Source organism: Thalia democratica, chromosome 1 (genome assembly GCF_965202585.1).
Source record: "Thalia democratica chromosome 1, ktThaDemo2.hap1.1, whole genome shotgun sequence".
Lineage (NCBI taxonomy): Eukaryota > Metazoa > Chordata > Thaliacea > Salpida > Salpidae > Thalia > Thalia democratica.
Window position 1 is genome coordinate 113,239,011 of NC_139165.1, and position 144,179 is coordinate 113,383,189.

Sequence of the window (144,179 nt, forward strand, 5' to 3'; positions counted from 1 at the left end):
GTTATAAATTATAAATTAATTTTTACCTTTACTTTATGGTTTACAAAAAGTATTCAAACATTTTTTCATTGAATCCTTATTTTTACAAACAATTATTTTTTGACAGAGCTTTGAATTAAAAATGGTTTAATAGACGAACTAATTAACGTTTTGATAATAAGGTATTAATGAGCAGATTTATAGTTTTTTTTTATAAACTAGTGCATAGATGGTAAATTAATACAAAAAACCGACTGCGACAGCGTTTCGCTACTAAAACATTATTGCTGTTTTGCTGAGATTAGTTGCGTTATTGCTGCTAGTTATCACAAAAACAGACCAAAACAGCTAACAGTTTAAAATTAGTTAAAAAAATAAATCTTCTTGACATTATGATGGTATTGGATAAAAATACTTTCGATTAGTAATTTAAGTTTTTAAGAAACTCTGTAAAATGTATTTACTATGAATGCATATAGGCCTGAAATACTTGTTTAACGTTTTATCTTTGAAAAAAAAGCAAAACTTGTTTAATTTTTTTCAGGTTTAATAAATATTCCTAAACCACTTTCGGGAGAAGAAGAAAAACAAAATGTTTATTATTGTTTACCATGAAAGACTATATCTTTAAAATACTTTTATATTTCGTTATAAGTATGAAATTTATTGAAATGTATACAAGTTTACTAAATTGTTTTGAACTTTCGGGAGAAGAAGAAAATTAAAAGTCTTGTTGCATGCGTTAGTTTAGCTAAAACCAAAAACAAGTTGTTTAAACATTTTACTCTTAAATAAATATTTTAAAACACTACAGAATAATCTTAAGTAGATAATAAACATTTAAATGATTTAAATGTGTGACGTTTCATAAGTTTGCCATTAACGTAAGGTCAGTTGTAATACATAAATAACCTATGAGAAATGTTTTTTTGCTAGCTATCTCAAAACCAGTTTTTACAGCTATTCTAGTTAGCTGATACAATTTAATAAAAAGTTATCTTTAGTTAGTTGTCAACATAACAATTCCGGAAATATAGTTATAAAACATAAAAACTTAAATTATAAGTGTCATATAAACAACGTCGTTATATATTTAAAAACTATAATAAAACCTATTTAAACATTAAAATATTGTTGATTAAAGGTATACTATAAATTACAAGCAAAAATTATTAAACTACCATATAGTGCTAATAAAAACTATATAAATTTTTGTAGTCTTTCATTTCGTGTTAAACATATAGTTATTATTGAACAACGTATAAACTAAATAAAAAATAATCTCACAAATTAAATTTAGTTTTCCATATCGGCCAGCATAGAAAAGAAAAAAAAAACTTGAAAAATTTAATTTAATGCGTTTTGTTTTCTCGTTCTACAATATATAATATATAATATTAGGTTAGATAATTCTGATATGATTTATACAAAAATTTTTATAACCAACAAGTTATAGAAAACATTAAGAGCTCATCTTTTTGCAGTTACTAACAAAATGTACGCAGTTTTGCACAAAACTTGTTTTCAGTTTGTGTGATTGTTTAAATACACTTTTTCGTGAAGTAATTTTAGAATAAAACAATTTTATTTATTTATTTTGTTTTGAAATTAGTCTGATAGAAAAATCAGAAAACATTGCAGTCATTAGTTTAATAACATCATATGCGAATTTCGTAGGATTAAAACATTTATCACCAAGTTTTGAATTCGTAACAAGATCACTCAATATACTTATAGATATTTATTTCTGTAGTAATTTTAAAGCTATTGTAGTTAGCTGATGAAAAGTTTAGCAATTGTAACTATTTTTATAACAGTTAAAATAAGCTCTATTGTATTATTACATTTATTGACTGGTTATTTTAAACTTTAATCTTTTTAATTTACGGTAACAGACACATTGGTATTAATACTAATAAACAAAAAACTAATTTACAATAAAATGTCACAATACAAATTATTAGTAGACAAAGAACGGTGTTAATGTGATTTAAAGTGTGTGGTTCAACTATAAAAACTTCTAGTGCACAAAACGTTGAACTTTATATTAGTTTAAATATTAACAATTATGTTTAATATTAATCGAAATCTCTTTAATTATAGTTAAACTATTTAATCTTGTACAATTTTTTTCTCAGCTAACTAGATTAGCTGTACAAACTCCAAAAAAAACTACAGGACAATTTGAAAATTGTAAAGCTATTTTAAGAACTATTTCAATAAAACAGTTTGTGATAAGCTTATAAAACATCAGCAAAAACGACAGCTAAACTTTACTAGTATTGAAACTTGTACAAAATAATTATTTCAAATAGCTTCACTACTAAAATAAGGTAAAACTTAATTTTTTGGTTCAAAACTGTTAAAGTTTTTAACTTTATAAGGTATGCACAATTACATAACTGTTTAAGTATTTTTCAATCATGAATAACATTTTCATTTACTTTTAGAAAATACAATGAAATTAAAATTTTATAAAATGTTATTTTTATGACGTTTTCAACAATAAATTTTTTAAACTTATTCTTAAACAATACTTGACTTATATAAGTAATTTTTAATAAGTTAACAGAGAAGCTGTAAAAATTTAAACCTTTACTCCAGACTTTAAACTATATTTTTCAAAAGTTTTATCTTTGAATATAACAAAACAATTTGTTATAAGCTTACAAGACAACCGCAGTTACATTAAAAAAGAGTATTATTTTCTCTTAAAATAAAAATAGGAAAACTCAACGAAAAACTTAAAATATCTGATCGCTACAAAATTTATAAGAATATAATTAAAAAGAATTATAATTTAAAGGTATGTAATATGCATGGTTTTTCATAAGTATTTAAAACAAAACACTTTTATCAAGCACAGAAATGAAACTAGCCATTTTTACAATCTTTATAAGTTTTATTAACTCCTAATTTATTTTAGTTTTAATACTACTCAAAACAGTTTTGGATTTTATTTAGCTTTCGGAAAGTAAATGAGAATTTTTCAATAAGTTTAGGTGTTTTACCAAATCCAAACGTTTCGGATCTAGTCGGATCCGGATCCGAATTTGAATTTTTAAATTCGGAAGATCACTAGTTTGAATACTAACATTTTAACTTTCTTACAAAAACATAGACTTAAAACTAATTATTTAGGCATTGTAATTTTAATTAAATACATAGATATAACTATTTTTATGCAATTATATTTTAATTCAGCAAGTTTTTTACAAAGTTACTTGTAAAAAAAAAAAAAGTTTAAATCTGATTTTTTTATAAGATATCTATTTATATATATAACTCAGTTTAGAAAATAAAAATACCATAAGCAGATTTTAAAATTTAATATTTTACTTCTCAGACTTAAAAGTACAGTCATATGATAATCACGGTTAAAACATTTAGTATTACGGTTAGTTAAAAATAAATATTATATCATTAGGTTTTTAATAACTTTTTTATGTGCCCTAAACGTAGATTTAAAGTTGTGCACGATTTTTTAGCCTAAATACAAAAATAATTGAAGATATTTGTATTAAGTTATTTATTTTAAGCCACTTAGTTCGAAACTAAAGCTAAAGCTAGCCCTGGTACTGTATTTGGTTCTTAATTTGTTGATTATACTACTTATACGCTGATATTTTATCAATTTCATTTTCTATTCTTTTTGTGAACATTTTTTTTGAAAAATTTTATAATGGAAAAAAATTTCAATGATTACACCTATTGTCTATAGGTTTGTATTGAGAAAGACTTATTGGTCATCGAGCTACAATCATGACAATTAGTCTAAAATTAATAATTTCAAAGGTCAATATTTGGTTGTTTCTAGTTGTTTTAGATATATTATTGCGCATGATAAAACAAATCTGCTATTTCTAAACTTAAACTGAATTAGCTGCTGTGAACCATTCCGAGCTATTTTAGTTAGCTGATAATTACATAAGAATAAATGAGTTTGTTGCCATGATTAGGATTATATATTTAATATAAATATGGTTCAGAACGTTTATAGAGAATGAAAAGTTTTTCTAGTTAAATTTGCAAAATCAATCAGTCAAATCACTTTGTATTTAAATTATTATCTAAAGTGTAAATCAGTTTAAGAACTTTATCTTCTTTGTTAAAAAATAAAGTTCTTTTAAACTTATAACTACTGCAACCGTTTAACTCCTCACTGTTATTGTTTTTTTTGTAACTTAAGTGTTGTGATTAACAGAAATTAAACATCATAAATTGTGTTTCAAAATGTTATTTGTTCAAATTTAATTTTTTTACCAAGTTATTAACAATGTCGCAAAATATTAAGTTTTCAAATTCATTTTAATATTATTTTGTGCTACTACCTTAGAACTATTTATTTATTAGCTAAATAGAACAGCTATTTACATGACAGTATCATATATTTTTTATAAAAACTGAATCTCACATATAGTTGTAGACATATAGAGTAGTAGTGAAACAACATATATCTGGTTTACCTAATTAGTGTATAACTTTATATAGTTTCGTTTAAGAAAATGTTTCCTTATTTTTGTCACAAAAAATATTAGATATTATTAGTAACTGATAATTTAATAAAAAATCGCAAAAGCTCGATTGTAATTATGCACGAGTTGGAATCTGGCATAAAAACAGTCATTTAAAACACACCTGATAAGAATTGGAACTTAGGTGTCATAATGTGTCATTTTATAAGTGAAATAACATTCAAAAATGAAAAATTAGCTATAAACAATAAAGCATAACAGCAAAAAGAACAGGTAATATCAAATTATAAAAATTATTATTTTTGATTTTAGTTAGACAATCTTTAATATGATAGTATATTTGTTAGAACTAACCTGGTAAAACTAACTCTATTAATAATCGAAACCAGAATATCTTTTACATAGATACACTATTGTGTTAAAAGTCAACAAAATCATTAGATATCAAAGTGCAAAATAATTAAAAAAATCACACAACTAATCTATTCAATAGGGGTTATATATTTCATATGTAATTATAAATACGTGGTAAGTATATATCCTAAATTTTTACAGCTATTTTAGTTAGCTGATGAAAGTATAAAAAAGAAATAAGCTTACTACCGTTTTTCAAACTCATAAATTTAAAGATAAATTTTTGGGAACACTTAATTCTATTTTAGGTTATCAAGTATAGATAGTGCATAACTAAGTAGTAGTTAACAATTCACTTCCTAATATAAGTTGAACTCTTTTCTTCAACATTTTTTGGCAATTTTGCTTTAAATAATTAAGCAATTAATTATACGTTTTCACTTCTTTAATGACTCTTAATGATTACATTTGTTAAAGAGCTTAAAAAACTAAATTGAGAAGATATTGTCTAGTTAACTTTTACTTCATTTAGTCTACAAAACAAAAGTAAAATGACAATTAAAAAATGCAATAAAAGCTTAAAAAAATACCTTTTGAGTTATAAAAAATTGATTATTACTTATTCAATGAGCAATTATACGTTCTGATTTCGTCCTCATTGAAAATAGTCAAGTTGACATAATCATAAAAATTTAAGTCTTCAGAAGAAACTAGGTCACAAAATGTCATATGAATTTTGTTTAGTTATTTCTTGTATTAGAAAACATATATAAAACTAATATAAAGCCTTTTTAAACAAAAAGTAAATTCTTAAAAAGCTGTTATTCACTTATAGTGTAGAATTAATTAACGCAGTAAATTTAACTTTAAGTCTTACTTTTGGTTATGAACATTATTATTTGTTTATAGGAAACATCGATAAAAGCTTTATTCGAAAACTTCCTATAAAAAATTTAGTACAAATAACTTTAATAAATATTGGTTATAGCAAATTATTTTTTTAATTTTTATTTTGTACAAACACTGTTTATTCTAGTTTCTTAAGTATTCAACTAGCACTCAAAGTTAATATAAATTTTTACTTATTAATTTTATTACGTTCTTATTTTTTATTATGTATTACTCTTCTAAAACTTTAAGACCATTAGAACTTAAACATAAATGTTTCTATGAAAGCTTAATTTAAGAAGAATAAAAAAAGTCAATTTTTAACAAAGTGTTGAGAAATATTAGATTATTAGCCGTTTATAAAACCTGTAAAAAGTATTTAAAACAAAAAAAAAAAAAACAGTACAGATGCTACACATTGCTTTCTACAATGACGTTATAGTATATCACTTTATTATATCACAGTACTTTTTTCTTTAATTATTGACCTCCTAAATTCAAACCAAGAAAAACTTATTGAAAAAACTTCTTTTTTATAGAAGAACTAACGATGTCTTTGAACGAAACTTAGTTTGCACAATAAAGTCTTGAATAAAGAAGTACATTTTTTCTCACTTTATAGTAAAGATTTTTTTTGTTTTTGAAAATAAAAACATTTACAACACTAAAATATTTTAAATTCACGTAATTCATTTGCTACGGAAAGCATAAAACATCTTTATTAAAGAAAATTTGATTAGGTTTTAAACTTTAAAAAAACTAAAACATTTTGTTACTATTTTGATTAACTTCATAACAAGTATTTTTTAAATTTAAACGATGGTTCATAAAAAATTATACTTGAAGTATTCAAAAGGAGTTGAAGTCTTAGTTACAGTTAAAAAACTTAGAAGCAATTTTATATTAAACAAATTTCTAGTATTGTACTTAAATTCTTTTTATTAGCTAAATAGATGGCCGTACAAAACTGAACTTGACTCAAAATCCATCTACTAAATAAAGTCTGTAAAATTTTATTTCAAAGTGTAGTAGAGATTTGTGATTATTTCAAAATTACGTAACTTGATTACTGATTAAACTGTTTTCTAATGGTAAGATAGCATAAATGGCTATCTTGTAAACTAATTCATTTATTAAGGTGAATACATTGTATTACAAACAAAAATATGGATGCAGTTGTAGATCAACCACATAGACTAGGTTTAGGCAATTTTCGGCCAACGACGAAAAAGTATTTATTTATTAGTAGAAAAGTTATAAGACTTTTATGCGATCAATTAAACAGAACGTAATGGCTTCCCTGTGTTTTTGAAAGAGTACACAAAATTAAATAGATGCAGGACACTTTATTAGGGGATACGGAGAAACTATGACTTTATTTAATCTTCTATCGTTTTTTTTTTTCTAAAAAGCTTGCAGTTGTAAAAAAACTTAATATAAATTGGTTTGGAATACTTTTTTCAATTGCGTTTTACTTAATCGAATCGTAATACTCGTTTTATATTTATTTTTGTTTTAAAAGTTTACGGACATTTGCTCTAAAATACTTAAAAATCATTATTTTAAGTTGTTTTTCAGTTTTTGTTCACTGTTTTTCTGAAAAATAAAAAAATATTCATTTTCCTATACAAACTATCTTTTGTTATTTAATCTAATAAAGTAAAATTTTTTATTAATACAAATTATAAATTAGCTAACTAAAATAGCTGTACGAACTAAGAGTCCTAATTTTACCGCAAACTTTCTATTTAAATCAAAAATAATTATAAAAAGTTTGATATTAAATGTAGTAACGTTTAGAAAACGAAAGAAATCACACTATTTATGAGAATAAAACATACTAAGAATATAAAAACAAAGGACTTGGTGACAATTTTTTTTTGAGTTTTTTTTTTTAATTCTTGAATTTATTGTTTTTAACAAATGTGTAAATACTTTGTAAATACTACGTTTGTGAAAGCTTATCATAGACTAACTTGCAAGCTCTGACTTTTAGTGGTTTATTTATATTTACAATCAAATGTCGTTGAAGTTTGGAAAAAGGTTTAATGAATTTGTTTTAATTTTCTGCCAATGTTGAGCTATTTTATACATTTTTTGTTGTTAAAACGCCTCAAAAACATAAAACTATTTACGTATATAATATTATATAACTTATCGTTGTGAGTAGTTTAAGTTTATAAATCTAATCAACTTTAAATATAAATAAGTTTAAGTATTTATCTGATTAACTATCGACTTATGTTTGTTAGTTTTACCCACAAGTTTACTAAATCAAATAACGTTTAAAAAGTAAATAAAGTTGTTAACTTTTTGTTAACAAATAAGCAATTATTTATTAATAAACAACTGTGTAAATTTAAATGATAGGTGTATAAATTTTTAATAAGCTTTTAAGTGATTTAGTTTAAAATTATTAATAAGGATTATAGTTAATTCATTTAATGTAGTTGCTGATTATGTTGTATTAATACAGCAAGATAGTAGTTAATTTCCTTTAAAAAAATGCAATGTATAATGTAGTTAATAATAATTTATTTTTTCTAAACTTGTACAGCTATCTTATTATTATGAAACTAACTTTTCATATATAATTAAGTTTCAAAGTATTAAGTAGAATTCAAAATGATAATTTGTTTTAATCTCTAAATAATTCTTTATAGAGATACAAAATAAAAAAGAAGGATTAATGATTTATTAGATAATGAAAACTAATGTAAGATTTGTTTGCTAATCAAAAACGATATATTCAGCATAAAAGTAATGAGAAAAAAGTATTAGTATGGTATAACATTACTAGTAAGTACAGCTAATTGAATCAGTTGAATTTAAAAAATTAAGTAAGAACTCAACAAAACAAAAAAAATCTGAGTACACTGATTAACTTTGATAGTTTTGTAAACATTTTTTGAGAGATAATAGCATAAAAATCGTTTGTTAAACCTCCCTTACGTTTTATAATGACATTAAAATTCAATTTTAATCTTTTAATAAACACATCTAAACATATTTGGAAAAGATGTTGCAACTAATAAAAAGTTATTTTTAAATGTTAAAATTCATTATTGCCTAAAATAAATGGCTTTAAACAAAAGTTATTTTTATCTTGAATTATTATTTCTTTTTTATTTTTTTATTAATTTAATCTGAATTAAAAGTTAATAAAAAAAAAATTATTAAAAGGTTGTAAAATCAATTACTAAACGTACAAACTATAGAACATATCAAACATTAAAAAAAGACCAATAAACTAAAAGTTACACAATTTTAAACTTGTTCATGGTAATTGTTTATTGTATGATAAAAATTTTGAAAAGTGATTACATCACATCATTAAAACATGCTTAAAACATTTATTCAAACAAATCAAGTTTTAGTCAGCTAACTAGGATAACTGTACAAACTAAGAAGAGCATGTGTTTCTATACATTATATTAGGTATAACGTCTATATTTGATTATGAATCGCATGTTTGTGTTTAGTTAAATAAAGATACTTAGTATAATATTTGAGTGTTTCATAAACATGTTCAATTCTATAAAGCAAAATATTTCATTATTAAATTGATTTAAGTTGTTTTTTTTTTAATTTAAAGTTATAATTACAAGTTTTGGTTTATTTTACGTTTTTATATTTATTTTAACTACTGTTTATAAGCTAATAAACAGGTTTTTAATTTTTTAAAGACTACCTTATATCATCATTTTAAATGGATATAGATTTTAGTATTTTAAAAATTATTAGTTCTTTAGTTTGGTAGTTTTGTAAAAAAAATACCTAGGTTAGCTTAGTGGACCTTCAAAACAAGACTGTCTTATTATAAATAAAAAATGAAAAATAAATTTAATCTAGATTTAAAAAAGACACTTAAACTAGTTAAGATATTCTTTTTAACCACAAACACTCTGATCAACACGAGCTGTAATTATTATAAGTTCATTTATTTTATAAGATTTTCAATAATCTTGTATTTGTAGTGGTGAACGACTCGATAAATAAAAGATCTGATAACTCGGTCCTTAGACCAAACTTTTTAATCGCTCTTTTATCGTTAACTAAACATATATATTTGGTAGTGCAATGTCAGTTGGCTATACATATATATATATATATATATATATATATTTATGTTTATTGAAATGACGATTTTAAAAATACTGGAACATATGTTTCATAAAGACAAAAAAGATTGTCTTTAATCTTCAGCTAGTTCAAATTTAAAATAAAAAGCACTTTGGTAAACAAAGATGCAAAAGTATACAACAAAACAAAAACAATATGACGTAAGAATTGGACAGTGTACATTACAAATATTCAGTACAAAAACCGTTTTACCATCTAACTAATCAAACAACTAAAATTAAGGAAAATAACAGTTAATTGACTGTAAAATACTTTAAAATTTGTTGTATTTTAAGAGAAGCTTTTTCAAATGTCGACAACACGATATGAATTCACTCCTCATATTTAAACAACCTTCCTTTTTTAACGCATACATAACGGTTATTGATTCTTTTAAGCATAACCTACAAACAGGGTTGTTACCATCTGCTTTGGCTGTGCTCTTTTTATCACCTCCCAACAAGTTAATTTAAAATCAATGTTTTTGCGCTTAAGGCCGCAAACATACTTCGAAAGCTCAGTTTCATTTTCGTATACACCACCTTTAAAGGATTTTTTATGGTTAGCATACCGAAATTTGTATTGTGTGGAGCATAAGCCGATGTAGAACTTCTTTTCAAGGTCAGAGTTAACTGTTGCCTTGTAAATAATGTTCTCTTACCGGCAATTGCCCCCCTTCAAATTATATTTACAGCCACCAGCGCAATTACACTGATTTTTGATTAAATTACTTTTGTTTAAAATCCTTTGAGTATGTGACTTAATTAATCTCTCCAAATTCGCCATACATGAATAACTGATTCGCATATTATTTTTGTTAGATATCTTTGATAATGAGTTATTTTTGTTGAAATTTTTTTTATTAGACTTATAAGTTCTCTGCCGATGTTGGTTTAAACTCAAGTACAGAATTAGGGATTATACCAAATTATATTTCGCTTTCATTTACTTTTATTGGTCGTTTTTTTATTTGCTCCGTTGTTTCGAAATTAATTTTATCATTCTAACCGCATTTTTTCATTATTAGCTTGTAATCTTGCTTTGTCTTTAAAACGTTTTCTTTGTGGCTTGATCTTTTATTTAAACGTTGATTAATTATTTTTGGTATTTGGTTTATAATATTTTTTGGGTTTACAATATTTTATTTATATACATAATTTCAGCGTTTTGCTTTTTATAAGGCATATAGGAGAGATCGTACAAGTTGAGCTTCACATCCAGGTAGTCAGTCGTTAACATTGGTGATTCAATAGTGACTCGTAACCCCATAGACTTGAAGAAGGCGTGCGTTTGTTTTTTTAGCCTTTCGACTATAAAGCCAGAAGAATTGGGCAGTACAGCTAGACCATCGTCCCTGTACAACCCAACTCTTTCTAAACCAAAGATACTTTTTTAACCTATCTAACAAAAAAAGACCTAATAATTCACATAACTCTGCACCCATAAACGATCCCAGCGCTACATAAAAAAGAGAGCTGGTGTTATTTGCTCTCTTCTTTTGCCAAAGGTTTCCTTGTTCATAAAGTATTGATTTACATGCGTTTTTTATTAGACTTAAGTCTTAAGTAGGTACGCTAGTAAAAATACCAGCAAATTTTAGTGATTTTATTACCAATTCTTCGCTGATAGAATGATAAAAATCAACTACATCAAACTTAAAAAAGCTGTACGTTTTTTTTCAAACCAGTGAACCAATTTAAGACTTGTTCTGTATCAGTCCACTGCATAAGTTTAGATTTTAAACGCACAGCCTTATTAATGCAGTCAATCTTAACCTTAATTATGCGACGTACATCGGACTTAGAAGTAATTATTAATCTACATTTGGGATGTGTCAAAAATTTATCTTTATGGTCTTTGACCGTTATGTATGCGTTTTTTAAAGGCAATTTTTTGATCCTATCATGTATTTTTAAGTTTGTATTTAAATTTTTAGCCTCTACATTAATATCATTTAAAGTTTTATCAGTACATTTTTCGTAATTTTTAGTAATATTGTCTTTTAATAATTTTTTATAGTCACTTACTCGAATTTCGTAAAATTTTTTTATTTATAATTTAATAATTAGTTACATATTACTAATTTTAAATTATTAAGATAAAAGTCCAGTTAAGACGTATAGTTATTTTGAAATAAAAAAATCTTACAATTTACTGAAGCGTCATGTCTTGACCCAACTTGCTAAATGCCACAAAAATTGTAATAAACGTATAAATATCAATTTATGTTTTTTCATGAATAACTGTCTGGTGTTTTATCTCTTAGTTTGTACAGTTAGCATGGTTACCTGATAATATATGAAAAATAGTGCATATTAATATACATAAAATTTGACTCTAAAGAACGAATGAAATATTAATATTATTAAGTTAGTTTTAAACATAAAGTATTTTAGACAACAACCAAAATTTTGTCCCCTTTAAATATATAAAATTTATGGTTGAGTAAATAAAAAGGTTTTAAAAGTATGTATAGCTTAAAAATTTTTTCTTATTTTTTTAGGCCGTTAAAAACTCGTAAATATATATTTTACAGTTTATATTCCAACATTTTATACAGTTCTATTTCAGCTATAAGTGTATCTCCATTATATCTTGAAATCGAGTAATATAAGAAAATGTTCTAAAATTATTTTTAAGGACTGTTATGACTTAGGTTTTGAAAAATGTTTTTTTTTTTTCAATTTTTTTCTTAAAGTCATCAATTCATTTTTATTTGTTTTAACAATGAAATTAAAAAAAAAATCCAAATGCTTCACAACTACAATTTAAACTCTTGAAATTGCTATATTTAAACAAACATTTTTTTCAATTAGTTATTATTTAGTTTTCAGTCATGGCTTTTCCGTTAAATTTAACTTTTTGTTTTATAGTTTTGAAAAATAAAACTCGTATCAAAATAAGATCAATTTCATAAATCAACGGAATAAATAATCTATGAAATTTAATTCCGAAGTATTCTCCATTTATTTATTAATTCCTCTTACAATTTAGGTTGAATTCAGAGTAAAAAGTATTATTTTCATTTGCAGGGAACTTTTTTCTTTAAAATTTTAAAATTTTTTTTGCCACAATCATTATAGGTAGCGTAAAAATATTATTAGATTATGTATTCTTACAAATGACAGTTGATGTTTTAGAACTAGTTTGTACAGTTATTCTAATTAACTGATTAAGATATAAGTATAGTTTAATTTGTGACCTTACCTTTTTTTTTCCTTTATTGTATATAGATAAAAACTATTATAAAGAGAGCTAATGACCACCGACTAAATGTTTATATATTTAATAATTTGATGTCTAAATAACAATAACTAAATTTAAATTAAAACTTAATAAGATTTATCTAAGTAACAAAGTTACTATCTAGAAGATCAATTTAGATATATAGTTAGTAAAAAATAGTTTTATTCAACTTACTGGTCATTTCGTAACATAACTTTTCAAACATCATAACAAATGTACATTAAATATTTTTGAACTTAAGTGAAGAAATATCTAGTTTTTTTTTCGTTTAGCATGTACAGTTAACATAAAAACTATAAATAATGAAATGTTGTAGAAAAAAATACATAAATTACGACTAAAATTTTGTTGTTATTAACTATGAACTGTTAACACTGTTTAGTAAGGTTTAAACATAGAGCATTTTAAGCCACAACCAAATATATCTCTCCTTTAAGTTTATACTTGTGCAAAAAAAAAAATTAAAGTAATTTTACCTTAAAATTCAATAAAACTCTTACTAATTTTTAAATTTTTTAAGAATTGTAATATATAAATATTACAGCTTATATTTCAACATTTAATAAAGTGATATTTAGCTATAACTTTATCTCCATCATATCTTGAAATTGTGTGATATCACAAAATATATGAATTATTTTTAAGGACTGTTTTACTTAGGTTCTGAATACTGCTTCTTACAATTCTGTCCTAAAAGTCACCTAAAATCGCTGCTGGTAGATGACATATTTATAATTCATTTACATGTGTTTTAACATTGTTCTTAAAAAAAAAAAAGAAATTGAAATGCTTCACAACTACAATTCAAATTTTTAAATCTTGAAATTTCTAAATATAAAGAATTTTTCTTTTAATTGATAATTCTTCAGTTTTTATATATAGTTTTTCCGTTAAATATAAACTATTTTTTTTTAATTTTACAAAGTACAACTTTTTCTAAATTGAGATTAATCTCCAAAATCAGCAGGATTTACAAGCTTTAAAATTTAATTCTGCAGTTTCTACCACCTACTTCCAAATTAGGTTGAATTCTGATTAAAAAGTATCATAGTCATTTGCAGGGAATTTCAAAAAAAGTAAGTAACTAGCTATAGATTGAATTTAATAATAATAAGAAAGTATATATAACTGTATAAAATGATAAAACATATCTAAAATAAAATATCGTACTAATAAACCAACTTTTGAACTGGACACAATCACGTTACAATCACAAAACAAATTGACATATCTATAATTTCTGTAAAATATTAATAATATGTTTTTCAAAACTTATTGAACAATATTTAAGAATAACCCCTTTGTAAAAAAAGTTTTAAAGATTTTAAACATTATTGAAACTTTTGATGTTTTAAAGTTTTGAAGTTTTATCAGATGTAGCAGTCATTAAATGGAGCCAATAAAAAGTTTGAAGGTTTTATTTTTATTAAAAGATCATGATATAGTTAATAAGTATTCAGTTAACTAAAATAACTGTACAAACTAAGACCATAAAATGTTTCAATTTTCGATTGTGAAGCATGCTTATTTACTTTTACGTTAAAAAGGATGTTTGTTGTAATATGTATATACTAGTAAAAATTTTAATGACTGTAATTTCTAATATTATACTAAACTTATACAAATTTCGTTATAATTTGTCAACTAAGTTGTTGTTGTTGTTTTTTAAAAAGGATTTCTTGAAAAATATATTGAAATATTCAATAATTGTTTGAAAATGTTTTAGCTATGTAACAAGTATAAGTTGTTTGCGATAAACTATTTTTGTTCATTAAATAGAATTTATAGGGAGCATGGTATTATAGTAAAACAAAACACATTTTTACAGCAGTTTTATGCAGCAGTTTTGAGGACCTAAAGTGGAATAGCTTTTATATAAAGGTTCAACTTAAATTTGTAACATTACAAACTTTCAAACCATAAACAAAGTTAGAACTAAATCGTATCATACAAAGAACTAAAACAAAATTAAGATGTTCGATTTATGCTCAACAAAATAATATTCTTTTTTTTCGTATCAATTATATCAATTATTTTAGCATACTAGTTTAATTGAAATATTTTTAGAATAACATTAAAAGTCTAACCTTAGCTTATGTGTTTCTCACAGATATAGTGCTACTAAAAAACAATTATCAATGAAAGTATGTTCAAACAATAAAACAAAAATTATTTCAATTTTTATTACGTTTACTAAAATTTATGAAAGCTGTTATTTTTTTTAATCAACTTTTGTTTTACTATTATTACTATAGAGTCTAAAATTAATTTTATAATATTCTGTATAAAAATATTGAAATTTGAATGTTTTAATTTAAAATACATTAAAAATTTTCGAGTTTTGTATACTGTTATTATATGTTTTAAAATTGCCGAATTTTCGGTTTTAGGTCTTAATCGCGTCTCAAAACTTTCCTTAAAGTTAATTGAAGTTTAACCTTTTACAGTTTAAGTGAAAATAGTTGTTAATTGTTTTTTATGAAAAATTTAATGTTAGTTTACTTAATATTCATACAAACAACTTACTGTTAATTTAGGAATGACAGTCATTTTTAAATAGTTTATGGTTTATTAATGTTAGTGACATGGTGGATTAAGCAAGTGTAGGATAATTAGACTATAGCTCATTTTAGTGTTTATGTTTATACTTGTTTTCTTTTTAGATTTTACATTGTTAATAAATTATTAAACTAAATTGACAAGGAGTTATTCTTCATGTAAAATCTTATTCAATGTGAATCATTTTCATTGGATCTCAACTGCCTCATCAGCATTCTGAAGTTGCTGTAAGTTCAAATGAAAATGATCCGATTAGACTGGAATCGCATAAAGATGTGACCTGTGATTGCCCGCCAAGGAGTAGAGTGCCAGACCGACCAAACAAACTTCCGTTTGAGGCAACAAATACAAACGTGAGCAAAATGCGTGATTGGCTCTTACAAAGGTACGCAGCTTCAACGTTTAATGTATGTCCACATAAATTACTCCAGCAAATGAGTGGGCCTCCACTTGAGATACATTTGGAGAATGATGCTAAACCACGTGCTTGTCATACACCAGCTCACGTGCCAATTCATTGGCAGAAACAGGTTGAAGCAGATCTCATTCGAGATGTGAGGTTGGGTGTCTTAGAACGTGTCCCATTTGGTGAACCTGTAAGCTGGTGTCACCGCATGGTGGTTTACAGGAAACAGGATGGGTCACCTAGGAGGACAGTAGATCTCTCACCACTTAACAAGTATTGCAAGAGGGAGACGTGCGCTACAGATACTCCGTTTAAACTAGCGCGCAGAATCCCAAAGGGAACGTTCAAGACTGTAACAGATGCATGGAACGGGTATCATGGAGTTCCACTGAGAGAAAGTGATAAACACCTTAATACATTTATCACTCCGTTTGGCAGGTTCCGATATACTAGAGCACCTCAAGGCTTTGTATCATCTGGTGATGGTTACAATCGACGATTTGCAGCTATTTTATCTGATTTTGAAAGAAAGGAGAGGTGTGTTGATGACACCATATTTTTTGATTCAGAATTAGAGTGTCACTGGTGGCGAACAATAGATTTTCTGTCAAAAGTTGGCAATGCAGGCATCATTCTTAATCCAAAGAAGTTCCGGTTATGTCAAAAGTCCGTTGACTTTGCTGGATTTAGAATTTCTGATGAACGTATAGAACCTTTGCCCAAATATCTGGATTCCATTCGCAATTTCCCAACCCTAAAGTCTGCCACAGATATACGCAGCTGGTTTGGTCTGATAAATCAAGTCGCAAATTCTGCCAAATTTCGTAAAGTCATGGCACCGTTTAGAGATTTTCTCAGTCCAAAATGTAAGTTTATGTGGACAGAAAAATTAAACCAATCATTTAATAAATCAAAAGAGATAATCATTGACGCAATAAAGAGCGGTGTTCAAATTTTTGATCTTGGAAAACTGACTTGTCTTAGACCAGACTGGTCTAAGCAAGGATTGGGCTACTTCCTTATGCAAAAACACTGCAAATGCAATAGCCGGTTACCAGATTGCTGCACCACCGGCTGGAAAGTGACGCTTGCAGGTTCAAGGTTTCTGAATGGGGCAGAAAAGAATTATGCTGCCATAGAAGGGGAGTCGCTTGCTATTGCTTGGTCATTAGAACAGACAAAGTATTTTACTAAAGGCTGCAAAGATCTTGTGGTTGTTACGGATCATAAACCACTGGTAAAGATTTTTGGTGATCGCACCTTAAACGAAATTCACAACACGCGCATTTTTAGGCTCAAACAACGTACTTTGCCATGGTTTTTTCAAAAGCATTACATGCCAGGTAAAACTAATCTAGCGGCAGATGCTGCATCGCGTTATCCAAGCTCGATTAATGTAGTTAATTCACATGATAATGATTTGACTAACGAATCACTTCTAATTGCTTCATTGAGTAATGAAGTATGCCATTCAATGGCAATCACTTGGGAGAAAATTGTAGAAGAGACACTATATGACAAAGTTCTTTCAAGAGTATCCTGGTGTATTGAGGAAGGTAGAAGCTTGAAACATGATGAATCTTTGTCAGCGTTTTTTAGATACGATGATGCATTGTACTTAAGTGATGGGGCTATACTTTACAAGGACAGAGTAGTAATCCCCGTCAGTTTACGATATCGGGTCCTCAACAAGTTACACTCGGCGCACCAAGGAGTCACATCAATGCATAGTCGTGCCCAACAGATTGTCTTCTGGCCTGGTATTACACAAGACATTGAAGCAATTCGGGTCAATTGTCAAAGCTGCAACCGCAATTCACCTTCTCAACCATCATTGCCACAAGAAGCATCTGATCCTCCTACAAACCCTTTTGAAAAAATATTCGCAGATTTTTTCCAGTTTGCCGGAAACAATTTTTAGGTAGTCGGTGACAGGTTGTCGGGTTGGTCGGAAATATTTTCCACACCCAGCGGAACCTCTCAGGCAGGTTCGCGTGGGTTGATTAAGTTCCTCCGAGTTTTGTTTTCCAGGTTTGGAGTACCCGAGGAAATATCGAGTGATGGTGGACCGGAATTTACGTCCAGTGCAACAAAGGAATTTCTTAAAACCTGGGATGTCACGCATCGAATATCTTCAGCTTACTATCCAAGATCAAACGGCAGAGCGGAAGTAGCCGTCAAACAGGTAAAAAGGTTGCTAAGATCAAATTTTGACGCTTCAGGAAGTCTGGACAATGACAAGTTTTTAAGTGCGTTGCTCCATCTGAGAAATACTGCTGATAGCGATTGTCAAGTGTCTCCAGCCGAGATCATATATGGACGTCAGCTGCGAGATAGTTTCTCATTTTTGAACAAACTTGACAAATTCTCCAATCCTGATGTGCGACCCATGTGGAGAAAAGCATGTAAGCTTAAAGAAGAGGCGCTCCGTACAAGATTTGTTAAGAATTCTGAAGTACTTAACCAAAGAGCCAGGGATTTGCGGCCTCTCTATGTTGGCAGTAGGTGTTTACTACAGAACCAGAGTGGCACTCATCCACGTAAATGGGACAGAAGCGGATTGATAATGGAGGTGCTTCGACATGATCAGTATGTAGTCAGAGTTGATGGTTCACGGAGACTTACTCTTAAGAACAGAAAATTTTTAAGGATGTACAACCCAGCCTCAACAAGCATTGAAGCAAAAACTTCCCATATTTGGAGCAGTAATCTACCAAGCTCACATGAGTGCAATGTTGGTCCTCAACGTCCTGATTCTTCTGTAAAGATTACAGAGGATTCCAACAGTGTCAATAGTGGTAAAACCAGTGAGGTTGAAGCGGATCATGAAGAGGTTGAGGAAGAGTACATTCCTGCTCCTATAGTTCCCAAAAAAATAAGGTGCCGCTTGCTTTGCGTAGGTTGAAAGACTTCAATGCGCCAGGGAGGCTTGAAAGTGGAGTACTCCAAAGTAGAAATCACCGTAAGTGAAGTCTGTTTGTTCCTGTCTATACAAAAGTTTGTCCTGAGTGTTCAATTGATGCTGATAGTGATGATTGCTGAGCCAGGAAGGATTCAGCGTGAAATAGCATGAATTTGTATTGTTTTTGATTTATTTAGTGCGTTTTATTGCAGTTTTGATTTTCTTCAAGTAAATCCCTTGTTTAAAGATTTTTTATTTAAGTCAATTGAGTTTATTTTTAATGCATAAAATTTAGTTTCATCTTAGTAAAATATTTTTGTTACTCGTTTAAATCCCCTCTTGACGAGCTATGTCATTGCCTTTAACTTGTTATTATCTTTAATGAGCTGGAGGGGATGTAGGATAATTAGACTATAGCTCATTTTAGTGTTTATGTTTATACTTGTTTTCTTTTCAGATTTTACATTGTTAATAAATTATTAAGCTAAATTGACAAGGAGTTATTCTTCAGCAAGGTATATATGTAACATTCAAGATTTGGATTACTTCTTAATGTAATTTTCAAGGTGAGAGACATTTAAATTGAAAGTTGATGTGTAAAACTATTTTATTTTAAACATCAGAGTAATATTCAATATTTAGAACTGTTGTGCGATTTTACTTCATTCAACATAAACAAGAAATTTGAAATACATTTTAGTTTTTAAATAGTTAAACTAACTAGGTAATAAATATAGAATGAATAATTAAATTCAAATATAAAGTTTTTAAAATTTTTCTGTCAAACATTTAACAACCTAAACAATTTTAATGAAACTATAATGTAATATTAATAAAATGGTAACACAACACTAAAGAATGTTTAGTATGTATGAATTCGTTTAAAAATATAACTTAATCTTGTAAAATATATTTAAATTTAAAATATCAATTTACAATATATTTTTAATTAATGGTTTTATTATTTTTATGTCATGTCTAATAGACACAAATTTTCAGCTGCTAGAGTATTTTTATTTACAAATTTTTGCATAAAAGTATGATCTTACATAAATTCTTCAATGATATCTTATGATTACTTACAACTAATTATGAAGATTATTATGATTGAAAACAATAGAATCAACTGAAATCAAAAAACTGTATTGTAAGCATTTATCCTAATATCATGATAATGCAAGTAAATGTGTATATGTATGTATCTCATTAAACTACAGTAAAACATTATTAGCCGAGTTTATACAGTTATCCTAATAAAATAATTAAACATATTCTCTTTATTAACCGAACTATTTACCTTTCTCTTACTAATTTTCGATTTTAAAAAGTTTTAGTTTTTTAAGTCGACTTTATTTTTGTTAACTATTAACTTTTTCAAACGTTTGTTAATACGTAAAAACACCATAAAAAATTATTCTTAAGATTTTATTATTCATGTTTTGTAATAGTTTTAAGTATATATTACTGTAATAAATACTTTTTTTATTAAAACTAAGCTATATGATAAGCTAACTAAGATAGCTGTACAAACTTGAAAATTTAAAATTCAAAAACCTTTAATTTAGTTGAAGTTTTATCAAGAGATTTGTCAAAAACGAAATAAATAAGCATTCAATTTTTTTTTACGATCTTTTATAGATCTGTAAAAAGTGTAGATAGAAAAGCTATAATATAAATATAATGAACATATAAAATATTTAGTAAAATCAAAACAAAAATTTTTAGACCATTCAAAGTTCATTCTTAAGTTATAGAAAATTTTAGTCCTGAGGCTTAGATTTTTAAAATACTTTTAAATAATGACAAACAAACTTAAAAAAAAACAAACTACCCAACAAAATTTGCTATAAAAAATAGAGACTAGAAACTACAACAAATAATTTTAATCTAAGATTTAAAAAAGTTTGAACAAAATACAAAATATAAAATAAATCTTGAAACTATTCTGAACTCTTTATAAAGTTTAAAATGTCCTATATTATACTATGTGTGTGAAACTTTACATGAGTTACAACATAATATTTTTATTATTTTACATAGGTCTTTTAATTAGCTAACTAGAATAGATGTAAAAGCTTAAAACTAACCTTATTGCAACTAATACATTTAGTTTTAAATTTATAGTTTATTCTGAATGTTCAGTTTGTGATAACAATAATAAAGTCCTATTACTTTATAAAACTTATATAGATAAATATTAATCCTTTTATACAGTCAGACTAACATGACATATAAATATAACAAACAAATGTTATTAAGTATGTCGAAACTTTACATCTGTTTTTTAAATATATAATAAATATATAATAAGTTTTTACAAGTTGTATAAGTTACTTCTTTGTTTAGATAGTGTGATAAATAACATGAAAAATCAATAGTTTTATCAAAGTTCTAACTTTCACTTTCTTATTGTATTTAAACTTAGTTATAATTGTTGCTTACTATTTAATTTTTTTTTAAAACTCAAAGTAAACAGATTCTTTTGAAGCTACAAACCCTTACCACAAAATTACTTTTAAAATTATACTATATAAATTCTATTAAATAACAAACTTTATAAGATAAAACTCTATATAAACTAAAACAAACTATAAATACATAAAAGTATATATTTTATGTCACACAAATTAAACATTAATATTGAAAACAATTATTAGAGTAATAAATTTTTGTTTACAAAGGGTTAATATGATATCAAATTTAGCTAAAAGTTTAGCTACATTTTATGATCAACTTAGTGCAACACTGTTAAAGCTGTTATTTCAAGTGTGATTGATCTTTACTGTTTTATAAATTAATTTAGTCAAATAAAATTTATATAAATGTTTGAAAAATTTATGAAATCAAAAACAAACACAAATTAGTTTAATTAATTTGCAATTGTTGTTAAGATTTATCTTTTATTGTTTAAACCAATTATTTTAATTACAGGTTTAAAAAATCTTAATATGTAAAAATAAATGTTCGATAGAGTGAAATTAAAAAAAAAACTTAGTGTAATTTAGAAAATTTTTTGTAGTTTTTAGAAATGATTTTTTAAATTCTAGTCGGTTAAAAGGTAGACAACTTGTTAAAAAAAACTTTAAATAAAAAATGTTGAAACTAACTTTTTTATACCAATCCTTAGCTGTCAACTGTTATAAACAGTATCTATCTAATAGGGTTAAGCATTTAAAAAAAAACTTTCTACTTCGTTTTATCTATAACAACTTTTATTATGAAAATCGAAAGTAAAATATTAATAGATAAATAGTGAGGTTTCTTATAAAACTGTTGCTAGCTTCTTGTACAGGTTGTTTACTAAAACTTTTTTTTTAATTAATTTAACTTAAAAAAAGTCGTAAACCTGTGCTTAATGAAGTAATTTAATTAAGAATAAAAGTAGTTTATGGGAAATTTTTTTTTAACTTATGCAAACATATATAAGTTCTAAAACTTAGACCCGTTTTAGAGTATGTTGATTTAAAAGGTTAATATTTAAGCTTTTTATGAGAAAAAATACCATTTTCAGCTAACTAGAATAGCTGTACAAACTAGAAATTGACTGAACAACTAAAATAAATTAAAAATTGAAATTTTAATTTCTAATTTTCACTATCGTTTTGTGGTAAAAACAAAAAACGTTAAGCTAAAAGAAATTAAATAATACACATCTACGATTTACATACTTAAAAACATAGTTTATCTTTCTTCTTGAATTATATTATTTACGGCTTATTTAGAATTTATTAAGTTCAATGTATTATTTATATGGTAAGCGTATTACTTTTCTACTTAAACTAGTCTTTTTTCAAACTGATTACATATTAATATTAAGTTTTGTGGCCCATTATTTACGTGCTAACATATATCATCGTGCTCACCACAAGTGTTTAAAATTAAACTAAATATATATTTATTAAAACTCCTATGTTCGTCGACCCGTTTCTATTTCGAACAGCTATTACAGTTAGCTAATAATTATTTAACTTTTTATGTTAAAAACATTTTCTAATAGATTTCAGTATACAACTTCATAAAAAAGTCAATAATTTAAAACACTATTTTAAGAGTTGTTTTGTTTATGTATAAAAACCTTCACTAACAGCTCGAAAATTCAAAAAAAAAGTTTTAAAATCATTTTTATGATTTCAAATTAATTTCCTGCACCATAAAATAATGTTCGTTCAAACCGTGGAAGTCACTGTATTTTACATTTACAAAAATTTAATTAAGTGAAATTTTTCTATTATAACAACAATTATTATTTAATGTCATCTAATTTCTTAAATAAGATTACTACTACATTTTATTGTGTTACGCGAGTTCACATTGTAGAGCTACTCCAATATTTCCAGTAGTAAAAACCAATTAGACTTGTATCATTGACTAAAAATAATATCTTTTTAGATTTATGTTGTATTTACTACTCGTTACCTTTAATTGACACGTCTACTTAATTTCGTCGTATGCATTTTAAATAAAGCTGAAAATGTTTAGTTTTGTAGAATTTAAAGCACTTATTAAAAAACTATAAATTTGTTAATAAACAAAAGAAAAAAAAATAATGATCTAATTGTTATTTTTTTAAAAAACCACTTGTGCATCTTGATCTTTTGGTTTTAACTAGTTTAAAAATATTATATTATATTATATATAATTATAGTAATATTTTATTAAAACCAAATGGTATATGTAAACAAGTATTTGTAATAAACCTGATACAAAGTCTATACTCATTCTGAAATTAATCAAAAGTTTTTAATTCTTAAAAAGAAATAATATAATCCTTCAACTTCTACCAAAGTTAAAAATGCTTTTTTTAAGATAAGTTATAATATCTTTTAACTAGTAAGTTTTAACAGTGTAGAATTTATTGTTTAATATTTTATTTTAATAATAATATTAACAAAAACATTAATCGTCAAACACTAAAAACATGTACAAATAACATTGTTTAACTGTTGCAGAAATAGAATTTTGAACTCTTATAAAACTTAAGCTATAAAAGATGTTTTATTTTCATGTTATCAAATCAACCAAAATAATATTTTGTTATATACTTATAACTTCGTTTTTCCAATAAGTTGATACTAATATAGCCGATGTAATTGTTAAACTATTTTTACTACTAGATAATAAACTTAAATTGAAATTGTTAGTTTTACCGTTTTTTTTTTTTATTGTAGGTTTTAAGAATTATCTAATTCAAAGTTTAGAATATATCAGCAATATATGTGGATTGAAAAAGTTTTAGAGTATTTTTCTTTAATATTATAGTTTCTAAAAATTTCTAATTATATAATTATATTAAAATCAGTTAATGATAACAATACTGATTAAAGTTTATAACATTACAGAATAACGATAAAAAAATTTAAATGAAGCCAATTATCTACACAATCTTCAAACTATCATATTTTAACTTTTAATGGCATCCGTAAAAGGTTGAAAGAAAATTTTTCACACCATTAAAACTACTATAAAATCTCGTTTAATTAGCTAAATAAATAGCTGTACAAATTAAAAGTAAAAAAAATCAGCAATTAACTTTTTTAGGCATAATATTTGTAATTAATGACGAATGGTATGTTTGTGTGTAGCATAATTTAAAATTTTTCAGTATAATGTTTGAATATTTCTGAATCATTTTAACATCTTTAATTCTATGAAGCTGAAAATTTTATAAAAATGATTTATTTTTGTAAAATAAAAAATATAACTACCAGAGACAAATAACCGATTTAAATTGTCAAAAAACTTCTGTAAATTATTCATCATACGTAATTATAGTTGTAGTATTTAATAACATAATTTTTCACAGTCTTTATAAATAAAAATAGAAATATCTAAAGTTTTATAAGATATAACAAATAAAGAATGTTTGAAAATAATAATTGTTTTTTACCTGTTGATTAAAATATCTTAAAGAATCGTTCAAACTAACTTTTATTTGAAAAAAATAATGTATACTATTAATTATGATGTACCATTTCTAAAAAGTAAACGTTCAAATCAATATCTTACTTTAATTTTGTATACAACATATGTTCAATCCTTCCCCTTTATAAATAAATTTGTGCAGCTATCTTAGTTAGCTGGAAATTAAATATATTTATTTCATTATTGTTCAATAATATTAAATGAACAAAACAAAAAATTTGATCTTAAACCGAAATTGTCATAAGAATCTGAAAAAAAAAAATAAATTAATTTAACTAAGTTTAGAAAAGTTTTATGTTTCATCAGTTAGCATTTAAATGATCGCTTTTAACATTTTTTGTAGCTCGAGTACACTTTCTTAAAAACATCCAATGTTAAAACAAATTTACAATCGCTTTTCTTTATTTGAGTTGAAAGAAGCCAAAACACAAAGCTGGTTTGGTTTTTTTTTTAATATTTACAATTTAGAATTAATCCTAAATAATTAAATGCTCAACAACACCTATAAAAAATAACAAAAACAATGTTATTTAAATGTAGCAAACTAATTAAAATAAGAATGAAGAAAAATATTAAAGAATTACATAAACTAAAACATGATAAACTAAAGTTAAAGAGAAATATACTATTTTTTTTTTTAATATTCAATATTATTTTTTTTGAGTTGTTGTTTTATATGTTTTAGTAATATTGAAAACTTAAGTAGAAAAAAACAGTAGTGGTCGAACAATATTATAATATTTTATTACTATATGTAGAATACTTAACCCGAACAATCTAAATAATTATAAATTAACATTTAGTTTATTAGTCTGTTAATGTTATTATTCTCAGATTTTTTGTCTATCGAGCTGATTAAATTAAGTAAAAATAAACCTATTCGTTTAATCTATGGTTAAAATATTAAACACGTGTTCAGTTTTAGAATACGCTAACATAATTTTGTTTTTATATATTAATGAGTTTTATTGTGTAGCCAAGTAGCCTTAGCCATTTAATGTGAACCATCAAACTAAAAAAATATAATAAAAAAATCGCAGATGTCTCCTCAGTATGATTCATAGTGTTTTACAACATGTTAAGGTTACAACACCTACAAATGTCAAATGTAGTTTAAAATATATTTAGCCGTTTTAGTTGTTATATTATGTATAGTTTTACAAAAGGCTTCTTGGAATTTACATTACCTCGTATTAACAAACTCTCTCATGACATACTTCAATATAATTTTTAAACAAACTTAAAATGTTGCGAACAGCATAGTTTTGAAGTTAGCTGATAACGTAAACGATATTCAATAAAGTTCAGTAAAATGGACAAAAGTTTTTGTAATTTTTATTAAGTGATAATATAAACTTACAAGTGCATTATAAAACGAAAATTTTTAATTTAAAATATATTTCTTAAAATGAATGTTGAAAATAATATATCATTATAATTATGTTTGTCATAGCTAAGCAATATACTTTTTTATTTAGTTTTTATTTATTTATCATTTTAAATTATTAAAAAATTATAAATTTCTTAGTTTATTGTTGTGTTTGTATTTATTCCCCACTAAATAAAATAATTTTCGAACATAATTTGTCGTAAAAAATAGAAACTACATTGATAGGAAAACAAGTGTTTGTTTTAAAAAAGTTCTTTTTTTCTATATTTGGTCTTGCTTTCATTCTAAGTAAGACCTTTAGATAGTCTGAAACGTATTAAAACAACAGGTTTTTCAAACATATATTTTTTTCAATCAAATTAAATTTAGGAAAACTTAAACTCACTTACTCGGATATTGATACCTTAAAGTAGCACATTGTACATCTATAAGAAGATGATATTTTTTAGATAGATTTATTGCTTACTTCAATGGTTTAATGTAGATCAAAGATTACTACTTACGATTTAAAATTTGATAAACTGGATAAGATAAATTAAACAGTTTAAATAACAGCTAATTTTTTAGCTGAAAAAGCTGAGTTAGAAGAGTTTTTGAATTTTTTTTATTTAAAACCTCAAGTTTAAACAACATTTTTGCAGTTAAATTTATGTTACGTCATTAACCAATTGCTTGTTAAAACAGTTATTTTCTTAATTTATAAAATAAGGTAAGTATGCGATTAAGTTCGTACTTTATGAAAGTTAAAAACTATTACTTAAAGTAGTTGATTGAAACTTTTTAATAAAAAAATATATAATGATTTAAAACTAATAACTATATAGAAAGTATCAAATATAACTTCTAAATAGTCTAATACATTATTTATTTTTAAATTTATAAATTCGTGTTTTTACCAGCTAATTAAAAGGTTTAACTGTTTAGAAAAAGTTTTAAGTGCATATTTTAAACTTAAAACTAAGTTCACAATAAACCTGTAACAATGTACAATTTAAAGAATCAAAACTTACTTAAAACTATACATATTTACAATTTACGTTTTGTTTTAATTATTAATCTGTATACGATTTTCAAACTTTTAGTACTCTAAAAATTTTAATAAACTCGTTCTTACTTTTCATGTTAACGTACAAAGTTGTTTTAAATATTTATGTTATTAAATTATTATTTTTATAAATAAAAATAGACCTAGTTGACCAATTTTTTAACAGTATTTTCTGATTACCATAAACATTATAATAAAAATAAAAGTTAATACCCAATTATTTTCTTACAAAAGTACTATCTGGTTTTCATCTTAGTTTGTACAGTTATAATAGTTAACTGAATAGCTTATAATAGTTATAAAAGATCAAAAATAAAGTCTGCGTTAAAGGAAAGTCTACTTTATACGACTATCTTGATGTTTTATTGTTTGAAATTAAAACTTTTATTTCTTTTGTGAAATTTTTTATAATTAGACATAGGCTGAATCTTGAAGCTTGGAAAATTGATTTGATTTTTAATGCGTAATTTTATCAGTATATTAAAAGGTTTAACTGTTTAAAAATACTTTAAAGTGCATATTTTAAATTTTAAACTAAGTTTACAATAAACCTGAAACAATTGTACTATTTTAAAAAATCAAAACTTGTTTAAAACTATGCATACTTATAATTTACCTTTGTTTAATTATTAATCTGTATACGATCGTTAAGCTTCTAGTATTCAAAAATTTTAATAAACTCTTTTTTACTTTTGTTTTTAATGTACAAAGTTCTTTTAAATATTTATGTTATGAAATTATTCTTTCAACAAATAAAAACAGGCCTAGTTGATCAATTTCTTTAATTACTAAGAATAGCCGAAAAATAAAACCATAAAATTGTGTACATGTTTATTTTTTATTGAGAATAGTGATAAAAATTCATTAGTAATAACTCTACTGTTAACTTGAATAACTGTATAAAGAACATCTAATACGAAGCCTACATCATAATCTAAAAACTATATATATAAACTTTTACGTTAACTATGATGTTTGTAATAATGTAAAACCACTTTCGGGAAATAAAATAGCTGTATTTTTTAAGATTAATCTCTTAAAATATCTATAGATTAACATTTTTTACTAAGATTTTGTTCTGTCGTTTTTCAAAAAGCAAAACTTTAAAGAAATCTTAAAAAAATGTTCATATAAAAATATTTAAGTTTTATTAAAATTATCAAGTTGTGTGCTATTTGTAGTCGACTTTTATAATTACAGTTTGGCAAGTTATTCTAGTTAGCTAATGAAATACACCAGTTACAACTATAATATCATTATCAATAACAGATGATAATTTAGCTTATTTTCTGTAAAATTTTAGACTATTTATACTCAAAATTTGATTTTACAAAATAATTTACAAACACCTTATTGTAGTTATCAGGTTAAATAGTAGTGAGTTCTAAATTAAGGGTGTCTTACTTCCAACTAGCTTAAGTTTCAAATAAAATAAATTATTCTATTAAAAACAGAAAATACTTTATCAAATAGCTGGTTATAGTAAAAAAATCATTATTATAAACATATAATCAGCTACTAAAATAGCTGTACAAACTAAACCAGTTAGGCCGCCATTAATATATTATTAAATTGTAGAATATATAGCAATGTTTTTAAAGAGTGACCGAATTAATAAAAATATTCTGACTTAATTTATTAGAAAATTTTATATTCAACAGTCAATAATTCAATATCAATAAATTAACAAATATTAGTATATTAAAGGTTTATGTTTTTTGTAACTGTATATTATTTTAATAATTTTATTACAAAATTCTAAGTAAAATTACTTAAAACCTAAGTATTTTTAGGGAGTACATGTCATTCACAAATAATTTAAATTGATAGGTTAAAATAGCATAGTTTAAATCTAATTTCTAAAATACTTGAATAAAAAAACTAGTTTAAGTTTTATAAATATAAGTATAGTTTATTTTACAAAAAAAATCAGTGAATGTTTAAAAAGTTTGATCTAATGACCTGATGTATGAAAACACCTTTCGGGTATCGAGTTGTAAACTAATTGGGTATGTTGTAACGTCATGTTCAGGATTACATTGAACTTAAAATTCATCTGAAAAGTTTTCACACAACTACTGTCATAAATTGTTTTTTTTTTGTAGGACCTTAACTACAAAGTCACATATTAAAAATACTAGATATAAGTAAATCACACATATCTAATAGATTGCAATAATATTATGTTAAGCCTATATTCTAAAGTAACATCTGTTTATAGCGTTTTATATAAAACTCATACACTTATTATATTCATGTTAAGAAATTAAATTATATCATAATTTTCAAATCGATAGGTTATAAACTTGAATTTTTTTTTGATATATTCTTTAACTTTATTGAAAAAGAAATAATTCCGTTTAAAAAAAATTGTACTTCAATGACTCTTCAATATTTTTTTTATAAAAAAAATCTTTATAAAATATTGTTTATAATTTATAAACCTTTTTCAATACTATGAACTTATTTATAATCAGCTAACTAAGTTAGCTGTACAAAATTAACGACCCGGTCACAATAAAACTTTTATTTGATTGTAGTATATAATGTATTTTTTTTTTAAACATTGTTTGTTGTTTTGTTTATAAAGATATTCTAAGTTCATGCATCAAAGTTTTTATTTTTACTTGTCAAATGTTATTTTTTTAATATATAATAGTAATCATAAAGGTTTATATTTTGAGTTACTATATTTTTTTAACAAAATCAATTACAAATTTCTAAGTATAACCACTTAAAACTTAAATATTTTGATACTGTGCATCTCATTCAAAAAACTTTTAAATTTCAAAGTTGAAAATAGCACAAACATAAGTTGTAAAAAACTTGTCAATAATAAATTAGTTTAAAATTTGTAAATATAAGTACAGTTTATATAACGCCAAAAAACCGTTAAAAAGTTAGACAACCTTGAAACTTGAAAATTTAGTCTAATGACCTGGTGTACGAAAAACGTTTAGTTATCAAATCGTAAACTTAGTGGGTCAATGTAACGTCTTGTCGAGGAAGACGTTGAAATGAAGGCTCAACTAAAAGGTTTCAACAAATTCACTGATAAATATTACTAAAAAAAAGTAAAATCACTTATAAAATTACAATAATATTATTGTATACCTATATTTTGAATCGATATCTGTTAATAACTTGTATAGACTTTGTATAAATCTCATGCTATATTTGTATTTACCCTGCGTTTAAAACCAATACGTTAGAAATTTAAACTATATTAAACAGCTAATAATTATCATATAATCAAAAATTCCTTAAAAACCAACGTTTTGTTTTTTTTCAATTTAAGTTGGCATAAAACTCTTTAATTTTAAAATAGATAGGTTATAAAGTTAAAAAACTCCGATATGTATCTTTTTGAAACATATAAAACTTTACAAAGTTAACTATTTAACGACTTATATTAATAACGTATATAAATTTTCAAAAGGTATAATGAAAGATAGTTTTAATGTTTTTTTTATCATTAACTTTACTTTTTATTTAAAATTGTGTTTGTAAAATTTTTACTTTATTAATTTGCAACAAATTATTAAAAATATACTAAACAATAATAATTGAATAATGAACTTTGTTATTAATACTTAAATTCATAAAAGTAATGTTAATGTTACAATTTCTAAATACACAGACTTTAAAATCTAAATGTTTTAATAGAAAATTAAATATAATAAAAAATCACATTGATTCTTAACCTTTTTTATTAACAATATATAATCTTGAGATGTTATGCATTCTAAATGTTTCAGAAAATGCTTAAATCTAGTCCAATAACTTGAGTACTTCTAAATTATATTTGTAACTATTTTCATTTTATACATATTAGTATAATCACCTTTGTTTTGGTAACTACTTAATTAATTATTTTGTTTTTCTATTCCATTTAATACATAATAAATGACTTGATAATATATACAAACATGACTTGAAAATATACTATTTTAAAATGTTAATAAACATTGAAATATTTTTGCATCGTTGTCTTTATAATACTACTTTATAAAAAACTAAACATAACTTTATTTCTAACTTCCTATTTCATTAGTAGGCATTATTTTACTTTTAATTTATGTTATTCTATTAAACTTATTTACAATATCTTTAGCCTACATAATGTTACAACTCATATTATGTTATATATTGATTTTTCACTAATAAAACATACGTTTATTTTGAGCTAGACTTGACGCATCGAGTTTTTAGCATTTGCGTTTAAAATCAGCATTTGCATTTGAAATAAGTTTTTAAAGTAGGGTCACTGTCAACCTACATTTTTAAAACCCAATAAAATACTTATAAATTTAAAATAAATTCTAGTATCGTTACACCAACTTTTTTTCTACTATCTTTCAGTTTCTTATGAGACATAAAAGACAAAAGAAAATTCTTAAAAGTCTTTCAGCCAGTATTTATTTTGGTCATCATCAACAAAGTTGAGATGTTTTTTCACTATCGATAATAAATGATAAACTTCACCACATGACCAGCTATAACATCATTCAAGACAACCTACCAGTTTTGTCCTTTTTAGAACTAATCAGAAAGGCATAGTCGCATGAAGCCGCTGCTGTAAATTTAACTAAGCGGACTAAGTGCATATTCACTGTAACGACCCTTTGTGGCGTTTTGGAATAGTCTTTTGAAGTTGTAACGATGTTATGATTATTTTTGTCATTTAAAGATAACTTTTTTTTATAACTTCAATTATTTCGTCAGACGGTACATTGAAGTTTGAAATTTTTTTTTCGCTTATTTTTAAGATTTAGTCACTTCAGAAGTCAACACTGTACAACAAAATGAAAGTTAATTCTATCTCATTAAAGTTAAAAAACTTGTTACTCACTTTTTTGATACAATGAAATTAAAGTTTTAATCTAAAATTTTAAATTTGTTTTAACACAATATGACCAAATTATAAATTCAATTATAACTTTTTTCTATACCTATAAAATCTCACTAAGAAATTAGTCATAATTACTGAAGTCATAATTTTTTAAAGCAATATTAAACTAAATATCTTTGTAATAATACATAATTTTTTTAATTATCGCTTATGTAGGATTAAATAGGATAATAAAAAAAAATTAAACCATTTTAGATGGTGAGTTAGAAGTAAACTGTCAAATAATCTCCTAACACTTTTAGTGTTTTTATTAAGCAGTATTATTTACTGAATTATTTTTTAATGCAAATTTTTTTAATTGTAAGTATCAAGTGTAAATTATTTGGGTACGTACAAAAATAATTTCAGTGCTATCAATTCAATGTTAAATATGAATTTTAATGTTTTATTAAATATTAATCGCTGTTTTTCTAAACAAATCTTCAATAATTTTCTGTTTTTGAATAATATCAAATTTAGTTTGTTTAAGAAAGGTGAAAGTAAATATAATATTTATGTTTGAAACTAAAATTGTTAATTATATTTTTTTCATGACATATAATTTGTAGTGTATATGTTAACACTTTTTTTGATTAGTTTCAAAACTTATAACAAACTTCAAAAACTCATACTGACGTCATAACTTTCTACACCAAATATTAAGTTACATATTTATTTAAAAAATTTTCGTTTTAACAGTTACAATAGATATCATCACGTACCTATCTTAAAACAACCAGGAATGGTTAATAAACTGACTGTAAATTTAATACTAGATTTTGATATAAAAAATGCAGGTATGTAAGTATTAATAAAAAATATCTTGATAACTTGTTCATTTTTAATTAATGATACGATTAAATTGAATTTGAATAATTTGACTTAGTTACTAGCTATAAATTTTAAGTTTGTATAAAGTTATTTGTGCATACCATCTATTGTATAAAAATTCTAATAGACTGATTAACCTTTTAACTTACTTTGTAGTGATACAGTAATGAAAATTAATATAAAATTTGTACTGTCTTCTTTACTTAAGTAAATAAATGATTGTAATAGCCTAACGAAACTTAAACAAATGATAGTGTTTAAAGTGATGTAAATTTAAAACTAATATTATACGAACTAGTTTGTAAATGCTATAAATAGAAAATTAAATAAATCAGCTTCCTTCGTTAAAGGTTGTTACTTATGTTAAAAAACAGACGACGATTTAATTGGTATATTAAAGTTTACTGGTATCATATAATTTTGTATCTTATATTACCTTACCTATGTTATCTATAGTCAATAAATAGTTATAAGCACATAAATTTTTACAGTATTAAGATAGTTGAGTTATAGATAATAATAAAGAAAAAGTACAATTGAAAACAATTAAACTCATTTCAGCAAAAAAAATATTATTCATTTATTTAGTTACGACTTTTTGATCTAATTAAAAAATAATTATTAGTCTTTATTCACTCATCTAAATAGAGTTAATTGTTTTATTCGCATTTAATACTTGTATGTGAGTTCTTGTTGTGTTTTTCAAATAAAAGTTTTATCAACTTTTATTACAACTTATTACAAAATTAATGTTTTGAGTATCATATATGATATATTTTAGTACAAGTTTAATTCGACTGCTAGTTTACATAGACCTGCTTTTAGTATTCATAGTAATTTTTCTTAGAAAAATCATTTTAGTTTTAATTTTCGATTTCAAAATATTTCAATTTTCGTCTTTTAAATCTGCTACTGACGTCGTAAGTTTTTGAACACATTTAACTTACAAGCTTTTAAATAAGTTGTTTTAAGTCAACACTAAAAAGCTATCATTATCACGACTCTGAATTTGAAACCATATGATGTGGTTAAAGCATTATACTCGTTGGTTAACGTAAAAAGTACCAATAACTGAGCGAACGGATAGATCTTTTTAGCACCAAAAGTTTTCATTCTCAACACATTTTTTAGTTTAAAAGCAATTGTTTTAAATATTACAAGAACAAAACGTATTACTCTTACATGTGTTTATATTTAAAAACAAGTAATGTGGTCAAAAACTTTATTGTCAACAAAATTTACTTAATAACGTAGATAAGTAGTATGAAGGTAAATATTAAACACAACTTTTTACCATAAAATAAGAAGAATTCATATAATTTTGCACAGTTTGAAGCTAGGAAAAACGATCTAAAAACATTAAAAAATATTTTTATTTAGTTAAATTTTGTCCATATAATTTATGTTTCAATTAATATTTTATGGGTCTCAGCAAATGATCTCTAAAAAATAGTTTTTAATTTTTTTGTATAAATTTTTGTACACCAAAAACTTCAGAATTTCACCTTATTGATTGATTATAGTATATATTTTTATTTTCTTTTTTTTTTAATGTTTCTTTTTTTCTAAAACTGTTAAATAATCAAAATATTATATGCACTTCAGTCTTTTTGTTTTCAAACATGAAAGTCAGATAATATTATTATTGTCATGCTATATGCTTTTCAAATTTTGATTGTAAATTATATTATATTTTCAGAGAGTTTTCGTTGCTGTAACTCGTTTAACCAGCTTGTTTATAATAAGTGTGTAAAATATAGGAAGTTAAAAATTAAAATCATGTATTTCAACTCCAAAATGCACGATGATATTAGTTTGTAATAATATGTAAACATTTTTCTGATTGGACAGATAAATTAGAAACTAATGTGTAATATTTTAGAACTCTTCAACGTACTCTTAAAACAAAATTAATTTCAATTTTGTAATAAACAACTAATCTTTATTACAAAGAAATACCACTACCAATAACAACCATACTATTATGAGTAATATATTAACTTTTTTTGTTACTTTAACAGAGAAATACCACTTGTAGTAGGAACTTATGTTACAGTATGGCTTCATAACGATGGACTGTACACCGGCCAAAATGAAAGTATTGATAATAAAAAGTTCACATAAGTAAGCGCAAAGTTTAATCAAATGTACAGTAATCTAGTTGGCGTTTTATTAGAAAACATTTATGTAATGTTAAAGTAGCTTTGTTTTTATATAAGTAATACAAGTTTTTATGTAAGTAAGACATAAACATAAAGTTCACAAATTGTAGAGTCTTAAAAGTGTTCTGAATAAACAATTTAGACTGAAATTATTTATTAAAGCAGTTTAATAATTTATATAATCAGATTAACGTGGCACAATATATACTTTCACATTTTAAAAATTTCCAACGTTGCAATCAAATGCTTTGTATGAAAACTTTATAAATATTTTAATTACATCTTTTTCTCCGCGTAATAGTTTTGTTAAAGAATTGATAAAACAGACCTAACCTAGTATTTAGAATATTCAAAATTTATCGAAGTTTGTTTTATATAAGTAGACAAACGTGGCGCTAGATATACTTTCACATTTACAAATTTCCCACAAACATTCTATTCAATTGTTTTGTTTAAAAGTATTGTAGTTAGTTAATTAACACTATACTTTTCACTGATAAATTTGTACAGCTTTTATTAGCTAAAAATTTAGATCCCTATGTACTTTAACATGACAAAAGGAATTAATAGAACCAAAAATTAAAAGTATAATACAATTTAACACATTACAATTAAATTTATTTTATTTAATTAAAATAAATATTTAAGATACAAAATATAAATACTTAAGTTTTATTTTTATTGCTTTCATATTAAGATTTGATTTAAACTTCAAAATTTAATTATGTTAAAAATCAGACTTTGAAGTTTGATAAAATTTGTTACTTTTTAATAACAATAATGTCTTATATATGATAACTCAATTAAAAAAAATACTTACTAAACATTACAGAAAAGTGAGTAATGATTTTTTTTAAGGAAAATTTTGAAAAATGAAAAATTATTTACAAACTCACATTTAAAATAATTTGTATACCCTTGATTTCTACAAAGTATGAGTTAAAACTTAATCAAAAAAACTGTTACTTGTTTGTAAAAAAAAATTATAGCAGGTATTTATAATAAATTCGTAGCGCAAGATACTAAAAAAACACGAAAAATTTAGGTTTTTATCACTGAAACTAATAGTTGTTTTAGGTATTAATGACGTTTAATCATTTACAACTACTAAATAATTTTACGAAGCACAAAATCTTTCAAGTACATTTGACTGCCATTCAGGAATTTACAAAAATTTGTACTAGCTGTTTAGATCACAACAGACAACAGGCAGTATAAATAAAATTATAACATAAAAAATTTAGTAGTAATCCTAACATAGTTCTTTTAGTTATAGGGCTTTCTTAAAACTTTTTTAAAAATGTTTAATTGTTTCTAAAGATGTTTTAAACATTTTATTATTCATCCACTGCTTATCAACAAAAATTTACTGCAAAATACTTAAAATTAAAAATCAGACAGCTTTTTTAACAAAAGACAAAACGATTGTAATGAATTTATAAAGTGCTTAATGCAAAAAAACATGAAAGTATTTAATCTATAAATAAATAATAGAAACTAAACAAATTGAAAAAAAAATTAAGGTAAAACACTTTACAATCAAACTTCTTTTTTAAACATAATTTAAGTTCTTTAAAATTTAAAAAAGCTTTTAATCTATATAGGTCAAAAGTATTACTAGAATAATTAATGACTATAAAACTTGAAAGCATTTAGTTATTGGCTTATTTATGTTAATTGTTATACACTACGCTATAAATGACTTTATGCAGTTTTAGTACTATTTTCGTAATTTATTTGATAATTTTTTTTTGTATTAGATTGTTTCATCTCGTTTTAAGATGTCTAATGGCCTGTATAAAATTTAAATGTTAGGTTTATCATAAAACCAAATAAATCTATACTAATTTTCTTTTAACGAGGAAATTTAACGGGTGCTTGAGTTGCAACCATAGAACTGATACAACAGGGTCCTCCGTGTATGTTGAAAAATATACCGATGTATGAATCCTTATAACGAGAACAAATAAAGTAAAGTTTAATTTAAATTATATCTTTTTTTTTTGCTATGAAGTTTTCAGGAATAAAAAACTGAGTTCAGATAAATTCGAATAAATTTTTCACTTCTGTTTTAATTTCGTGCCGTGATACTGGTTTCAAATCCATTTTTGCTTTAAAAATTTTACAGACAATTGCATAAAAAAGACTAGCTTAAAAATCATGTAATTGAGGTTGTTTTTCAGTTTTTTAAAATGTTTTTCTAAAAAAAAACCGATTAATACCATATTCTACTAACTGTATTAAAGTATCTATTCTTATTGAATTTTATAAAGTATAAATTTTTCTAAATATAAAAAAAAATATAAATTAGCTAAATAAAGTAGCTGTACAAACTAGTAAAATTAAATATAACGCATGTATTTAGTTTACAATAGATATAAATTTAAAAAATGTGATGTTTATTTGTGGTGATGTTTAAAAAACATAAGAAATATCTTGTAAAAACATTACCGAAACTATTAAATTTTAAAGTTAAATTTGAACGATTATTTTAAACCAAACAAAAATATATTTAAATCATATAAAGTGTTATTCTCTTTTTTTAATACAAAGACAGTAAGATTAAAATAATTTACTTTAGTTTTGTGTTCAAAAACTTATTTTTTCTTATGTTAGTAAAAGCAGAAAGAAAAAAATACCGTTTTGATAATATTAACACCAATTTAATAAGGTCATGATGGATTGAATAATGTTTAAAATAATGTTTTTTAATTTTGGTGTACACTTATAAGCTCGTTTTTTTTAACTATTTGAGATTTAGATTTTTACACGAAGAAGTTTTTTTTTTTTTTTTTTTTTTAAGTTTATCTATAATAAAACCTTACATTTGATTTGATAAACTCACAGCTATATTACTCAAACAATTACTTTGTGATATTATAAAATACAAATAAATTAAAATAGAATTACTTTAAACAAATTTAAATGTAAAAGTCCGATTCTGAAAATTACAAGAATTCAGTGAAAAACATTCTGATCTTTTCAAACATAAATATAATATTAAAACTGAACTATAGAATATTTGTTGTTTAATGAGATTCAAAACCTTTAAACTGTTATATTTTGAATGTATAAATAGCTTTTATTTATCAACTTAAACTATATATTAAAAGTAATGATAAAGTGTAAAAGTAAGTAATATTTAATACAACTTGATTTACAAAGTAGTGTAAAAAGCTTTAGAATCTTAACCTTAATGAATTATTCAACAACAAACTAAATTAAAACGTTGAAAAAATATCTAAGTAATACAAAAGCTATAACACATTTTAAATTAATTTCATTTAATTCGAACCTAGCCTCTTTTTCTTCAAACTATTTCTATTTTAATGCTCTTACCATTTTAAAACTTAAATTTTCTGCCTATTTAGATTCAAACATTACATTTTCATAGTTTTCATAGTATTTATAAAACATGTTTTCTTAACTTACTTAAAGTAATATACTTTTTTCAGCTAACTAGAATAGCTGTACAAACTTGTTGTAAAAAAAACGAACTTACTTTTACAATTATTTGAAATATTAATAGTTTAAACAGTACTAAATAACTTGTTATTAGCGTACAAAAGCGTCAGTAATTATCCTTAGGTTGGCTTGTTAAAATAACTTATTTGGGATTCATTGCATTGAAAATGTTCTGAGAAAAGTCAGAATACTTAATTCAATATTTCTTTATGGCCTGAATGTATAATTTTTAGATAAAACCTAAGTGAATCTTTTTTATAAAAATTTAGCTAAAATTTAAGTTTTCAGTTTATAAAACTAAGTGTTATAAAAGCGTTAAGTTTTTCAAACTTCTTAATTTGGTGTTTAATCTTAGGTCACTGAATAATATATGTGCAGATTATGTTAAAAACACTAATTATAAGATAAAAATAAAAATCAATTTGCCTTAAAACTTTAATTAAATAAAATCATTTGACAAAATTGTTAATTTATTTTATTTTGTAAGAGATTGTATACTTTCATCACTTACTTATAACAATATCCTGCGAGACTAATAATTACTACGCCAATGAAAATAAGTCTTAAAATTATTTTTTTAATATAACGCCTTAAATTACATATGGTGCTCATCATGATTACTTATAAGTGTTTTAATTGCATATCTAAATAGTTAGACGGGTCAGAAATGTATTTAAACATTTTTAAAAGATCATGGAATTGAAGTTGTTTTCAGTTTTTTTAAACTGTTTTTGTAAAAAAATATACCGATTGTGACCCTATTCTATTCACTTTTTTTAACTATTTTTTGTTGTTGGATCTCATAAAGAATAATTTTTTTTTTCTCATTTTAAACAAAAAGTATAAATTAGCTAATTATAGTAGCTGTATAAACTAGCATCTCACTTATAACACGTATATTATATTTACATAAATAATGATTTTTAAATTGTGATGTTTATTTGTGGTAATGTATAAAAAACGTAAGGAAATGTCTAGTAAATAAAATACTGAAACAGTTTAAATTAAAATTTATATTTGAAGGACTCCTTTTAAACCAATCAAAATATATTTAAATATCAATAATGCAAAAATTCTATATTTTGCTATAATATGAAGAGATATTGATTGAAATAAATTAACGTTGTTAAGTGTTTAAAAAATAGTTTTCTTTTGTTTAGTATAAGTGTTAAATACTAACACCAATTTTATAAAATCAAGATAATTTGGTTAAAGCATAAAAAAAGTTATTTTATTTTTGGTCTGTACACTTGTGAGTGTATTTTTTTAAACTATTTGTAATATAATATTAAAGTTTTTTTCAATGACTTTTCAAAGTACTACGAGATTAAATATCTGATTTCAGTACTAAACACGATCAAATTAAATAATTTTTTTTTCTAAACTTATAATAAAAAAAACTGTTTTATTGAATTGGTTGTAATGATAGAAGTATCTTTGCTTTTTAAGGTCTTGTCTACTACAATTTATCTGATTTTGTTGTTTTTTCATGTATGTTTTAATACTTTGAAAACAAATGTAAATTAGTTATATATTTTTAGCATCTTAGTAGTATTAAGTAAACATTTTAAAATGTATTACAGCTTTAAAAAATAATTGAAAAAATAAAAAAGTTAAACATTCAAATTTTTTGAAACTACTTTCAATTTCAAAAATTTTCTTATTGTTTAACGTATTACTTTTTATCAGCTAACTAGAATAGCTGTACAAACTAAAGCAAAGTAACGTAACATTACTGAAAGTGAGTACTAGTTTATATATTTGATGTTGACAACTCTATTTGTGTTTTTCTATCTAGTTTTAAAAAAATTATTTAGTACTCTCCTATTTTCTGTCTGTAATCCCTAATAACACTGCAATTAATGTATTTTTAAGTAATTAATCGCACTTATGTTTGTTTTTTTAATAGAAAAAACTAAAATGCAAATAAGAAGAAATGTTTTATTACAGTTATTTAATATTTAAGTGGCATGTATGACTATAAAAATTAATTTTAAACGAAGGAGGTTTTAAATTATTTTACAAGTTTATGATATTTAACCTGTTTATTTATTAGCTATCTGATATAACTCTACAAATTGAATTCATTTACATTTAATATAAACTAATTTAAAAGTAAAAGTGCGAATTAGCTATTCTGATTGTCACAAGGTTTCAGGAGGAAAACATTCTGGACTTCTCAAACGTAAACAGAGTAGTAAACCTGAGCTATAGAAAATTGTTTACGTAATAAGATTCAAAACCATTAAGTTGTTAAACTTTTAATGTAGTAATAGCTTTCCTTTATCAACTTAAACTAGGCATTAAAAATAAGAGGGTAAATTTAATAGTATGTTACATGTAAAACAATTCTGTTTTCACTGTGATAAGATTTAGAATCTTAATCTTAAAGAAATGCTCAATATTAAACCGAAATAAAAAAGTTCTTGTAATTTTTTAAGTTATATAATAGATATAATACATTTTAAATTAATAACTTGTTTTAAGCTGAAACTAAACTATTTTTCTTGAAAATTTTATCTTATTATATCTATTACCATCTTAGAAACTATTCTGCCTTTTTCGACACAAACATAACACTTCCATAGTTTTCCAATCGTACCAAAAAGTATGTTCCTTAAGTTTTTCAAAGTAATTTATTTTTTACTAGCTAACTAGCATAGCCGTACTAACTTGTTTGTATAAAAAGCTAGATTGTTTATACATTTATCCAAAAAAATAATAGTTTAAATTTTATTTAATAACTTTTTATTAGCCTACAAGACGTCAGCATATACATTTACGTTGGCTTGTTAATAACATGTTATTTGGAAATCATTGCATTAATAGTTAAAAATACTTATGAGAGAGTTAAAAATACTTAATTCAATAGCTTTTTTTACGACCTGAATGCACAATTATTAGATATAACTTAACTTCATTCAAATTTTAGTTTTTAGTTTATCGAATAAAATGTTATAAAAGTGTTAAGGTTCTGAATCTAGTTAGTTTGTGTTCATATTCAGGTCACTAAGAAATAGTTTTTTTAATAGCAGATTATTTCTAAATCCTAAAAATGAGATAAAAATTAAAAAAGTTTTCACATTTGTGCTTTATATAAACACTATAATGTGAGAAATATAAACTTTATATTATGTTATATTGATCGTTGAATTTTTTCAATTAATCATAATAACAATCTGCGAGGCAAAAATTTACTACATTAATGAAAAATAGTTTTAAAATAATTAAACAACTTCTATTCAAAAATGTATTATATTTTTTACCAGTTAACTGAAATAACCGTACAAACTTTCACCATAAACATGAGACTATTTATAAGTTGTGTCAAAACATTAATAGTTAAAATTACTTATAATAACTTGTTGTTAGCCTTCAAGACGTCAGCAGTTACATTTACGTTAAAAAGAACTTATTTGGATTCATTGCGTTAAAATGTTCTGAGAAAATGTAAATTATTTAATTAAATAGTTTTCTTTATGACCTGAATATATAAGTTTAAGATAAAACTTAAGTAATTTTTTTTTTTAAATCTTAGTTTAAATTCTCGTTTTTGGCTTCTTAATTTAAATGTTATAAAAATGTTAAGTTTCTTAAACTACTCAAATTGGTATTCAACCTCAGGTTACTAAATAATAGTCTTTTATAGGAGATTATTTTTAACAGTTGAAACAAGATACTATACTAAAGCTTTATTTTAACAAAATCATGTGAGAAAATTATTAACTTATGTTATAAGAATTTGTATATTTTCATCACTTAATTATAACAACGACCTACAAACTTAATTGTTACTACATCAATGATAAATATTTTTAGGATTATTAAACAAATAGCTTAAGAATCTAGTTTATTAAACTACATATGACGCTCATTATGTCATTAGTAGTGTTTATATTGTATATCTTGATAAATGGGACGGGTCAAAAATGTATTAAAACATTTCTGAAAGATTATTTTATTGAAGTTGTTTTTCAGTTTTTAGACTGTTTTTTTTTTAATTTACCGATAATTACCCTATTCTTTTCACATTTTATAAATATCTTTTGTTATTTGATTTATAAACTATAATTTTTTTTCTAAATTGAAGGAAAAAATATTAATTAAAATAGCTGTACAAACTAGTAATTTTAATTATAATACGTATATTATATTTACATGGAAAATAATTTTTATAAAATTTATGTTTATTTGTGGTCATGTTTAAAAAAACCTAAGGAAATATCTAGTAAATAAATTACCTAAACTATATAAATATCAATAAAGCTTAAATTCTCTTTTTTTCTATAATATGAAGACATTTAGATTAAATTAATTTAATTTTGTTAAGTAGTTGAAATTTAATTTAATTTTATTTACAATAAATGTAAGTAAAAGCACAAAGAAAAAAAAGTACCGTTTTAGTAATACTAACACCAATTTAATTAGGTCAAGATAGTAGTTTAGGTGACGTTTAAAAGAAATATTTTATTTTTTGTCTGTATACTTGTGAGCTGTATTTTTTTAAACTTATTTGTAATAATAATAGTGCAGTCTATTTTTACTATTTATTAAGTACTAACATAATAGATATTATCTAATTTCAATACTAAACACGATTAAATTGATTTATTTCGTTTTTAAACTCATAATAAAAACATACTGTTCTAAAGTTTTGTTTAAAATTAAGTAAAAGTAACAGTAGTACCTTTAATAAAATGATTGGTTGTACTGATAAAAGTAAAGGTTTTAGCTAAAGACTTATTCGATTATATATACTTTTGTTGTCTACACGTATACCTTTAAACGTCTTGTCTATTAGAATTTATCAGACTTGCTATGATTGTATGTTATGATTTATGTATGTATAAGTACTTTGAAAGTTGGTGTAACTTAGTTTTTAATTGTTCCTATCCAAGTAATTATTTAGTACACATTTCAAAATATTTGTAAGCTTTTAAAACGAATTAAAATTGTACCAATTAAATAAACAAAAATTTCTAATTGTTTAACAAATGCCTTTTTATCAGCTAACAAGAAAAGCTGTACAAACTAACACAAAGTTTTAAAGCACTACTGAACATTTAGTGTAAGTTTATATATTTAATGTTGACAACTATACTTGTGGTTATTTTAATGAAACTTATCAGTACTTTCCTACTTTATAATCCTAAACAACATTACAATTTAGTTATTTGTAAGTAACTATTTAAGCTTATGCTTGTTTATAAATAAGATAGTATTAAAAGCAACTTTTCAGAAATGTTTAAAAATGGTTATTGAGTATTTAAATAGCATGTAAAATTTTAACGAAGAAGTTTTTCAAATTAGTTTTACATGTTTATCTGTATACAAATTTAGATTTGAAATGTTATATGAAGCTAAAATTTACTTACTCCTATTTTAATACGCTTAAATATCTTTATTAACTAAAACTATTACTCAAGTAATTTAGTTTTAGTCAGGTTTTTAAAAATTTGACAAACATTACTGTAAAACGTTCACTAATGTACAATAAGTTTTAATAATTTTCTATCTACATAAAATACTATATTAAAAAAGTTTTTCATAAAACTTAAAAAAATACACGTCTAATTCAAACTAACCAGAATTAAAGCTACTTTTTTATTTACAGAACCAAACAATTATTTTTGAAATTGTTGTGCTTCAAGTTTCAATAACGACTTAATGTTACTTTTTGTATTCTGTTGCAATACTTCTATGTCTGAAAAATCAAAAAAAAAAAAAAGAATAAAATTTTATTAATTTATAAAATCTTATTTAGCATAAGATAAGTAAAGTTTTGTTTGAAAGTTAAACAAAGTGTTAAGCCTAAAGGTGAACAGCCATCTATCCAAAAGAACCTCCTCAACAATCCTGTTTGTGTTGAGAACTACCTGGATAGTAGGTTCAAAATTTTATCTAGAGCGAGATACATTTACCATCTCTCAGTTCTAGCATCTTTATTTATTAGAACCCGTGAGCCGACAATTTGCAAACAAAGAGATTTTTACAATTTAAAACATTAAAAATAGTGTGTTTTTAGTATTATTGTTGTCAACAATTTTGTAATAATTTTTTTATTTAATTTTGTTTCATGTAAAATTTTTGTCATCTTTAATGTATTGTTTTAATAGTTTTGTTTTACAAACAATTTCTAATTCATAAGTATAATTCAACTCTAGTTTAAACATTTTAAACATACTTTTATGCTTTATGACGTAACAATTTTTAGCTAGGTATTTCAAAAAAACTCTTTAAATTAATTTCACATTATTATATTAGTTGTTAGCAAGTGTAATCTAATGATCTAAACGAAATTAATTAATAAACCTTTTTTAAACGTGAAACTTATGTTTAATTCTTTTAGTTAAAACAAGTACCAAAACTAAATAAGTCTAAAACAAAGTGGAAATACCATTAATGTTAGTTTTATTTTTATTTGTTTTTTTAAGAAACTGGCTTCATATTTAAATTTAAGTGTACAATAAATATAGAATTAAAAATCTGTTTTGATTTTTTTGTACAAAATTTCTAAACATAGTACTAAGTTTTACCCTATTTTAGTAATGAAGCTATATGAAGTCTGTAATTTGGTGAAACTTCTGTTATCATCAAACTTTAATTGTTATTTTACTGACATTTTTGTAAGCATGTCACAAACTAGTTCTTTAAACTATTATTTAAGTAGTTGCATCATGTTTTACTGGAATGATTTGCAGCCATTGAAGTTTGTACAGCTATTCTAGTTAGCTGAGAAAGAAAATCAAGTTAAGTATTTTTTTTAAGGAAGTTTTTTAACTTGATTTGTTAAATATATTTTTTAATATAAATAGCAATTTTAATATTTAATTAAGAAACTTTTGCTTTTTAGTTTTAGAACAGTTTTTTACACGCCAGACATTGCTCAGAAATTGAATGGCTGCACTGAAATATACTTTGCGGTTTAAAATTGTGCATAAAAAGTAATATAATTGTAAACTTGTTTGGTTGGTGGGCGAAAACCGCTGGCTTTCAGTTTTAAGCAATAAACCGTCGTGCTTTAAATTGGAATACGTGTTAACCAATACCCTGTTACCTATTTAAAGCTGCAAATCGCTCACTGATATCACTTACTTTTGCCTCTAGCAACCGACTGTCTGGGGCAAAACGAGTTTTCATGCTCTCTTATTCTGTCTGAAGCCACACAATACTATACCTAAAAGCAAACAAAAACTCGACTTTAAAATTTACTAATCTTTATAGCAATATAAAAACATGAATATAAAATTATTGCATTAATTTTTTGATATGCTTATAAAAAAACACGTTTGTTAACATTTATTGAGTTAGATAAAAAATATGATTAAACAAGTCTATGTGATTAAATTTTAGAGCAGGTTTTGAAAAAATGAGGGCGCGGGCAAATATTTAGTTCTTAAAGCAAAATTTTATCCGCAATGTATATTTCTAGTGAAAGCAAGTTTGAATATAAAATTGGTAAAAACAAAAATTTCTAAGGCTAATAATTGAATAAATATTTTTTGGTGCTTTATTTTTCTCTATCCCTAATGAACCAAAGATAAACAATAAAAAAAATTATGTATTACAATAACCGAATTATATTTAATGGTTTAATAGTATTTAAAGAAAAATCTATTTACTTAACTTTTTTCGCATTCAACTCTCTCTTTTTGTAACGCAAATATCTTTTAATTATTTAATTATGTAATATTAGCGTGCAGCAAAACTTCCATCAACATTTGAGATAGTTTTAAGGTCTTATTAAAGTTCTCAGGTCCTTTGCAAAGCATCAGTCGTAGGGCAGTATTTTTAAGTCGCACAACGCGGGTACAAATCATTTAAATAAGTTTTCATATAGAAAAAAATATTTGAATTATATGAGATAACCTGTGTTTAGTTTTTAATTCTGTATAAAAACTTTGAATTAAAAACAATGAAATTTAACAAAGTCTTTGTTGCGATCCGTATCTACATCTGACAAGCAGATTACCAATATAAAGAAAATTGGGCATCAAACTGTTTGTATAGAAAATATTTGCACAAATTCGGGTTTCGAATAATAAACGTAAGAAAAGTTTTCGAAGGAAAGTGTCAGTATGATTCGAAAAATGAATGAGGTTGTGCTTCTGTGGTATCATTGATCCGATTAAATGGATAGTAAGTGTTGTGTGAATGCATTTTGTTTTTTAATGCTTTAGTTTTTGACTGTATAAAAATTTATTTCGTCTTCTATTTTATGTTTTGTTTTATTAGGTAGTAAAATAAGTTTATTACAGTGTATCTTTAATATCCCGTGTTTAAAATGGAGTTAATATAAGTTAGCTCTGTTATGACATTCGAAATTATATTATTATTAAATATGACAAAATAAATAATAAAAAATCTAGATTGAAATACACAATTGTTTAATTATTTTTCGGGAAGATCTATGTTTTACAAAAGCTGTGGATAAAACAAAAATATTTTTCTATATTAGAATGACAATTCAATAAACTTTTTAACTTTTTAGACTTTAATTCTAATAAGTTTCAAGAACTGTCTTCAACTTAGAAAATTAAATGATTTGTTGAAAGTTCAACAAAATTAATTTTTTTATTTAGAAACAAATAATCATTAACTTTGTAAATGTATAAACATACAATTTTTTTATTTTTAAACGGGTTTTTATAAAGAGTTTGATACTTATTGTGTTTAAATGAAGACAAACACTTACTAAACTATAAAACATACGTTGTTTAATATTAATAACTTTTAAATTCTATTTATTTTCGTTTTGTTTTTCAAAGTAACTGAAAGCTCGTATTTATAAGTATAATGAATATCAAATTATGCTATTCTTACAATATTTATTACAATATTGTTTTAAAATCATATTATTAGTATGACGAGTTATATAAGTTACCACAAATTTAGTTCTTGGAGAATTTGTTAATATTTTAATCACATTAAAATTAACTAGTGTCCTGATAATCTTTAGTTTTTACAGCTATTTTAGTTAGCTGATAAACACAAAAAAATAAGTATAGTTGTTTTAAAGACACTAAATTAATTCCTAAATTATAGAATAAAGTAGTAGTATATAAACTATATGAATTAATAATATCATCTTAGTCATTTAAAATAGTAGTCGATCTATGAAAAAGACATAAAGTTAATGAAAGAATATTATTTATTTAAACAGTTTATAAGCTTAGTAAGTATGTTTTTTTTAAACTTTGAAATGCAGATATATACCAAACATCAAGCAAAACTAATAAATAAAGTATTTTTCATCATGTTTAAACCTTGAATCCAGTTAAAGCCGCATAAACTTAAAAATATAAATTCTCAGAAACTCAGAAAAAGTGTTTGACAACTAAAAACCTTTTCAATGAAAGATTTTCGTACATAATCAGTTTTGTTCTTACAATAAATTGAAATCGATTTAACACACGCAATCAACATAAAAATGTTTTGTGCTCACTAATAAATCACTTTATTAACTACAGAAAAGCTAGTAAGGATTTTTTAAGCGATGTTGGTAAAGTTTATGTTTAAATAAAAATTTTATCTATACATAACAAATAGACAGACTAGCTGAAAAAATTGTTATAATGAAGTGTTAATATGCATTATAATAATTCTTTTTTAAACAAAGAAATTAGCGTAAATGTCAAGGTTTTTAGATACAGAATATAATTTTCAAAGCTTTAAGAATCAGCAAGTATCTAATTATACAAAATTTTAAAAAGTGAAAATTAAAATATCTAAGCAATAAAAAATAAGTTTGATCAGTAATAATAGTCATAAAATGAATCCACCTAAGTGTGAAAAAGTTTTGTTTTTATTACAAATCAAAGTTATATTAATAAATATTTAGATTACTAAATAACTGTACAAAGCATCACAATACAATATTACTTTAAATTAGTTTTTACAAAACATAACGCATGGCTTAGACTTTTTATAATATTAAATCTGTATTCTACTTAATGTGTAGTTTAAAAAGATAACAAACTAAAAAAAAACTATTTTTTAAATAATAAAAAATTTTTTCAAATTGTATGAAAGTAACTAAAACAAATTGTTTAATAATAGTAACTAATTAATTATAATTACCTAAGCATTTTTAAAATAATGTTTGTCATTAAGAATGTAGTTTTTAAACTGCAAACTTTGACAAAAAGTATTTAAAGTTAATATTTGAACTTTGTAAAGTATAGAAAAACTTGCGTCAAAAATAACTTATAATATTGTAATTCATAATAACAAACTTTATACCACTTTAAATCTGTTAAAGAAAAAAATAGACTAATTATTATGGAAAAGACAACTAAATATTGACTAAGTTTGTACATATTCTAAATTATAGCAGTTTAAAGGAACAAAAATATTTTTTTCGCAACTTTATTTTTTGTAAATTAAAATACTACAAACATACTAATTTTGTTTTGTAGTGTGTACAATAATCATTTTTTTAATAACTTGTGTAAAGCTATGCATTACATATTCTATTTATTTCTAAACTTTCTAGTGTGTATTAATTGTTTTATAAACTTTAAATAAGAAACAAAGAGTTACCTTACTTTAGTAATGATGCTATGTGAAATATGAACTTTTGTGAAAAATTTCATAGCATTAATCATCGTGTGCCATTTGTTTATTTTAGATAGGATTTTTGTTATAATAAAGTTTTATTTTGTGCATAGTAAAGCGCTTTATTTTTTGCTGTCAAAAAGTTTTTTTTAAATATGTTCCATGACTTAGATTAATTACAATGGTCCGCAAAAGACTTTTTACAACAAATTTTTTTTTTACTAAAAAAATGTTACCAACCACATGTTATAAAAAATGTTTAAACGATGAGTTAATTGTATTAAAGTTTTTACTTTAATTATCTCTTGTAATTGCTATCTATTTATCTACATCTACTTATAATATAGATTTCAGATGTTTTTTTCTTTAAAACTTAAACGAGTTAAATTTTTTTCATAGTCGCTAATATTTTAATTATAGTAGTTACGCATGGTATTGAAGATTTTTGTCTTTTATTACCTTTTAATTATTTACAATAATAGTTGTTTTTATTTGTCACCAAATTGATTTTGTTATTAACATTTGATTTAGCTAGTTTGTACCATTTAATACTCTTAGTAATATGATGTTTAAGTTTTTTTTAAATGGTTAAACTTAAAATTCATTCATTACTAATTTTAAAATATTTACCGAAGTCATAGATATTTCAACATATTTTAAACTTTCATTAGTTTCTTTAAGTAACTACCGTATAACGACGGTTTAGTTGACTTCCTGTAACGTAATTTAAAACCATCTAATATGATTAGTAATGATATTTTGGGAAATGGAGTAATTTGTACTTTTTAAAGTGCTTACAGCTATCAATTTATAACAAGGTTCATACTCATCGGGCTAAATCAGGTCAAATCAGGCTAAATCAGTTATTTTGAAAAAACTTGTAAAATATCAGTATTTTCCAGTTTTTTGCTCGAATATTTTTAGAATATCAGTTTATGTCGTTTAAATTTTATAAAGCTTCTGAATTAAACAAATAGAGAATAGTTTTATTTTTCTTAAGTAAATCTAATTAAGGTGTAAATTCATTTCTAAATATTCATTTAGTTATTTAATGCAAAATCAGTCAGTATTTGTAAAATTGATGCATAAAACTTTTTGTCGAATATCTAAACAAGTTTAAATAATCTTACTTATTTTATTTTGAGTAGATTATATACGTCATAATTATGAAAATTTATAAAAAAATGCAGTTTAAAAAATACAGGTTAGTTTAAGATCTCAGCTGATAATTGAATTTGTTTACTTTAGCTATGTTTTTCAGAGCTTAGTTGGTTTAACTTTAGTTTTTAACTTAGGAGCTTTGTACTATTTTTTTTTAATTTTAACTGTTTTTTTAATATATTTTACTGTTGGTTTATTTAAAGTTATTTGATACATTTACAACATTAAAACATAGCTTTGAAATATAAAACCTTTTTGGAAGTAAAATTTTAGGTATAACTCCTATTACTTTACAAGAACAAAATACTATAGGTTTTTTAAAACGGTTAAAGTGTTAGCTTTTTGAATATGATATGACATCAGCAATCCCTGTATTTATTTATTTTTAGAGTTAGGATTTATAATCATGTACTAATTTTAGGTATTGGTCAAAATACTTTATTAAACATTTTTTACTTATTCTTATACTCGTGAAAGCCTTTTATTTTAAATAATAATAAAACACAACAATGGACATCGTTTTGTATAAATGTTCCGGTTGTAATGTTTATATGTAAGTGCTTAAATAAATTTAACATTTATGTCTTATAATATACATTAAATTTAACAATATTAATAGATTAGACATAAAACTTGTTTTAAAACTTATCACTGAATTTGTTATGTTAAGGGCATAGGGAAAAGGAGGGGGGTCAATCTCAAATTATTTTTTTTCATTAAGTTGTAACTAAGCTACAAGTTGCTTTATGTAGATTTTTTTTGTAGCCTAAAATATTTTATATATAAATCTAGTTGAAGTTGGAGACTCCAATAATACTAATTCAGGACCTTTAGATACCAGAAATGACTTCTAAAGAGGATTTTTCGTACTTTGAAAAAATATCAGGCTAAATCAGTCTTAGTGAGACTAAATAAAAAAGTTATAACAAATAAACAAGCGCACGATCCCTGTTATAATATATATAGTAAATCAGTAAATTTTATACGTCATTGATACTATCATAACAAATAGCTACAAACTTCCAATTGTCAATGAAGATTAATTTTATTTTCAAAGTTTTTAGACAGCGAAACATGAAACTGTCTAAAAATTTGTAATTGATTTTCATTAGTTTAATACTTTTTGCAACTTTCGTTTTAATTAAATGTTTATATTTCTTAGTCTGTTCAAGAAATTAGGTTCGGTTTATCATTAATAACTATTATTTTAATTTGATTTAACTTTTGACTTATTGTTTTGAGTTATGACACTAAAGCAGGGTTTCCCAAAGTGGGCCAAGTGGCCCCCTAGGGGGCCATGACAGATACTCAGGGGGCCATGAGTAGCAAAGGGGCCAAAGGGGGGGCCATGAGGCCATAACTTGAAACTTACACTAGATATTCTCGAGTTGCAGATGAAGAGCAAAAAAAGGTCTTACGTGTATTATATTGTAGTTTATGAGTAATCTATATGTTGAAGGGGGCCATTTCTTTTTCAAACTCTTTAAAGGGGTCATTAGCAAAAATGTTTGGGAAACCCTGCACTAAAGTTAATATACCATTGATACTTCTATTTAAACAGTTATCTTCAACTGACACAATTTAAGTTAAATATAAGCACTAAAACAATGTTTAAATAATTATACTGTTATCTAGTTTGTGCTTTATCAGTTAAAAATTTAGAAATATTAAAGCAGTTTTGTTAAATAAATTTCTTTACTGCAGCTATATTTATTTATATGTATCATTTATTCATATTTTTTTGTATGTAATTATCGTAAAAATTACTCGTATAAAATTATTTACAGCGCTATCAATTATTTGATATGAATTTGTAATGTTATATTACTTGTTATATTTTATTATTGTTGTGTTTGTTATGTTTTATTATTTATTACTAGCTTTTTACGTAGATAAATTTTTACAACTCTTGGAATATTATTTAATCTCAGCATTCATTTGTGAAAGAAAGGTGTAAGTAAATTTTTTATTTATCTGACTATTTTATTATTACTTTTTAGAAATTTCTCTTTGAAACAATTTTAAGTATTTATGTTAAAAATTGAATTAATACTTAAATGGTTTCTAATGACATATAATTTCTTGAGTATACGTTAACAGATTAAAAAAAAAAATTAAAAAAATTTTAACATTTTAACTTAAAAAAATATTTGTATAATTTATATCAAAATGTAAAAGTTTTTGCTGACGTCATAACTTTTTACAGCAAATATTGAAATACAGATTTATTTATTAAATTTGTTTTTAATTAGTTGTAAGCCATGATAATAAAGATCTCAAATTTAAAACCATCATGATTGGTTAAAAAATCACTTGGAATTTGACAATACTCATTGTATAAAAAAAAATGCAAGTTTAATAGTACATATTGAAAAAAAGTATTTTGATAAATCTTTTATTTTTAATTAATCTTACGACACTATTGAATTAGTAAAAAATAACTAGCTTTAACTTTTTTATTAAATTTATATGAAGTTTATAGTTTTTTTATATGTAGATGATTTATTATGAACAAATTTAATTAATTTTATAACAAAGTGAATCAACTTTGATAAATTTTCCACTAGAAAATTAATATTTTATTTGTATTATTGTCTATACTTAACTACATCAGCAATCATAAAAAATTGTTTATTATTTTATTAATAAGCATAAAATGTGTTTTAGATTGGTTTATTAACATGTTTAAAACTTACGAAAAATTTATAAGAGTTTACTAGTATTTCATTATATCATATCATTTACCTTACGCAGATTATTTATAATCAGTGAAGTATTTTACAAAAACATAAAATACTCCTGTACTTGAATAAAATTAATGAAGCAGATAAAAAAAACACTAATACTTCTAGTTGTTGTTTGTAGTAATTGTAGTGAAATATGTAACTGATCAGTTACTGGGTAGAATTAAAATAGTTATATAATTAACAATAACTAAATATACTACATTAATTTCATAATCAAACTTATTGCGGCACACAAAGTTTCTTATAATTTTTAGGATTTTTATTTTCTTTTCTACTAAAAAAAATCTCTTTTATTTTTATCTACTTATCTTGATAGAGTCAATTGTTTTATTATCTTTTGATACTTGCTTTTTAGGTTAGTTTTTACTATGTTTTTGATTTGAGATGTTTATCAAATTTTATTACATCTTAACCCAAAACTAATGTTTTCTATAAACAAGTGTAGTTGATTTTAATTTAACTACTCTTACATTTTGCTTAGTGTTCATAATAAGTTTTAAGTGCACAATTTTTTTAATTTATAAGTATTTTTAAATCTGTCAAATTTTCGTCGTTTAAATCTGCTATTGACTTCATAAATTTTTAAGTACATTTTTGACTTACAAACTTTTATATAAAAAGTTTCGAGTCAACAAATTAGAAGTTATCATTTCTCAACATGACTTTAAACTTAAAACCATGTTAAGTGGTTAAAATAATGTAAACGATGGTCAACGTAAAAAGAACCAACTAATGAGCGAATAGATACAACTTTTTAGCATTAACAGTTTTTTTTTTAACAGATATTTATAATTAAAATTTAATTTTGTTGTCGTTTGATAAACTATTCTAACTCCAAAATTTGAGGTTTTTCTCAAACCGAGAGCACCGCTTCAAATTATTAGTATAAACCGACATCCTATAAACACTAAAAATTTTTATTACAGAGAAATACCACCACTATTAGTAGTAGAAACACATATAAAAGCGTGGCATCACGACGGAATTAACGTTGTACACCGGTCGAGTTTGAACTACTGATAACAAAAAGTTCACACACAGAATAACTTTTGACAGGCGCGGCATTGGTACTCTAGACTTAGTTTATTTCGTTATATGTAATAAACAATTTTTAAATAATGAAAAATACAACAATACCATAAACAAAGGTCTAAATTAAAATTTTTACTTAATGTAAAAATTGAGTTTTTATTTTTTTGTATCGTGTAATGCTTATATTTGTGAAGTAATACTGTTAAGCATTGCAATTTAGTTATTTTTTTACAACAATTTAAAATTCTAAATTTCAAAATAAAAATATTAATACATTTAAAGAATTTTTTTTATCTGATTTTTTTTGAATGATTTTAGTAAATAATTTGAATTTTGAGATAAATTATTATGTCGAGTTAATTGAATTTAAATTATAAAGGTTTGTTAATGTTTTTGATTTTAAAAGATGTTTAATGTTTTTAAAAACTAGTATAAGTTCAAACTAAATGCAAGATTTCAATTTGTTTGTATATATTTTTCTAGTTTTTATTTACTTTTAGTTTTATGTTAAGTAGTAAAACGTTTACACTAAATTTGTTGAAATTTTATAAAAAATTTTACAAAAACCAATTAACAGTCACTTCAAAACTTTAGTTATTTTTATAATAACTTATTAACAATTTAAAAACGTTTCAGTTTTAAAAAATGTTTATAAAACTTTTAAATGAAATTAAATTTGTCAAAGTCATCTTTCAAAACTATATTTGATTTTTATGTATAACCCGAAACATTTGTTCATTTAGATGTAAAACATATACATTGTTTATTTTTGTTAGTAGTTTAAATACTTCTATTTTTCCACAAGTGTAACAATATAGGTTCTACTAATTAACTATGAAAAAAAAATATTGCTTTATTCTTTGAAGTTTTACTATTTCAAAAGCTTTTTTTCTTAAACATATTTTTCTGAAAAATGAAATTTACATTGTAGTTTGTGTATCATCTCAAATTTATTTATTTAATAGCTTACTCTAATAACTGAGTAGTGGCAGCTCTATATTTAAAATATTTATATATTTTAATATAGAAAAGTAAATCTCATAGTAAACTAAACAACTTTATAATTACTAAATGTTTATTTTTAAGTTTAACACTGTTAATAACTAAAAAGATAAAGTTATTAACAGTATTATATTCTAAGTAGTAAGTTCTAAATTACTATGTTTTTAAACAAGTAAACTATTTTTGTAAATTTAAAAAAAAACAAATAAATTGAATTATAAACATAAAAAAACATCATACTTTCTTATTACCTCATTTTGTACATAGTTTTTTCTTCAGTGTTTTCTTGTCAATATTTTTATCATTTTTGTTTGTTTTTTATATAAGTTATCAAAATAAATTTTTGATACTAATGTGTTTGCTATAATTTACTTTATCTTTAGTGTTTACAAGCTTATCTTACATATTTTCATCCAAAACTTTTTTTTTAATTAAGTTTTTTTTTATTGCTTGTTATATGCATCAACTTTCAATTTAAACTATTTATTGTGTCGTTAGATTCTTTTTTCAGAATAAATTTTCTTTCACTGTTCTTATTTTGGTATTTTATACTTATTTTGTTGTAAATATATTTTATCAGAATAGTAAATAAAACGTTATTTCAATTTTTAATTGATATTATTTTAGTCCGATTAAATACTCTTAGTATATAATAATAATTGTTTTTTTAGTTTATAATAGTTTTTTTGCTATAGTAAAAAAGTAATCTATGAACAGTATTTTTAGGTTTTAAAGTTATTATTTTCCTAAGCTAGTTTTGTGTTGACAAATTAAATTTACAGTCTCAATGACAATACTAGATATGTAAGTCAAGTTTTGATCTTAAAATATTACAAACAAGTTTAAAATTTTAGTTATTTTAAATTAATGTTTTTGATTTTTAAAGTTTTTACGATAAAAGTTCGATTTTTTCAAACAAGCTTATTAAAATTTTTTTGTAGTTTTAACTTCATACTGACGTCTTAAGTTTTAACACATCAAAATAGTTATAATTTATATTTACAAATTAAATACTGTTTTATTAAACAGCCATCTTTTAAATTCATTTCAATTTTAACCACTATACGTGGTTATAATTTAAAAATCCTCTATTCTAAGATGTCTGATATTATTCATATTGCGGGCCAAACTTACCATAAGCATAAGTTTTAATAGATCTTAATAAAGATAAGAGACTACGAAAACAACGATTTTGTTTAAATATTGTTATTATGAAACATAGATACTTTATAGATGTTTAGCTACTGAACTTTTGTTAAAGCTTTTTAAAAAATTAGGGTTTAATTTAAGTAGTTACAGAGATCTTAATTTAAGTCAGGAAGATTTACAAATTACTACATTACTCAGCTGTCTATACAAGCTGAACAAAATAAAGCTATATCAACAACTTGCTACTCATACTATGATATAATAATATCCATAGAAGGGTGTTTATAAAATAGTTGTAAAATATAATAAACGTCTTAAACCTTTAAATTGTTTTTGATTTTGTTTTAGTATTGAATAATTATTAATATAATATAATTGTAAGTAATATTCATTTGGTTTAATAACATTGATTTTTAGTTTCAACAAGGCAATTAACAAAGCATTAAAAAATTCAATAAAAATTCAACGAACCAAAACAAATTTACAAACACATCTCAATATTATATCAAACTGAAAACTATAAAAATTTAAAAAAATAATCAAAATGTCGAAAAAATAGGCTCAATAGTTTATTTTACTTAAAACTTGAAGCATAAATTTGTTATTATTTTAGATCAATAGCTGAATTTTAAAATTTATCATAAATATGATAGTAACGAAATTTTAATTTATTTTTTAACATAGTTAACTTAAAAAGCTTAGAAAATAAATCGACTAATTTTATTATTTTTAGTATTTTATCTATACTAGATTGATTGTTAAATTTTACTATAAGACTTAATAAGTACTGAAACTCACATATTACTGTAAGCATATTCAGATGTCATAAGTAGTAAATTAACATATATCTCGTTTCCTGATTAGTGTGTAACTTTATATAGTTTTATTTTAAGGAAATATATATAATAAAACTCGAGTCAATTTGTACGCGGGTTAGTATTAAGCATTAAAACAATTATTAAAATATATACTAGATGAAAATTGGAACTTAGCTGTCTCACCTCTTTATGTGTTATGTTCTTAGTTCACTTAAGTTTTTTAAAATAAAAAGTAACATTTAAAATTTAAGAATATAAGCAAAAAAAAAAATTATAAGTTTAAAAAAAGAAGTTTTAAATTAATTAGACAGTCTTTAATCTGATTTTATTTTTATTAGAACTAACTTGGTAGATAATTATTATTATTAGATCAGAATATCATTTGAGTATTATTGTATTAAACGTATACAGACTCATAATAAATTAACAAACACTTGAAAAAAATAGCACAAACAGTATACTAAACACGTGTTATAAATTTTACACGTAATGAAAAAATGCATTGTATAAAATATTTCAAACTTTTACAGTTATTTTAGTTAGCTGATGAAAATTTGAGAAGACAATTATCGTTTTTTAAACTTAAAAAATTTAAGTCAGTTTTCTTGAGAAGACTTAAATTTATTTTAGGTTTATTAAGTGTAAATAGTGAATAATAATGGATAATTCATCAAATTACTTTCTAACAACTTAAACTCTTTTCTGAATATTTTATTATTTATTTTCTTTTTAAAGTTTAGTAATTAGCTGATATTCAATATGAAATCTAATTTTAAAATATGTTTTTAAATTAGTAATTATATGTTTACACTATTTAAGTAACTTTTTTAGTAACTTAACAAACTAAATTGCGAAGAAGTTGTTTAACAACTTTTACAGTTTATCTAGTTTACGAAACAAAATTGAAATAACACTGAAAAATGTAACAAAGCATAGAACTATACATATTGAGTTATCTTAAGTAAAATATTACTTATTAATTTAGAAATTATACGATCTGATTTTGTCCTCATTACGAATAAGTCAAGTATACATATTCATAGTAAATTGAAATTTCTCGACGGAACCAGGTCACAGAGTATTAAATAACAATAAAGATTCTACAACAAAAACTAAATATCTCAACAAACATAACACTATTAATATACTACTAAAACAAGTAATTAATGGTATTTAACCTGGTTCATTTATCAGCTATCTGATGTAATTCTACAAATTGAAATTGTATACATTTACTAAACCAAATTGAAACGTTCAGATGATATTCTGATTGTCACAGGTTTATGTAATATAGTTTATGTAATATAGCTTATAAAATATAGTTTATGTGTTATAGATTATGATTTATGGTTTATAAAATTAGGCTGTCATATTTTGAATGCATCACCAGTTTTTCTTTATCAACTTAAATTATACATTAAAATTAACATGAAAAATAAAAAAGTACGTAACATGTACAATAATTCGGTATCAACTAAAATGAAACTTAATTTTGATGAATTGTTTTGTAATAAATCATCTTTAAATGTTATAAAGATTTTTTTTGTGATGCAAAAGTTATAATACATTTAAAATTAATTTAGTTTGAACTTGTTTTACCTGAATCTAAACGTTTTTTCTTGAAAAACATTTAATATAATAGCTCTTACCATTTAAAAGTATTCTGCCTATTTTGAATTCATAAGTTTTCCATTTATAGTTATTTAACTTGTTTCCATAGGTTATTTAAAGCAATATTATTTTTTTCAGCTAAGCAGAATAGCCGTAAAAACTGCTTTGATTAAGTAAAGATTATTTATACACTCATTTAGAATTTTAAGAGTTTAAACTTTACTTAATAAATTGTTATTAGCTTATAAAACGTCAGCAATTATATTTACATTTACTTGTTAAAATGAACTTATTCAAATTCATTGCGTTAAAAGTGTTTTGATAAAGTTTTAAATACTTAATTCAATAATTTTCTTCAAGACCTGAATGTATTCTTTTTAGATAAAACTTAATTTAATTTTTTTTATAAAAAACTTAGTTTATATTCTAGTTATAAGTTTATTAAATTAAATGTTATAAAAGCGTTAAGTTTCTGAAAGTACTTAAATTGGTGTTGAATCTCAGGTCACTTAATAATAGCTTTTTATAGCAAATAATGTCAAAAATCCTGATAATAACATAAAAGCAAAAAAAAAATATTACAGCTTTATTTAACACAATAATGTGAAATAAATGTATAATTAAATTGTACTATGAAAGATCATATTTTGACCTCATTTAACTACAACAACATCTTGCAAGACCAATTTTTAGTACACCAATGAAAAAAGGTTTGTTAAAAATCAAACAAATTTTATTTAAAAAAAAAGTTGATTAACAATTTAATTTTATAATGTCAAGCCTTAAATTTCTGTTTGTGCTTCTTTTGGGCGTAGCGTTAGAAGGGACACTGGTGCATGCGTGCCACTTGAATAAAACAGAGAAAGTAAAAAAAGGAACTTTTTATCTTTATCCTTTTATTATTGATTTTTTATATAAAATTATTATAAAACGACTATAAAGCACAACTTATTATGAGTTCACACTTAATATTTGAACATACAAGATAGCTGTAGTTAATTTAAAATTATGATGAATAAATTGTGACTAATTTTATACGCTAAAGAATTTATTTAGAATATTTTCTAAAAATATAAGTAATAGTTATTTAAACTGCAGAAACTTTTTTTGTTTACAAAAACAAGCACATATTTATAGAACCATTTTATTAATACAAAAATCAAACTTTATATTTAAAAAATAACAATTTTAATTTTTAAGTGTAATCAAAGAAGTTACTTAACATAAGTTTAAAAAAACTAGCTAATTATTGTAGCTGTACAAATTAACTACCCAGTAAACGTAAATTAAACTAGGACCATTTATAACTAAATGTTTAACAATCAGAAATTATTAGTTCAAGATAACTTCATACTAATTTATAAAAATGATTTTGAAAATAATTACTTAAGTAACAAAACCCTAAATGTTTTGTACCTTTTGAAACTAAACCATATATTTTATCAAAAGTTAAAGCTTTACAAAAACAGTAAAAACTTACTGATAATATATAAAAAATAGAAAACCATTCGATCAAATAAAAACTTTAATAGTTAAAAAAAACATATTTTATTAAGTAAACCATAAACATTGTTCAGTAAATATATACTATAAAACCCTTCAAATATTTCCTTACAATAAAGCTACAGTTTTTATGTAGGTAAAATAAGATTTAAAAGGTTACACTAACTGTTCTTTGTAGTGACAGTTTTAGATTTCACAGTTAACAACTGTTCATTGTTTAAAAATAATAATTATTTAAAGTAATTTTTTAATTAGTGAGTAAGAAAAATTCATATAAAACTTTAATATTAATTTAAACCCTCAAAAGTTCATTTCATCATTATACATAAATATTAAGACCTACTTATTTTTAAGCTTTTTAAGATTTTCTTAGTTTGTACAGCTATTCTAGTTAGCTGATTTTAAGAAGGTTAAATATCTATAAAAATTTACCTAAGTAAAGACTTTGAGAATAAACTTCTATTTATTAGCTAAGTGTATGTATCAAAATAGGCATATTCTGTTATTTAAAAACTGTTTTAAACTTGTATAATGATTGTATTGATAAGGAAGAGGGTTTTCAATAGTATTAATGCTAATAAACTTGCACTATTAACGATAAAAGTTCATAAGAATGTTTAAAAATTCTTTAAAAATTTTTAATGCAAATTAGTTAATTTTATACATAATTGTACAAAAAGTCGTTCTAGTATTAATTTAATTAAGATAAGTCCTGCAACTAGATATATTTAGTTATCAATCTACAGTTAAAACACAAACAGTAAACATACGTATAAAATAAATGAACAAAACTAAGCATATTTGTTGTAACTTATTTTAAAATAATGTCAGTTAGTTCTTTTTTATTAACTTTTATTTTAAAAAAATCATAAGCAGGTATATTTGATATAGTTTGATTAACAAGTCTTAGTTTATATATCAGTTAAATTTGTTTTAAAAAATATATAATTTTAAATAAATTTGCTTAAATATAAATAAAGCATTACTGTTTTCTACTAAACATACGTTTACCAAGCTTTCAAAAATTAAAAGTTTTAAAGTTACAAAAAGAAAGAGAATATTACTTTAAAAAAAAACAAAACATCGTTATCGTTTTATAATTGATATTTTTTTTCTAAACTGTGAATTTAGTTTACTAACTTAAAGCAAAGTTTTCACTGTTTTAAATAAAAAAGAGGGTCATGCAAACGTTAAGCAAATTAACATCTTTAAAAATCCTCAATAATTTGAAAAAGAACTAAATTTAACTTTTTACTTGGCTCATATAAACCAAAATCTTGCTTTTGTAATTAAGAAAATTTATAAACTTTTTACTATTTTTCAAAAAAGAAATTATAGAAAACTACATGATTTTGAAACAATAATGAACAGATAGAAATATTTAGAGTAAATTATCACAAGATTTTATAGTCACTTGCTTTTATATTACGAACATTTAAAAATTTCTCGTTAAACCTTAATGCACAATTGTTACTCAAACTGATAAAACATATCAGTAAAGTTAGGATATAAAGATCTTACTATAAGTATGAAACAGCTAAATATATTGATCTATAATTCATACGCAAAAAGCCATGAGTTATTTATTTTAAGGTCCTTGTCTGTTAAAATTAAATACCGTTGGCCGAGTCAAGCGTTTAAAAATACCTCCTTTAATATATAGTGTGTAATTCTTATTTTTATTTTGCATTACGTCAATTAGTTTAAAGCACCTATATTTTTATGTATCAAATATTTATTTTTCCATTCAAAGCTATATAGAATATTACTCATGAAAGAACTTGTTTTTATTTGAAAAAAAAAAATCAATAATTGACGATTGATTTTTCTAGGTAAAAATTTTAATCAAATTTTCAATTTTTCATTATATAAGTATGTAGATTTAGAATTCATTATTCTCAATTTAGAAGAAAGTATATCAGTATACTTTAAAACATAAACAAAAGTTTATAAACTAACTTTTCGACTAGTTAAAAATTTGATAAAACTGTTATAAATACAAATAAATCATTTCTAAACGTCATCTCGTTGGTGCCACTATCGTTGTTTTCTCAATAAAATACATATTTCAAAATTGAACATCTATTATGTTCGTCAATATGTTAACTAATTTTACGGCCATTTAAAGTAGTTGAATTAATATAATTATTTTTAATATTACTTAATAAGTTTCCTCAAAATAAATACTTTAAGTGTTCCACAGAATCATCTAATTATTAGTTTCGTTTTTATTAGTTAATTTATAATTTTGTTTTGTTTTGCATCTTAATACTTAACAAATGACAATTCTAAGCAATTTTTTTAACTGTATACAAATTCATTTTACCATAAAACAAGTTATAGTTAACAAAAAAAAAAAACTGTTTTATTTAAAAATAAGATTTTTAATGTTTTTAGTTGTTAAAACAAACAGTTACCACAAAACAATAATAACCTATTTTGTCAATCTTTTCCTTGATTATAAGAAAGCTTGTTCTTTAAAATTTAGTTATTCAACTAACTAAAGTCGTATAAACGCATTGTAAATCTGACAAAAAATATTTTTGGTAGCTTATTGAAACAGTGTCAATAAACTAATGCAATAACTAACCAAAAGAATTGGTTTTTCACAAAGTTAAAATAGAGTTAAGATAAACTAAGTATTAATAAATAATTTTATAAAACGAAACTCTAATCAGTAATTATATATTTACATTACCAACGAACTAGTTGAGAAGAAATTATAGTCCTTAAAAGTGGAGAGTACCTTTTTGAACCCACCATCTAAATATTGTAGTATTTAGATATTATAGAGAGTTGGTTTTAGTTTGGCTTATATTATAGTTTCCTATAAGTTAAGAAAAAAATTACATAGCCTAAGCCTAGTCTTTCTTTTGAAGTCAGAAAAGTTAAACTTTAAAAGGAAGTTTAATCATATCAATTAAAAACCTGGTCTTAGTCTACCAAAAACTTGAAGTCTAATGATGATTAAAGTGGTTTGATCAAACATTTGAAATATAAGGAATTTAGACTAAATTAAAAAATTAATTGTTTTTGGTTAGGAAATAAACAATTCAATACTAGTTTTTTTTTAGTTACTTTTCATCTACTTACTTCTATTTTACTGTTCTGTTATTAAGCAGCACTATATATAAATATTTTTAATAATTCTAGAATAAATAAGTTCATTAATTTATTCGAACGTATGTTGCTTACGTTTTTAAAAGTTTGACACAAATGAAAATATTTATTATTAGAATAAATATTTATCTTTATAATAAACCAATGCAGAAAGGGGGTTTGATAATTTGTACAGCTGTTTTAGTTAGCTGATTTAGGATATTTAATTTTAATTTAAACAAGAGCTCTATTGTTTAAGATTCAATAAAAATAAATTTATGAGGAAATTTAATGGTTTTTGATAAAAACAAAAATAAGAAAAAATAAGTTTTAAGATTTTAGCCTAAAATTAGTAGTTGTAGTGTCTGCAAATGTCGATGAATTTTCAATTCAACGTGGAACCCTTAAGTCGATTAAAAATTGTTTTAAAACTAGTTTCATTATATTTTTATCTCTTTTTCGTTTTACTATAATTAAAAACTTCAAAGCAAGCAAGGCAATAAAATTTAGGTAAAGTACAAGTTTATCCCTTTTATCGATTTCACATTCACGAAAACCCTTGAAATTTAGTTTTAACGGATAACAGTTTTAGAAAACCTGTAACTCAAGTCATTTATAAAACAATATACCTTTAAGAAAAAAATTCGAAAAACTTAGACTAAAGTTATACTTATTAACTTGAAACTGAAAAGGATGATTACAAGGAGCCAACAACTTAAATAACATTTTAATTGTAAATTAGCTAGTTACGTTTTGTCATTAAACTAAGTACTTTTCATAATGTAATATAAAAAAGTAAACCGGTTTTTATTTAAACATCAATTGTGTTTTAACATTGTACAATCATTCACTTGGCTAATGAAAAATATTTTTTAAATTATAAAACAAACTACATTTTCTAAAAAAATTGTTTATTAAATTAATGTTATAGCATCACGCCTTAAAATTCTTATGGTGCTCATGATAATAATAAGTGATTTTAATACATATTTAATAAAAGGTACGGGTCAAAAATGTAGAAAGTAATTTAGCAAGAAGGGTTAAGTATGCACTAAAGGAAAATTTTGCATGAATGGACATTTTGTTAGGAAGAAACTTTTGCACGGAGATTCACTTTTACAAAAGGAATTACTTTTGAGCGATAGTAAAAAATAAAAAATGAATTAACTAAAAATTGATTAAAAATAAATATAGACCAAGGGTAAGGATTAAGGTTAACAATGATAGTAAAAACGGTAAAAATTTAAATCTATTATAAAATAATAACAAAAATCTAATAAATTATAAAAAACATAAGAAAAGTTAAAAATAGTTAATAAGTTATCAGAAACAAGAAAAAAAAAGTTTCTGGGTATAGGTTAAGGGTATCAATGGTACTAAAAATAAAAACAAAACAATTAAAATTCAAAAAAAAAAAATTGTTTCGTTTAAAAATTTCCCTTCGTGCAAAAGTGTTTTCATGTAAAATTTACCCTTCAAACAAAAATGTTTCTTCGTGTATATTTTACACCTACTTTTTAATAAAGTATGTTTTAATAAATCTAAATATTAAACTATCTTTTTTAGAAGAACATTCAAAGTTTCATTAATTTTAAGTTTAAAAACGTGATTACAATTAAAATTCCTAGTTAATCACAACCTCTTTAAGTTTAAATGATATATAACATGGTAGTGAGCTAGTTTGATTATTTAAGTTTTAATATGTTTTAGGATTCAAAAGCTAATAATTTTAAGGTAGATCTATTTTTCTTTTTCAAATGGAAAAATACAAAATGCTCACTTATATAATGAGAATCTTTCATTTTTTTTTGAAATTTCTTGAAAATTCAAAAACTTGAACAAACGTTTTACTTTTTAATTTATAAAACTTTAAAAACCAAACTGATATAGCATTACTAAACAAAAGTACATTGAAAAACTTAAAAATATAATAAATTTTAAATAATTGTAGCTCGTTTAAAACAGAATGTTTGTGGTTTGAAAATAAATATCTAAACTAATTTTAGTGTATTTTTTATTTATTAATTGAAATTATAAGTGTTAATTTTCAATTAGACAGTCTTTTTTAAGAAAATGTAAGGTATAACTAAGAGAGTCTATCAACATTAACCTAGGTATTCTTTTACAAAACAATCTATCAAACAAACTATTAGTTATTAGATTATTTGAATAATTTTGCATAAAAAATTAAGATTTAATATAATCTATAAAAAAACAACAATTGTTTATTAGCAAATAAATGTTAATTTTAAAGATGAAAAAACTATAAATAAATATTCCGTAGATAGACGTATGATATTTAGTATAGTTGGAACAACTACTATATATATTCCATTATATAAAAACTTTCCTTTTGATGTTTATTTACACTTTGAAGTAAAAAAAAAAAATTTCTGCTTTTATATAATTTACTAAGTTTCCAAAAAAAGATATTTTATTTTATCTTATTGTATAATACATAAGTTTTAGTTCAGACTTAGAGTTAAACAAAAATTAGGCAGTTGTGTTTGCAACAACTTAGAAAGATTTGAAACAAAAAAGTTCCAACCGAGGCTTTTAACGATTAAATATTTTTCAGTCTATTTATATTTAAAATTTTTTATAGATAAATTTTTGTTGGGATTTTAGTATCACGTCACTTTAAGTTACTAATTTTATGCATGAACAAGCACACATACAAAAACACTTTTATATTTGTAAAAGTAACAGTAGTACCTTTAATAGAATGATTGGTTGAACTGATAGTAGTATAGGTTCCAGCTAAAGACTTATTCACATATGTAATTTTTTTTTCTTTATACGGATAGGTTTAAAGTCTTGTCCATGACAATTTATTAAAAGTTGTTGTGACCTCTTATGTATGTTTAAAAACTTGAAAAACATATTTACACAAGTTTTATATTGTTCCTATCCAAGTATTTATAAATACAAAATTCCAAAAAAAACTTAAAACCTTCTTAACAAATTAAAAATTTATGTGTAAAAGAACTCAAATTTTATTATACTATTTTACTTTCACATAATTTCTTATTGTTTAACTCACTACTTTTTATCAGCTAACTAGAATAGCTGTACAAACTAACACATGGCAATGGAAGATTTCAGAAAAGTGAGTGTAAACATATATTTTTGATGTTAAAATCTATGTTTGTGGTGAGTTTAATAAAAATGTTTAATAATGTAAGTAATCCAGAATGACATTACAACTAATTTATTTGTAAAAAATAATTTAAGCTTTTGTTGATTAATTGATAAAAAAGTATTTAAAGCAACTTTTCAGAAATTTTTCATGATTGTTATTAGATGTTTGCATAATTTGTTCAATTTTCAACAAAGTAGTTTTTGAAGCTTTTTTACAAGTTTATCTATATCAAAATCTTATAGTTGATTTAAGATATTATAAGCTTTTTTACTTAAATAGATAGTTAATGTTATAAAACCTGTTTATTTATCAGCTATTTGATATAACTCTACAAATTAGTCTGTATACATTTACTAATAAAACTAAACGTACAAGTGCGAATTAGTAATTCTTGTTGTCACAAGGTTTCAGTAAAAAAAAATCTGATTTTGCCAAACAAAAATAGAATAGTAAAACTGATGTATAGATTATTGATTACGTAAAAAAATTCAAAACTATTAGGTTGATATTATGAATGTATTAAGAGACTTGTTTTAACAACTTAAACTGTAAATTAAAAATGAATGGAAAATATTAAATAAATCGGTATTTACTGTATAACTTAAGCTCAATGAATTGATGAATAAAAAAGCAAATTTGAATGTTATAATGATTGATTTAGTTATACAGCAGTTATAATACATTTTAGATAATTTTCATTTAAACTTTTTTAACCTGAACCTAGTTTTTTAATATAAATTCTTTGATTTTATAGCTCTTACCATTTGAAACTATTCAGCCTGTTTTGACTTAAAACATTATACTTTCATTAATTTTATAATATTAAAAAGAAAACATTCCTTGACTTAATTAAAGTAATTTATTTTTTGATCAACTAACTAGAATAACTGTGCAAACTTAGACTAAAAACGCAAGATTATTTTTACAGTTATTTAAAATACTAATAGTTTAAATGTTACTAAATAAATTGTTATTAGCCTACAAGACGTCAGCAGTTACCTTTATATTGATTTGTTAAAAAGAACTAGTTTGAGATTCATTGCGTTAAAAGAGTTCTTAGAAAAATTAAATAATTTGTTTTAACAATTTTCTTAATAATATGGATGTTTAATTTTTCAGATAAAACTTAAATTAATTATTTTAATAAAAACTTAGTTTAATTTTAGTTTTCAGTATAGAAAATTAAACGTTATAAATGCGTAAAGTCCCAGAAACTACTTAAGTTGGTGTTCAACATCAGGTCACTAAACAATAGTTTTTTTATAACAGATTATGTTAAAAATCTGAATAATAAGATAACAATTCAAAAAATATTTTCCATTGAAAGCTTTATTTAAATAAAATAACGTGAGAAAATTATTATATTTTTTACAATATAAAAAATCGTATTTTTATTTCCCTCAATTATAACAACAACCTAGAACAACAAAATTTAATAAACTAAAGAAAAATAGTTTTTAAACTATTAAACAATTTCCGTTTCAATATTATAATTTCTTAAAAATTTAACTTTGTACTATCACGCCGTAAAATACTTATAATATCTGAATAATGATAATAATTAACAATAACAATAATCACTCATGGGTGGTTCTATTAGAAGGGGACAAGTCAAAAATTGGTGAAAAAAGTTTTCCACGAGGGGACACATACGCACAAAAAGACACTTTTACATGGAAAAAAAAATTGCACGAAGGGTCTTTTTACACGAGAGTAAAAAACAAATAAATACATATATACGAAACAAAAAGAATTTAAAGAGTTATTTAATTGGGGTAAAAATTAGCACTAGTTCCTATGTACAGTAATTTAATTTTTTAGAACTACATAGTTATAACTTGACAAGATTTATACTGCTAAAATAAACATTTGAGTTTTTAAAGAGAACCTTTAATTTTATCACCTAAACTCCCAATGTTTCTTTTAGTAATTTATCTTAGTGTGTCTTTTAAAAGTGTAAGGTTAACATACTTTATACATTGTAACCTTTGGATATAGCTACCTTTAATAATAAACTTTACATATACTAAATGGTTATATTCAAAAATACTTAGTGCTACTTTATATAACACTAGGCATGACATTGAATTATCATGTTGTATTAAAAAACAATTGCAAACACTAATAAATATATATAAACATCATACTTTAGAAACTACTTAAGTGTGGTCAAAATTTACACACGAATCAATCTAACATGAATGAACTCTAAAGTTATAAAAAACAAAGTAATACCTAATTATTAAGGATTTAAAGCTAAATTAATGTTAAAAGTAACATTGTTAACAAAACACTTAAAATAACACAAGAAAACAATATAACTGTCTATTCAACATGAATGTTTACTGCTGCAGGCTGTGGCTAGGATCTCCCACTGCTTTCTGAGGCTGATTTTATAGCGGCGTTCTTAACTTTTTGCAACGTTACATCAGTAATTTCTTAAAAATGCTTACAAGGTTCTTAACTGTTTTATTTTTGTTTAGCATCAAAAGACATTTTTTTTTGAATTATTTCTGTATAACATATCAAGCTTTTAATTTTATTTGTTGGTATAAAATTGCTATAAAATATGTTGAAAATCATTATTTTTTTTTAATTATAGTTGACAGTATTAACTTGTTCAGCTATTCTTTTTAGCTGATCATATTAAGATGATGCTTGACAGTTAATTTTTGACTTCAAAACCATAAATTACTTGTTTGTGCTATTCGAAAAAGAATCTACAATTGAAAGTAAGCCATATTAAAACTTAAAAAAAAACTGCTTTTACTAGTATCTTTACTGCAAGTTTAAGTATTTCTTTGCTCTCGTATGTTTAATACTTTTGGTTACTTATCAGTTTATTCTAACGAATCATTTTAGTAAGTTATGTTTAGATAAAACTTATAGTTATAATAAGCAATTATGTCTAAATATGTAAAATACTCTTAAAAAGTTGTTAAAAGAATGCAAAGCTAAAGAATTATCATAATTGTTGTTAAGAAACTGTTTCAAGTTTAAATGGGTTAAACTATCTTTAATACATTTTTTTTTTACTTTTAAATAACAATTTTTATCGTTGCTTTTTTTTTATTCCTATCTATTTAAAATTTAATGTAAGTAGTGTTATTAAAATCGACAATACACATTCTTAATTACAGGTTAACATATAATAATAACGATTTATAAAAATTATATATGATATAGCCTTTTTTAAGGTGTTACTTTACATTTCTGTTATAATTTCTTTTTTAATTTCTTTTTAACTGGATAACTAAACTATCTAAAATGACTTTTGTTATTCTAGATAGTTTATAAATTAGAAAATAGAGTGTATATGATTTAGTGAAAGAATATATAATAAAAATGCAGCAGTTAAAAATTTATTTTAATTTCTTCTTAAGTAGATAAATAGAGTATCTAAAATGAATTTTGTTATTCTAGATAGTTTTATAAATTAGAAAATAGAGTGTATATGATTTAGTGAAAGAATATATAATAAAAATGCAGCAGTTAAAAATTCATTTTAATTTCTTCTTAAGTAGATAAATAGAGTATCTAAAATGAATTTTGTTATTCTAGATAGTTTTATAAATTAGAAAATAGAGTGTATATGATTTAGTGAAAGAAGATAGAATAAAAATGCAGCAGTTAAAAATTCATTTTAATCTTTCTTAAGTAGATAAATAGACTATCTGAAATGACTTTTGTTATTCTAGATAGTTTATAAATTAGAAAAAAGAGTGTATATGATTTAGTGAAAGAAGATATAATAAAAACGAAGCAGTTTTCCTCGAATAGGTATATTTTAAAGAGACTTTATTATAAAAGTGTATTTTTAAAATTGGTAATATAATTAATTTAAAGTGGAAATAAAAATATAATAAAAATAGTTACGTTAATTAAAGCTGATATCATACAACTTGGTAGGTAATAAAGTAATAATATTTATTTATTCACATATTACGTCATTTTAAGATTATCACAATCATTATATAAAACTGATTTCTTTAAAAAGGTAATCATTTTTAGATTGTAGGACATCTTTTTATTCTAAAATTTTGACAGCAACTATATTGAGCTGATACATATTCTAAATAAGTAGTTTCATAACTCTATTGTACAAGTATATTTTCAGCCAAAAAGTTTTAATAAGTACAAACAATCTCTACTAAAAAAAAAAAGATTATAATTTATGTGTACAGACTAGTAAGTTTGCTTATATTCATCATTACAAATTTCTATAGCCGATTTTACATGTAACACACTTTAAGAAATGAAATAACACAATGTTTATTATATTTATTTTTGTACTAAGGTACCTATTATCATTCAAACATATTAGTCTTAGTCTAATCTAAATGGTTAATGTTTAACAAAACTTTTAAAAATAACCATCATTTTAAGTATATACTAAATATATTTAATTGACTGTTATAAAGCCTTTTGAAAGAAAATAATAACTAAAAATCTTACTTTATATTTAATTTAATGTATTTATTACTACTTATACTGTTTATACTGTTTATTAACAAAAAGTATACTTTTTTCTTTTAATAGTGAGCGTTGAATTAAAAAGAGTTTTACAGACGAACTAATTGAAGTTCTATAAAGAAGCAAAGATTTGTTGGACTATTTATTATAAACGTGTAAACAAATGCTAACTAACTCTAAAAAACCAACTACGACTAAGTTTTGCTAAAAGCTTCAAAACATCCCTAAAATTAATTGCATCATTGCTGTTAGTTCTTACAGAAACCATTAAAAAATCATTTTAAAAGTATGTAATTGATTTACACAAAATATATTTTATTGGATTTTGAAAAATGTGGTTTAAAAACTTTTCTTTCGGTAAGTAATGTAAGTGGATTGACAATATTTTAACCAAATAAATATATAGGCTTAAAATACGTGTTTTTGTTGTATGTTTAAAATGAAAAGCAAAACTTATTTAAAATTATACAGGTTTACTTAAAGAAAATTTTAACACCTTCCGGAAAAGAAATTTAAGGGAGAAGAAGTAGAGTATGAAATCGTTTAAAATTTTACTCGTAACTAAAAATAAAAAAAAAACTATAAAACTATTTATTATTTATTATAAACTTATTTCTTGTTTAATCTTTACATATAATTTTATTTTATTAAATGATATCTATATCCTAAAAAAAAATAAACAGTGCTTTAAATAACAAAAATAACTCTTTAAATAAAAAGGAATTATTTTTTTGTAAAAAAACTACGTTTTTAAGCAAAACGATTTTTTAAAAAGCCAGCAGACAAAGATCTAATGAAATTTATAAAAAGTTAAGTATCTGTTAAGCTATTAGACCTAGAAAATTGTTGAAAACAGTTTTAGGCTAACTGTTAATAATTTTACAATAATTAAATTTAACTTTAATTTTATTGAAGTGATTGTGGATGCTATAAACTACGTCATAAAAATTTTAAAGATGTAAACTATTTTCAGTTAAACTTAAACTGGTAATTAGTGCACGTGATAAACAAAAAAAAAAGAATAAACAAAAGTATTGTGATATAAGTTATAGAAAACAAAGTGCTATAAAAATGTTACCAACAACTGCTTCAAGAGCTTTGTAGGAAAGTTAACTTAGTGCTAAATTTTCTGTTGAATATGCATTAAATCTACAGTATTGAACATAGCCAAGAATAAAATCGTCAATGCAGTCTTCCTATCCTCGTTTAAAGACAAAGCACCCTTCTTATAAAAGCTTCATTCGCTTTACCGGTCTTACTCGTCTCTGCGTCTCGCGTCTCCCTGTCTTGCTTCTTCCCCTCGTGCGTCTGCAAGACAACTTTTTAACTCTTGTTTTCCGTTTTTTTACTAAGGGAATTAAAAAAGACTAAACTTAATTATATGATAAGCTAACTAAGATAGCTGTACAAACTTTGAAGTTCAAATTAGACATACTATTAAGTTTGTTGTAATTTTTTAAGTTTAGTGAAAACACAATGTTTGTGTGATATTTGTCAAAAAAATATTTCTACCTGATTCAAAACTTCAATTTATGTTAAAAGTTTTACTAACTGTTTATATTTATTAGTTGGAAAAATTATCTAAATAGAAATTTAAAGTTTATAAGCTGGATTATCCGGATTACCAAACGTTTAAGAGTGATTTGTTTGAAATCATAAATTTCAAAAATTTTTGTTTATATAACCTCATTTTAAAATAAAACAGTTTTAATTTCACTAATAAATTTTTAAACCATAAAAAAAAACAAATAAAAGCTAAACATTAAAACTGCAAACTACAAAACAGAGTAGCTATAAAAAATGTAAATGAAACCAATTATCTAAACAATCTTTTAATTATCATACATTAACTTTATATGGTATTCAAAAAAGCTAGAGCAGAACTATACTAGCATAAAATCTCCTTAAATCTGCTAAATACAATAAATGTACAAATTAAGGAGAAAAGAACTAACAAAATCATTTAGGCATAGTATTTGTAAATTATGATAAATCATATGTTTGTTTGTAGCATATAACAATTATTTAGTATATTATTTAAATTATTCGGAATCAATTTAACATCTTTAATTCTATGAAGCTGAAAATTTCATTAGTAAGTTTTATTTTTGTAACATAAAAAAATTAATTACCAAAGGCAACTAACTAGTTTGAAATGTCTAAAAACTTTAGTAGATTGTTTATCCTACATAAATATAGTTGTAAAATTTAATAAGACAATTTTTTACAGTGTTATTTAAAAAAAATTCAAATAAATTAAAATTTATAAAGTATAACAAATGCAATAAAACAAACATGTAGAATGTTTAATAAGAACAGTTGTTTTTTTTTAAGACAAATGCTTTTTTTCCACTTCAGTCAAATGAAATTTCTTAAAGAATCGTTCAAAATAAATTTTAAATTAAAACAAATTAATGTATACTATTAGTTATGATGTAACATTTCAATAAAAATGAACGGTAAAGTCAATATCTTAGTTTTAATTTGTGTACAAATTATGTACATGTTTCCTTTTAACAAATAAATTTGTACAGCTATTTTAGTTACCTGAAAATTTATAACTTTAACTCATAATTCTTCAATAATATTTATTAAAAAAAGCAATAGATTTGTTCTTAAACCTAACTTGTCATAAAGATCTGAAAAAACTTAAAAAACAGCCAGTTAATTTAACAAAGTTTAGAAAAGTTTTATGTTTCATCAGTTAATATTTAAATAACCACTTTCAACACTTTTGTAGCTCGAGAACAATTTCTTAAAAAACATCCAATGTTGAAATTATTTTACAAATGCTTTTCTTAACTTGAGTTGAAAGAAGCCAAAACACAAAATTGGATTGGTTTTTTTTTAGTATTTACAATTCAGAATTAATCCTGAATAATTAAATGCTCAACAACGTCTACAAAAATAAGTTATTTAAATGTAGCAAACTGATAAGATAAGAATGAAGAAAAAATACTAATTAACTACATAAACTAAATCATGACAAACTAAAGTTAAAGAAAAATATACTAAAATATTTTCTTCAAATAGTCAACATAATAACTTTTGAGTTTTTGTTTTATATGTTTTAGTAATATTAAAAACTTTAGTAGAAAAAAACAGTAGTGGTCGTACAGTATTATAAAATTCTACTACAATTAGAATACTTATTTCTAACAATCTAGATAATAAGAAATAAAAATTTAGTTTATCAGTTTGTTAAGGTATTTAATATGAGATTTTCCGTCTATCGAGCTGATTAAGTTATATAAAAGAAATGTTCACCTGTTTAGTTTTAGAATATCTTAATATAATTTTGTTTTTGTATATTAATTATATAAATGATATAATAATAATGAGTTCTATCGTGTAGTAAGACAACTTTAGTTGTACATTCCATTTACTGCGAACAATCAAACTAAAAAATATAAGAAAAAATAGCAGACGTTACCACAGTATAATTTATTGCAGTATTTTAAAACATTTTAGGTTTCAAAATCTACAAATGTTAAAAGTAGTTTAAAATTGTATTGAGCCGTAATAGGTTTTGTTCTATATATATATTTTTACCAAAGGTTATTTGTAATTCACTTTACCCAGTAATCACAAACACTATAGTGACATATATCAGTAAACATTTCAACTAAACTTCGAATGTTGCGGACAGCATAGTTTTAAATTTAAAACAAATGGTGAGCTGATAACAGAAATGATATTTAATAAAAATCAAGTAAAATCAAAGTTATCTAGGTTTTAGTATTTTCTATTTGGTTATATTTTAATATTATTCTTTAAGATTACTATTTTAAATTATTATTAGAATACTTAAAAGCTTTTTCTTTTTCTATTTTTATTTGTTATGCTGACAATTTTTTTCCTTCTTTAGTATACATATGTAAAAAAAAGTAATTATAAATGTTTTTACTTAAGCAGAAAATAAAGTATTTAAAAGTAAGCTAAGATAACTTTTTGAAGCGAGCTTAAGTTAAATTTTTTTTTGAGGAAATTAAAGAAAAAAAATCTTCTTTTTATGCTTGTAAATTTTGCTTGCTTTCTATTATTACAGTTTTAGAATCGGACAAAAATTAAAAAAAAGGAAAATAAAAAGAATATGCTAAATGGATTTTTTATGATAGTGTTTTTGCTAACAACTTTTTTATTAGCTAACTGGAATAGCTGTCCAAGATCAAACCTTATTTTAAGAGCTTGTAAATAAGTAAGCTTATAAAATGATATTATCGTTTGGTATTTTACTCTACGCTTAAATTAAAGCTATTTAAAAATTAAAAATAGTCAAAAAATTTATAAGCTAGAACTCAAAAATAAAAGTACAATGGTAGGCATACAAGGATGATATAGTTAGAAAGTTTAACTCAAGTAAATAAGGGCAAAAATAAGAGCTGTAATGACTTACAAATTGAAACTTTCAAACTTAAAATCTAAACTATTTGTCCTTATTTGGACTTTAAAAATAAAAAAAAAACACTATTTACTGTACATCTAGAAAACTACTAAGAGTTTCAAACATTATCAGCTAATTCATATTTAATGCAAAAACAAATAAATAAAACATTCTCTCAAGTTTTCTGTGATAGTTTATACGTATTACACTACTTTTCGTCAGAACTTAACAGTAGAAGAATTCTAAAAAGTTCTGACGAAAAGTAGTGTAATACGTATAAACTATCACAGAAAACTTGAGAGAGTGTTTTATTTATTTGTTTTTGCATTACTAAGAGTTTATTAATAAGAGTAGATATCAGCTAACTAAAATAGCTGTATAAAATTAAACAACAACAAAAAAAATATTAACAAACAAAATTTAGCCTCCCAAAAAATTTAGAATGTCGTAATGGTTGTTATGGTAAACGTACAATAACGATATACGTGCATAAATAAATACAATTAGAGATTAAAATTTTGATATAGGTTCTTATTTAGTTGAGTGATTGAATTATGTTTATTTTATACGTGCTTATAAAACTAGAGTAAATTTTTTTTATCTTTTAAAATTTTCAGAACTGATGTTATGTTAATTTTATTTTTGATAAACTGTTATTGATAATCGCTGTTAAATAAAATTATTAAAATATAATAAAGAGTATGAATAAAGTTCTAATATCAAAATGTAATAAATTTCATGAGCATATCATTTCTATTTACTTCACAACAAGGTTTATTAAATATCTTTGTATTTTTATTTTTATGTTGAACAGTTATTCTGTTAACTGATTGATATAAAAATAAATAACAAATTACTATTCTCTTAGGGTCTTCGTAGCTTTTTTTTACACTTTTTTTTAGACTAAATTAAATAAACATTTTGTTAAAGTTTTAAATTTTTCAAACTTTTAAATTTTTTCGTCAAATATTGCTTTTATTTAGAAGTTGATTTAAAACGCTGAATACTATATTATTACAGTACTATATTATGTATACTATATTTTGCTTAATTTTACAATTAGAAATTTTAAGTAACAAAAACAATTTTGTTTTACTATCTAAAAACTATTTATTTATAAGCTAAATAGATTAGCAGTTGAAATAACAGTATCATATATGTTTAATAAAAACTTAATCTCACATTTTCTTAGGCATAAAATGACATCTGTAGTAGTAAAATAACATATATAACATTTTCCTAATTAGTGTGTAACTTTATATAGTCTTGTTTTAAGAAAATGCTTTCTTATTTTTGTCACAAAAAAGCTTAAATAAATCAAAAATCTATGTATGACTTGTAACTAAAAAAGTCGTAAAAACTCGATTGTAATTGTGTACGGGTTGAAATTAAACATTAAAACAGACATTAAAACATACTTGATAAAAGTTTAAACTAAGCTGTATCCACTCTTAATTTGGTACGTAATAAAATAAGTTAACTAGTATTCGGATCCGAGTCAAAATCCGAAAATTTTAATAATGGGACTCCGAAAGATTTAATCTGTTTGTTATGTAAATACAGTATAAGTTTGTAAATAAAAATTACATATTATATTTTTACTTATCTCGTATAAAAAATATAAACTATATTTAAACGTGTTAACGCATAAACGTACTTTCATTTTGGAAAATTTATTTTAAAAGCGAACAATAATACTAATATCTTGCTGAAAAAAAAAGATACGTACACAAAACTTAGTTTCAATATTTTTATTGCCATGCAAGCAATATTAGAAATTATGTTTAACATTTGTTATGCAAACTAAACAAATTATAGACATTGATAAATACTTATGGCAGAAAAAAAAATCACAAAAAAAAAAATTCAAACATTTTACGTTTAACTCAAAAGTAAATTTTTTTTATGACCATAAACCAGGGGTCGGCAGCCTTATAAAAGAAATGGGCCATTTTATTTTACAAAAACTTGCTTGCGAGCCATATTATACAGAAAAAAGTCTTCACGGGCCGAAGGTTTCAAAAAACTATAACAATAACAATACTAATACTAAAATATACTTTTAAAGCAAAAAATGTTACAAAACAAGCTATAAATCAGCACTAGTAATAAGTGATTAACTGTAAATAGTTTTCTAATTCCACATTAAGTAATCATACTAGCTCAAAAGTCAAAATAAGGACAAGTACCTAAAAGATTAAATTAAGCAGTGTGTATTTTATGTAAAATGACCAGTCACTTTGCTTATATAAACCATTTAAAGTTGCTTCCTAATTTACCTTTAAATACTTCAAAAAGTTAAAAGATTCTTTTAATCTACATAGTTTGTACTAAAATTTATATTACTGATATAAACAACTTGTAATCGTTTTATCTTAAGTGGTGGCAAATAACAAAATATTAAACAGACGGTTATTTTATTATAAGTTCTAATAAAAAATATTGAGTTGGCTATTTTAGAGCTTTAAAAGCTATAACAAATTTTAAACTTAGTAAAAAAGTAATTTTGAAAAAAAAACTGTGAAACTTTGATATTTCAAGTTTAAAAATAATAAATGTATAAATACATATTTTTTTTTATAACTTAATTAATAAAATGTAAAAACATTTTTTTGCTTTTTCTTAATCTTCATCCCTACAAGTTTTTTTTTATTTCAAATAACTTTTCATACATAAATCTAACCTGCAAATATTCTTAATAGATTTTAAAATGATTTATATTTTCTATAAAAAGTTTTTACATAATTCATACATACATTTAATATAGAAAGTCAATGTCAGTCAATGATATAAAATGAGTATTAAGCCATATCTTCCATATTTTGTTTTGTTAGAGGGAACGTACCAAACTACATTGTGTTTACCAAACATTTTCAAAACATCAATGTGTGTACATTTAAATTAAACTATGACTTAACTATGTTGTATTTGTAGGTTTTTTAACTTTGTCATCTAGATTTATTAATTTTATAGCATTACAGCTCAAATATCATTATTCTTTTCACTTTTCTGCAACCACTATATAAGTATTTAGTTTATTAACATTCAATAACAGGGCTATCACAATTTCAGGCCACTTAAACTACTCAGGATTACTCACCCTAGTTTAAAAGTTGTGAAAGTCTCAGGCTAACTCAGCAGGTTGGCTATTTTACCTGGAAACATAAAATAATCTGGAAAAATCTGATGATTGAAAATTTAGGCGTAAAAAAAAACTAAAAATTTTTAGAAGTTCTAATATAACATCCTTTATTTTCATAAATAAGTTGTACATATAACGGCACAGTTAAAATGACTCTATGAAACAAGTCTAAGAATAAAGGTAAAGTTGCACCACCAAAGCCAACATATGTCTCCCGTGATAATATAAGGGAACTTATTATGATTTTCAATGCTGAAATGAGAATGGATTCTCGATTTTGTCTTTCTGGATAAGTGCGTACTTAAGGCGGGGTGCGTACCAAAAAAATGCGTACTTAAGCGGTAGTCTACTGTACTCATTCACTAAATTGAAAGCCATTATTTTTTAGATTAATATAAACAATTTCCTTAACAAACTAATGTTGAACGGTCTCAAAAACAAACAATTTAAAAGGTTAGAAGCAGTTATCAAAAGTATAAAAGAAGAAACTGTGAACTAAAATTGAAAAAACAATTAATATATTTTAACAATATTTGCTTGTAAAAGTTGATATTCTATTATATAATCTTAAAAAAATAGCTTGAATATTTTATGATATTTAACTAATTTGTGACATTTTATAAACATAGTACTAGGTAAAACATAAACTTTAAGTTACAGTAAATAAAGTATATACACGTTTTCAAGAGCTTGTTTCCTTAAACTCAAAGTGAAAATACATGACGAAATAGTAACAATTTTTATACATATAAGGTGCTTAATTGTATAACGTTTTATCTAATAACAATTAGACTATCATAAAAGTTTTTCAAAAGCTTATTATTATACTAATGAACTTAAAATGTTAAGAATAAATTACGTAAACAACTAAATAATTTTTCAATACCAATAACAATTTCATTTTTGTCTACACTTGCTAAAAGACATATATGTTTGATATAAAGAAATTTAGTTCAAGCTTATATTATGTTCAAATATAACTGTCCAATGTAAAAACATGTAAAGATAATGAGTCTTATTGTACAAAGTTATAACTTATTGCTAATAGTATATGTACAAAGTATATTACAATCAGCTATTTAAAATAGCTGTACAAATTTTGAGTATTGGATTACAACAAAGTTTTTGCTAGATTGTAGCTTATTAAATTACGTATGAATATAATGTTTGTGGTTTATTTAATAAAGTACGGTAATAAACAATTGAAATTTTTTCACGCTTTAAAATTTAAACAAACGAAATTTAAGCTAAATTATTGATATAAAAGAAACAAAAATTCACGAAATACAATAAAATTAATACAAAAAACATACGTTATATTATTAAAAAAAAATTGTTTTGTGTCTACATCAGTTTAATGATTGATAATTTTTTATTGCTAGAAAAAATAATACTTCTTCAACTCTCATTAGACAAAATACTTATGTTGAATTTTTTCATGTAGCAAGAATTGAAAAACTTATTATTATCGAATAACTGTTAGATACACAATTAATTAAATATAACATTGCTTGAAATATGAAAATAGATAGTTACAAAAAATATTTTACTCGTAATAAATACATTTACATAAAGACTATTTTTAATATGTTGTTACAACTAAACCACAAGTCAGTTTATGTGTAGGGCGTTTTATCAATTTACACTTGTGTTCTGGGCATATTTTAATGATTTTTATTTGTTAAATATTTAGGTGATATAAAAAATGTAAAAATAACATTAACATATATAAAAGTAATATTCTAACAAAGTTATATTTCTTAAACATACTTTAACATTACTTTAATTTACAATTTAGAAATAAAAATATTTATTTACTTTTTCTTATTATAATTTTCAATAGTTTCGTAAAGTTTAATACACTTAAAAAACATTAATTATTAAATTTGATCTTGTTAGGTAGTTTTTGTTATGAATATTTAGCTAATTTAAGATATTTACATAAATGAATCAAATATATTAGTTGTTTTTAATGAGAAATGCTTAATAACAAAAAAACTTGTCAAACAAACGAACTTCTTTCGACTAAGAAGCTAAACAACTCCGTACTGTACATAAGTGAAACACTAAACTAAAGCAAAAACATTTGTTATGTAAAGTTGATTGGTTAATTTTGATGAATTAGATCATCGAGCTGCTAAAATTTTAGCTGTATTAATGTAAATAAATAAGTTAAGTTGTATTTAAATCTTTTTTTGAACTCTAAATATTTCCTCATCTAGTTTTTAACGTTCTCAAAATGTCATGTTTGTTCGGTTATCAATAACTAACAACAGGTGTCGGCATCCTAAATTTCTTAATTTTTCTAACAAATCTTAATTTTCCCTAAAAAGTTTTTCTTAGGCCGCACATTAAAAAAAAGTTTTTCGCAAGCTGCAGTTGTTTCAAAAAATTTTAGTAGTCAACATTTAAAAATATTTAAATTAAAATTGTGATAATATAATCAATGATAAGGCGCTAGTAATTCGAAATTTTTAAAATAATAGTCTAACTGTAAGCTTTTAAGAGAAAATGTTTTCGTATAATTGTGTAAAAAGGTATCTTTGAAACTGAAGAGTAAATGATAAGAAAACATGTTTTATTTATTATTCTATTGATGTATGTAAGCTGAGATTTTCTGTATATACAGTTAATTAATTTAAAAAAAAAAAAACTACAGCGTTTCGACCATGATTAAAATATTGTACACGTGTTCAGTTTTAAAATAACTTATTATAATTTTGTTTTTGTATATTAATGATTCTATCGTGTAAACAGGTGGCCTTAATCTTATATTAATTCTACTGTGACAAAGCAAACTTTAAATTATAACAAAAACTTTTTTTTTATTTATTATTTTGTACAGCTACTCTAATGATTTCAGTATTAAAAAAATAATTAGACAACATTCGTTGACGAGAAGTAAAAAATGTTTTAGATTTCTCTGGCACTTACTACTTTTCACTTTTAATTGACACATCTACTGTTGTATAAATTTGAAATAAAGCTGAAAATATTTAGTCTTGTAGTATATTAAAGCACTACTTAAAATTAAAAACAATCTAAAAACTAAGAAATTCAATTAGATTAAAAAAAAATCATTTTTGACTTAATCTTTAATCACTGTACTTATTTTGTACAATTTTAAACACAAAAAAGTCATTAGTCGACTTTGATGAAGTTGAGTTTTTTTTTTAATTAGTACGAACATAATTTATTCATTAAAATAAAACCAGTACAAATTATTTCAACAAACTGTTTCTAAAATTTACTTAATGTGAAAATATTTTTACCAATGAACTAGAATAGCTGTACAAACTTTAACAAATTCTGAAAATATTTGTTACTGATTTACTACTGCTAATTAATGTTCAAGTTTTTACCAATAAGTTATAACAAATTTTCAAAAACGTCAGCAACTTACATTTTAGTTATAAAACAAATTCAAATTTAATAATAATCGTATTTAACAGTACAGACTAAATCTTAACTAAATTGTTTATTAACTCGTTATAGTATTATGATACAAAAAAATTTTAAATTCAAATTGAGTTAGACTTGTGTTTAAGTTACAAATGATTTTTATTTTTACTTAATTATATTCAATATTTAGTTTAGTAAGAATCGTATAATACGTGTAGTGGCTTTTGTCTGTTTTTAACATTTCTTATAAGTAACTTCATAATGATTGTGATTTTTTTCAAGTAGTTCTTAAACTTTCAATCACAATTAAGTAAAAAAGTTTTTAGTAATAAATTAAAACACTTAAAATTAAAATAGCATAAGAATTTCACTTATAAATACTTTTTTATGCTTTTATATACTTGGTTTTTATTTTTCTTACCTTTAGATTTTAGTTACTACCCATTATAAATGTTTTATATAATCACAAATATTTTTTTTTCTTATTTTTTTTCCATTTTTGTAATATGTGCAACTAACGCGCGTCAAGGGTTTTTCTATATACTTTGTTTAACTAACTTTTAACTTAACATTTTGGTTTACTAAATGCTTACAATTATTTAAAACTTAAATTGTTTTACTGGTTAAACTTAATTTTAGTCTGTGATAAGAAAAATGTACACTAAAAGTTATAAATGCGAACCGAAAAAACATAAAAAACTAACTCAATAAAATATCAATAATTTAAGCTGCTTTAACTGAAGAATTCACAAAAAGTACAATTTCGCTAATCCAGCTCAACGGTTTTAAACCAAACATGAATACATTATAAAATATTTTAATTATACGTGCATGGCTCTGTTCATTGCTATAATAAACGCTGTTAAACTCAAAAGCAATGCTCAAAGGTAGAAATAAAAGCATTAATTTAACTATTCAGTTACTAATAAACTTAAATGTCGTTTAAAAAATGAACACAAGTTAAAAAGGAGAACAGTTTTTTAAGCTCTCTATTGCTTAATGTGGTACAAATAGATGAGTGTACATTATGTAACTAAATCTGTTGCAATTATTGCTAAACAGTTATATTGTATGTTAGTATATTGCTAAACAATTTTATTGTATATGAATAATGTATTTACTCCTAATGTAGTTAACACATGTACAGGCTTTATACAAATCGCAAAAGACAAATATTAATTTTTTAAGTAATCGCGTAAAGTAGCCATACATGCAAAATAGAAAGTTAAAAAACATATTAATAATATGTATACAAGTTTTAGACTAATTTGTTATTGAATCTTGTAGTACATTCTTTTGATTTGAAACAAAATACTGATAAAAGCAGTAAATAAAGCCTCACTTACATAATTCAATTCGATACAAACCTTTTTCAAAAGAATTTAAAACAATTTAAGATAGCTGATATTAATCTAATTCTTTATCTTTAAATTTATATATTTACGTAGAAATCTGACTTTTTTCCATTTAAGTGTTGTTGTTCCATTTTATTTAATATTTAAATGGTATTATAAAATACTTCTCCATACACAGATTATCATAAATATTATTTTATTTAACCTGAATTTGACTTGTTTTCCTTTTTAAAATGGTACTTATACAAATTTTTAACAGCTTAAATACCACTTATAGCAATATTGTAATTCTCATGATATTACATTTATTTATCGTTACTGTGATACTCAGTTCAAAATCATAATACTTGATGATATTTATAATATTGTGACAGTTTTATTTGCAAGATTGCACAGCTGATTAATTGATTAAAACAACTTTAAGAACTTTTAAAATCAATATAAAGTTAGACGTATATAGATTACTTATTCATTTACTTAAACAGTTTTATGCTATAATTTAATAATTATTTATATTTTACTAATTTTAAAATTATTAATATAAAAATCCAGTTAAGACGTACATTTATTTTGAAATAAAAAATTCTTAAAATTCATTAAAGCGTCATTTCTTGACCCAACTTCCTCAATGCAACAAAAATTGTATTAAACGAAGAATTATAAATTTATGTTTTTTCGTGAATAACTGTCTGGTGTTTTATCTCTTAGTTTGTACAGTTAGCATGGTTAACTGATAATAAGCAAGTATATATACAAATTGTACAGCATGATAAACAAATCATATTAATAAACTAACTTTTAAGCTGGGCATCAGTTATTCACAAAACAAATTGGCATAGCTATAATTTCTATAAACTATTAAGGATATATTTTTTAAAACTTATTGAACAATATTCAAGAATAACCCCTTTGTAAAAAAAGTTTTAAAGAATTAAAAAATTATTAAAACTTATAAACTGTAAACTATATGACTTCTGTTAATGCAAATTTTCATACTTATAAGGAAACTAAAATAAGGTTAAAAAAGTAAATATTCGTATCAAAAACGAAATAAAAATAGTTTTCTAGTCATTTGACTAGCATAGATGTCGAACTAAAACGAAAAAAAAACGTACTACAATTAAATAAAAAAACATAAATAAACAGATATACTGATGATTGTGGCAAAAACCTTGTTTTGAGGTGTCAAGTAGTGAATAAATAATAAATACTTTTTAATTTGTTGTTTACCTTAGTTACTTCGTATTAAACTCGTTAGATAACAGAAAAGTTGTTTTGGTAACTTTTTAACAACTTCTCAATTAAGAGTAAATTAATAAACTAATGTTTTTTTATGTGAATAAATTTTTTTAAATAGCGTCAATATTAAAAATAAAATTTGATTTGAACAGCTATATTGTGTTTAAGTAATAAATATTTTTTAGTTAATACTACTGTACGCACATGCACTATACCAGTTTAATCTTGAAATATACTAAAATTACATTTTTTTTAATACTAACATACTAATTTACTGTAATTACTTAATAATAACATTATCTAATATATACTATAAAATTTAAGTTTATTTATTTAGTGAGCTAATTAAAAAAGCTTGGAAAATAAACAACAACATTGACGACTGAAAGATAAAGTTTTGCATAACTTTGAAATAAACATCTACGCTGATTGGTTGGTTTGTGGTTAGTCTAAAAGAATGTTTAAACTTTTCGAAACACATATTCGTAAAGTTTTATGTAAGCTGATAATAGTAATCGAAATATTATATTAATAAACATAGTTAATCAAAGTTGTATTCTTATGAATGCTTTCAACAAAAACATCGGCAAAAGTCTATTAAAGCCAACACTTGTGACGTGAGACTACTACAAATTTATATATATATGTTTAAACCTTTATTTAAATAAACTGTATCTCTAAAAGTATATTTAAGCATGAAATGCACTTAGCAATAAAAGTTATTTCTGTTAAAGAAATGGATAAAGGGTAAAAGGCGATATTATGATCTTTGTGTGCTTGGTTAAATTATAACATAAGGGTCGATCACATAAGCTTTCGAGAGATTTTGACTAGTTGTGTCCTGATTAGGCTTCATCAGTCAGTCACAACCAAAAAACTTTTAGATTTCAATTTCAAATGGTTTATACATGCAAGCATGAAGTAATCATTTGCTTGTACTGATCAGTGACGTCATTTTGCTGTGCAACGTTCAAAACATTGTCCACGGGGCAAGACAGCTGGTACGCTCGTATTTAATACAATCAACATAAACATCGGCGAAAGTCTGTAGAGCTGAAGCCTGGAACTATGGAGTTTCTTATACCATGAGACAAGCTCAACTTTAACTTATATTTATGCTGTGAAAAATACAAGTTAATCTTTGTAATTTAGGAATAGTCTGTACAACTACTAAACTTTTTGATCACCATTATCAATATTATATTAAAGTCAGGAGAAAGTTATTTAAGATACCAATCATTACTTCATGTTTTTGTGCTAAAAAACTGTCATAAAGCGTTAAAAGTAAAATATTAATGTAGGAATTTCAAACTGAAGTTATTATTTATTTTGAAACCTGCATATCAAATTCAAAATAAGCTAAAACAAAATAAATAAATAAAAAAAGTTTAATATTCAAGTTTTGATATAACAATGACTCAAATATTCAGCTGTAGGGATATAAAACTATTTGTTTATTTTTAACTTTACTCTTGATTCTTATTATGAAATTGATATTTTAGTTTTATAGCTTAACCTTGAAACGAAATTACAACCAAGCTTAAATTCAATTTTTTTAATAAATAAATTTAACTTATGTCAATAAACATTTTGTAGTTTTATTTTACTCGATTTGCAAACTAATATATTAATTCAAAAAAAACTGTTTTTTCAATTATTTTGAATCTTTAGTAAAGTAATACTAGTACATATGACTATTATTACAATCAAATTAGCCAGTGAGTTTATTGTTAAAGGTTTTTTGGTTTAAAATTGATTACATAATGTCTACTTTTTTAACTAAATGGCATACTTATTTATAAGAAATTTAGAATTTTAAAAATGAACAAAAAACTTTGTCATCTTTTTTACTTTTTGTTTTAGAGTTCTATGTACATTATTCAATATATTATTTGTATAATCATATGACATTTTACTAACTTTTAATACATTTCAATATTATTATTAAAATCAAATTATTTGGTGAAACTATTCTTAAAATTTTTCGTTTAAAAAAATTACACAAGTGTTAACTTTTTAAATTTTATGACATAGTTAGTTATAAGAAATTTAATATTTTAAAGTCAAACAAAATTGTACTCCTTTTTTCATGTTAACATTGTTTAATAATTAGTTTGTAAAAGCAAAAACATTTATCTCATTTTAATAATATTAATATATCAAACAACTACAAATCTACAAACTCGTAATCGTAAAGGTGAAGTACATTCATTTGTTTCATTAAACTTTTAACTAAGCTTGATGTTGTAATTAAATTCATAAAAATTTCTTTAAAAAGTTTTTATATTTTATAATTTCAGCGAATGTGCATTTTTTAGTTTTTACAGCTATTCTATTTAGCTGAAAAATAAAATAATTCTACACAGTTCTGTTAATGTATGTATTTATTAAATTTTATGTATTTTAATGCATACCACATTGCAAGCGCACTACTTTGTTTTTTTAAGCAGTTTATTATCGCATAAAATTTGTTTGTTTTAAACTTTAATTGATATGTTTTTTTAATTATCTATTGTTATAATTTTAGAATTCATATTGTTTAAAAAATCTTTGATTTTTAACCAGTAGGTTTAACTATTATAAATTAAGCAAGTTATAAAGTTATAGCATTTTATAACATGATGTAAGTTTGATTTTCGTATTTTCAAAACTTTGTAAACTTTAGATTTACAAATATAAAAATAAAAAAAATTTATCGTTCCCAATTTTTTTTTCAATTTTACTTTGTTCTACTTTAAACAAAAACTATTTTAAAGTTTTTACACGTATTTAGATATAAAACTGATCATATTTTTAGATAAAGACTTAATAAAATAATACAACACACAAACTAATAACACTAATGCTATGATGTAATCAAAACACTGATCATTGCGAACAGTTGTAAAGTACTAGTAGTCTACATAATATAAACTATTAATATTTGACGTCAGTTTATTAAAACCACTTAAATTCAAGTCATAAAATAGTTAATAATTAGATTCAATTTTTTTATTTTTAGCTTTGGTTTTTTAATCCATTTTTACAGTTGAAAACGAGCTGATTAAATAGAAACTAGCTAATTTGACAAATTTTTAAAGTTGAATTACTGTTATAAAGCTTAAAAAAAAACTCTTTGAACAAAATCATAAAGTGCAAAAATTATTACCATTTTTCTACAAAATGATAAATTTGAATATGTTACATGCAATAACGTTATGAATAAACATGAAATTAACTAAAACATAAAACAAACATTCATTAAAAAAAAAATTTTATATAAGCTATTAAATATTATGTATTTTTTGTTTTATTAATACTTAATAAGTGATAGACTTTACTTAAGTTAAATTTTAGTAAATATAAATTTGCAATTTTTTTTTGGGTAAAAAGTGCGAACCCAAGACGAAGTCTACCGTAATTAATATTTATTAGTCATTGTGCAAACCTGTTATAGAATAAATAACTTTATACAATTTCTATTATAAAAAGACTACTTAAATACAATACAAACCAGGTTAAATAAGAAGTATTCTAAAAGATCAAACAAAATAAAAAAAACTTTCATAAAATGATGTCTGCTACTGAAGTCTAATATAATGTGATGGATGAGGTTCATGACTGCTTGCAAGTTTTCTAATCTGATTCTTAATCAGTTAAATAAAGCCTCCTTTACAAATATCTAGATTAGATCTTTTGCTCAAGATTTTGATAACTGAACTGAAAGCTTTCTCAACAACATAATTAAAAGGAAAAACTATAAACAACAATCTAAATTCCTCTTAAATAATTGGATACTTTTGCCTTAGTTTTTGTTGAGTCCAAAAGCTGTCATATTGTTCTTTGGAAAAATTTACTTTAAGTTCAAGGTCAGTTTGTAAGTCTGAGAAGGTTTCCTGTAAGTCGTTTACTTCAAAAAAATCTGCCTCGAAGGGATCCATATTTTTATCTATATGATAGGTTCTTTGTGTCATATCGAAATTTTACTACTTAATATGTTAAAATTGTTAAAGATTCCAAATTTTTTAGGTTTTTTTTTGCCTAAATTGTCAAATTCCAGGTTTTCTAGGTTTATAGGTTAATTGGCAACCCTGTATAGTTTTGTTTCTTAGTCTAAATTAGTGACTTGTCATAAAACAATTAGAAATATCATGAGATGATAGTTAATAATATATAACATAGATTTTTACTAACCATTTATAATTTCTAATAACATGTATGTCAGGTTATAAAATGGTGAGAGGGATTCGTCTATGATCTATGTAATTGTTAAATAAAAAAATATATTAATGAAAATATGTAATTTACTTGAAAGTAGGAGTCATAAGTACTTGATTTTTTCTCTATATTTTACATAAACAAAATAAACTTTTTTTGTTTAAGTTTTACCTCAGGGTCAAATATTTAATAGCAATTAAAAATTAGTAAAATAGCAATATAAAAAGTAAAAATTTATGAAAGTATTACTTTAATAGTTATCGCCCACCCTTTCGCCCCCTTACATATTATCGCCCGCGACTTACTAAAATCGCCCCCAGGGGGCGATATCGCCCACTTTGAGAAACCATGTTTTAGAGTTTAACTTTGCCACCAAAACTTACTACCATACTGGCAGTACGTACCTAGCAAGTGCGTGCCTAGTTGGTTAGGTATACAGCATCTACTTCAAAGTATTTTTCAAAAACTTCAAAAACTATAATGATTATTTTTGGAATTTATTATTTCACAAACTTACTTGTATAATAATTTTTCTGATATATTAATGATATCTGAAAAATTATTCTTTTCAAAAGAATATGGTAGTTCAAACATTTAATAAATAAAAGAATTCGAGATTTGTTTAACTTCTTAATTTTTTTATGGTAAATAACTCGGGTTATTGCTTTTAAAACTTTCTAAGTATGTAATTTTGTGCATTTTCTTTTAGTTTGCAGTATTGTCTATAAATATAATTTCTTTTGTTGTGTTATTTTGTTCGTTTTAAAAAAAAAGTAATTCAACTATGTAATTTGAAAAAAATCTTCTTACTAGATGTTTTATAACTAGTTTGTAGCAAGACTATACAGAAGAAAAGCAATAAAAATAAGTTTCTTATATCAATTTATTTTTTATATTTTCATATGACGTTTACTAAATTTATGAATTTATATTGTTATAAGTAGATTTTAATATAGCTGATACACTCTATGACAGTTAGTACAGCTACTTATAGTTAGTACAGCAACTTATACTAGCTGACTTAAATAAAAACAGACAATACACATTTTATATAGATAAGAAAAGCTTATTTATTTGTTTAGTTATTTGTTTGTTAGTATTTAATTATATTAAATTTTTGATGTTAAGCCGATGTACAGTAACAAAAAATAAGGTACTGCAATTATATTTTATACGTTTAACAACATTTTCTGCTTTTCATCGAATACGTACTACAGATTTATAACAACAAAAAACAATTATTAAGCAATTAAAAAGTGACTAATAAAACTATTACAAATAAAAAATTAATCAACTCAATTAAGTAATAAAACTAAACAAACTGTTCAATTAAAAATAAAATACACTTCAAGTTAAATATATTTTCTTTAAAAACTTCAAGTTTATTGCAAAAATTTGGAATGATTTTTAATATAACTAGGTCAATAACAATACTACAATGGTAAATTTAATTGATAGCTTTTAGTTATTGGATTGAATAATTTTATTAATCAAATTTTTTGCTATAGATGTCTGTTTAGCAGCTTTAGTGTTTTCTAACTGTTAGTCTCTATTAATTTAATTATGCAATAAGTGCAAGTTCTTTTATCTTTACTTAGGATGTTTAAAATGTCTGTAAAATTTAATTATTTTCACAGTAACTACTAAGTCTGTCTACGATTTAGCTTTAAATAAGTAAGAAAAGAGTTCTTTTAATATTAATACAACTTTCATTAAGTGTTTTAAATTTACAAATCTGGTATAACAAATTTTATTTTTGAATGAAGTAAAAGATCATACACATTCAACTTAAAACCAAACCAACTGTAAAATCCAAAGTTTTTTTTGCCTAAAACATATTTTTAACCTTTATGTTCAACAAACCATTTAAATAAAAGCTGAATCGTATATAGGTTTTGTTACTAATTATTAGTAGGGAAAAAGTTTAATTAAAACAGAAAAAATAGTATTCCGATAGAAAAGTTATTGAGAATATAAAACAGGTTATAAAACAACAAACTGCTGATACATAGTAAAATGGATCAATTATTTTTACATTAGGTGCCAAAAATAAAATCAAGTTTGAGAAACCCTATCCTTATCAAGTACATATAGTATTAACAGAATATAGCGAAAGGTGTTTACATGACTTTATGTACTAATTAATTGCTAATAACAAAACTTTTTTCATTTAAACGGTTTATTGAGCAATGCTTTCAAAATTTAACTAATTTCCTTGTCAAAACAAAATAAATATTCACAAAAACAAATTTATCAAACACAATACGAGTAAACTAAAAAAGCAATCAATATAAAACTAATCAAATTAATCATAAAAAAATAAAATAGATAATTAGAACAAAAATGGACTATTTAAAAATGTTAATTGTAATTCTAGATCCTTTATCAGGACCTAGTTGGTGATTAAGTTTTTTAATCATAATAGCCTCTACTGCAAGTAAAATATTTCTATTTTTACAAAATTTAATTACCTCAAAACAATTAAAAATATCATTATGATTCTGACAGATTCTACATTGTTCTATATGTGAAAAAACTGCGCTATTTGTAGGTTTTGTATGTTCTTTAATTCTGACGAACAGTTGTCGCTCCGTTTCTCCAATATATTGGGTATCCAGGTCACCTGGACATTGAAACTTATAGTATTACACTGGCGTAATATACTACCACTCATAATTCATTGTTAAACTTTAAATTTTCAGAATGAAGTAAATATGAAACAAACTTCTCGTTTGTACAGCTATTTTTGTAACCAATCAAAGTTTAGGTTAGTTTGTGTTTTCAATTAGTCTTTAGTTTATCAATAATTTAGTAGTTTTGGTATAAACATTTTTCAATGCACTATTTTTCCTAATTCTACAATTTTCATTCGTATTTTCATTTCAAATTTATTATCCTATGATAGTTTAAAACTTAAAACCATTTAACATTAAAAACACATAATATTAACAATATTAGACAAACAAGAAAGTAAAATAAAAACACTAATAAAATTTTATATGGCTAAAAATCAGAATATGTTTGTTTTTATTTATAACAGTGTGAAATTTATAACGTAAAAACAGAAGTTTAAGCGCATAAATTCTAACTTATTAAGATGAAATTTCCAATTAGCCTTACTACAAAAATACTAAAATAATTTAAGTAAAATGAAGTATATCTTGTTATACTAATTAGTCTAATTACGTTTTGAAGTAGTAAACTTTTTGAATTCCTAGCCAGACTTGTTTTTTTACTTTATTATAAAAGAAGCAGCAAAACATTCTGTGACGTTCAAATAAATCTTCTCAGTGATTTTGTTGCAAAAATTTGCAAAAACAAATTCTAATCAACCAATTAGTTGAGTTATATGTTAAACGATGAGTACAAGTAGTTAACTATAGAAAAATTACAAGTATTAATATAGTTATACAATGCAGAATTGAAAAAATATAAGCCATATAATAATACCAATTAATAAACTAGTCAGTTTTAATGAGATAGCGGAAAACTCTTTTCATATTCTGGAAACCTTATAAGATTAAGTTAACTCAATGCCCATTTTTTTTAAACAGAAAATGTTCGTATACCACACTAGACTTTTAAAACTCTTATGTTAATTAATTTTAGAGAAATTAGTTTCTTGTTATACTTTATTTTAAAGTGTAATTTAAGTTTTGATCGCTGGTTTATTTTAGATTTTTTTTAATCTAATGAGCTTTATTAGTATACCAAATGAATACAGCATAAGCATTTAGTTAATTTTTAAAATTAGATTATTACGTCATTTTTATATCTTAAAAATTTAAACTGCAGTAGGACTTATTCCAATTTCTAATCATTCTAACTTAGTAAGATGAAATTTCTAATGAGCCTTACTACAAAAATACTAAAATAAATCTAAGTAGAATGAAGTATATCTTGTTATATTTTTTAAATAAGTGATGTACCGGAAAAATGTTTAAATTTACTTTATAAAAACATGCAAGGCGTTAGTTTGAACCATTACATTTTAAGCACTACTTAGCAGATTGCAATTTGGTAAGGATTTCACGATGCAGTTCCAGTCTAGTTCCAGCACTATGTTCTAAAGTATATAAATATTGAACAAACTTATTATTTTACTGACAATGGTCATGATATAATTAGTAATATCATAGAGGCGTTTCTTATACATTCAAAATCAAAAGTTAAGTAAAGCAACTTCTTCTATTTTCAATATTTTTTAAATATTGTTTTAAATATTGTAATTTAAGTAAGAAATATACCGATATTACCCTATTAAACTAACTGTTTTTAACTGTATCTTGTTATTGATTCTTATTCAGAATAGCTTTTTCTAAATCTGAAAAAGGTGTAAATTAGCTAATTACAGTAGCTGTACAAATTATTACTCTAAATTGTAACACATATCTTCTATATACATAACAAATTTATTTTTAATATGAGATGTTTGTTTGCGGTAATGTTTCAAAAACGTAAGGTAATATCTAGTAAATATTTTACCTAAACAATTTGAATTAAAATTTATATTCAAACGAATACTTTTAGACCAGTCAAAGTATATTAAAACATCAATAAAGCACAAACTATCTCTTCATCTATAATATCAAGACACTCACATTAAAATAATTTAATTTTGTCAAGTGTTTAAAAAGTATTTTATTTTTTTTAGTATAAATGTTAGTAAAAGCATAAAAAAAATTCCGTTTTGATAATACTAACAACAATACCGTCAAGATAGTTTACACTTATCACCTGTATTTTCTTTTGAGCTATTTTTAATAATAATATTGAAGTCTATTTAAGAACTTTTTCAAGTACTAACAAAACTAAATATAATCTTATTTTAGTATTGAACACGATAGAATCAAATTATTTCGTTTTCTTTATTTTATTAAAATATATTGTTTGTTCTAATGGTTTGTTTAAAATTTAGTAAAAGTACGAGTAGTAATTTTTTAATAATACTGGTTGTTGTGATAGTAGTATAGGTTTTAGCTAAAGACTAATTCACTTATATGAAATTTTTTGTTTTTATAGATACATTCTAACGTCTTGTCCTTAATAATTTTTCAGAGTTTTTTGCTTTTTTTCATGTATGTTTGAATACTTTGTAACCTAGTTATATATATCTTAGTACCTATATAGTTCGTACTTCAAAAAGTTTTTCAAACTTTAAAACAAATTTAAAATCTAAAATTAAAAAAAAAATTATGATACTAAACTTACATTCACATATTTTCTATTTGTTAAACGTATTAATTTTCATCAGTTATTATAAATATATATTAAAGTATATTATAACTAAAATAGCTGTACAAACTAACAGACGAGTATAAAGCATTGCAGAAAAGTGAGTTATAGTTTATATATTCGATGTTGATATCTATATTTGTGGTTAGTTTAATAACAATATTGAATACTGTTTTGTTTTCTATCAGTAATCCCAAATAACATTACAATTTATTTGTTTGTAAGTTATTATTAAGCATATGTTTGTTTTACTTATTGAAAAAAAAACAAAAGCAACTAGTAAGAAATGTTTCATGATGATTATTGAATACGTCTATATCATGTATGAATATAAAAAATAACTTTAAATTAAGAAGTTTTTTAAATTTATTTTAAAAGTTTTTTTAAACCAATACCTTATGATTAAATTAATAAGGACAAAGCTATATTCTCACATAAGTACTGAATGGTATTTCATCTGTTTTTTTATCAGCCATCTGGTATAACTCTATAAATTGAATTCATATTCATAAAAAAAAATTATACGTACATGTGCGAAGTAGCTACTCTGATTGTCACAAGGTTTCAGTAGGATAACAGTTGGGCCATGTCAAACAAAAACAGAATAGTTAAAATAATCTATAGAATATTGTTTATAAAACAAGATTCAATACCATTACGTTGTTATATTTTGAATGTATTAAAAGCTTTTCGTAAATAACTTAAACTATGCATTGAAATAACAAGAAAAGTTTAAAAGTATGTAACATGTAAAAATAATTCGGTTTTTACAGTAATTAGTTTTAGAAACTGAACCTTAATGATTGGTTAAACAATAAACTATATTAAAAAATTATAATGAGTGTTTATGTGATACAAAATTTATAACACATTTTAAACTAATTAAGTTGTTATAACCAAAAATTAAACTTTTTCTCTCTAGAGTTAATTTTATTAAAAACTCTTACCATTTTAAAACTATTTTTCCTATTTGATTATAACCTTTATTTTTTCAAAATCTTATTAAACTTGTTGTCTTAAGTTACTTAAACTATATAATTTTACCAGCTAACTAGCATAGCCGTGCAAACTTGTTTGTATAAAAAGCAAAATAATTTTAACTAAAGCAAGTAAATTTTTGTACTAAAATATCTATATTCATTATAACCTATTAGTCATCGTCTAATCTAAAAAAAATTGTTATTAAAAAAAACATCAAGAAAACAATTAAAACTTAAGTATACATTTAAGATTTTCATTTTATCCTTGTTAAGCTATTTGTAATTAAATAGCTATTAATTATAACTAAAAGTTTTACTTTATATTAGATGTTATATACAACACATTAAGTTAAAACTAATAGTTGTGAAAAATTCAAAATTGTTTTATAAAAAAAAAAATTGAAAAGCTTGTTCTATTAGGTCCATCTGCAAATATGTATTTTTCTTTGAAAGAGTATTGACTTAAAATAGCTTTAAATACGAACTAACGGACGTTTTCATCAGAAGGTGTTTAAGAACAGATATCCAAATAATTTTAATAAACGTGTAAAGTGATAAAAATTTCAATATTAAACTGCGACAGCGTTTTGTTGTCAATTGCTAGATTAATTTTATTATTGCCCAAAAAACAGTTCCAACAAACAATTTAAAACATAATTAAACTTCATAAAGTAGACTTTCAGGATATCATGATGGTATGAAAAATCACTTTACTTTTGTTAAGTAAGTTAAGTGGTTAAAAACACTTTGAACTATGTTTACCATGTTAGCATGTAGACTTAAAATAAGTGTTATTGATATCAAAAGGAAAATGTATTTAAGTTTATAGAAGTTTACACCTTCAGGAGAAAAAGTTGCGTGCCTTAGTTTACTTTAAAAAAACAAGTTGTTAAAACATTTTACTTTTAAAAAGGTTAACTAAAAACTACATAACTTTTTTAAATACATGATAAATATTTAAACGAATCATTGTGTGACGTTTTACAAGTTTGCCACTAACGTAAGACCATTTGTAATAAATATATAAGTTATGATTAATATATTCTTTTCCACATTTCTTCAGATAGTTTTTACAGCTATTATAGTTAGCTGGTTGATAAAAAGATATCCTTAGGTAGTTGTTGATATAAAAATTGCCTAAAAAAATACTATTAAAAAGACAAAATATAAATTATTATTTTTCATAATTTTTAGTAACAAAGACGTCTAACTAAACAACCTGTTTTGTTTACAAAGAGTTTCCGTTCAACTGTTGCAGATAAAGTTTTGGTTAGGAAATTGATCAATTATATACGAACAAAAAACATTGCAATTTTTTCGAAACTCTTTGATAAAAATAAATTGAAGCTCAAAAAGTTTGGTCTAATGACTGCGTGTACAAAAAACCTTTCGGTTAACGAGTCGTAGACTAAAAAGATATCTTGCAACGTCTTGTTCAGGACTAAATTAAACTTGTAGTTCAACTAAAATGACTAAAAAGACTAAAAGCAATCATGATAATAGTTGCATCAAGACTTTTTAGTTGAACTATCAGTTTAATGAAGTCCTTGATGTTAACCTTAGTTATAAATTCACAGACCATTAATACTAATTGAAAAGTAAAATCACATATGCATATTAATTTACAATAATATTATGTAATACCTATACTTATAAGTAATATCTGTTAAAGTTGTCATCATCAAGTCCTAATATCTAGTGTAGGTTAAAATTATGACTTCGTTTCTACCCTCTGTGACCCCTTAACAGCTCATGCCCCCCTGGCCTTTTGATTCCCCAATTGGCCATAAGTTTCCAATATAAGCTATAAATGCTTATCATTGTTTTGAAATAATTATAGACTTTTATCTGAAACTTCAATTAAAGTACTCTTAAATAAGCATCAAAATAAACGTTTAGTGATATAAGTACTATACAAAATTAAATAATTTTGACAAAAATATACAGTTGTTAATATTTTTATATCTTTTTAAATAATAATTTTAATAATTTTAATTAATTCATTTTGATAGCTTAAGGGAATTAGTTTGTTCAATATTTTCCAATCAACAAAATTAAAAAAAAGTTATACATTCTGTATTTAAATTAATTTACTAATTATTAACAAGAACATCTTAAAATAAGTTAATTTAGTTCATATTGAAAAAAAATATTTAAAAATGTTTTAAGTTCTGTAAAAAGTTAAAATACACAGTATAAAAAAATTAACAGGCAGTGAGTATTGAATAGTTGCATTTGTTACAACTTGTAAAAAAAATTTAATTTAATTTCCTATTTATAATACTTTGTTGTTTAGTCAGTTCACGATTTAAATTTTGCTAATCACAAATAAAGTGACTATACTGACTTAGTACAGAAAGGTTGGCTAATAATGTAATTGAACTTTAAAAAAGATATTTAAAGTAATTTTTTTTTGTAATAAGTTTTGATAATTAAAATAGAAATACTGAAATAAAGATACTAGAGTTTAATAACTTTACTTAGTTGTAGTGATAAAAATATGAAACTCTTAAAGTATTAGTTATAAAAACTTAAAAAACTATGGTTATGATTATGATTATGTTTTATTTACAGAAAAGTATAATTTTCAGACGAACAAATTATTTTCGTATTTAGTTTATTTTTTTAATTTTGTATTTTTTTTTAATGGACACTTTTTATCGATTTGACAAACAAAATATATTTACTAAAAAAAGATGAAACGGGTCTCACTCTACAGAAGGCTAGTGGTTTGATGACAGAATTGGTATGAACAGCCCTTTTGTTAAACTTGAGCTTGTCTCACGGCTATTACAAAAAAAGAAAAGTACAGAACTTCATCTTTACAGACTTTCGTTGATTTTACTATTTAAATAAAAATCTATAACATGTTACTTCAAAATTACAAAGCAAACTTTAAGTATGTAAAAACAATCCCTGCTAAGGTATACCGCATAATAAAGTAAACACTGATCTTCTTTTTCAAATATGTATGACTATGAGCTTCATATTTCAGCTAACTAGACTAGCTTCGTGAAGTTTAATTTGAAGTTTCTAATGTTTGGTTTGAGAAGAACTTGCGTGCTTGATTTTAGCAAAACAATTTGTTAAAACAATTTACTTTTAGCTAAATATATTTAAAAAGCTATACAACTATTTTAAATACATGATAAATATTTAAACAAAACTGTGTGACGTTTTACAAGTTTGCCACTAACGCAAGGTCAGTTGTAATAAATATATAACTTATGATTAATATATAAAAATGATTATTAGTTGCAACTCAAGAAATAGTTTTTACAGCTATTCTAGATAGCTGAAACAATTCAATATGCAATTATTTTTAGGTGATTTTGATACAAAAATTACCTATAAAAAAATAATAAAAGATAAAAGTTTAAATTATAAATTTAATCATTTCATAGTTTTTGATTAACAACGTATTTTTACTAAAACATCTGTTTTGCTTACAAAAATTTCCAGTACATATATAAAATTACAAATACTTAAATCAGGAGTTGGTAAACTGCTAATGGAAAATAAGCAAAAAATGCCTAAACAACAGAAAGTTTTGAAACTAGAAATCTTAAGTGAGAAAGTGAAGAACATGATAAATAACAAGTATTTGGTACTTTTTAAGGTTAGTTTGATAATTATATTAATAATTCGGGTGTATAAAAAATAATAATATGAATGCGCAATATGTTTTTATGAAATTTTACCAGCAATTATTAATGTTAGCAAACATTAGTGTTAAGGTCTACACTAATTATTAACTATATAATATTTAGTGTAGACCTTAAAAATTTACAGGTATGCTGCTGAAGTTAAACAAAATAACCTTCAAAATTTTTTTTTTAATTTTCATAACAGCATATATCTTATTGTATCCAATGTATTTAAAAGATCTTTATTAAGTACTAAGTTTAGTATACTTTGGTTTATAAATCTAAATAAAACACAATCCAAAACAAAATAAATAAACATTAACTTTCAACAAGTAAATCATCACAAGTATCAAAATATCGTTTAACTGTAATTAGAAAATACAATGTTAAAAAATAGTACAGTCTTGCTTTTTTATAGTAATGAAGAAAAAAAAAGATGAACAAACGTATATAGCAGCAGCTTTTTTAAAGTAGTTAACTTAAATATTAATAAATAAATAACTAATATATTGCTAAATAGTGTAATTAAATTCATTTAAATTAGAAATACCCTAGACTAAAAACTTAGAATAAACAAACTTCGATTAAGTATGTTCAAACTATTTATAGTATAGTAGCTATAGTATAGTAGTATAGTAAATATTACAATATTTCATATTAAGATTCAATGTTTTTACAAATTTTAACTTTACACGGTTCATTAAAAATTAAATTAATATTTAAACGAAAAAAAAAAGATTATTTTATTATTTAAAAACTTTAAGGTTAAATATAGATTTCTATAGATTCTTTTTGTTTTAAATCTTGTTTAAATAATTATTTGTTTATTACTTAGCATGTAAGTAATTTTCTTTCAAGTAAAATCAACTGTATAAACTTAATAATAGACTTTAAATTTATTTTATTTTCAATAAAGGTTGAATGAACAATAGAAAAACTTAAGCTTTAAAATAAAGAAATAGCAAGTGGTTGAAGTAAGTATATGATTTTTAATGATCATTTAAATCTTGTGTTTTTTAGTATATAAGCGATACTGGTAACGAAATTCATAGAATAGGAGAATTAAATAAAGATTTTTCTAAGTATAACCATGTAATTTTTCGCTTGGATGTTTAGATTTATACTTAAGTAAGATGTACTTTGAATTATCAAAAAATAATTTAAGTACATTTTTTATCTGTACTCGAATAGAATACTATTAATAGAGTATAGCGAAAGGTGTTTACATGACTTTATGTACCAATTAATTGCTAATAACAAAACTTTTTTCATTTAAACGGTTTATTGAGCAATGCTTTCAAAATTTAACTAATTTCCTTGTCAAAACAAAATAAATACTCACAAAAAACTAATTAATCAAACGCAATACGAGTAAACTAAAGAAGCAATCAATATAAAACTAATCAAATTAATCATAAAAACTAAAATAGATAATTAGAACAAAAATGGACTATTTAAAAATGTTAATTGTAATTCTAGATCCTTTATCAGGACCTAGATGTTGATTAAGTTTAGGTTTAAGTTTTTTAATCATAATAGCCTCTACTGCAAGTAAAATATTTCTATTTTTACAAAATTTAATTACCTCAAAACAATTAAAAATATCATTATGATTCTGACAGATTCTACATTGTTCTATATGTGAAAAAACTGCGCTATTTGTAGGTTTTGTATGTTCTTTAATTCTGACGAACAGTTGTCGCTCCGTTTCTCCAATATATTGGGTATCCAGGTCACCTGGACATTGAAACTTATAAACGATGCAACTTCTGTAGAGTTTGTTGATCTTTTCTTTCAGTGAAAAATAGTTTCCAACTTTAGATGTTCTGAAAGCTACTTTGATGTTGATTCCAATTGTTTCCAAATTTTTTGTTATATTTTTGCTGAATTTTTCTGAAACCTTTTTTATATAAGGAACTGTTAGATACTGTTGTTTAGGAATTTGTTGCTTATCTTCTAATTTTTGAAGTTTTTCTATTTCATTGTTTATGAAGTTAATCGGATAGCCGTTTCTCAAAAGAAGATTCTTTATTCTGTTTGTTTCTATGTTCTGTAGTTCTTCTGACACTAATCTTTTGTTTCTGATGAACAACTGTCTAACCAAATTTTTCTTCCATGACTTTGGGGTACAAGAGTGAAAATTTAATAGTACATCTGTGTTTGATGGTTTCCTGTAAATTGACGTAGTAAATTTGTTCTCTTCCAGCTTAACACTTATGTCAAGAAAAGGAAGTTTACCTGATGTACATGTTTCCATTGTGAAAACAAGATCTTGATGTAGAGTATTTAATTTTTGATTGAATTCGTTTGCCATTTCTTCATTTGAAAAGATAGTAAAAATGTCGTCCACATATCTCGTGTACATTTTAGGTTGAATTTCATTAAGAAGACTTGTTTCTAATTTGCTAACGAACCAATTGGCCAAAAGGGGGGCCAAAGGCGATCCCATAGATAGTCCATCTATTTGTTTAAATACTTGATTATTAAAACAGAAGATGCTCTGTGAGCAAGTTTTCAGCATGTTCTTGAATACTTTTTTCGTTATTTTTGATTTTGTGAATACTGAAAGATTTCCTTTTGAGTATACATCGTCTGCTACCATGTTTATCGTTTCCTCTAATGGAATACTATTAATGTTGTGTCCAGGTGATTTTATATTTTTATGTTGGTTATCATATTCGTAACCAAATATTATTTATTTAAATTTTTTACTTGGATATGCTACTTTAAACAAATCATACTCCTGAGTTTAAGCAAATATTATTTCCCGAAAATCATCCACAATAAGACATTATAAGCATTAAATTTAAAAAAGTACAACTTACTCTTATAAATAACTCTAAAATAAATTTAAACTAATTAATAAATTAAGTTTAAATACGAAATACTTTTACAATTTTACTACTTTTAGATTTATAAAATATTTGAATATTACTTAAAAGACATAAAACAATTAATCTATTACTTTAATAAAAATTATTACAAAAAAACGTACAATAATAAATATACATTAATATCATAAAGAAGTCTAACTTAACCTATACCAACTATATTTATATTATTAAAATAATTACATTATAAACTATTACAGACAACGTTCTGGTTGAATGATTTTGTATTTTTTTATAATCAATTAAATGGAACAAAAAGTAAAAATTATATTCAACAACAATGTTTTTAGATATTTTAATGTTTATCTAGCTAAGTGGAATAGCTGTACAAACTCGAAATCAACGAAACTAAGATTGATAAAAGCATAACATAATTATATGCAAATAACTTTGTTATTACATTTGTTTTGTTGTAAATAGTACGTCATAGTTATTAAAAAATAAATATATACTACTTAGAAAAACAATATATGCTAAAAAACGTGAGTTTACTAGTACAAGTATGTACTTATAAAACGAAAAGCTCAGTATAAACAGTTTAAAATGTTCAAAATTAAAGAAAGAAGTAACAATGTCTTACATCTATTTATACTTTTTCAACTTTGCTGATATCTTTGCTCATATCAATTGACGATCAAACTCTAGTAGAGTAGTTCAAATGTAATTACCTTATTTATTATTTGATTGTCACTTAGTGTACTACTCATAAATAAAATATTACTATTCCATGTTTAATACACTAGTCAACTATCATTAAGAAGTATGCTTAAACTAACTGGAACTAGTAAAAGTTTAACTATATGAATTTTGAGCTTTTGAATATTTTTTGCTATGAAAAATATAAAGAACTTTTCTTAAATAACTAAATTTATTTCAGTTAAAACCTAGCTAGAGTTAATGAAGTGTTCCTTTCTTGCGAAATATTAGAAATAGCTTAAGTAAATTGTTTTTATCTTAATAAGTAACATTAAAATATTAAAAATTGTGTCTAAAAATGTTATTTGTTCAAGTAAAGTTTTTTTTACCAAATCATAAACAGTGACGCAAAACATATAAGTTCCTAGGTCTACGTTGACATTTTTTTGTGCTGCTATCTAATAACTATTTTTAAGCTAAATAGAATCTCACATTTTGTTGTAGGCATATAATGAAGTGTGTAGTGTTAGTTTGTTACCTAATACAATTTTGTTTTAAAATAAAGTTTCCAAATTTTTATGACAAAAACAACTACAACAAATCAAGTAATCAAATTTTATTAATATCTCATAGTTAAAAACAAAAACTCGTTATATACTTATATGTAATTGTGCCAAGTTAGGATTAAGCATTAAAGTTTTCATTAAAAACATATTATGAAAAATGAAACTATGCTGTCTACACTCTTTATATGTTATAAGCTAATTTAATTTTTGAAATGAAAAATTAATATTGAAAAATTAGGCAAAATAGCAAAAAATAATAACAATAAGTTATAAAAATAGTATTTTTGATTTTAATTGGAAATTTTTTAATCTGGTATTAACTCTATTAGAACTAAACTGGTAGAACTAACCCTATTGATTGTCAAAATCAGAGAATCATTTCAATAGATATATTTGTGTTAGACGTATACAAAATCATTAGAAATTAATGTACAAAATTGTTTTAAATAAAATCACACAAACAATGTATTCAATACGTGTTATATATTCTATAAGTAAGATTAAGTTACGGTGATGTAATTGCTATGGGTTCTTACAGCTATTTTAGTTAGCTGACGAAAATATAAAAACAAATAAGCTTATTTATGTTTATAAAACTTAATCTCAAAGTCAATTTTGTTGAGACAATTTAATTTTATATTAAGTTTATCAAGTAAAACAGTGCGTAAATAAGAAATACTAAACAATTAACCTTCTAATACAAGTTGAGTACCTATCCTTAACATTGTTTTAGCACTTTACATTAGAAGATTAGCAATTAATTGAATTAAAGTTTGAAAATTAGTTTTCTATTATTTTTTTAAACTAAAAACAATATGTTTTAACTATTTTAATGACCTTTTGTGGTTACATTTCTTTAATGAATTAATAAACTTAGTTGTTAAGAAATCTTCAAAAGTTTTTTTACAATTAATCTTTTTTACAAAACAAAAGTAAAATAAAACTAAAAAAAGCAACATAAGTTTAACACAATACATATTTAGTTATTATAAGCTAGCTATTACTAATTTATTTAGCAACTCTACGATTTGATTTTGTCCTTATTAGGAATAAGTCATGTAGACAAAATCATAATAAATTGAAAGATTCAGACGAAACCATGTCACAAAGTATCATAAGAATTATTTATCGTTAAGTCTATTGCTTACTGTTTAAAAAAAAAAACAGTTTTAAATAACAATAAAGTATCTAAAAAATACTAAACACTTTAAAAATTATTTTTTATTTGTTGCATAGTACTTTTAAAATAGTAAACTTAATTTTAATTGTTACTTTTGGTTATGTATATTGTTAATCATTTAAATACAAACTTCTAAAAAAGCTTTATTCTCAAACTTTCCTTTAGGTATTTAGTACACATAACAGTTATAAATAATAGTTATGGATAAGTATACTTTTTTTTTTTTAAATATACGTAAACACTAGTTTTGTTTAATTTTTAAAATTTACAATTAGAATTCAGATACAAAAGTTTTAAGTTTTTTTTGCACATATATTTTATTCAACTAAAAATAAACAAAAATAGGAAAAATCTTGTACAAAGGTTTTGACAGTAACGTAAGTGTGCTAAGTACATTTTCCAGTTTTACAAAGACCTTAACCTAAAAATTTTGATAAATATCGGGAAACTTAAATTCATATGTTATTGTGAATTAAATGTGTGTGGTTATTGACTAAAAAAGATTACGTTATAATGAGGCTATAAAAATTTCATCGTTTTTTAGAAATTTTAATTAAGTTTTAGTAAAATTTTTAGTTTTCTAATTCAAAGCAGTTAGCTTCCAAATGCTAATACTTAAATAGAAAAAGAAATGTATTAGTTTAATCCTTTTTAAGCGAACGTTTGTCTTCATTTGCAAGAATATTAAAACTAAGAGACTTAAGGAATTTAAAATTTTTCGTACAAAAAAAATCTATTTACCTTCTACACATAACTTTTAAACAGCGAGTACACAATTATTAAGGTAAAATAAAATAAAAATCTAGGGATATTAACTTTAGTAATAAGAAAATAACTGAGCGTTATTAAAACGTTATAGTAAAAGCTTCATCAGATTTAATTAGCTATCCAAACTGATTTAAAATATTTGACTATAATTTTAATGTAAATTTTTTATTATCCTTTAGTTTTCGTAATTAGTTTGATTGATACTTGACTATATTTAAAAAAAACTCTATATTCATTTTTCTATATTAATAAAGAAGGTTTAAAAAACTTTTTCTATGAGACTGTTTAACTTGAAATTGGTAAGTATTTTAATATATCTCTTAGCTTTAAACAACCTGATTTGAAGTAATAAGAAAAGGAAATGACCATAAAAGGATGTAAGTAAATTATTAAAGTAATTTCTTAAATTTACATTTGAACTATATTTATCTAAATTTTTGATTCGCGTTTTTGATGATTTGATAAGTTAGCAAGTTAAATAAATTTGATTGTTGTTTTAAAATGAAATATTTTTATATAGAGTAAATGCTAATTTCTATAACGAACACAAACTATTAAGAATTTCTTATTAGCTTAAAAGTCCAAAAAAACAACTTTATTAAATAAGAAAAAGTTATTTTAATGTCTGAGAATAACTACAAAATAAAAAACATTTTTATTTTATAAAACTAATTTTAACATTTAAGAAGAAATTATAATATACAAGTGTAACTTTTAACTTATTTTAATTATATATTTAAATTAAACAAAACAGATATCAAGTCTTTTTAAAAATTTGATTTGCTGTATTATTTAATAATTGAGCACAAATACTTAAACTAAAATTACTACTTAGGTAATATATAAGAGATACTATAATTGGTAATATTTTGATTAAAAAAAATAAAATGCTTTATTGTTTTGTTTGAAATAATGATATGAAATTGAACGACAAATAACAAAAGGCTAAAAACATTTAGTCCATGGACCTAGTGCACGAAGGACCTTTTTCTTATAGATTCCTCAACTGATACCTTTTAAATCATGTACAACACGAATACCTCAATATTTAGTCCTAGGACCTAGTGCACAAAAAACCTTTCGGTTATTGAGTCGACCACTGATACTTTTCACATCACGTACACCATTAAAACCTCAAAATAATTCGTTTTTGGATCTGGTTCACGAAAAACATTTCGGTTATTGAGTTCATCACCGATACTTACTACATCACGTAGTACGAGGATACCTCAAAATATTTAGTCCTTGATTCGATGCACAAAAAAATTTCAATTATTGAGTCCATCACTGTTACTATTTACATCACGGATACCTTAAAATATTTAATCGTTGGACCTGGTGAACGAAAAACATTTTGGTTATTAAGTCCACTACTAATACTTTTTACATTACTTACATTACGGATACCTCAAAATATTTAGTCCTTGGACCTGGTTCACGGAAAACATTCCGGATATTGAGTCTACCACCGATACCTTTTACATTACTTACACCACGTATACCTTAAAATATTAAGACCTAGGAGCTAGTGCAAGAAAAAAAATTCGGTTATTGAGTCAATCACTGTTACCTTTTACATTACGGATACCCCAATTTTTTTAATCCTTGGACCTGGTTCACGAAAATAATTCCAGTTATTGAGTCCTGTACTAATACTTTTCACATCACGTACATAACAGATACCTAAAAATATTTAGTCCTAGGACCTAGTGCATGAAAAACATTTCGGTTGTTGAGTTCACCACTGATATATTTAACATCACGAACACAACGGATACTTAAAAATATTTAGTACTTGGACCTGGTGCACGAAAAACATTTCGTTTATTGAGTACACCACTGATAATTTTTACACCACGTACACCACGGGTACCTCAAAATATTTAGTCTAAGGACCTGGTGTACCAAATTAAATTTTGGTTACTGAGTCCACCACTGATAATTTTTACATCACGTTCACCACGAATACCTCAAAATATTTAGTCTTGGGACCTGGTGCATGAAGAAACTTTCGGTTATTTAGTCCACGACGGATAATTTTAACATCACGTACACCACGAATACCTCAAAATATTTAATCCTAGAACCTGATGCACGAAAAACATTTCGGTTTTTGAGTCCATCACTGTTACCTTTTAGATCACGGATACCTCAAAATATTTAATCCTAGAACCTGATGCACGAAAAACATTTCGGTTTTTGAGTCCATCACTGTTACCTTTTAGATCACGAATACATCAAAATATTTAATCCTAGAACCTGATGCACGAAAAACATTTCGGTTTTTGAGTTCATCACTGTTACCTTTTAGATCACGGATACCTCAAAATATTTAATCCTAGAACCTGATGCACGAAAAACATTTCGGTTTTTGAGTCCATCAATGTTACCATTTAGATCACGGATACCTCAAAATATTTAATCTTTGGACCTGGTGCACAAAAAACATTCCGTCTATTGAGTCCACCACTGATACCTTTTACATTACTTACACAACGGATAGGTAAAGCTTTACTACTTACGCTTAAGTAAATCGTTTTTCTACTTAACAAGTAACATTAAAACACTAAAAATTGTTTATATAAATGTTATTTGTTCAAGTAAAGTTTTTTCACCAAATCATAAACAGTAACGCAAAACTCTTTAGTTCCTAAGTCTACTTTGACATCATTTTGTGTTACTATCTAATAACTATTTAAAAGCTAACAGAATTTAGCATTTTGTTGTAGGCATATAATGAAGTCTGTAGTAGTAAAACAACATATATTATTTTTTCCGAATTATTTTTTACTTAATATAGTTTTATTTTTATAAAAACTTTTCAAATTTTTAAGACAAAAAAAAACTACAATAAATGAAACAATTAAATTTTATTATTAACTAATAAGTAAAAACAAAAACTCGTTATATATTTAATTGTAATTGTGCCGAGTTAGAATTAAGCATTAAAATATTCATTGAAAACGCATTTTGAAAAATGAAATTTTGCAGTCTCTACTCTTTATATAAACTGTTATAAGCTAAGTTATTTTTTAAAAGTGAAAATTAATTTGAAAAACTAGGCAAAATAGCAAAAAAAAAGTAATAAAAATAGTAATTTTGATTTTAATTGGACATTTTATAATCTGGTATTAACTTTGTTGGAACTAAAGTTGTAGAACTAAACCTATTGATTGTCAAAATTAGAGTATCATTTAATAGAAATTTTAGTGTGTTAGACGTATACAATCTCATCAAAAATAAACGTACATTTTTTTTTTTAAAACACACAAACAATGTATTCAATACGTGTTATATGTTCTATAAGTAAGAATAAATTGTGTTGACTTAATTGCGTTTAGTTTTTACAGCTATTTTAGTTAGCTGACAAAAATTTAAAAATAATAAGCTTATTTCGGTTTTTAAAACTGCATTTTTCAAATTCATTTTAATTTTATATTAGGTATAAATTTATATTAAGTATAAACAGTGCGTAAATAAGAAGTACTAAAAAAATAACTTTCTAATACACGTTAAGTACTTTTGCTTAACATTGTTTTAGCACTTTACTTTAAAAGATTAGCAATTAATTGAATTAAAGTTTGAAAATTAGTTTCCTATTATTTTTTTAAACTAAAAACAATATGTTTTAACTATTTTAATGACCTTTTGTGGTTACATTTCTTTAATGAATTAACAAACTTAGTTGTTAAGAAATCTTCGTTGTAATATTTTACAATGAATCATTTTTACAAAACAAAAGTAAAATAAAACTAAAAAAAGCAACATAAGTTTAACACAGTACATATTTAGTTATATTAAGCTAGCTATTACTAATTTATTTAGCAACTGCACGATCTGATTTCGTCCTCACTAACAATAATTCAACTCATCAGAAATAAATCAAGTGGAAAAATCATGATAAATTGAAAGCTTTAGACGAAACCATGTCACAAAGTTTCATAATAATTGTTTATAGTTTAGTCTATTGTTAATGTTTTGATAGAAAAAACAATTTTAAATAATAATTAAGTACCTAAAAAACAATAAGCATTTTACAAGTTATTTTCTATTTATAGAATAGTACTATTTAAAACAGTAAACTTAATTTTAAATGTTACTTTTGGTTATGTATATTGTTAATCATTTATATAAAAACTTCTAAAAAAGTTTACTCTAAAATTTTCTATCCGGTATTCAGTACATTTAACCGTTATAAATACTAATTATAGACAAGTATATTAGTATATATATTTTTTTTTCTATGTCTATATAATGTTTTTTTTTTAGTTTAAATAGTTTGCTACTATAATTCAGACATCAAAGTTATAGGTCATTTTTTTGCTAATTTATTTTGTTTAATAAAAAAAAAATACCATAGTTCTTATACAAAGGTTATGACAGTAACGTAAGTGTGTAATGTATATTTAATCACAGTAATATAAAAAAAATTATTAAGACATTAATTTGGATGTTGGAAAACTTCAATTCAAAGATTATTGTGAATGAAAAGTGTTTTGGTTTGCTCTAAAACAATTTACAAATTGTATTTTATACTGTTTTAATCTTTTAAAAAGTATTGACTAAAAAAATTACATAACGGGGAAAATGCAAAAATACCATCGTTTTTTAAGAACTTAAATTAAGTTTTAGTAAACTTTAATTATAAAAAATAAAACTTATTATTTTTTTTACTAACTTCAAATTAATTAGTTAATAAGTATTCATTATTGTTCAAAATAAATTAATACTATAAAGCTATAAGGCAATTTTAAATAAAAAAAGTTACAAATATTTTGTACTTTAATAATTTTACAGCTGCAATCGACTATGGATGTATTTACTAGATAATGTCGGCAAAATAATTTTACAAAAAAATAGTATAGATTTATAATTATTTAAAAGTTTCGTAAATGGCTATCTGAAAAACTCTTTTTCTAAGCATTTTTTTTCAATGTGAAGTATATTAAACAAAAAAAATAAAATGGTTGCAGTTGTAGATCATCTAGACTTGGTTTTAGCCATTTATTGCCAAAATTAAGTGAAATATATTATTATTGTAAAGTTTATAAAACTTTTATGCGATCAAACATAACGTCAAGTATCCTCAATGTACGTGGAAGAGGAGACAAAATCATGTAGATGTAGGAAACCTCATAGGGGGAACGGAGAAAGTTGGACTTAAGTTAAACTTCTATTGTATTTTTTTTTGCTATGAAAGTTGCAGTTATATCAAAACTAATTATAGATTAAACTTGTTTTTTTTTAGCTTAAGTGTTTCTTTCGTGCCATCATACTTGTTTTAAAACCATTTTTGTTTTATTTACTCCTTGCCTTGAAAACTTTCAGACAATTACAAAATAATGCTAAGATGTCCGAGTTCAAGTTGTTTTTCTGTTATTATAAATGATATTTTGTTTTTTACCCTATACAAACTATATTTTGTTATTAAATCTTACAAAGTATAACTTTTTTCTATATAAAAATAAAAACTAAAGATTAGATGAGTAAAGTAGCTGAAAAACTACTAATCCTAAGATTACCACATATTTTCTATTTAGATGAAAAATTATTATAAAAAGTGTGATGTTTATTTGAGCTGTTGTTTAAAACCGTATGCAAATAATTATAATTTAATTACAAAAACTATGTAATACAACTTTATTAAAGAACAAATTTACTATAAACTATTGTTTATGAACTGAATAGTTAATTAAAAGTTTAATAACATATGTTACAAGTGTTTATGCTAAAATAAACTACATAAGTCTAAATGGGTTTCTTCAAGCTTTATATGTAAAAAAGCTAAAATATTACCTTAAATAGTTTATTTTTCAGTAATCTCCAAAAAACAAAATTAACTTTTTGAATGATTAAACTATGTTTAATGCATTTAGGCTTATTAATAAAACTTACCGTTTTAAATTTAATTTGTTGTTTATCCATTATTTTTGAAAATAGTAATCTTTAGTTTTAGTAAATACATAAACTTCTTTTCATTGATAATATAAACATAATACAGCATTAATTTTGTTAATGTGTTAGACTATATTAAACTAATTAATATTTTTTTGAGCAAATATTTTGAACCAATAAAAGAAATTGAAAAATAAATAAAGCATACACTCTCTATGTTCTATATTATAAAGACAGTTAGGTAAAATTGGTTATTTTTATATGTTTAAAAAATTACTTTTCTTTTTTTTAATATACATATCAGTAAAAGAATAAAGAAACTTCAGTAAGAACGTTTTGATAATACTATCGCCAATTTAATAATATTAATATAGTTTTAGTAAAATCTAAAATATTGTTTTAAATCTTTCGTCTCTACACTTATAAGCTTTTTTTCTTGATAGTTATTTGTGATAATATACTGAAGTCTATTTTTCATGATACTTTAAATACTAAAAACTAAATCTTATCTTATTTCACTATTAACGTAATTAAAACTTGTTGTTATAAGTTGTAATAAAAAATACTGCTCTAATATTTTTTTTGAAATTTAGTGAAAATAGCAATAGTACCTTTTATTAAGTCATTGGTTGTATTGATAGTAGTTAAGGTTTCAACTAAAAATTTATTCACAAAAAAACTTTTTTTTTACCTTGTAACGTCTTGTCCATGACAATCTATGAAATGCTGTTATGAATTAATATATGTTTAAAAACTTTAAAAATATATTTAACCTATTTTTTTATTCTTCTTATCCAAGTAATTTTTTAGTACACATTCGAAAAATTTTTAAGCCTTGATAACAAATTAAAAAAAATAAAGAATTCAATTTTTGTAAACAATTTTACTTTCACAAATTTTCCACTTATTTAACATACTGCTTTTTATCAGCTAAAAAGAGTAGCTGTACAAACTAAACTTAAGTAAAGAAGAGTTGCATAAAAGTGAGTATTAGTTTAAATAATTGATGTTGACAACTATATTTGTGGTGAGTTTAATAGAAGTATTGGTTTTTTTTTCCAATTTTTTATCTGTAGTCCCAAATAACATAACAATTTATTTATTTTTAGTTAATTATTTAAGCTTATGTTTGTTTTATTAATATAAGAGCAATTAAAGTTATTTTTCAAGAACGTTTCATGATAGTTATTAAATATTTAAATAACATGTAAAACTTTTAATTTAAAAGTTTTATTAAACTTATTTTACTAAATTATCTTTATTTATCTTAAATGTGATTAAATAAACTAGAAACTATATTACTCAAACATATTATCAATGATATTTAACCTGTTTATTTGTCAGCTACTTGAGTAACTCTATAGATTGAATTTGCATACATTAAGTTTTTGTTTTTAGTAAGTACAGATAAAACATATAAGACAGAACGTTGTATAGATGTTTTTCAAAAAAATGCCAAAGCTTATTTTAAAAAGTTTTATCTACTTTATGAGACAACAATTACCATTAATTGCTAAAATAATTCTAAATAAAATTTATTTTAAATGTTTGATCATATGATTTTGTTCATCAGACTACAAGTTGTTGTATACTCAGACCAGCTTATTAAATGCTATGATCAAACTTTTATGTAAATTTTAACTTTTCTCAGTTCATAAGATAATCCAGACTTAGGCTATGTTAAACTTATACTGAAGCAATCTTTATGTTTTAATTTATAGGAAATTGTAACTTTAGTCTATATTCAAACTAGTTTTAATTAATACTAAAAGAGTTTCACAACTTCAACTAAGATTTTAGTAATGATCTTTAAAAAGATGCTTACTATTTTACTTAACTAGGTGGTTCATAAATATATAAATAATTACTAGTATATTTTTTGTTTGTTAAATTTAATTCATTACTTTTTAAAGTTTTTTAAGAGTATTAATTAAATCTCAATGTGCGCAGTACAGTGACCAAAATATCTTTCTCCACACCTTTCATTGATTTAGTTATGAGCATTCAGATTTTCTTTCTAGAAAGTTTTAATTGCTTCTATTTAAGTACTACATTAAGTTGTATCTGTTGTTTTTTTAGCCACAAACTTAGCATTCGAAACATTTTTCAAATAATACTGACAACTAGGCTGTTTGTTGAGTGATGAATTTCAGTTTTTACAGGTATAATAAATAGCTCACTAATAGTCAACTCATTTAATTAGAAAAACACTTCAAGGTAAATCATGGAAAAAATTATTAAATAACAGAAATTTAGATTAGGTAGGTTTTATACAAGATTTATTGTCATATAATAATATTTATTACAGTAAGTATGATCATGACCAACAAACATTTACATAATATTTAATAATTTAAAGAAATAATCACAAACAAAGTGTAGCTCAAGCATAAGTATGTTTACCAAATAAAAATTAATCTTTGAAATATTGAGTTAGTACAGCTATTTTAGTAAGCTGAGTAATTTGTAATGCAATACTGAAAAATAAACAAATTGAGTTTAAAAAATAAATCCGTATATTAGAATATTTGATATTTAATGATTGTTTATAACAAAAAAAAGTATATAAAGTGTATAACAAAGAATGTTTATGTTTTAATGCATCAATAAGTTTAAAATCACCTTACTGCCATTGTTTAAAAATTATTCACTGTTTTGTTGTTATTCGACAAAGTAAGCTAACGCTCACCTTAACCTGGTAACTAAATAAAATACCCAACTAGTAGTGCGTACCTAGGATATTTTTGTTTTTAATTACAAACATAAGCCTAATAAAAAGATGTTTAAAGCCACTAAGCTAAAAATTTATCACCTAAGTATAAAACTACCCTAACAAAGTTTGAAATAACAAATCAAACGGATCCTAACAGAGATCCGGCCGGACCCGGATCTAGTTAATAAAAAAGAGCATACTGAAAAGTTTTTTTCCAAAATAAAACATTGTGTAAATTAATAAGAGTCATTTTCGTCACTTAAGACTAAACACCTACCGTGATTGGCTCATTTTGTACACGTGACTAATTTACATTTGTTTACATTTAAACTATGAAATAAACATTTCAGAAATTCAACTTTTTACATATGTTGTAAAATTGAAAACTTTGGAGTGAATACTTGCACTATTTATTGTTTAAAGTTGAGCTCAGAGAATATTTAGAGTTAATACAGTTGAATGTACGAACCAATTAGAATCATATGACGAAATGTTTCAAACTAAATACTGATGCAACAAAACATCAGAACATGACAGGCAGTTTATATGTAAGTAGTTAGTTAGTTTGGTGTGCAGCTTGATGCAACAAAATATCTTGAATTTTTTGTGAATGGTTATTGTAAGTAGTGTTTTGTTTTAAAAGTGAATATTTCAACTGGTGTTTAATTGTTTAAATATTTAAGCCAGGTTTATAGTTTAATGGTTTTTTAAAAATTTTACAGTTTCCTGTTTACTAAAAGTTTTATTTAATTTTTAGTTTATTGTTTTAAGTCTTTTGATATAGATTTAAAGAGCTTCCAGTTTTTAAAGTGTTACCAAAGTAATTAATAATTTTGTATATGCTAGTATTTCTTGTTGTGTTTTATATAAAAGATTCAGAACTTTTAAAATTATAGTATAATTTTTAGGTTTTTCTAGAGCAAAGTTTTCACTGTTTGCCTTTTCACCTAATAGTTTAATATCATTTTATTTTTACAAAAGTGTTGTAATCTAGATATTAAAATATAAAGCTGTCGTTTTAGCTTTAATTTTAGATAAAACTTTTTTTATATTTTATTATGTATTTTTTGTCTTTTTGAGAAATTAAAATGTCTTTAAATTCTGTATTTTGTAGTATATTACTAGGTTCAAAATCTTAGTTTGATAACTATTTCAAGTTGTTAGAAATAAAGAAAGAAGCCGTTTTATCTAAATTTTATGTATTTAGTTAACATGAAATGAAATATATCTAATTATTTACAATAGAAAGTTCTTAATCTCATGGATTTCATATTAACCAAGATAGTTTTTGTACTTATTTAAATTTAAATTATTATTATATTCTATAGTTTTTTTAAGGTCATTATTGTTAACCTGATAAAACTATTAATAAAACTTACCTATACTGAATGTAAATATTATAAACAAATTTAAACTATTTAAATAATAAATTTAAACAAACACCGTTAATACGAGTTTAAGTATTTATCCAAAACTCCAAATAAATATCAATTAAAAGTATTAAAAAAAAAATAATTGTCCTCAAAATCGTGTAAAAGATAAGCACCATTTTCTATGATATATTTGTTATAGTGTTAAAAGTATTTTTATTAAATTTAAAGTTATAGATCATTGAAAAGTACAATATATAAACCTCAAACTATTTATTTTTTACAATTTTCGTGACAAGTTTTGACTAGTAAATTATATAATATGTTGTTAAAGTATGTTTGTATTTAACACAAATGTATAAAGCAATAACTTCATAATAATGCATTTAAATCTATGGCAATTGCAGTAAAATCTCTTATAGTTTGTACAGCTATATCAGTTAGCTGGTAATTAAAAATATTTTTATTAACAGACAATTATATAATTCTACAAACAGTACAAAGAAGTTGTTATTCAAAACTGTATTGATTAACTAAATTATTAACTTATAAAGAGTTTATTTTGATCGCTTTAATTAAAATATTATCCTATACTAACCAAGAAAGAACTTAAAAACAATAAAGTTTATCACTTAATAAGGTATATAAAATATTCTAAATAGTATTAATATGCATAAAAGTCCCTAGTTTTTTTTTGACTAAACAAAATGAGAAAAGGTTTTAATGTCATTAAACTATTACTTTCATAAAACGTTTCGAATACTAAGCTTGTGGCTAACATATCAAAACAATTTCCTCTTGATGTAGTATTTTAGTAGAAGAACTTAAAAATTTCTTAAGATCTTCAAAAGAAATAATTTTTAACGCTCGTAACTAAATAAATGCAAGGTTTGGAGAAAGGCCTTTCGGTTTGAGAACTGCACATGTTTAATTGTAATTAATGTATGCTTAAGATAGTAATGAAACAAAGTTAAACAAACAAAAATCGAAAGTAATTATACATAAACATATGTACAAACTAATTACGTAAAAAAAAATAAGTTTCATAAAATGGTAAGAAGCTTTTTCAAATTTATTAACTTAATATTGCTTTTAAACTTGTTAAGCTACTTAAATTTTATAGGAAACTAGTTTAAGTTTAGTTATTTTTTGGACTGATTTTATACAAATTATTAGTTTTGTCTGCAAAAAAACAAGTTTGTTAGACTTTTATAAAGAATTAATCTTGTTACGTAAATTATATTGAAAGTTATTAGTTTTACCGGGTTTAAGTTCAATTTTATTAATTAAATTAATTAATTCAGATTCAAAAGGTATTAATTTTACACAGATTGGTGCCGACTTTTTAGTCGGAAAAGGCAAAGATTTACTTATTGTTCTTAATTTACTTGTGTTTAAATGAGCATCAGAATTATCGGTAACATGGTTTGTTTTTTTACACAACTTTTGAGTTTAATTATAACTTTCAAATTATTTGCAACTTATAAAAATATTTTATTTGTTGTCGGTTTTGTATTTATTTCGTACAAAATATAATATTTTGTTACACAAGTTTGTGCAAAAAGTAGACTGTACATTAACAGATCTACCAATGTATGTTTTTAACTAATTTTTTCATCTTTATTTGATCTTCCTTTCAATATTTAGTGAAAACTTTAGATTAGTCTTAAACATATTAAACAAAACGAAATATGTTTATGATATATATATTTTTTAGTTAGTTGAGATTAGGATAAATTAAACTCACCTACGTCGATGTTGGTACCTTAAAATGGCAAACCGTACATCTTTTTAAATAAGATGATAACTTTTTTAGATAGCTTCGTAGAACACTTTATCGGTTCAAAGAAGATTAAATATTACTACTAATGTTTTAAATTTTCAAAAACTGGATAAAAACTAGTTGAGCAATTGAAATGATCAGCTAATCAGCGATTTAAAACTAGTATCTATGTACAAAGTATTTAATATTACTTCTAAATAATCTAAAATACTAATTTTATCTAAACTTTTCATAACATATTTTTACCAGTATATTAAAAAATTTAACTGTTTAAAAATACTTTAAAGTGCAAATTTTAAACTTAAATACAAATAGTAACCAAACAAAGAGGATTTAGCTACTTTAGTTTTTTTCATATGCAGCTACCGACCTTGATACACAACAAAAATGTTAAACAAGTATTTTGTTTGTATTTCTAGTTGATATTTTTTAGGGTTTTTTAATATACAGTTATATAGTTAATATACTTGGTGCTATAAAATTTACAGAATATTTTTTACTGTGATATATGTTACCAGTACGACCTTTTAGTGTATCAAACTCATTTATTAAGTAAATTAAATGATCCTCAGTTTCCTTGTAAATGTTTAAGTATTGAAAGTAATAACATTTTATATGATTTTTATAAAAGTTTAAGAATTTAAAAATTTTAACATTAGAGATAATATTTTCAATTGTGCTTGAAGAGTACTTAGTTGTTATAAATCTTCTCAGTAAAATCTTTTTTCAAGTAACTTTATATTTAAATGTATAAGTTATTCAGTATTAAAGTATCATTTAGTGTTGCACTAAAAATATGGTACTGAAAATAATCACGTTTTTATTTAATAAAAGCTTTACAGGTTAATATGACAAGCTAAAAGTGCTGTCTTGAATAATAAATTTCAGCAATTCTATTTTTAAAACTTTCATTCACGAGAAATTTTATTAAATTAGTTTTGTGTTGTTGATAAAAGTTTTTTCTTTAGTCTCATGAAAAACCATTCAGTTACATACCTTATGATAATAAAATTTTATAGTATTCAAATAGTTATAATTTTTTTGTTAAATCATCTCATTTTAATAAAAAACAAAAATAGTGCGTATTTTTAATGTAACTGCTGATGCTTTGTGAGCTTATCTCAAGTTGTTTGGTTGAATTTTAACATAAATGTTTATAACTTATAGATAAAAGTTGGGTTTATTTTCTTATAGTTTAAAAAGCTATTTTAGTTAGCTGAGACAGATAAGTATTTATTATTGAGCAGGTTTTAAAACTTGTTTTGAAAAAATTTATTAAAAAATTAATACTAAAGTTGATATTTTTTTGCCTAATTTTGCTATCTAAATTAACAAAGTTTAAACAAACACTATATCAAACTCTATATATATATCTAAAGTTTTCTTTTAACGTTTATTCTATATCCACTGCATTTCAACAAAAACGTACTGGAAACTATTAAAAAACACAGTTTTTAAGCTAAAAATAATGAATTTATTAATAAAGTGATAAAGTGATTAATGAGAAAGTAATTAACCTTAAAAAGCAAATACTAACTAAACAAATTGGGCAAAGTTATAAAACAATTTACCATCAAACTATTAACTACATAGTTGCAGTTTTTGAAAAAGGTGAAGTAGCTTTTTATCTAACTTGGTAAATAACTTTACTAAAAGGTAAGTAGTATCGTAGCTTATAGTTTTTGGCTTAACTAATGTTATTATTTAATTTTTGTGCTATAGATTTAATGAGCATTAATAACTGTTTTCATCTTTTATTTTATCTAGTTAATAACACCTTAGGTTATATTGAATTGTTTTAATTTAAATAGTGAATTTACACGTTTAGAATGTCACCTTTTAATAGAAGCAAATGAGTCTGTATGCTACTTAGTTTTAATCTAAGTAGAGCATAGTGTTCTTTAGATAGTAGAATTAGGTTTGAAAAAAAGTACAATTTTGAATTTTTCTGATTGTAAGATAATCTTTTGAATTTATTTCTTCACAAGTGTAATGCTATACCAAGATATGTAAGTTTAAAATACTGCCGCCAAAAAACAACTTTGGAGGTCAAGAACCCAATACCCCACTTAGATAAAAGCTAAACAGGTTTACTTACTAACTAAACTAAAAGTAGTTTTAATTAAAAAAAAAAATTAATAATTATTTTTTTACATTTACTTCTAAAGTTAGTCACAATTTTTGTCATTTTTATTTTAATTATTTTAATAAATACTATAATGCTAGTGATTATTTGAATAAAAATAAAACGTTTTAATTTAAAAAAAAACATTAAAATTGTTAAAATTTTAAACTAATTTCGTCTGAACGTGTTTTAAGCTGAGCCTTCATTTTTATTTTGAACTTTTTTTTATATTTTAGCATTTACTTTCTTAAAACTATTCTGCCTTTTTCAACTTTAAAACCTTTTATCCCATAACTTTCTATTAATACGTATTAAACATGTTTCCTTAAGTTACTATAAGTAATATAGTTTTAATCAGCTAACTAGAATAGCCGTACAAAGTTCGATTACAAAAAGAAAGACTATTAACACATTCATTAAAAATACTGAATATTTAAATTTTACTAAATAAGTTATTATTATCCTACAAAACGTAAGCAGTTACCCTTTTATTACTTTTTAGTTACTTTTTATAGAAGTAATAATTTTCTTTTTGTACGAGAGATCTGGCCAGCATTATGAAAAAATAATATGAAAGCTCGTGTAGTAAAATCAGCTATTACAACTTTATCATTTTTGTTTTATTTTTTATAAGATTAATATTTACTATAAAGCTGATAAACTATAGCTTTATTTTTTTTCCTTACCTTGAAAACGTTATTTGGAAAAAAGTTTATATGTGTTTTAATAATTGTGGTCCTAGTTTGCTATTTACTCAATTTTTTAACATTTAAAAAAATTCATGACGTCATAGTTTTTTGAACACATTTTTAGTTACTTGTTCTTGTATAAATTTGTACAAAATAAAAATAGATTTAAGGTAGTTGCCAGTGCTAAGGAATTTAAAGCCATGTCATATGGTTAATTATAAAAATCTATGTTATATCCTTCTGCACTTATTTTCTTTCAAAATATCATTATGATTTTAATGTACTTGTCGGTACATTCTTATCATAAGAGGAGTAAATTTAAAATAAGGTGCACTAATAAAAAATAAATTTTATTAAAAATAAATTTTATCAAACCAGTATTGTCTGTAAAACTTTTTTAGTTAAATGATCGTTTTTGTTTCATTAATTTTTTTGATAATTTTATTAATATTTTATTTATGGTATAGTATATCACTAGAAAAGTTAAAATAATCAAAAAAGCAAGTTTAAAAAACTAACGAAGCTTAAGATGAAATTTAGTCGGAATAAAAATACTAGGTCAGAATTAATAGTTTATTTACTAGTATGGAAATACTAAAAAAAGATTGAATAGTTTTGTTAAGTTAATTGCTTATATAATAAAAATTAGATGGTGAAGTAATCATAATAATAGATATATTACTTTATAATATATATCTTTACATATATTCATTACTATCAATAAACTATTTTATAATCATCTATAGTACTTAAATACTTGATATTAGTTTTTTTGAATGCACAGAAATACCAACATTAATAATAGTTGTTGACACATGTAAATTGCTTTATTAGTATTTAAAAAAGTTGTAACGAAATAGTTATAAAGTTTAGTGTAATACCTATATGCAAATTAACTTAAAAGTACGCAAATTATTTCAATGTTGATTTGACTTCCTCGTGTGGTACAAAAAGTAATCTTAATTTTTCTAAATTTACTAATTGAAATTTAGTTTAATATTTTGATGATAAGAATATTGAAATGACTATTTTATCAAGTAGTTAATTGGTGTTTATGTTTTAATGATAGTAATTTGTATACGTTTTTGTATTTATAAAACAGTTAATAAATTCATGTTTTCGTTTAGAATAATTTTCATGATTTGAATATCAAGTTAGGTTTTTGTTTATAATAGTTTTATTTTGTTAAAACAGCTTGCAATATAACAAAATGTTTTTTTTTTTGTTTGATCAGATTGTTTTATTAACAGTAATGAATTGTCGTGTAAGTGTACTCATGATAAAAGTCAAACCGTTTTAAGTTTAATAGCCGAGTTGTAAAATTTTAAAATTAAAATTTTTAGCGACGTCATAACTTTCTGCACATCAACTATAACTTACTAGTTGTTGATTAAAATACTATTATCTATGAAATAATACTGAAATCGTTATCCATTCTAATTTTAAACCACACCAATGGTTGTTAGTAGATTTGTAATAAAATAGCTTATAATTTCAATCGTAGAAGTAATATACAGAATTCTTAGCACCAATTTTATCAAAAAATTACGACCTTTTGCATAAAAAAACTAGCTAATTCTGTTTTTATTTTTGATTTAAATGCTTAATTTAGGGCTAAATTTATGTGAATGATAATGTAAGTAATACTTTTTTCAAAAATAGAACTAAATAATACTTTTAAAGAACTAAAGGACACAAGTTTGTTTGTCACAACTATAAAAACAATGTTCAGTTTTAAACAAAGCACAACGTAGCAAAGTTATTGCTTTTGATTAGTTCATCAAAGTCTTATATTTTTGTTTGTAAACCTTATGTGTAAAGTATAACTTTGCTTATAAACTGACTCTTGAGTTTGAATTTTATCAATTAATATTACAAGTTTTTATAAAAAAATATACTATATCTACCTAAATCGCTATTTAAATATAAGCGGTATACGTAAGCTAAAAAAGACAAACGTTAAATAGTTTGAATTAAGATATTATAAGATATAAGGTTAACTAAGTCTAATTATTTTAAATTATAAATTCATAACAAATAGTTATTTAAACACGTATCTATTTCAAGAACTAAATGAAATTTTAATACAGATATTTATAAACAAAAAATTAAAATTTCAAACTTTAATTTAATGTTTATTCATATATTTTAAACAATAATAATTTTTTAACTTAGTTCATATATACACTGCTTTTCATTGATACTATAAACTATGAATTTGCTCCTTTTGAGTAAGCTTTAAAAATTTTGTGTCCTTTATAAAAACTAAATTTAAAAAAAAATATTTTATTATGTATTTGAACTACTTTAAGGATTATTTTTTGAACAAATATATTTAAACCTAATAAAACACATTTTTAAATATCAATAAAGCTTACATTTTTTGTGTTTCTATAATATAAAGACAGTTAGGTTAAAATAACTTATTTTTCTTAAGTTCATAAAATTTATATTTCTTTAATTTGTTATAAATATTATTAAAAGCATAAACAAAATATAACTTAGTAAAACCGTTTTGATAATACTAACACCAGTTTAAAAAGATTAAGAAAGTTTTAATTATACTAAAAATAGATTTTTAAAATTTTAGTCTGTTAACTTATGAGCTAATTTTTAAAAAAATAACTTCTGATACTAATACTAAAGTCTCTTTTAACAATTTTTTTAGCACTAACAAAATTAATCTTTAGTGATTTCACTACTTAATGCGATTAAAGAAAATGATTTCATTCCCTAACATTAAAATAGATAATTAATGTTATAATATTTTGTTCAAAATTTAGTAAAAGTATCAGTAGTACCTTTAGTAAAATGAATGGTTGTAATGACAGTAGTAAAGACTTCAACTAAATACTTATTTGCTTATACAAACTTTTTTGTTTATACGGATACCTTTTAAAGTCTAGTCCGTGATAATTTATCAGATTTTGTTGATTTTTTTATAAAATTTTATGATAAAAGTTAAAAACTTAAACTTTTTAATACTATTTTACTTTCCTAAATTTTCTTATCATTTACCATACTACTTTTTATCAGCTAAGTGGAAGAACTGTACAAACTAACACTAGGGTGTAAAGAATTACAGAAAAGTGAGTATTAGTTAATATAGTTGATATTGACAACTATACTTGTGGTGAGTTTAATAAAAATATTTAAAATTTTACTATTTTCTATCTGTAATCCCAAATAACATTACAATTTATTTATTTGTAAGAAATTATATAAATTTATGTTTGTTTTAATAATATGAAAATTTTAAAGTAACAAGTAAGAAATTTTTCATAATGGTTATTAAATATTTAAATAATATGTATGACTAGAAACAAAAAATAAACGAAGAAGTTTTAGGTTTATTTTTAAATTTATCTATACTAAAACCTTATAATTGAAATAATAAGCTCAAAGCTATATTACTCAAACAAATAGTTTATGATATTTAACCTGTTTATTTATTAGCTATCTGATGTTACTCTACAAATTGAGTTCATATTCATTTATTAAAAAAAATAAACAAATTTCAAAAAAAGTACGAATTAGCTTGTTTACACAAGGTTTCAGTAGAAAAATATACTGGCCATGTCAAACGTAATTAGAATAGTAAAACTAAATTATACAATATTGTTTATGTAATAAGATTTAATACCATTAGATTGTTATAATTTGAATAATAGATTTTAGTTGATAACTTTAACTATGCATTAAAATAACAAGAAAAGTTCAAAAGTTTGTAACATGTAAAAATTATTTGGTTTTAACTGTAATTAGTTTTAGAAACTTAACCTTAATGAATTGTTGAACAACAAACTATATTTAAAAGTTATAAGGAATCTTTATGTGATACAAAAGTTATAACACGTTTTAAACTTATTGACTTGTTTTATTCTAAAACTAAACTTTTCTCTTTAGAGTTATTGTTATTTAAAACTCTTACCATTTTGAAACTTGTTTGCCTATTTTAATTTCAAACTTAATTTTTCCAAAATTTTATAAAATATGTTGACTTAAAATACTTAAACTATATAATTTTATCAGCTAACTAGCATAGCCGTGCAAACTTGTTCGTAAAAAAAACTAAATTATTTTTACTAAAGCAAGTAAATGTTAGTACTAAAATACCTATAATCATTAAAACCTATTAGTCATCTTCTAATCTAAAAAATTGTTATTAAAAAAAACATCTAGAAAAAAATTAATACATATTTATACATTTAAGATATTCATTTTTTCCTTATTGAGCTATTTGTAATTAAACAGCTATTAATAATAAATAAAACTTTTACCTTATCTTAGATTATATATATAACACATCAAGTTAAAACTAATAGTTGTGAAAAATTCAAAGTTGTTTTATAAAAAATAATTGAAAAGCTTTTTCTATTACGTACATCTGCAAATTCTTTTTTTTTTTCATAGAGTAAATAATACCTTTACATACTAACTAACCGACGTTTTGATCAGAAGGTGTTAAAGAACAGATATCCAAATATTTTTAATAAACGCGTAAAGTGATAATAATTTCAATGATAAACTGCGACAGCGTTTTGCTACATTTGCTAGATTAATTTTATAATTGCCCAAAAAACAGTTCTAACAAACAATTTAAAACGTAATTAACCTTCATAATAGATTTTTAGGATATCATGATGGTATCGAAAATAACTTTATTTTTTGTTAAGTAAGTTAAGTGGTTAAAAAACACTTTGAATTATGTTTACCACATAAGCATGTAGAATTAAAATAAGTGTTTTTTGATATCAAAAGAAAATTGTATTTAAGTTTGTAAAAGTTTACACCTTCAGGAGAAAAAATTGCGTGCCTGAGTTTACTTCGAAAAAACCAAGTTGTTGAAACATTTTACTTTTAAACAAAAAACTTAAAAACTATACAATTTTTTAAAATACATGATAAATATTTAAACGAATAATTTTGTGACGTTTTACAAGTTTGTCACTAATGCAAGACCAGTTGTAATTCATATATAACTTATGATTGATGTATTCTTTTTCACGTTTCTTCACACAGTTTTTACAGCTATTCTAGTTAGCTGGTTAATAAAAAGTTATCTTTAGCTAGTTGTTGATATAAAAATTGCCTAAAAAATTACAATTAAAAAGAAAAATATAAATTATAAACTCATCTAACTAAACAATCTGTTCTGTTTACAAAGAATTTCTCATAGTCTTGTACAGGACTACATTAAGCTTGTAGTTCAACTAAAAAGACTTGATGCAATCATGATAATACTTGCATTAAGACTTTTTAGTTGAACTATCAGTCTAATGTAGTCCTTGGTCTAAACCTTAGTTAAAAATTCACAGACAATTAATACTAATTAAAAAGTAAAATCACATATGCATAATAATTTACAATAATATTATGTTATACCTATATTTTTAGGTAATATATGTTAAAGTTTTCAACATCAAGTCCTAATATCTAGTGTAGGTTAAAATTATGACTTCTTTTCTACCCTCTGTGACCCCTTAACAGCTCATTCCCCCTTAGCCTTTTGATCCCCCAATTGGCCACAAGTTTCCAATATAAGCTGTAAATGTTTATCATTGACTAGAAATAATTTTAGAATTTTATATGAAACTTCAACTCAAGTACTTTTAAACAAGCATCAAAATAAACGTAAAGTGATATAAGTACTAATCGAAATTAAATAACTTTGACAAAAACATTCAGTTATTTATATCTTTATATCTTTATAAATAATTGAAATTTCATTTTGATAGCTTAAGGGAATAAGTTTGTTCAATATTATTTATTCATCATATTAGAAAAAATATATAAATTTTGTATTTAAATTAATTTATAAATTATTAACAAGAACATCTTAAAATAATGTTAATTGAGTTGATATTGTAGTAAAAATTTATTTGATAATGTTTTAAATTCTGCAAAAAATAAAAATACACATTATAAAAAAAAATTAACAGGAAGTGAGTATTGAATATTTGCATTTGTTACAACCTACAAAAAATAAAGTAAAATTTAATTTTCTATTTATAATACTTTCTTATTATCTTAATTAAAATTTTACTAATCGAAAATAGAGTGACTATACTAACTTACTACGGAAAGGCCGGCTAATAACGTAATTGAACTTCTAAAAAGATATTTAATGTAAACATTATTCGAAATAAACTTTGATAATTAAATAGAAATACTGAAATAAAGATACTAAAGTTTGATAACTTTAGTTAATTTTAGGGCTAAAAATATGAAATTCTTAAAGTATTAGTTATAAAAACTTAAAAATCTTTGGTTATGATTTAATTTAAAAATCAAAAAAATCGAGTGTTTCAGAAAAGAATATGTTTCAAACGCACAAACCGGTTTCGTCATGAACTTATTTTTTCAACTTTTGTATTATTATTTTTTTAATATACATTTTTAATCGATTTGACAAACAAAGTTTATTTACTAAGAAAATACGAAACGGGTCTCACTCTACAAAAGGCTAGTAGCCTGATGAGGGAATTAGTATTAACAACCCTTTTGTTAAACTTGAGCTTGACTCACGGCATAGAAAAGTACAGAACTTCTGCTTTACAGACTTTCGCCGATGTTGTTGTTTACACAAAAAAATAAATTTATAGTATATTACAAAAAAATCACAAAGCAAACAATCCCTGTTAAAGTATACTGCACAGTAAAGTGATTATATAAATTTAATAAAAACTGATCTTTAGTTTCAAATATGTATGTTTATGAGCTTCAAACTTCAGCTAACTAGACTAACTTCGTGAAGTTGAGTTCGAAGTTTCTAATATTTGATCGAGAAGTATTTTTGTACCTGATTTTAGAAAATCAAGTTGTTTAAATATTTTACTTTTAACTAAATATTGTGTGATGTTTTACAGGTTTGCAACAAACGTAAGACCAGTTGTAGTAAATATATAACTTATGATTAATGTGTCATTGGTTGCGGCTTAATTGTTTTTACAGCTTTTCTAAATAGCTGATACAATTTAAAATGCAATTATTTTTAGGTTATTTTGATATAAAATTCATCTAAGAAAAATATACTAATAAAAGATAAAAAAAAAGTTTTAAACTTAATCCTTTCATAATTTTTAGTTAACAACGTAGTTTGGCTATGACAGCTCTTTTGTTTACAACGATTTCTAGTACATATAAAAACTTACAAATACTTTAGTCGGGAGTTGGCAAACTGCTAATGGAAAATTTGCAAAAAATGCCTAAATAACAGAAAGTTTTGAAATTAGATATATTCAGTTAGAAAGAGCAGAACATGATAAATAATAAATGTTTGGTACATTTTAAGGTTAGTTTGATAATTGTATTAATAATTCGGAAGAATAAAAAATAATAATATGAATGCGCAATACATTTCTATTAAATTTCACCGGCAATCATTATTGAAAGCAAACATTTGAACTAATAATAAACTATATAATATTTAGTGTAAACTTTAAAAATGTACAGGTATGCTGCTAAAGTTTATATAGCAGTTAAACAAAATAACCTTTAAATTTTTTTCTCAACTTTCATGACAGCATATTATATCCAATATATTAAAAAAAACAATATTAAGTATTATATTTAGTATACTTTGGTTTAAAAATCCGAATAAAACACGATCAAAAACAAAATAATTAAACATCAACTTCCAGTCACCAAATCATCACAAGTATCAAAATATTGCTTAACTGTATACAAAATACAATGTTACAAAATAGTACAGTTTTGACTTTTTATAGTAAAAAAATAAAAATTATGAACAACTGTATATAGCAGCAGCTTTTTTAAAGTAGTTAACTTAAATAATAATAAATAACTAATATATTGCTAAATAGTGTAATTAAATTCATTTAAATTAGAAATACTCTAGACTAAATACTTATAATAAACAAACGTCGATTAAGTATGTTAAAACTACTTAATAAACTTATACATTATTTTTCATAATTACCACAAATGTACCCATTTAAACAGAATATAAACATTTACAATAAAAACTGAATTCATGGTCTACTCATTCAATAAGTTTGTACGGCTATTCTAGTTAGCTGCTTTATTAAAAATATCGGGTAACTAAAACTATTTCTTAGGACAGCTTTTGATATAGATTAGTAATATATGTTTTGAAAATGTTTTATTAGTAGCTTTTTGTTAATTACATTTATTAAAAAAATATTCCACTCTAATCATATAGTTTAAAAAAATTGTATCTATATAAGTAATTTTCATCAAAATAATTATCTTATGTTTCATTATTGAATTTCAAGCACTGCTTTTATAAAAAACATAATGGTATACTATCAGCTACTTAGACCAACTGTACATTAAAAAATAAATGTTAGACATACATAATGAAATATGTGTCAAAATAATTATCTAGTAGTATACTGACTTGTGTATGCTAAAAGTTTAATAAAACAAAGATAATTTCAAAAGCATAACTTATACTCTCTATTAACGCAAAAATTTGTATGATATCTTTATTAAAGATAATTAACTAGACTAAAATTTTTCTAATATTACAAAACCCGCCAAAATAAGAAACTATGTAAATGGGAGTTGATCGTTTCTTACCCTATTAGTTCTAACTCGATGAAATCTAACCGATCAAACTTGTTCGAATTGCTAACTTTATTAGAAGTACACTGTACTTATAAGGTTTAAAATTATCAACTTATTGTTTGCTTTTTGCAATTTTTTCATTAATTAGTAGTAAATAAAACCAAGTTTCAATATAGCCTCTAATACAAACATTTATCAAGTCCCATTTAATTAAAATAGACTTATAAATATTTTTTAGCTATTGAAACTTTATAAAACTCTACTTAATTGTAATATTTAAACTTTTAAGTGTGTTTAAAATAATCAAATTTATTTTCTATTAAACCTTTCGTTTTTATTTCGAACCTCAAAATTTCTAAGTAAAATCATAAACATAAAAAAATAATGGAGTTTGTAAAAATTAAATTTATAGTGTTTTTTAAATTCAAATCGTATTTTCTAAAAAAAAAAATTTCAAAAAAATTAAAACAAATCAATTTTTCTAAAAAAACGTTTGACAATACCAAACTAGTTTTTTTTTTGTAAATTTTTAGGATCAGACGATTTTATTAATTACTTTTTACGATATTTACTTATAAGATATCTTAAATAAATGATTTAATCACAAATATTGTTTTAACACTACACTATAGTTTGTCTAACTTAAATAAATCTCCATTAAAGCACATAAATTTAAGTTTGTACAGCTATTTCAGTTAGCTGAATGTAAAATATTTACTCTTAAAATAAGCCTTTTTCATGTTTTACTTGAAGAATAAAGTTACTAAATTTTATATTTAGATTTTTTTAAATATTTTAACCTTACACGGTTCTTTAAAAATTAATTTGATATATATATACAAAAATAAAAACACTATTTTTTTTTTTTAAACTTTAAGGTTAAATATAGAATTTTATAGATTTTTTTTTCAAATCTTGTTTTAATAATTATATTATTATTACTTAGAATTTAAGTTATCTTTTTTAATGTAAAACAAGTTGTAAAAATTTAATAGTAGACTTTGGATAGGTTTTATTTTTAATAAAGGTTGAATCAAAAATAAAAAAACTTAATCTTTAAAATAAGAAAAAAGCAAGGAGTTAAAGTAAGCATATGATTTTTAATGACCGTTAAAATCTTGTGTTTTTTAGTATATAAGCGAGACTAGTAACAAAATTCATAGATTGGGATTATTAAATAAATATTTTTCTAAGTATAACCATGGAATTTTTCGTTTGGATATTTAAATTTATATTTAAGTATTTTTAATTATCGACAAAAAATTAAAGTATTTTATTTTAGTTTTTATTTTTATTTTAGCTAACTAAAATAGCTGTACAAACTCGAACATATCGACGATAAGATTACTAAATAGATAACATAGATATATGCAAGAACTTGAGTATTACAATAGTTTTTTTTATAAATAGTACGTCACAGTAATCAAAAAATTAGTTTTTTACTATGTAAAGCATTTACGTTATAATTTATTTACGAAATTATGTTAAAACAACATCAAAGACGGTAGTTTGACTTTAAGCACTATTTAAGTTTTAGCTTATAAAAACTCAACAAAAAGATCAGCTCGCTTCAATATATACTGTTTAATCATTTAGTTAATTTAACTAATCTCAACAGCTAGTTTTAATATATAGTTAATATAATTACCAATAACATTTTAATAAAATATTTAAAAAAAAATAGTCTTGATTTTAGCATTTAACCTTGTTGTGTCTTTTGTAAGAATTTAAACTTGCGGTGTTGTGTACTATTTTATGCCTTATAGTTTTACAAAAGAAAACTTATTTTATTCAAATAGTAAAGCCTTTGTTTAAATGGCTCTCAATTATATTTCATCTGGTTTTAAATGAAAAGAACAAAATGAAACGTAAGTGCTAAAGTGTCATGGTGTGTTAACTTGAATATGAAAGTACACCAAAAGTTAAACGGGTTTAAACTCAAGTAAAAAATTCAAATACTAATAGTTTAACACAAAAAGAGATGTATGTGTTTATTAATTTACCTGTGTAATTTGCATGAAGACGTACAATAAGACACTTAAGGAATTGTAAAATAAGTTTAAATATTTAAATTTTGTTGTCGAAAAAAAATATTTTATATGGCTTATCGACACAACTTTTAAAAATTAAGAATTATTAAAAATATATATTTAATTAAAAATCCTATGTGTATTAAATTTCAGTAATACGAACAGAACTAAGCATTTTTCAATAAACTTTAATAAAAGCATCATCAGAATACTGAATAAGCAATCTATATTGTTTCGAAATATTTAACCATATTTTTTTGTCTATGTTCTTTATCATTATATTTTAGCTCTTACTAAAAGTTTTGTTATAACTTGACTATGTGTTTAATATAACTTTATTTTATTTGAAATATTTGTTTTAAATATATTGATATTCAAAGATTAATCAAGTTTCTACTTCGCGTTTTTGATGATTTCCAGGAAACCTGTGGCAAAAGAAGAGAGCAAATAACACCAGCTCTCTTTTTGATGTAGCGCAGGGATCGTTCATGGGTGCAGAGTTATGTGAATTACTAGGTCTTTTTATGTTAGATGGGTTAAAAATATCTTTGGTTTAGAAATAGTTGGATTGTACAGGGACGATGGTCTAGCTGTACTGCCTAATTCTTCTGGCTTTATATTTGAAAGGCTGAAAAAACAAACGCACGCCTTCTTTAAGTCTATGGGGTTACGAGTCACTATTGAATCACCAATGTTGACGACTGACTACCTGGATGTGAAGCTCAACTTGTATGATCTCATCTATATGCCTTATAAAAAGCAAAACGCAAAAATTATGTATGTAAATAAATGTTCTAGCCCCCCAAAAAACATTATAAACCGAATACCAAAAATAATTAATCAACGTTTAAACAAAAGATCAAGCATGAAGAAAACTTTTTAAAGACAAAGCAAGATTACGAACTAATAATGAAAAAATGCGGTTACAATGATAAAATTAATTTTAAAACAACGGAGCAAAAAAACAAAACGACCAATAAAAGTAAAAGAAAGCGAAATATAATTTGGTATAATTCCCCATTCTGTACTTCAGTTAAAACAAACATCGGCAGAGAATTTATAAATCTAGTAAAAAAACATTTCACCAAAAATAACCCATTAACAAAGATATTTAACAAACGTAATATACGAATCATTTATTCATTTATGGCGAATTTTGAGATATCAATTAAGTGACATAATCAAAGGATTTTAAACAAAAGTAATTTAATAAAAAATCAGTGTAATTGCGCTGGTGGCTGTAAATATAGTTTGAAGGGGGGCAATTGCCGGTCAGAGAACATTAGTTACAGGGCAACAATTAACTCTGACCTTGAAAAGAAGTTCTACATCGGCTCATGCTCCACTCAGTTCAGATTTTGGTATGCCAACCAAAAAAAATCCTTTACAAGTGGTGTATACAAAAATGAAACTTCGAAGTATGTTTGCAGCCTTAAGCGCAAAAACATTGATTTTAAATTAACTTTGGAGGTGATAAAAAGAGCACAACCAATAGCAGATGGTAACAACCCTGTTTGTAGGCTGTGCTTAAAAGAATCAACAGCCGTTATGTATGCGTTAAAAAAGGAAAGTTGTTTAAATAAGTGGAGCGAATTTATATCGTCTTGTCTACCTACAAAAAAGCTCCTCTTAAAATACAACAAACTTTGAAGTATTTTATTGTCAATTAACTGTTGTTTGCGTTAATTTTTAGTTGTTTGATTAGTTAGATGGTAGATCGAATTTCGTACTGAATATTTGTAATGTACAATGTTCAATTCTTACGTCATATTGTTTTTTTTTTGTAAACTTTTGCATCTTTGTTTACCAAAATGCTTTTTATTTTAAATTTGAACTGACTGAAGATTAGAGACAATCTTTTTTGTCTTTATGAAACATGTGTTCCAGCATTTTTAAAATCGTCATTTCAATAAATTATATATATATATATATATATATATATATATATACATATAGATATAACTGACGTATGTTTAAAGTTAAACTAAAATAAAAGTATCTTAATTAGTAAATATATTGATAAATAAATTTAATTTTTTTCAACAAATCTGAATATTGACGTGTGAGTTTTTAAAGCTAGTTTGGTTAGCTGAAAAATAATTATTAAAATAAAACTTATTCTAATGTGTTAAATCTTTTTATAATTGAACTAAATTTAAGTGTTTAAGTATATATTTTCGTTTACTAATAAAAAATTAAAATTATAATTTTTTTGTTCAAATTACAAATTTATCTTTAAAAATTAACAAAGCAATTTTTATCAAAACAAATAATTAAAATATTAAGTTTGAAAAAATATCAATATTTATTAAGTCTACTATACTCTACTACAAAAAAAATTTTTTTTTAAATCCGTATGTAATGTTTGAAACTTTGTAGTATACAATCATGCTTATCTACAAATATGACATCATAACTTTATTAAGGTCATTGAGGTAACATAGTAGAAGCTATTGACATTTTAATATTGAAAAAGTAATTAAAATACTTTAATTAATACGGTGTGCATGCTCCATACTGTTTATTTTCTACAGTTTAAAAAACAGACTGATTAAACAAAACAGAAAAATAAATTTATAAAAAAGTTTTAGAGTTTAAAATAAACTGTTTATTATTTTGTTTTGCACTTTTAATTTAAATTATGAAATTAATTATGATAAAAAAATACCATTTAATTTCTAAACCATATTTTCAGAAATACCAGTTTAATTAACAATTTCATTTATGTTATTTTTGCCGTAGATAGGTTATTTATACGTGACTTTCCTTAACTTATTTAATATATCTTTAATTTATTCAATGACAAATAACAAAAAATATTTACTGATAACAAAAATAACTGTATTTAACTTTAAAACAAAAATTACTCTTTTGTTGTAGCTTAATAAGTTCGAGATAAACTATTTTTTTTTAGTTTTAATCTTTACTAATCGACAAATTATTTTTTAAATGGTATATAACAACTTTTAAGTATGCTTTTACATACATTTTATAAAAAAGTTATTTAGCTGTTTCTAATTTTAAAAGTAACCTTTTTTTAATGGTAATAAAATTAATTTTGTTTGATAACTAAGATAGCTTTAAAAATAGAACTAATATTATTTAAAATGATTTTTTTAAACTATTATAAATGTGTAGTTAAGCTGTGTAAAATTTTGCAATAATATGAAAATGACGAAGGTAGTTTTCTAAAAACATCAAAAATATTTCAAATTTATTATAAAACGTAAAAAATGAAATGAAAACTATAAAGATGTTTCCCAATCGTAAAAAAATATGTAAGATTGTATTGAATTATGGTTAATTGTTTCAAATAAAACTACGTAAGCTTAAGTTTTTGAAGATATTTTAAGTTCAAATTTTTGTTAATTAAAATAGTTTTGATATCTAGTTAAAAAAATTGATTTGCAGAAGTATAAGTGCATATAAATATTATATTTATAATTTTATTCTTTATAATCGTTGCAAAAACTAAAATTTAAAACATTTTTAATCTAAGTGATTAAAGCAACTTAATTTTTAAATATAAGAATAAAAATTAAAAACATTTATAAAGATCTTGAAATGAAAAGCTATTTTTAACGTAGATACAAGTGAGAAGAACTTAGAAAACAGTAACTACAGTGATTTAAAAATTTTGTCACAATAGTGACCCCTCGTGCAAAAGTGATATTTGAAAATACTTGAAACATGAAGTGAAACACTTTAAAATAAATTTTGTGTAAAATAAAATACTACCGCAATACTAATTGTTATAATTTTTTTTAGTAAAACGCTACTAACTAGAATTAACAAAAAAATGTTCTAAGACTTATAAGTAATTGTTATCAGCTAATTAAAGTAGCTGTGCAAACTAAATATTAAAACGAAATTAAATACTTAATAGTTCTAAAATTTATATTTCATGAAACTAATTAAAAGGTTAAAAGTTTTACTAGTAACAAAATCATAATTAAAGAACGAATCGAAAACACCTTTAATTGATCATAAAATTAAGCTTCGTTCTTTAAAACTAAAAATTGTTTCAACAATTTTTATAGTTGAAATAACTATCAAAACACTAACTAAACAATTCTTATCATGTTTATTTTCATGTAATAATCGTTTGATAACTTTTCACTTCAAAAAAATCTTGTAAGAGACTTGTCTACGTTTAATCTTTTAATAACTACAACTATATATACAGTTATAAATTTAGTATATATACGTTTTTCCAAAGATATTTAGTTTCAAAATAAGAAAGTTTGTAGTTAGCAGATAGCTGATGAAAATCATAATGTTTCAAATAAGATAAGTGTTTCTAGTTAAAATAGAAAATGGTCTTACAAACCTTTTTCCTAATCATAGTCATATAATCAGCTAACTAAAATAGCTGTACAAACTCAAGAAGTTACGCGTAATGAATTTTTTTTTTTGATTGTAGAATATAATGCAATGTTTAGAAACAGTGTTTGTGATTAATTTGCTAAAGATATTCTGAGTTAATTTTTTTTAAAAATATACGTTTTTACCTGTCGAAAAATAAACGTATTCTAAATCAAAAAACTAAACTAAAGAACAATTAATTATCTTAAAGGTTTATATTTTGAGTAACTATGTATTTTATGATAACAATAAAAACAAACTATAAACCTTACTATTTAAAACCTTAATATTAAAAAAGAGTTCATATCATAAAGAAAACTTTTAAATTGTTAAGCTCAAAATAGCTCAGTTATAAGCTATTAATAAGATGTTAATTATTTTAAAGTTTATTATCATTAGTATAGTTTATTGATGGACTATAAAAAGCGTTTGTAACTTAAACATTTTGACCTGGTGTACGAATAAAAACCTTTCGATTACCGAGTCGTAGACTATGTGAATATCTTATAACGTCTTGTCCTTGACTTCATTTAACTAATAGTACAACTAATATGTTTTAATACAACATAATTACTTTTTGTTTTCTTTTCAGTAAAACTTTAACTAAATATTCATAGATCAGTAATACTTATTAATAAGTAAAATTACATATGAATAACAATTAATTATAATAGTATGTTGTACTTATATTTCGAAGTAATATCTGTGCATAAAATGTATATATTTTGTATAAAACTATTTGTATTTACCCTGCATTTTTAAAACAAGTTTGTACAGCTATTATGACCAGCTAATAGTTAAATTTATTTAAAGAATTCCTTAAAGACCAACGTTTCATTTTTGTGTTAAGTTTAGAGACAATTTTTCAAAATAAATTGAAATGAATCACATCTTAACGTCATTTTGTTAGTGCTGCTATTGTTTTTTTCTTAATAAAATATGAATTTTTAAATTGAACATTTATTTCGGTCGTCTCCATGATTAATAATTTTTCAGCTACTTAAAGAAGCTGAAAATATATAATTATAATATTACTTGAGAAGTATTCTCAGAATAAATAATTAAAAAGCTAAAGAGACTCATCGATTTTTAATCTATAATTTTGTTCTGTTACAAAGTATTATTTATCTTAATACGTGATAAGTAACCATTCTAAACATTTATTAAAATGCTTACAAAGTCATTTTATTATAAAATGTTTAAAAAATACAGTTAAAAAACAAATAAGTTAAAAAAATAAATAGTATTAATTAAAAAGTTTATTTTATGTTTTCAATTTATTAAAAGAAACAATTACTACTAAAAAATAATAACAGTTTTTATTTTTTTATTTTGTCCTCTCTATCTTAAAATACTTTAGTCTATATAAGTTTAGTTAATCAAGTAACCAAAGTCGTACAAACACATTGAAAATTTGATAATCTCTAGTAACACCAGCATCAAAATCTTAAAAGTAAAATATAAACCTGCTTAAGAAAATTTCATTATTTATAAAAATAACAACAAAATAAGTACTTCCTATAAAAAATATCATATAGTTTGTTTAACTGAATTTTACTTTAGTTTAATTAAGTGTAGCATTTTTACAAAGTCTAATAACCTTTAAATTCACTTAAGTTATGAAAATAATATTACCTTATATGTTCTCATTTTTTTACATATAACTAAATTTTCTTAAAACTAGCTTTAACATTACTTTATGATTTTTTTTTATCAAGTTACGTTAGTAGCTGTACAAAATATTAGAAAAATAAAGCCTAACGATTGAAATTTGTGTTTGAAATTTATAAACTACTACTGAAATACACCACTATTGTTACGTTCAGCTATAACTATTTTATTGGGTAACAAATAGTTTGAAGTTATTCGCTTTATCATTTTATACTCTAAAGTTTACATTTAACTACAGTTTTAGTATTTTCTATACTTTTATTGATAAAAACATTTAAACAAATTTTAAGGTAATACAAAGAAATAAGTTCTAAATTTTGGAATATAATGATGTTTTCCATCATTTTTATAATTTCTTTTTTTTTAATATTTTGTTTAACTTGAGTCAATTCACCAACTTACAACAATTTTTTGATTCAATTAAATGGTCTAAATAAAAATGTAGAGATAACTAAAAATGTTAAACTAAAATTTTCTAACATTTTTTTGTCTAAAAAGCTATTATTCTTCTAAATTAAAGTCAAACAAACAAACTTTAAACCATCATAAAATTATTAAAAGTGATAAAAATAATAATTTATATATATTTTCATTTTTTTGCAGAAAAATCTTTAATTTTTTTTTATTTCTTTGTTAAATATTTATGTTTAGGATATACTTAAGCCAACATTAAAATTAGTTTTTTTTTATTATATTTAAATAACAAGTTTAAATTTAATATAGCAAAAGATGAGATGTCTATTCAAATAACCATATTGTTTTACTTATTTAAGTATTTTTCGTACAGTTTTTAAAAATTAGATAAGATAGAAATCAAAATATTTTTTTCAAAAGATTTAAGTTTAAGTTTATTTTTTGTCACGATTTTTCGTTGTCTTTTAAAACCATGTACAGTCAATATTGTTTTTTTAATAAGTTGATTTTATTTCTATAAAGTAATTTGCGCTTTTCGTATATTAACACACTTTTACACATAAACATGTCTAGCGCATTAGTAGTATAAATATTCCTTATTTTGTTTTGTATATTAATTGGAATAGCCGTAAAAACAACTGCAATCCGTAACGTTTTTAATTTTATATAAAAAAAAAAAATATATATATATATAAATCATACATCTTCACAGCTGTTGTGAAAACTTGTTTTTCGTATGCTTAAAATTTTTTTTAAATATCTAAAAAATGGTTTTTAAAAACTTAATTCTGTTTAAAAATCTTAAATTTTCAAAGGTATAAAAAAAGTTTAAAAGTAACTGTTGTAATGTTTAAACACAAAGGTTTTCTTTTCCATTTTTTTGGATTATATGTCATAAAGAAACATTTAAAAAACGTTAAATTAAGATAAAATAGTATACTGTAAAATTTTATCAAAAACTAACGCTTAAGCCAATATAATAGTTCAATTTTCTATACAAAGTATATACAGTACCTTTTTATTTATCAGAAAAGTCTGTAAAACTATTATAGTTAGCTGAAAATAAAATGCCTTTAATTTATTATTGTTCAATAATATTATATAAACGAAACAATAGATTTAATTTTAAACCTAAATTATCATAAAAGTCTGAAACAACCTATTTATTGAACAAACCTAACACTTTTTTTTATTAATTATAATAATTACTTTTTAGTTGTTGTTCATGTTTTATTAATTTTAAAAATTTTAGTAGATAAAAAACAACAGTGTTTAAATTGTATTTTAAAATATTGTTATTATAACTAAAATATTTGACTCTAATAATCCAAGTAACAAGAAATAAACGTTTCATTTATTAGTGTACTAATGTATATAAACTGAAATATCCTGTTTATCGTACTGATTAAGTTAAGTAAAAAAAAGTTTGTTGTGGTTTATTTTAATTTATTTCTTACCATAAAATTAGTTTGAAAAACTATATGCGTGTTCAGTTTTAGAAAACGTATATACATAATTATTTTATAATTGTATATACATTTATTTTATTTTAATGAACTCCATTTTGTAGTCAGGTAGTCTTAATCTTCCATTCGATGACTATGCATACTTGAATAATTTACAATAAATTTACACCTACAACATTAATGTATTAGTTCAAAGAACTTTGAAGTAAAGTATATTATATTTTAATCCCAGGTAAACAAGGTAAATCCTAGGTATACTTGTAATAATTAGTATAAGCAACCTTAATAGCCTTTATAAATTAAATGTGGACTACTTATTTTAAAAACATAAATTATTTGTACTCATGACTTTTTTGCTTAACACACTACTTATACTTGACAGTGAGGAAACTACTCTGGTTAATCATTAAAAATACATATCAGCTAACTCAAATAGCTGTCCAAACTTGAAAAAAAAGTGAATTCCTCACTAAGTTATAATGATCAGCATTTTATAGAAATAAGACTTTGATGACGATTGTGGTAAACGTACATCGACGATATAAGTGCAAAATACTTTTTTATAAGCAAATTATTACCATGTTTTACGATATGTGTTCTAATTTGTTTAAATTATTTTAAATATTTCTTTTTGCTTTGAAGAAAAAAAAACCTCTAGACACTGTAAATGTACGTTTTTAAGACAAAGTCCGTTTTGAAAACTACGCACTTAAGAGGTGTACATTAAAAAGTAAAATGCTGCCTTTTTGTTTTATCTTGTTCTACTAGGTCATCTACATTCAGATTTTAAATTTTTTCTTTTGTAAGTACTTCTATTCTAGAGCAACATTTTTACTGCTAGTCTTTTCGTCTAATAGTTTAATAGCTTTTGTTTCAACAAACGTAATGAAAAGTACTTATTAAAAGAAATTAGTTTATGTAGTTTTAACTTTAGCAATTATTTCTATTATCGTTAAGAACATGTTTATGTAATTTGTAATGTTGATTTTAAACGATTATTGATTAAGATTCTTTGGTTCATGCATTGTAAAAACAACGAAGCAAAAACTTAAACTGTTGTTTGAATGTATGATAAGTTTTTACAAAAACTAAGTTATTTTATAGGTGTTAATTAAAAGAAATCCTTTAAAATCGTCGAAAAAATACAATTTTCTAATTAACTATTTATATATACTGCAGTTTAGAACTAATAACGTCTTTTAAATTATAACTAATATTTATTTATCAGCTAACCAGAATAGCTGTATATACTGCAGTTTCATTTGCTCGGACTTTTTTAATTATAATTTTTTAATTTAATTAAACTATATATATTTAATCAGATTTCTAAGACAAGATAAATTGAACAAGTGTGAAGAAAACTTTTAAACTGACTAAAGTAGCTATCAAAACTGTAGTAATCAATATACAATTATAGTACTAATTTATTTTCTTTAATTTAAAAATTATCTTAGGTAGCTGTTATTATTTGAGTTAGTGATTAATTCCGTGTTACAAAACTTATCTAACAACTTTAGTTATATAGAGTTCAGCAACTTAACAATATCTTATGAATATTATAGTTGTTCTACTTTCGAAACAAACATATTTTGCGACAAAAAACAGTATACAAAAATCAATCGACAAAAGCTTAAAACTTGATATAACAAAACTATTAAATTTTCAAACTTTTGAAGCTTTTTTAACCTTAATGATATTGTTTATTTACATCATTGTCTTCAGTTAGGTAACTTATATATAAATTATTATTAATACGTTCCCACAAACGCTTATAACACGGTTCACGTTAAGATTTTTATCTAATCAAAAATCAAAGATAGATTGATGTTTAGATAGTTTGTACAGCTACTCCAGATAGCTGACAATTAATTTTTATATTGTTTTAGTAAACAGTATTTTTCCACTTAAATTTAATGCAAGAAAATTTCAAGTACCAAAATAAGTCAATTTTAATTGATAAAAAGTATTTAATTATCAAATGTTTATATAACCTGTTGAAATAAGTTTTTATAAAAAAAGAATAAATCAAAATAAGCGTATGTCTTATACAAATATTTTTACAACTACGTTAATGTGTAATATTTATTATATAACAGTTTTTTTTTACTGAAATTTTTTCGAAGACACTAGCCTTAAAAAATTATACCTTAATTATACTTGTTGGAATACCTCTATTAATAGATCCAATCTATTTAAAAATATTGATATTAGATAATTAAACGTTATTCATTTGTTATGAGAGTGTCAAAATACCATCGTTATTCAAAAATTAACATAAGGTTTTAGTTTATTTTAATTCAAATTAAATAAAAAAACTGATAACTATTTTAGTTAATTTTATAATAAGTACTTAATAAATTTTCTTGTTTGTTAAAAAGAAACTTATACATAAAATATTAAAAAAAAACAGTCTATTTCTACTTTTCTAAAGTTATAAAACAACTTTGTATAAATTAAAAGTACCAATATTGTACGTTAATGATTTTTATCAGCTAACTAGAATAGCCGTACAAAATTACAGGTGACTCAAAATCCATCTAATAGAAAGTTGCTATAAATATATTTTGCAAAGTGTACAATAGATTTGTGAGTATTCAAAAATTGCGTAAATGGCTATGTAATTAAACTTGTTTTCTAAGCAATTTTTTAATGTGAAGTACATTAAATTGAAAACAAAAATATGGTTGCAGTTGTAGATAATCATCAAGATTAGGTTTAGGAAATTTATTGTCTACGAAGAAAAATAAGTTAAAAAAGTTTCTAAAACTGTTATGCGAACAAACAGAAATTTAGGGGTTTGAACAGAAATTGTATGTGGAACTAGAGTCAAAAATCATATAGATGTAGAAATCCTAACAGGAAAACGAAGAAAGTTTGACTTTTATTAAACTACTATCTTTATTTTTGCTACAAATTTTGCAGTAATATCAAAACTAAATGTAGGTTAAATTTAGATAATTGTTTTGTTTTACTTATTTGCATTGTAATACTGGTTTCAAATTAATTCTTCTTTTTCTCATCGAAAAAATATACATAAGTTTTAAAAAAAAAACACTAGCTTAAACACCATGGGAATAAAGTTGTTTCAAACTGTTTCATATATTTGTTTTCAAACAAATATTTTTAAGCTAATCAAGAACAAATTAATAAAAACATTTTATTTTTGTTAAGTGTTTAATAATTACGTTTCTTTTATTTAGTATAAATATTAGTAAAACCATGAAGAAAATATTTCTCAGTAATATTATTTCAATAAAACTATAACCAATTTAATAAGATTAAGATAGTTTTAGTTACATTTAGAATGCCTTTTTTTTAACTCTGATCTGTACACTTAGGAGTTATTTATTATTTTTAACTTTTTCTTATAATAATATTGAAGTCTTTTTTTTGTTTATTTTAAGAACTAACAAAACTAAATCTTATCTAGTTTTAGTCTTAGTACGATTAAATTTATTTATTGCGTTTTTTAAAGTTTTAATAAAAACATACAGTTCTAATATTTTGATATTTTAGTTTAAGTGCCAGTAAAAACATTTTTAAAATGATTGGTTTTACTGATAGTAATATAGGTTTTAGCTAAAATCTTTTTCGCTTTTAGAACTATTTTTGTTTATGCGGATACTTTTTAACGGCTTTTCTATTGCATTCTATCAGATTTTGTTTTGTGTATGTAAAAGTACTTTAAAAAATTTTTAGCTTAGTTTTACATTGTTCCTTTTTAAGTATTTATTAAGTAAACATTTTAAAATATTTTTAAGCTTTCAAAACTAAATAACAAAGTAAAATAATAAAATTTAAATTCAATGAAACTATTCTTACTTTTACAAGTTTTCTAATTATTTAAACGACAAGTTTTTTCAGCTAACTAAAATATATATACTAACTAAGATATACAAACTAAAACAATGTATTTGAAGCATAACAGAAAAGTGAGTTTATATTTTTATATTATATTCTGACAACTATAGTTTTGGACAGTTTAAAAAAATTAATTTTTGTTTTCCTACGTTATCCAAACTAACATTAAAGTTCATTTGTTTGTAAGTATTTATTTCAGCTTATGTTTGTTTAATTAATTAAAACATGTTTATAGTAACTTTTTAGAAGTGTTTTATCAAGGTTACTTCATAATTAAAAAGCATGTAAGATTTTCTAAGAAGAAATTTTTTAAGCAAACTCTACAACTTTATTTATTCTAAAATCTTATAGATGACTTAATGAATTCAATACTATATTACTCAAACAAGTAGTTTATAATATTCAACATCTTTTTTTTTAGCTATGTTGTTTAGATCTACAAACTGAATTCTAAACTGAAATTCTAAAAACAAATTTAAACGTGTAGTAGCGAAAAACTTATTTCATTTAAACTTATTTTAACCTGAACCCAAGCTTTTTCTCTTAAAAATTTCTTTATTAAAAACGTCTTATAGTTTTTAAAATATGTGCCTTTTTTTACTTCAAACATTATATTTCCATAAATTTCCATTCATGTTTATAAAACATGTTTTCTTTAGTTACTTTAGTTATATTATCAGCTGAGTAGAATAGCCGTACAAACTTTAACTATCAAACGCAATGCTAATCTTATATTTATTTAAAATATTAATAGTTTGAACTTAACTTAATAAATTGTTATTAGCCAACCTAAACGTCAGCAGTTACATTTACGTTTGCTTTTTAAAATGAACTTATTAAGATTCATTGCGTTAAAAGTGTTTTGAGAAAGCCTTAAATTCTAAATTAAGTAATTTTTTATGGCCTGAATGAATAATTTTAAGATAAAACTTGAGTAAATCTTTAAATACAAACTTAGTTTTCAGTTTATTAAATTAAATATTATAAAATTGTTAAGTTTCTGAAATTACTTAAATTGGTTTTCGAGAATCGATAATTAGATACAAAAGTATATTGCTTAATTATGACAAACGTTATAATATTTAAAAAAAAAATATTAATTATATTTTAAAAAAATTATTAAAACATTACCTTCTTTAAATGCATTCCAGGTCTTTATAAAAGGTTTAAATTAGTATAAATCACAAAAGTTTTTGTATGTTTTACTTATCAAAGTTGTTTATCATATCTATTGTCAGCTATTATAGCTGTTCAAACTCTATAACCATGTCCGTTGCTAAATTGTTTGTTTAGTTGAAATGTTTATTGGTAAATATCATGAGAGAATTTGGGATTGCAAGGTTAAGTAGATTTCAAATCATCATTTAGAATGTAACAGCTCAAAATAATTTTGTAGATTTTGAACCTAAAGGTGTATAATATTCTGTAATAAATAATACTGAGGTTACTTCTAAAAGCTTTGTTATCTTTTTAGGTTTTTTTGGTTACATTTAAAAAATTTAAGCCTACCTGAATTTGAACGAAGACAATTTTGCACGGAAAATCTTTTTTTGCACGTGAGTAAAAAAAATTATTATATAAATATATAGAAAAAACAAAAGAAAAAGTAAAAAAAGATAAATTAGTGAAAAACCAAAAATCTGACCGAGGGTAAGGGTTAGGGGTAACAGTGATAGTAAAACAAAAGTTAAAAAAATAAAAAACAAAATTGTTACAAAAAATCTAATTAAATAAGTAGATATAATCTATTTAGAGAGAAAAAAAAAGTTACTGACCGAGGGTAAGGGTTAGGGGTAACAGTGGTAGTAAAAAAAAACAAAAAAAAAAAGTTAAAAAAAACAACAATTTAACCCTAACAAAAACTGCTCCTTTAGCGTGTGTTTGTGCAAAAGTGTCTTTATGCAATTTTATCAGTGTGCAGTTTTATCTTTTCGCAAAAGTGTCTTTGTGCAAAAGAATTTCAGTGCAATTTTTTGCCTTCGTGCAATTATGTCTCCTCGTGCAACTTTGTACTCTGGAGCAAATTTGACAGCTACATCTGTAACAAATAAAACTGAGGTGACTTAAGCAAAAATTTATAATATTTTTAAGTTTGATTTGTCATAGTAAATGGAATTTAAGCTTAAGCTTACCTGATTACAAGTTAAAACTCTTCAATGTTATAAAATATACAATTATATTCTAAAACTAACCCGTAGAAAATATTTTAACCATGATAATACTAACTTTTTTAAAAACTTAATTCAGTTAATCAGCTAGATATACTAAAACTTCAGTTGACGTACATTAATAAAAAAATAAATAAAATTAAAATAAATCGATTACTAGGGTCAAATATTCTATTTAAATTTAAAACTTTTAAAATACTGTTTATCACTACTATCCTTTTTACTAGAACTGCTATACTACTAAAACATGTAAAACAACAGTTTAAAAAATATTATGGTTAATATCAAAAAAAAACAAGCATTTATTTTATTCTTCTGTAATTTAATTTATGTTTTTTGAAATTAGTAATATTTTTTCTTTTTTTTGTTTATTTCAGTTAGCAACTTAAATTAAATTATTTTTTTTTATAAGTTTTTATAAGTTTTTGTTATTCTTTTGAAGTAGGTGTTCATCGTTTGATAACAGCTAAATTATTTAGGAATAATTCTAAATACTTTCAATGAAAATATTGAAAAAAAAAAA